Source organism: Mya arenaria, chromosome 15, assembly GCF_026914265.1.
Source record: "Mya arenaria isolate MELC-2E11 chromosome 15, ASM2691426v1".
NCBI lineage: Eukaryota > Metazoa > Mollusca > Bivalvia > Myida > Myidae > Mya > Mya arenaria.
In genome coordinates this window covers 12,570,284-12,688,793 of record NC_069136.1, presented here as the reverse complement: position 1 = coordinate 12,688,793, position 118,510 = coordinate 12,570,284, and the positions used below count along the sequence as shown (strand labels likewise).

Below are 118,510 nucleotides of genomic sequence, written 5' to 3'. Positions count from 1 at the left end.
TGCTAAATTCGCAAGCAACCCTTTACATTCCGCTTTATTATTGTTTTCAAAATATTAAATATATTTTCCCGTGTTTAGCACAAAACTATATACACATATTTGGACGTATGGAAATATATGTATAAAACTTTTGAAATACTAAGAAGTCGATACAGACATGCGTATCAGGTTTAAAATTAGCTATACTGTTTTAATTGTCATTTTCAGATAGTTAATTCCACATTTATTTTTGAGAAAACAGAAACAAAAATATGAATGAAAAAAAATCGTAACCCCACCCCGTCCGTATTTTTTTTTCAAAACATTTGAATGAGTGACAAGATAAAAACAAAATCGGCCTTAGCTCCAAAATATGAATCCCATCTGCGCATTGCTCTGACGTACTGTTTTTGTTTTACTTCATTTTACTTAGTACTAACAAAGTAAATACGATAATGTATCAAATCAAGTATAAACTATATCGCAATTACGTCTGTAATTGAAATGGTCGATAAAGGAAGTATTTACAAAGATACTGCTCATAGTTATCAAATGGCATAGACGAATGTGACTCACATTAATGTAATGGACATTTAATTTATTCAAAACGGCTGTTATATATTCAGTGTAACAGGCTTGCATAAAAAAGGCTCAATTAGTTAAAATCAATGGAAAATTTCTGAAGAAAAAAATGCTTTGGAAAAATACAGTAGTGTAAAATTCACTTTTTGATTAATAAGGGATCATAATGTTTTGAAAATGGAGAAGCAAACCGAAAATCGCTCTATTCTAGATGCATCAGAAGGTTAGGCTTTAATTTTGCACTTTGGTTTCGTTATTGTAATATTCTTTTTTGTTGTTATTATATTATACTCGTTATTATTTTTCTCCGGAAGATTTTCTGTTTAAAAAATGAATTCCATTCCGATGTTCGGAGGATCATGTTTATGTAACAAAATTCATTGATTTGTAATTATGCCCCCATCGAATAAGCGGGATATATATTGGTCACATTGACCTTGAACAGAAAACCCTTATCCGATCAATATAAGGAGAACGCTCGGACCTACGGTCTTCAAACTTGTTACTAGTATATAAACATATTGGTTACTACAAAAATTGACCTTTAAGCAGATATCTGTATATCTGTATAGTGTGCATTGCACATATTTAAACTGTATATTATCCATTGAATATTGGACAATGTGAGCAATTAGTTGTTGTTTTTTCAAGTGGAGATATTTTCGTAGGACTCACATGATGGTTATCAAAGTCTGCATACGCTCGAAAATAGTTTTAATGGTTGTTAGTCTATTTACATATAAATGTATTGGAAATTGTAATGGTAGCGTGTAACTTCTGCAGCAAGCTATAAGTTTTCACATTGACCACTACAAATAATTTACAAAATTTCAAATCAATAGTGGATATTGAATTAAGTTATTCATCAATTAAGTTTGATTAAACACCCTTAGATATGCAATCTGTTTTAACCATTCAAGGTCAAGCCTACCAAACGTATGGTGAGTTCTCGGGCAGTATTCAAAATATGAAGGATGACGTCATGGACCAACGCGATGGACCAAAAGCGTCACCGGGTACAGATATTGAACTGGACGAGGAAGGCTTAAGCTCTTCATTAAAAACGACGTAGGTTCAAAGAATTGTTTAGTATTTTTGTTATAAAATAAGTAAGAGAACAAAAACAATATTTTGTGACGTACGTTTTTTTATATTCTAACTTTACTCTCTTAAAGAGTGTCACTCATATTTTCAATTTCATTTTATGGAGCGTCGTGATGATTATTTACATTAAAAGATGACTTAATATGCATATGTAGTATCATATTGCAAACCATCGGACTACTTTTAAATATCCTACTGTCACATTTATTTTTATCATTCGATAGGCTATCAGTAAGGTTATCAGTAAATACTTACTACTTCAATAATGTAACTTCACCTTTATATGATGCACACAGGGATATGACCTATTTTCTATTCGGTGCCTGAAAATCATTTTGGGACCTTCGGCCGATCAAGAAAACAAGTCTTCTAGTTTCGAAAACATAAATATCCATAGAACTAGAGATTTACCTGGCCTAAACAGGGCTTTGACCTACGCTAAATGCCGCAAAAATGCCTTAAAATGGGGTAGGCAATGTCGAAGATATCTCAGCATCCCCGCACGTGCTGAGACTGGGACCAGTTTTGACATTTAGGGGACCCTATACCCTACAAGATGCACTCGTCGGGGTGCCCGGGACGTTATTTGGTCACCGGTTTCGAACGCGTCAAAGTATCCCCAAATTCGCAACGTTTCGTACTTTTCAACGCGCTCGTACATAGCTTGTAAAGGGATGCTTATCTCGAAGATATCTCCGGAACAAAAAATGCTAGGAGGTCGGTACTGGTCTTGTTATTTAGGTCTCTCAATTCCCTACGTTACGCGACCGTCGGCGCATCTCTCTGACGTCATTGCGTCACCTTTTCCATTCGCCTACAAGGCTGTTTTATACGCTAAAATGCCGCCAAAAATGGCTTAAAATGGGGTAGGCAATGTCGAAGATATCTCAACATCCCTGCACGTGCCGACGATATCTGTAGGGCTGTTACAACGATCGTCGTTGCTGTTTCTTACTTTATATTCGCCCGCATGGGTCTATGGCCTGGTGAATAAATAATGTTTTGTTCTGATCTATTATTTTCTGTTCTGTTCTGTTCTATATCCACCAAGGTCCAAACCAGCAGTGCTTATAATTCAGTACAGATGCGGAAAAAAATAATAGTCCGGTAATGTGAAACTTGTACTTTTCAAGATGATGAGTCTTGAATATTGCCGTTTGTAAATATAAAACACATGTACATAGTTTTTCCCTTTTTTCTTTTTCACAAAATTATAAAGTTATACTGAATATCTTTATGGAAATGTGACTTACACGCCCGAATTATTCCTGAACGCAAAAAAGCTATACGGGGTGACTTCCCTTTGCACCAAGGAAAATCCTCTTCAACCGCATGTAACTGATGTTACATTTGTATATCTTTTACCAACGAATTTCTGTATTTTGTTGTTGATAAAATTGCAAAGTTGAGAAACGACTAAGATAATATAAGCATCGAATCTGCAGCACACATTGAGTCTAATTCAAGAAGTAAAGTCGACAAGCTACGAACTAGATGTTATCCCAACACCAAAGTTGAAGGGAAGTGTTCATTTACCAGTTGTGAGATAAATTGTCAGTAAATTATACTCGTAACCATCTGGTGTGTGACAAAACAAAAGTGAAAAAGTGCTGTGATAAAAACTTTACCGACTTGGATCTAACTTACATTTAAGAGAAAAATCTGAGTGTTTTGCTTGACATACAAAATTAATTGGCCAATACAATGAATAGTTTTTAAGGCATGACTTAGGATAAGGTTGAGAATAAAATTGAACATGATCCAAGTTGCAGATTAGGATTACATGTTTGATTTCGCTTTTATCGACACTAGGATGAGTTTGGCTATGTTGCGTTTGAAACCGGCCTAACCCCAGCAAATAGTTCAAAGTTTGTAACCTACACTTTTATTGATAAACGATATTTTAATGTGTGTGTGTGTCGCATTTTTTTGTTGTCTTGTGTGCCCATTGTTGATTATCTGATTGGTTTAGGCCTTCGATCTTTATGTATTAAACAACACCACAGTTAATTGTCAGTTGCTTGATTTTTTTTCCATTGTAGTTGTTATTGCATTATTGTTCATATTGAAAATAAATACTCATTGGGGTTTATATACCTACGAAAATGATCTTACTAAGAAAATAACAACTTCAAATTCTTATTCGTCTAGCTTGGACTGTTATTGTATAGTCGTATTTGGCTGTTTAATTAAATGACATAACATATATAAATATACCTTATTTTAATTTGAAACAATATGTTTTGTTTTCAGTCGCTAATCTTCTGAACTGGTTTGGAATAATCGTTGTAATTGCCAATTTGGTCCAGGATTTGCCCGATTACAAAATACGCAGCCCAGTGGGTAAACTCCACACGTTGCCTTTGTTTTTTGGCCAGGCCATTTATTCTTTTGAAGGAATTGGTTTGGTAAGAATATAAGGATATATTTAATTGTGCGTTGAGTATATGTTAATTATAAATGTAAAATTAAATAGCAACGCTGTACTATTTCTGTGTGATTTTCATTAATCTAATTATTTATGAAGATTCACTATTGAATACTGAACGGTTGCATGATTTCGAAAAATGTAAAAAGACATACACTGATTAATACATCTACGTTTGATTCATTGTGTGTTACTTTGTTACCATCCTCACCAAGTGTTTAGATCCTAATTTTAATTCCATCAAGAATCTTAGTTGCGGAATAGTTTAGGAATGAATTGCGGGGTTGATGTCATTTTCGGGGTATGAACGCAGTTGGGCTGGTCAAAGTGTGTGGAGTCCGAAGGACTCCATGCGTTCTTTGAACAGCCCAATTGCGTTTATATCCCCGCTAATGACATCAAGCCCGCAATTCATTACTTATATTTACACCAATAGTTCATTATTTCATTGAAGTATTGTTAAAAAATACTTCATTTCATTTAAGAAAACCATTCAGTAATCCCTTCTAACCTATTCTGTAAATAGAAACCCGATTGTAACCGGAAACGTTTTATCAAATGACGTCACGTAAACGCGGGAATAGATCAACCACTTGAAATCACTTTTAAACGTCAAATTGAAACACTTTTGGTAACGATACATATCATTATTTAACACCTTCTAAAGTGTTTATTTATATTTTACGACACCTGCTGACATAATACAAACATTAATTAGATCAAAACTATTCATGTCTATTGTTAAGCGATGAAATGCGATCCGAACATATCCAAAGATGTTGCGTTCATCGATTGATAAACGCAATTGCCGAAATGCAGTTTATTTAAGAAATGGAAGGTGAGGTGTAAATATTGTTTGGACATTTATTCATCCGTTTTGGTATATTTAAACAATTGTATTAATTGTGGTAAATCTTATTTGGGAGTAAGAGTGCATCTTTAACCCTCTCCCCGGTTTTATTGGTCCTTATTGCCCTCAGGATTTCAACAAATGGTGAGAATGGTAACACATGGTAACACATTGTGAATTTCCTATCAATGAATATTGATTTGTAAAGCATTACCCTTTACCTTTGAACACAGTTAATTAATAAAGTCTTTACAGCAACAGTATACTTATTGATGTGGTTTACTTAAAGAACCCCCTCAAGGAACAACAAAACCAGTCCCTGGCATAAAAAACTCAGCAGCCGGATAACATAATACAGCAAAGTAGTTAAAAGTAGTTCTTAAAGCTGTTATACAAATTCTATTTGCTGATATATTTTAATGTCATTAGTAAATTTCGTAGGTTACGGCGACGGTTTCGCTCCAAATTGTTGTTATATCCATCTTATATAAATGTTATCCAGGTTTTGCCATTACACAACAAAATGCGAACCCCTGCCGCATTTCCAGGTATGACAGGAATTCTGACGCTTGGGCTTACCATAACCATTTGCTTATACAATGTGGTTGGTTTCTATGGTTACCTGAAATATGGCGATGACGCCAAGGGGAGCGTGACATTGAACTTGCCCTCAGACAATTGGTGAGTTTGGAAAACAAAATATTCTTAGGTATTCGATCAATCATGAGTTATGTTGTTGCAAGTACATGTGTTTTAAATTCAGTATTTCATTGTTCAATATTTACACCTAAACTTCCTTTCCTTAAATGAACTGATTTTCGGCAATTGCGAATATTTTCCGATGAACGCAACACCTTCGGTGTGCTCGGACCATGAATCATCGCAAAACGATATACATGAAAAATGAAAATTGTTTATCTTTTTATTGTTTGTTTTGTGTCAACCGGCCCCGAAAAATGTAAATACACATGTTAAAAAGAGTTATATCATATGTTAAATGCATTGTTGTCATTAGTGTTTCAATTTTACGTTTAAAAGTGATTTGAAGTGATTAATTTTTTCCCGCGTTATTGTGACTTCATTTGATGAACTATTTCGGGTTCTATTTACAGAATGGGTGAATAAAATGATTTTTTTTCACAATTCTTGAATGAAATAACGAACTATTGGTGTAAATATGAGAAATTAATTGCGCGATTAATGTCATTATCGGGGACATGAACGCAGTTGGGCTGATTAAAGTACGCGTGGAGTCCTCGGTCTCCGCACACTTTAAATAACCAGCCCAACTGCGTGCATACTCCGATAATGACATATGTCCTGCAAATCATTCCTTAAATAATCTAGTTCCAGTGTAAGGTTATCTATGTTTATTTAAATAAACTGTGTTTTCCGATATGATATTTTAAGAATGAATTTTACAGAATTTGCTTAGAAATTTCTACTTTTTTCAAGTAAAGAAGTTTTAGAACAAACAATACTCTTATAGAATTTGAAAGTTCTTGAGGAATTTTGGAGTATGTTCTGAAATTTTCTTTAAATTTGGTAAATAGAAGCAAACTTCTCTAATCTCGGGTTTGGAGGTAAAATAAAAGTTGTTTTTATAAAAATTAACCAGCGCTTGAAACATATCTAAATTATTGGATTTAATTGAATTATTCTGCTAGGATTATAGTTCAAACTTTTATTGTCGGATTTAAATAGTGCTCTTATAATGAGTGCAATATATCATGTGGATTTCATTCTGGGGACATTAAAAGTACCAGGGTCAGTGAAGATAGTTTAAACTATTGTACTCGGGACTTTTTCTTTATTCTAGGTATTTCAATTTCAAATAGGCACCAGGCGCGTAGCTGACTTCACGCAAATACGCAGTTGCGTACTGAAATTTTGACAGGTCGAATTTTTCGTCATACCGAAAACCCCGAATTTGAAATAAAAAACCGAAGGGTGGTAGGTGGTGAAAGGATGAAAAGGAGAATATACTGTACGTCATCGATCAGCGTACTCCTTAATTGGCCCTAGCTACGCGCCTGATCACTATATTACTTTTTTAGTCAATAAAATGTTTTGTTGCTGGAGTTTGTTGCTGCTTTCTCTTTCTCATTTACTTTTGGTGGTCGAAGCAATGTTTTATGCCTGGTAACCCCCATATAATTTTAGTATCATTTGAGAGCATTTTGTGGAAAGGAAAGGTGTAAAACCTTTATTATTATTTAACTGGCTTTGGCGTTAGAAAGAAAAGTATTCTCGTTCATTTTCGTTTGAAATATTGAGCTTAAATTTGTACCTCAAAAACTTTTTAACATTGTACATGTGGTCATCATAATCAAATACTTCATACAGGAGGAAGATCAGATCGTTCGTTCAATAGTTTATCTAATTTTGATCATATCATGGTTACAATTCAAAAATGGACGATTAAAGCTATGTTACTCATCTATTGTTATTTTAATAAAACTAGCATGGTACAACTTTGACCTCGACCTGTTCCCGTTCTTTATATGTGCTTCATAGCAACGGTCCTACTTCTCTTTTTACTTGGCAATACATACCAATTGTAGTTCTGTACACTTATCGCTCTGGCTTAGTGCAAAACTTCATTATATATAATAATAATAATAATAATAATAATAATAATAATAATAATAATAATAATAATAATAATAATAATAATATGCTGTATCCCTTTTAGGTTATACCTTTCAACAAAGCTGATGTTTGCTGTCGCTCTTTTCATAAGCTACGGGTTAATGTTTTACGTTCCTTTTAACATTATTTGGCCGTTTCTGGAATAAAGATACACAGCTCGAACGAAAAAAGAGTTGCCAAAGTATGCTGGGTATGTCTGCAGGTTTAGCCTCGTGTGTGTGATATGTAAGTAATGAAGTATGTTTAATTTTCTTCTATTTTTGAATGACTTTGATATTCGTATGTTCATAACTTGAATGGAACAGTTTTAAGAATAAAAATATATTTTCTGTTTTTAAAATGTACATTTTATTTAGATTTACATATGGAGGATATTTTTTGTTTCAGTTTAAGATTGCAATATATTTCACAGAGTGAGCACCATAAGTAATATTTCATGAGTGACTTTGCCACGAGTGAAATATTTACTTTTGGTGTTCACAGGGTGATTATATTTCGCAATGTTACACTGAAACAAACAATTTTTTTCTTTTTATTTCATGCTTTTAATTTAATTGATGTTTTATTGGAAAACCACGCGAAACTTCAACCAAATTACGCCATACTGTTTCAAACGGTGAGTGTACCGAGATATAATCCACCGTTATTTATTAATAAATCACAGTAAAGCATGACATGAATAAAACTATCTAGAAATAAATAGTGAATTACTAAAGACTGACAGTCAATGATTCATCATGTAGTTTTGGCGTCATATATAAATAGAAACCTTATATTTCCAACATTTAAGAGCCGGACACCCGGGATGATAATGTCCGTATAAACCATCAAGTTGATTTCTCTTTAAAGCTGGACTCTCACTTATTGAACATTTTTACACTTTTCTTATTTTTCGTCTTAGAACGAGCCAATTTTTGCGAAAATACATGAAAACCAGTTATAGAAGACTGCTGACAAAAAATAAGATCGCAGATTTTTACATTTAAGTTCAAAATTTTATGTTTTAAGCATTTTTCTTAAACCGTTAGTAACGGTTGAGCCATAAAACATTAATTTTCGTACGGAAGTTTGAAAATCTGCGATCTGATCTTTTGTCAGCAATCTTTTATCGTTCGTTTGCAGATATTTAGGCAAATAATTGCTCTTTCCAAAACGAAAAATAAAAAAGTTGTAAAACTGGTATATCTGTGCGAGTGCAGCTTCATATAACCAAAACACGTGACTTGTATAATATAAGACTGTTTGCATATAAAATCGACTCATTTTTATTTGTTTTTATGTTGTTTAGAAACTTTTATATTTATACGTTTTGGCGTTATTCCTTCATCAGTAGATAAATAAACAATCATAGACGGAAGTGACGTCAACGTCATACACGGCCCATATTGTTTTTATAGGTTTCAATTAACATTGAATCTGACTTTGGATGCCTCTGAAGTACCTGTTCTTTTTTCAGGTGGAATGTCGGCATTGGTGCCACATTTAGACCTTCTCATCTCACTGATTGGTGCATTTGCAAGCTCTTTCCTCGCTCTTATTTTTCCTCCACTCATACAGCTCGTCACCTTTCAATGCAGCAAAATGACAGTCTAAAAGTCGTTTGAATGGAAATCAACCTCGGGTGTATTATGAGGGCCAAAACTAAACTTGAACTTTTGAACTTTTTTAAAGTTTGGCCTTCCCCACAACATTTCGCACTCTGGAAGGTCCTTAAGATGAATATTGAATGTACTTATTCAAAGTTCTTACGCATGATGATGATTTGCGCACGTGTGGTTAACTTATTTCCGCAAAGAAAACGGATGAATACACATATATGACACAATTTAGACACAAATTGTTTTAACAGAAGAGCAAAACATTTGTTTATGGATACAAACAACAACATACTTATTAGTTTCTTAAGATGTTTGCATAGTATATAAATTTTGATAGATTAACTAGAGATTTATTTGAATTGTTAGATGACAAATTAATAAACTTTTGCTTTGTTGGCCACGTGTAGTAATATCTTTTAATAAATTTGGCTCTTAAGTCTGCGTATTTCGGACATATTAGTAAAAAGTGATATTCATTTTCAATCATTCTTTGGTTGCAGTAGATGCATAATCTTTGTGATCTAGGTGTATTAACGTATCTACCACGTTCAATTTGTAGATCATGTGATGAAACTCTAAATTTTAACATTGCTTTTCTTAGTTTTGAATCTTTTACATCATAATGGTAATTTTCTATCCGAAATGTATGTTTAAAAAGACAATATGTTTCAAGACGTCCTGAGTTATTAATAGATGAATACCAGCTTTGGTGATAATTATCTAGTATATATCCGAAGTTGTTTTCGATGGAAAATTATTGCCGAGGTGTTCCGACTAAAGGTGATTTTGACTGTGCTGCACTTACCATTGTAATCTACTAACGGTTTCAATCAAACAGTGACTGTTATATCCATTCTTTTGATATATTGTGTAGACAAGTGTTTTGACCATTGTTATTAAAAACAGTTATGAACCATTGAGTGTCCGTTTATCTCAGTCTGTGAATTCTCAATGCCGAGGCCGACGACACCAAAGACATACGAATACCTCTATATCAACTACAACTCTTATCATGTTTAAACTGTGTTTTTACAGGCCCCAATATCACATAAGTACACAAGTCAAATCTCTATCTCAACTCAATTAACCATATAAATGCATTGTTTGTTTAAAAATCTTGCATATGTTTCATACTTTTTGAAAATGCATTTTCTCATAGAATTTGTTGATAAAAATATTTTGTCAATATTTCAAAGAAAACTAGTTGTTCGGCAAAAATCTTGAAAAACTGTTCAATAAGCAATGAATTGTACTCAAATATTTCTGTAGAATAGTTTTACATTGGAATCTTGACCAAGGGCTTAATCAACACATTATAGGATAGAATGCGCATTTAAAAGGTAGACAATCATATGCTATTTTTTTATAACTTTTGATGCTTTGAGGTAAAATGACTTCTGACTGAGATTGAGATTAGGCTAAAGTATTTTCCTTATATTCGGACCCAGGTCTTTTATCTCCAGGGGACGTTTTCACTGACGTCATCAGTCTGAGTTTGAGACTTAGGCATAAGGGCCATGACTACAAACAGTCTCTAGTCCAAGTCTAGACTCAGGCATAGAGACCATGATTACGAACAATCTCAAGTCCGAGTACAGACTCAGGCATAAGTTCCATGACTACGAACAGTCTCTAGTCCAAGTCTAGACTCAGGCATAGAGACCATGATTACGAACAATCTCAAGTCCAAATCTAGACTCAGGCATAGGGACCATGATTACGAACAATCTCAAGTCCAAGTCTAGACTCAGGTACAGGGACCATGATTACGAACATCTCAAGTCCGATTCTAGACTCAGGCATAAGGGCCATGATTACGAACAGCTCAAGTCCGATTCTAGACTCAGCCATAAGGGCCATGATTACGAACAGTCTCAAGTCCAAGTCTAGACTCAGGTACAGGGACCATGATTATGAACATCTCAAGTCCGATTCTAGACTCAGGCATGAGGGCCATGATTACGAGCAGCTCAAGTCCGAGTATAGACTCAGGTACAGGGACCATGATTACGAACAGTCTGAAGTCCAAGTCTAGACACAGGTACAGGGACCATGATTACGAACAGTATCAAGTCCAAGTCTAGACTCAGGCATAGGGACCATGATTACGAACATCTCAAGTCCGAGTCTAGACTCAGGTAAGGGACCATGATTACGAACAGTCTCAAGTCCGAGTCTAGACTCAGGTAAGGGACCATGATTACGAACAGTCTCTAGTCCAAGTCTAGACTCAGGCATAGGGACCATGATTACAAACATCTCAAGTCCTAGTCTAGACTCAGGCATAGGGAACACTATTACGAACAGTCTCAAGTCTGAGTACAGACTCAGGTACAGGGACCATGATTATGAACAGTCTCAATTCCAAGTCTAGACTCAGGTACAGGGACCATGATTATGAACATCTCAAGTCCGATTCTAGACTCAGGCATGAGGGCCATGATTACGAGCAGCTCAAGTCCGAGTATAGACTCAGGTACAGGGACCATGATTACGAACAGTCTGAAGTCCAAGTCTAGACACAGGTACAGGGACCATGATTACGAACAGTATCAAGTCCAAGTCTAGACTCAGGCATAAGGGCCATGATTACGAACAGCTCAAGTCCGAGTATAGACTCAGGTAAGGGACCATGATTACGAACAGTCTCAAGTCCAAGTCTAGACTCAGGTACAGGGACCATGATTACGAACAGTATCAAGTCCAAGTCTAGACTCAGGCATAGGGACCATGATTACGAACATCTCAAGTCCGAGTCTAGACTCAGGCATAAGGACCATGATTACGAACATCTCAAGTCCGAGTATAGACTCAGGTACAGGGACCATGATTACGAACATCTCAAGTCCGAGTCTAGACTCAGGTAAGGGACCATGATTGCCAACATCTCCAAGTCTGATTCAGATTCAGAAACGCATTTTTTTAATTTAATTTCAAAAAATCATCTTTTTTCATCCGTTTTATAAAAAAATAAATGTGTATAATTGTGCAATTTCAAATAGAAATGAAATTCAGCTTGTCACATCATCAAAACCTAACTATGAAGACAGTTACAATAAAATGAAGCTATGTAGTTTTGCCACTTGTGTCTTAACTCAGACTTAAGACTGTTCATAAGCGTGGAAAAATACATTCCGTGTTGCGTCTGTACTTAATTCATTTAAAATTACGTTGACTAAGTGATCCCAGTAACAACAAGAACATAATAAGTCATTCGCGTACGTTTTTCTCTCGGTCAGAGGGCTGTCTATTCTGTCGTTTGGAAAGACGTATCCTAAGTTTAATATGGGTATCTTGAATAAAAAAAATAGATCACGATTAAAGTTTTTGCAAGACTAAGCTACCAAGCGCCAACTTAAACATGTTTGAAACATTTTAATTGTGTTTACTTTCAGGTCTTATAGCAGACAAAAACGGTAGCTACCGCGGAACGTTTTATTTCGCTGGCAGCGCAATCGCCACCTCTGGCTTGATCCTTTTCTTGTTGTTGTTGGTCAATAAGCTAGAGAGACGACGTGTTAAGAAGTGATTTAATGTATTTATGTCGTTGTGGATTATTTTATTACTCTTTGTTGACGTGTGTTTATATAAAGGCACCAGGTTTATTCGCACTTTTAAAGGTCAACACCATGAGTATTAGGTGGCATGGCATTGTATCAACATTGTCATTTTCTTAATATTGGTTAAAAACTTATAATTATTGTGATTATTATTATTATTATAATTATTATTATTATTATTATTATTATTATTATTATTATTATTATTATTATTATTATTATTATGTTGATCGGACAGGTTTCTTTAATAACTGCCGTCACGCAAACCAAGGAATTAAAAATAAAAAAAATAAATTGTCCAAGTTTCCTTTTTATTTCAATATAGAAAAACAATCGGAATAAAACACACCCTTAATGCACCATTTCGAGCGAGAAATTGTAAAAGTTTTCTTGGGAGAGTACCGTCAAACACCACTGCCAACATTTTAGAACAATGAAGTTTCTGTTTTGGGGGAGGGGCGCAAAATCAAAATGTTTCGTTCCAAAATAACGCCCCCTCTAATGTCCAATCTTGGATCCAACCCTGATGTAAGCTACTTACTTAAGTTGTAACAATAATCATATCTGTGCTGTATTCTAGTTTTCATATGTAAATGCTGATGTTGTAATCGGTCCATGTGTGTATGAAGAGAAATTGTCCACATTTCAAAAATGTCATTGTCCAGTGTCCTAAACACTGTTTATTTTTTCTGTAAAATGTTGTCCTTAAAACACTAAGGTTACTTAAGTGAAACAATTTTGAAAAGCAACCGTCGAATAAACAAGTTGTCTAATAATTTCAATATAGCTTACTGAATGTTATTATGTTTTGTTTTTACTAAATATAATTTGAAAAAAAAGATATGTTGAACAATTTGTTGTAGCAGCAAAGACATTTAATGTTATGCAATACCTTCTAGTAATAAACAAAAAACAACGTTTTCTTTAAATTGTTTTTAAGGTAAGCATTTAATTAAAACAGTGAATGTACGTAAGGCTAAAAGGAGAATAACACGATTAATCAGAGCATAGGACATCATTTCTTTTTCATTTTCACCATCATGATGTAAAAATATGCTCGAATTAGATACTAGCTCAAATGAAGAAGATAACTCGTTTATCCAGCATGGGAATGTCTGCGATCCAATCATTATTTCGTTCGATAAACGTGCTATTACTTGTCATTCCAAGAACGAAAAACCTAGGGTTTTCAATGTTTGACATTGGCTGCATCATTAAAAGGATTCACTCTTATTTTTTTTGCCGGTATCGGTTTTTAAAGTTTGCTTAAATTGAATCAATCGCAACGCCTCGGCCATTTTACATCCAAAACAACCTCAGATGTATATGGACAGTTTACGATGTCAAAATTCTTTACCTTTAACTCCTCCGCAAGTATATCGCGTAGTAATTTCAATTAAGCAGTTTAACCTAAGAACTTTACTCGTAGGAATATTAGGTATTTATGCAAAAAACACACTTCACTGGAATTGAATTTGAACAAAGTAAAACAAATTCCACCTTCAAAATTACAATAATTAATATTATAAGTATAAAGTTACGAACATTTTCAACTGTGGCACCGGCATACATCCATTGATGTTTTGGATGGAAAATGACCGAAATATTCCGATTGAAGTTGAATAAACATCACACAGAACCCAGCAATTATATATTATTAAAGAGCGTCATTAAACTTTATAGCATTTTCTGTCATATTTTGAAATACCAATTAACGTATGAGCTCTAATTGGAATTATCATTGAAGCAAGCATTTTGGTTACAGTTCACACGAATTAATCTTTTACGATACATGACCTATAAAAGCCTAGATCGATTCCAACTTTAGTCCGTAAGTTTATTCTGCCTTTAGTATTGTTGCATCAATTTTTCACGTTCAGATATTCGGAACTCCTTGACCATTTTCTATCGATAACAGCCTCGGATGTATATGGACTGTTTACAATGTTAGAATGTTAGAACTCACTACAATTAAACTTAACAACATAATTATTTACAATTTAAGAACTATTTCTACTGATATACCGGCATATAACCGAGGTTGTTTTCAATGGACAATTTCCAAGGAGTTTCGAATGCCAGGTCAGCACGACATGACCAGTACGTAAACACTTAAATAAAACCAAGCACATATGTCCGTTTATAGATGTCAAAACCGTGCTTGACGAAAGAGTACTAAACACTTCAGAAATTGGAAATAAAATAAAAGATTTGCTAAGTCGACTAGTGAATAGGTACAAGTTCAGATATCGATTAATAACTAATACATAAGACACACGCTTTCTTTCTGTCCTTGGTCGACAATCAAACGAAAAGGCGCAAAAGCACTTAGCGTGCACTTAATTTTTATGGTCGTTTTGTAAACTACAGCTCGACACTGTTATGGAATGACATTATTTCATGGTGGCAAAAAGTCCAACCGCCAATGTTTTCTTGTGATTTCCTTGACCGTTCTGAGGTGGCAACCTCAATACTTGTTAAAGGTCAATAATAAAAAGTTACCCCAATGGTTATTTTGCCTGTGATTTCCTTGACCGTTCTGAGGTGGCAACCTCAATATTTGTTAAAGGTCAATAATAACGATATAACGTCGTTACCCCCCAATGGTTATTTTTCAGTGTTTTCCTTGACCGTTCTGAGGTGGTAACCTCAATATTTGTTAAAGTTCAATAATAAAAGGTTACCCCAATGGTTATTTTGCAGTGATTTCCTTGACCGTTCTGAGGTGGCAACCTCAATACTTGTTAAAGGTCAATAATAAAAGGTTACCCCAATGGTTATTTTGCCTGTGATTTCCTTGACCGTTCTGAGGTGGCAACCTCAATATTTGTTAAAGGTCAATAATAACGATATAACGTCGTTACCCCCCAATGGTTATTTTTCAGTGTTTTCCTTGACCGTTCTGAGGTGGTAACCTCAATATTTGTTGAAGGTCAATAATAAAAGGTTACCCCAATGGTTATTTTGCAGTGTTTTCCTTGACCATTTTGAGGTAGTAATCTCAATATTTGTTGAAAGTCAATAATAACAATCTATTAATGTAGGCCTACCGGTGTGTATTGAGTTGGACTGCGTGTGTACCATAGGGTTTGTCTCTGTATTGTTCGATGCTTGAACTAATCGATGATTTAACTATGTGTATAGTCAGTATATCTAAACACCATTAATCGAATAGGGGGGTTAACAGCAGGATCCAGGGTGTGTCCCTGTATTGCTTGATACTGTAACTAATTGATGATTAAGATATGTGTAAGGTCAGTATATCTTAACACCATTTATCCAAATGTGGAATTTACAACAGAACACGAGATATGTCCCAGTCTTGTTCGATTCTGTAACTAATCGATAAGTTAACTATTTGTATATTCAGTATATCTTTACACCATTTATCAAACAGAGGAATTTACAACAGGGTCCAGGGTGTGACCCTGTTTTGATCCATGCTGTAACTAATCGATGATTTAAACATTTGTATCGGACATGTATTCCTTCAGCATTTCTTAACACCATGTACGATCTATATATAATATCTAGAAGGGCAATTTACAACAAAATCCAATTTGGTGCTTGAGAGTTTATTAAAGGAAGGTACCTAACAAAGAGAGAAAAAGAGTTGATTAATAGACAACATAAGATTTTTTCAATTCAAGAACAATGCAAATTCACGTAACAAAGTCCACAAAATACATGTATAACAAAACACCCATCGTGATTATTATACTATGGTGTACACGTGAATAACTTACATTTAAAGACAACCAGCAAGAAAATAGGACGTTTACATGCACCAACTGCAATTTCTAAATCACTTGGTCCAGTTTTCCATTATTTGTCACATAGTGTATGTTATCCAAAGTTTGATTCTAAAATAAGTTTATCAATAAAGAAATTTCATTTGGGTCACACGAAGTTTGCCACAATTATGTTTGTTAAGAGTGGCAACTAATATACACTGTAAAAATAAGATACATTCGAAACTCGCTATGTCGAACTCTGTTATCTCGATGTTCCGGATATGTCGATTTATTTCAAATGTTTTCGATTTAGTTAGGTCTGGTTTGTATTTCGAATATTTCTCGAGGTCCAAATGACTTCGAGATAGCGAGTTTTGACTGTATATACACAAATACAAATTTCAGTGCGGTATGTCTAACCATCGTCTTTGAGTGCAATATAACAGAACAGAACAGAAAATTTATTTTTGACTTAAGCATATACAGCTCATCGTCACATTACACAAATATAAACATAAATATATAGAGGATATTTGTTGAATTCAGTGTAAGATCGTATTTTATTTCACGAGTGGTCACAGAAAAAATATTTTCACGAGTGGCGTAGCCACGAGTGAAAATGTTATTTTTCTGTGACCGCGAGTGAAATAAAATACGATCTTACACTGAATTCAACAAATTTTCTTTTTATTTCATGCATATATCATGTTTTTTCCCCGCGAAAGTAAATTTCTGTGGCCTCTTTGCGAAGGGAAGTAATTGCGGCATAATCGCTATGTCAAAGTTACCTCCTCTTCGCGCAAGCAGTCCTTCCACTAAAAAAAGTTCCACACTTTATGAAAATGGTTGTTGGAATTGAAATTATTTTTATCAAGGGAAGCAAATCTTCTAAAAGATGGAAAAATATAGTCCCGAGTTGTCTTTACAGAGTGGAATTGAGCAAGGGTTATCATTTCACTCGAGCCAAAGTGAAATGATCAAGTTATCATTCACTAATATTTTTCACTCTTTCACCGGTATGCATGAAATAAAGAATACACACACACACATAAACAATCAATATATTTATAGTTTCATGTATAACACGTTTTAAATGATTTTTGCATCATTGACATTTTTTTCAGAAATTACTCAAAAATGGAAAGAACAAAAGAAAAAAGGAAAACATCAACCAAGTTACACACAAATCAGCGTGCATGATGGTTGATATGAAAGTGAGAATGTTAAATATATTCTTTAACACATAAACCTTGAATTGCGGAAAGAAATAGAATAAGACATGAAAATAGAAGCAGTATTGCCGTTTATAAAGGAACCTAATACCAATAGAATGGAGATACATCATGTGTGATAAAACAACAACAGGAAACAAAACAAACAAACATGTAAAAAGGAAATACAAAGACATATACAGCTCGTCTTGTTTTTGGTGACAATTATTTCAAAGGCTTTTAGACAAAAAATTGCTAATTTAACAAGAAGTGATTTATTACCAGTTTGCAGTAGAGAGATAAACTTAGCCATACTAGGATGTTCTGAATAGTATCTGGGTATAAAGTTTCTACGAACATCAGCATACATTGGACATTTTAAGACAAAATGATACTCGTCTTCCAGATCGTTTAAATTACAAAATGTACACTTTCTTTCATTTCTTACAATGTTATTATGTCTTCCAACTTCAATATTTAATCTATGTGACGATAGTCTTAATTTTGCAAGTACTTCTCTGTACTTAATGTTGTCTAATTTATGATACTTGTTCCTTTTATACTAAAGGTTACGTTCAACTATGTTTCGAAAAAGAAATACAAGTAAGAAGTATAAATTAAAGAATATTTTTTAAAAATAATCTCGCATTGGAGAATTCGTGATTGAAAGGGTTATCAAACGTTCACTATATTGAGACACTAAATAGCAAGCTAGTACGCCCTTGTAAATATAAATTCTCAGCAAAGATGAACGTATTCAATTTCAAGCTTAAAGTCGAACTTTCACTGTATTTGATGTTGGAGGTGTGCGCCACTCTCCACGGAACTAAAAATACATACTCTAGGTGTTGTTTGGGTGTTAGTTAGTTTTCCCCAAGAAAATGTTGGTCAATTGTAATGTTCTGTGGTGCGTTCTTGTGTATTTTATGCATTTCTTCAACGATAGTATATTTCTTAAAGTTAAAGGGCCACATATGCCTTCCTAATGAATAACTTAAGTTTGTTGTCATAAATTTCTTAAAGTCATGTGGACTGAAACCTTTTTTAATAATTTTAATAGTTGTGTTTTTGAATAGTAAGAGTTATTACAAATCCAATAAGCCACATGGCACAAAATAATGCTGTAATATTAACAGTTCCCATGTTCAGATGTGTATATATAACAGATTTGCGAGCTTCAAATTGTCAACTAACATTGTTTTATTTGAACATATAATATCATTTTCAGTTATCTCAGATTGTCCTCCCGTAATTTAATCATTTTACTAGGTAAACATTACCAGGTAGACATAACAAATTCCATTGTAGATGGTGTAGTTTAAACGGTATGAAAGATGAATTTATTTTGTTTTCATATTTTTTTTAATGTAGAATGATAAAAGACAGGCTCATATTCCTAAATATTATGTTGGACATCAGGTCCCAATTTCTCGAAACTTATTAAGTCCCTTATAACAGGATTAAGCTAATCTCATTATTTTTGGTTTTCAATAAATTGCGTAATATTTACTTCTTTTTATACTTTTAATAAAAACTATCTTTGCGATTATCACAATAAACCATTTTTCATTTATCAAAACCCAATTTTAGTAGATAAGTTACTCAAGCCTGTTAAGCTTAAAAAGTTTCGAGAAATTGGATCCCGATCGCGAGTATGATGAAATTTATACCAATATTAAATTCTATTAATTAACCTCTGGTAGTAAGATGAACTATTACCTGTATCATGATTTAAGGCTTTTAAGATAAGATACTTCAATATAAACAATTCCCTTTAAGATATCTTAAATCACGCACATCACTGTATAATAGTTGTAATGGTATTGTATAATAATAATATATTGGAATGCATAATTATCCATATGATCTTTCATAATTGTGTTTATGACGGTGAAATATATATGCTTAAGTTTAATAGACAGTATTTTCTGCTCTATAAAACATTTAAAATTGAATGTTGTAATAACTTGTAACCCAACCCATTTGCTCTTTTAGTTATATTTGAGTGTAAGTGTACGTGTAAATTGTATTTAAAAAAAATCTGTTTACAAAAGAGAAATAAAATATAATTTAATTAATTTAAAATTGAATATATTCTTTCTTGCCGAGTATTGAAAGAAATCTCCAGATGTGGCTAAACTCATGGTCAGTCAAATGGATGCTTTAGTCGTTAGGTTCTTACTTCGATTTCACATTCGTTAATTAGCCAGAAACGGAGCTCATTTGTCCCGAAAAAATGAAAATATATTTTGTCGCCTTTTTCGTAAAATGTTCTATCTGCAAATTTTAATTGTCGTTGATCGGTCCTGAAGCTCCCCATTTGCAATTTAGGAGTGAAAACTCCACACAGAGTTACTTCCTCTACACTACAGTAATCACTGCCATCCTGCAAATCACGTGACTATAGAAACTACGTATTTTTTTTTATTTTGCATTTTAACTTCAATGCACCGTGAATAATTGAAATTTGATAAAAACTGTTCATAAAAGAGAAAGGAAAAAAAACAAAAAAATTCAAAATGGTTTATTTAAAGTTTATCAAAATGAAATTCAGCTATATTCAGTCATGGTTAAGCGGTCTGATCAGGGGTGGTATTCAAATCTTATCTTGATTTGATCTAAGAAAGATGTAGCTAACCGGATTATTCGATATAAATAACTGACCTATATAGTGAATGGAGTCAATGCTGTATGACCATAGAGTTGAATTTAGTTGCTTATTGAATACCTCCCCTATTCTGCTTATCAGGGGAGATCACTGCGTAGGGGATTGGCAATCAAAAACTACCAGGAACCCGTAAACATTTAAGTGTTTTAGACATTCTGTTACTACCAAGAAGTATCGATTTGTTTTCCACGAGTGCAGCGATATAAAACTCTTTTTTTTTCAAAATTGCAGATAGAACATTAATGCACAACGACAACAACTTGGAACGGTATAGGGTCGGGAAAATGGTATCAATAAAGTTCGAACTACAAATTCAATATTTGTAATATTATGTCTTTAACGGAATGAAATTAATTTTCAAAATTGTATGACTGTCCATCTAAAATGACGATTGCGAAATCGAGGTGAGAGATTTTTCACATTCTAAACCGCAATTTCTAAACACGGCATTTTAGTTAAATGTAGAAGATATTTTTTGTTTGTTTCAAGATAAGATCGCAATATATTGTACCGACTACCAAATGATTTGTTTCACGAGTGGAGTAGCTACGAGTGAAATATTTACTTTGATGTTCACGGGGCTGACTTAACGAAAGTTTAATTTATTATTTCATAAAAGCTTTTTCGACGTTTAATTATTTATTACATGATTTCTGCATGTTTTCAAAAATAGCCAATAAGCCATGCGAGAAGGATGTTATAGTTAAAATGCCTTGTTCGGGAATTTCATAGAAATGTTCATTCTTCTTACGGAAGATACAGGCTGTAATCGCCATCTTCACAATCATTCAGTGCCACATTTGCATCAAATATGCACGTTGGATGCGCACTGTTTTGGTCCAGTTTATAGTTCTGGGGCGTATTGCACACGCAGACTTTCTGGTTACAACTGACCGTCAGCGTTTTGTTATTACAACAGTCAAGTTTATGACAGACAATATTCGCCACCGGCACATTCTTACAGGCGTTGTGGGAGCGTTCATCGGAACATTCTCTTCAAAAATCGCCTGCAAATACAACGATATAGCAGTTTGAATGCAAATTTCAAAATTTAAGATGCATGCATTTTAATGATAAACGTTTTGTTTTTAATGTAAATGGTAAAAAAAATGGCTGATATGTGTTACATCTGATATTGCTTGATATTGTCAGTCGGTTTATAGGTAGATACAAAACCAATAATGTGTTCGTGGATTGATCTCAGTGTTTATATCGAGTTATTTCATAATGTTCGAATCACACGAACAAGAAATGAAATGTAGTTTATTAGTTTGTTCTGCGTTAACATCCTTGGACCAACGCGACGAGTTTTTTGTTCTGTTTTTATGTCACTTAGAACTACTTCGTCTTACACTTACCCACTGGAACACATTGTGTCCCTGTTCCTATTTCATCATTATCTATACAAATCTCTTCTGCTGGACATAAAGGACCTGCAAAAGACAATCCTGATTTAAAGTAACTCGCTCATGATATGTAAAAATGCACTTTTTAAATGACGAAATAAAGTGTGGCAAATCCTAAAAAATGTTAAAACAAAAATACCAAAACCTGGAACCCTTCAGCAAATGTTGATAGTTGCTCTAATATCGTCTTTGAAGACCACAATTTTCATTAGCGCCATTGGAAATTAATTACGGCTGTGGTGTTGCGTGATTGGTTGATTTACATTATCACGTAATGGTATCAATGTATGCTTAACAGGTCAACATATCCACTACTTTTGTTAGAGTTCCGGTGGCCGTGTGGAATAGCCGGCTATTTTCTATTTTTTTCTTGACTTTACCGGCGTGGGTTCGAGCCCCACTAAAACCAAATTCCTTTCTTATGCTATAACTGTATGTTTCTCTGCAATTTCGATATCATGGTAAAATAATGATAAAATAAGTGTTTTCAGATGCATTACCGGGAAAACTAATTTTTTGTCCAAAAACATGAGCGAGTCACTTCAACAGATAACCCGGAATCATGTAAACAATTGGATCCTATGTCATTCACGGTGCATGCGTTAAAAAAGTATGCAATTTAAAATATATTCTTCTAATTAAAATCACTTTGCGAGGCATTTCCTTTAATAATAATACAATGGAAACTTTAGGGAATGGTCCAATAGCCAAACAGGGTCTCGCTATTTTTGGGGCCTAAAATAAGTTGTCCCATTTATGCATCTGAAAAATATATTCTATCATTATTTTACTCTATGATATCGAAATGTATAAAAAATACAATTAAGTTATTAAAATTGTTTTGGCATTTGTGGGTTGCGACCAGCGCTGGTAAAGTGAAAAATAATATAAAACAAAAACAGACGCCATAACCATAAAGTCTCAAGGAAAACATAGATGAATATTTTTATCTTATAACAATACATTGATAACATTACGTGACGTCCAATGTCCAACAACGAAATCGCTGAAACCGTTAGTTACGCCATTAAAATTTGTGGTCTTCAAAGACGATATTTCAACAAATATCAACATTTGCTGAAGGTTTCTAGCTGTCAGTATCTTTGTTTTAACACTCCTAATACTTTGCCACACTTCATTTTGTAATCTTGTTTTTACCTTTAAAACGGTCTCGAGTAAGCTTTTATGTCAGCTTAAAAGTGTCGCCATGCTCGAGATGAATAAGTACAATTAAAGATGCACTCTTACTCCCAGATAATATTTACAACAATTAACCAATTGTTTTAATAATATCTAAAAAGATGAATAAATGTTGAAAACAATGGTTCGTATGATGTATACCGGGTTAAATTTGAAAAAAGTATGCAGAAAACTCGGCATTTCTACCTTATGAGACAATATTAGAGCACAGTACATCTTTAAGCACTCACCAATCATTTAATGTTTTTGCGTGTTCAGCTATTATATAAACGGTGACTATCTTGTTATCAGTTATAAATACTTTCCATAAATGCATTATTTAGTAAGTAGTTTAAGGTTTATCTCTCAAAATTTATGTTTGTTAGACATGATTATGTATTGATTTTGAATAAAGGTCACTTTAATCACATAGGACACAAGACCCCTGAGTATACGTACAGCATACACCTGTGGGGGATGAGTCGTACGCGCACAAACCCTCTCCCTCGTTGGCTGATATATTCGTATTGTTGAGGGCAGTGCATGTTACATCGCTGCAGCACTCCTCATTTTCTCCGCACAAAGGACCTGAAAAATATAAACCAATTTTAAAGCTGCACTACATTATATTTTTTGTCTTGGAATGAGCCATTTTTGTACTTTATAATAATACTGATATACGGATGTAAATCATTCGTGAATGAAAACAAGGCAAAGGAGTAGACATGTTTTTTTTAAAAACAATATCTATTACTATTAATCAATTAACATACAGCAATTTGGATAGGTGAGGCTGCCTCCATGTTTACATTCGCATTGTCCGGTTCCAGTGTTGCATTCCGAGTTAGGATCCTGAGTCGCGCAGTTAGGACCTTATGAAAATAAACACGTCATTTTAATGGTTATACAGTATACAAAGTACATGCGTACCAAATTGGATATGTTCTGGAAAAAACCACAACAGTAGTTATATTTCAACATCAATTATTGGTGAGTATAAATTCCGATTGGTAGGTAATCTTGAATTACATTCGAGATCATTATCAAACATTCACACGCTACGAATTTAAATGCATCAGGTATAGTATATTGGTTTCAACCAATAAGAAGAACAAATGATTTTTGTTTATACTCGGTTGATTCGCTAATTATATTGTCCACAATTTCCCTATCACATAGTCTTTGTGGTATTGGAAAAATAGCTAAGTTTCAAACACAAAATACTCGAGTACAGTTGCAGTTTAGACGAAGCATCGTTTTTAAATATATCTTTAAGCATGTACTCATAGGTTCACTGATACTTGCGTAAAACACGTGATCCGTGTTTCTTTGAATGTCATATTCAATTTGAACATTGTAAACAAACCCGGATGACGTATCATACAGATATAAATCCAACTATACAAGTATCCTGTAAGTTGGATTTGCAACCTCTCTATTTTGTTATTTAACTCTTGATCCCAGTTCGAATAGAGACCTGAGCGCATGGGTAGCTAGTCGTTGTAGATCAAGCAGGACCTGTAGGGTTCTTAAGGGCAGATATGTTTACCAAACATAATTAGATCATCCCTTGCAAAACAAAGTGTCAACACTATGTTTTATATTATGCTGTTACAACATGTATCACAAATGATGTTATGAAAATACATTTAATTAATCTACCCTTTATTTTTTGTCTTTGCATACTCTCACTTACAGCATTTCGGAAAGGTTCCCTCGAAGTGGCAGGCACATGCACTCTGGCCTACATCACCGCAGCCGTCGGCAACAGCGCAACAGTACGCTTCATCATCACTGCTACAATCCGCACCTGGAAATATTTGACGCTTCGTTCAGTTTATATTCCTTTATTTTATTTTGATGATCAATTCACCCTTTATAAAACACTGTCGAGTCCTTGGCTAGGGTGTTAATCTCACCTGCTTTTCCATCTAAAAGGCTTAAGATCGTTCGCCTAGTTAAACCTAACACATGAGATCCTATTTGGGGGATGGATTACGTTGTTTCACGATTTAAAGATTTCGGGGGGAACACTTAAATATTGGCACCGACGTTGTGACGGTAAAACAATATCAAGTATTTATCTGTCATATACAAGCTTAGATATATACACTTGCATTTATGCCCGTTTTAAACATTGTCAAAAACAGTCAGTCAATTTAATTATACTGATATACAAATGTAAATCATTCGTAAACGAAAACAAGGCAAAGGAGTAGACATATTTTTTAAAACAATATCTATTTCTATTAATCAATTAACATACAGCAATTTGGATAGGTGAGGCTGCCCCCATGTTTACATTCGCATTGTCCGGTTCCAGTGTTGCATTCCGAGTTAGGATCCTGAGCCGCGCAGTTAGGACCTTATGAAAATAAACACGTCATTTTAATGGTTATACAGTATACAAAGTACATGCGTACCAAATTGGATATGTTCTGGAAAAACAACAACATAATTAGTATTTCAACATCAATTATTGGTAAGTATAAATTCCGATTGGTAGGTCATCTTGAATTACATTCGAGATCATTATCAAACATTCACACGCTACGAATTTAAATGCATCAGATATAGTATATTGGTTTCAACCAATGAGAGGAACAAATGTTTTTTGTTTATATTCGGTTGATGCGCTAATTCTATTGTCCACAATTTCCCTATCACAAAGTCTTTGTGGTATTGGAAAAATAGCAAAGTTTCAAACACAAAATACTCGAGTACAGTTGCAGTTGAGATGAAGCGTCATTTTTTAATATTACGTGATCCGTGCTTCTTTGAATGTCATATTCAATTTGAACATTGTAAACAAACCCGGATGACGTATCATACAGATATAAATCCAACTATACAGGTTCCTGTAAGTTGGATTTGCAACCTCTCTATTTTGTTTTTTAACTCTTGATCCCAGTTCGAATAGAGGCCTGAGCGCATGGGTAGTTAATTGTTGGAGATAAAACAAGACCTGTAGGGTTCTTACGGGCAGACATGTTTACCAAACATAATTAGATCATCCCTTGCAAAACAAAGTGTCAACACTATGATTTTTATTATGCTGTAACAACATGTATCACAAACAATGTTATGAAAATATATTTAATTAATCTACCCTTTATTTTTTGTCTTTGCATACTCTCACTTACAGCATTTCGGAAAGGTTCCCTCGAAGTAGCAGGCACATGCACTCTGGCCTACATCACCGCAGCCGTCGGCAACAGCGCAACAGTACGCTTCATCATCACTGCTACAATCCGCACCTGGAAATATTTGACGCTTCGTTCAGTTTATATTCCTTTATTTTATTTTGATGATCAATTCACAATACAAAGGCAATTGTTTTGCATTATTTCTATATACATTGTAAATTTTCGTTGATTCTGCTTTCCATCGATAATCACAATACCAATCAAAAAAGGTCGATGCATCACGAAACGTCGGGTCATGTTGGGTCAACATATTGGGGTGCATGTAGCTTCAAAACCTATTGCAGCGATATTTGTAGGTGTGTTGGTAAGCATGGGCTGTTGTGCAGCTTTGGTTTGCTTGACATTTATCTTCGTCTAACAACAGTTAGGGCCCTTGGCTTAGTTAAAAAATATCCGGAAAAATCGTGTATCAAATGTAACTGAAGTAATGAACTTCGTGGTAACGTTGATCATCTTCGGCAATATTGCTTCAGCGATTTGGTTTATAATATCTTATGCCTAAAAACAGATAAAGGCCTAGTTTAAGCCTTCTATAAGTGCCCCCCCCCTCCCCCCCCAAAAAAAAAAAAGAAGCAAAGAAACAACAACAACAAAAACTGTGTACAGTACACAACCCCTGTGTATTGATCTAAATCTACTTGACTTGATCCCTCTTATCAGATCCCCGATCTGAGTATTCTGCTGTGCAGTTTTGAAGGTTTTATTATATAAATGGACCCTAAATGGCCCTGAGCCAATAAACGAATACACAGGAAATTGGCCCCTACTGTGACACCAGTGCAATCAGCAGGAGATGCACAGTGTGGATTATCATGCCAAACATTCCGTCAGCTAGGCCTTTAAAGCCGTTTGTTTTGTCACAATGAACTGAAAATACCTGTACCGCTTGTAGCTGCAAGAAGTATTACACATACATCGAAAACTTCTAAGGGGTGATGATCAGCACGACGTGTTGTGCAACTGTGAAGTGAAGTTTCATATACTAGTAGTCTAAAATACAGTTGCGCATGACTTAATTCAAAATTAACTGAACATATTGTGTCCATTATGGTACATGAATTTGAACATAAGCTTGAAGTGGCACGCTTATTCAAAATCAATGCATGCACATTTATAACAAACATACATTTTGACTGATAAACCTTTAACTACTTACTTGATAATGCATTTATTGAAAATTATAACTACTTATAACAAGATTGTAACTGTGTATTTAATGGCAGAAAGCGCAAAAAATATTAAATAATTGGTGAATGCTTAAATATTTACTGTGGTCTATTATAATCTCATAAGGCAGAAATACCATGTTTTATGCTCATTTCTTTCAAATTAAACTCGGTATCCTTCATAAAAACCATTGTTTCCGACATTTATTCATCATTTTTGGAATACTAAAACAATATTATTTATTGTGTTAAATCTGATTCGGGAGAAGAGTACATCTTTTAATTAATGTAATGATTTACTTAACTGACTTATCATGAAACTACAGGAGGTTAAAAGTTTAATATCACTATATAGAATAATATTAATAAGGCAAAATGCATAGATGGCATACAAGGTGTATTTGAAACGTTCGCTAAAGACCTTAATGTATTACGTATTATCGGAATGGATAAATAGAACTGCATTCAACTTTCAAACACTATTGAATATTTATTTACTGAATGGGCAAACCTGTACAATTGGGCTCTTTAGCAGAATAAATCATTATATCTGTCATTTTGTGCGATTTAAGATTATACAACTTTTTAATAATTTTTAATAATGTGATTATTTGATGCAATTTATATGAACATTTCAAATACTTAGTAATAACAATTTAACATTATTTGGTCTTAAGGTAAATATTTATTGCTCACGAAATGTTATTGTCAATACGCCTTTGTACAAAAAAGAAAAGTCAATACTTGAAACGTGAAAAGATGATTAAATGCTGTCGCGCTAATCCAGTGTAATCTTCTTAGAGCACAAAATCGAGATAAACAATGAAGTTTAAATCCTACGCGCTCTCATTCGGACCTTCTCTGCCATTTTTATCGAAAACAACATCAGATGTATGCTGGGACATCAGTAGAAGTAGTTCGTATTTTTTTTAATTATATCATTAGGTAAATGAACTGTTTGAGCTTGTATTTATTGATCTAAGTTTTAATTGATTGCCAGTGAAGTGTTTTATTGCAAACATCATTAAGATTCCCTAGAGTTAAGTCATTAAGTCACTGTTAAGGTGCACATCCCTCCGAGGTACATAAGTAAACGACATCGCTCCTAGGTACGACATCTGTCCGATGTACTAGTTCTCTCCAAAGAAAGAAATGTTCCCTTTGACGTCCACAGTCACGAAATCGCACCTAGGCACGAAATATCCTAGCTACAAACACGCTCAAAGTTATGAATTCGCTCCTATGAACGAAATCTCTCTGAAGTATGGAATCTCACTGAATAACGAAATAGCTCCTAGTCAAGAAATAGCTCCTCGTCAAGAAATAGCTCCTTGTCATGAAATAGCTCCTAGATAAGAATAAGCTTCTTGTCATGAAATAGCTCCTTGCAAAGAAATAGCTCCTAGTCAAGAAATAGCTCCTAGTCAAGAAAGCTCCTTGTCAAGAAATAGCTCCTAGTCAAGAAATAGCCACTAGTCAAGAAGTAGCTCCTAATCAGGAAATAGTTTCTAGTCAAGAAATAGCTCCTAAGTATAAAATCTCTCATAAGTTTGAAATCGCTCCTAGGTAAGAAATCGCTTCTAATCAAGAAAAACTCCCTCGTCAAGAAATAACTCCTAGTCAAGAATTAGCTCCTAGTCAAGAAATAGCTCATAAGTATGAAATATCTCATGGGCATAAAAAAGCTCAAAGGAAAGAAATCGCTCCTAGGTATATAATCGCTCCTAAGTATGAAATCGCTCCAAGGTATGGCATTACTCCTAGGTATGAAATCACTCCTAGGTATGAATTCACTCCTAAGTAAGAAATCTCTCCTTAGCGAGAAATATCTCCTAAGTAAGAAATTTCTCCTAGATAACAAATCTCTCCTAGGTATAAAATAACTCCTAGGTTAGAATACTACTATGTAAGAAGTGGCTTCTATGTAAGAAATAACTCCTAAATACGAAATAGCTCCAAGGTAAGAAATAGCTTCTAGGTAAGAAATAGCTCCTAGGTAAAAAAATTGCTCCTAAGTAAGAAATAGCTCCTAGGTTATAAAATTTACTCCAAGGTAAAAAATAAGAGATGGCTCCTAGGTAAGAAATAACTCCTAGATAGGAAATCTCTCCTATGTATAAGATACTTTCTTGGTAAGACATAGCTCCTTGGTAAAAATATCTCCTAAGTAAGAAATGACTCCTAGGTAAGAAATAACTCATAGGTAAGAAATAACCCAAAAGTAAGTAGTAGCTCCTAGGTAGGAAATAACTCCTAGGTTAGTGATAACTCCTAGGTAAGTAATAACTCCTAGGTTAGTGATAACTCCTAGGTAAGAAATAACTCCTAGGTAAGAAATAACTCATAGGTAAGAAATAACTCATAGGTAAGAAATAACTCATAGGTAAGAAATAACTCATAGGTAAGTAGTAGCTCCTAGGTAAGAAATAACTCATAGGTAAGTAGTAGCTCCTAGGTAAGAAATAACTCATAGGTAAGAAATAACTCATAGGTAAGAAATAACTCCTAGGTAAGAAATAACTCATAGGTAAGAAATAACTCATAGGTAAGAAATAACTCATAGGTAAGAAATAACTCCTAGGTAAGAAATAACTCATAGGTAAGAAATAACTCATAGGTAAGTAGTAGCTCCTAGGTAAGAAATAACTCATAGGTAAGAAATAACTCATAGGTAAGAAATAACTCATAGGTAAGAAATAACTCCTAGGTAAGAAATAACTCATAGGTAAGAAATAACTCATAGGTAAGTAGTAGCTCCTAGGTAAGAAATAACTCATAGGTAAGTAGTAGCTCCTAGGTAAGAAATAACTCATAGGTAAGTAGTAGCTCCTAGGTAAGAAATAACTCATAGGTAAGTAGTAGCTCCTAGGTAAGAAATAACTCATAGGTAAGAAATAACTCATAGGTTAGAAATAACTCATAGGTAAGAAATAACTCATAGGTAAGAAATAACTCATAGGTAAGAAATAGCTCCTCGGTAAGGAATCACTCATAGATAAGTAGTAGCTCCTAGGTAAGAAATAACTCATAGGTAAGAAATAACTCATAGGTAAGAAATAACTCCTAGGTAAGAAATAACTCATAGGTAAGAAATAACTCATAGGTAAGAAATAACTCATAGGTAAGTAGTAGCTCCTAGGTAAGAAATAACTCATAGGTAAGTAGTAGCTCCTAGGTAAGAAATAACTCATAGGTAAGAAATAACTCATAGGTAAGAAATAACTCCTAGGTAAGAAATAACTCATAGGTAAGAAATAACTCATAGGTAAGAAATAACTCATAGGTAAGAAATAACTCATAGGTAAGAAATAGCTCCTCGGTAAGAAATAACTCATAGGTAAGTAGTAGCTCCTAGGTAAGAAATAACTCATAGGTAAGAAATAACTCATAGGTTAGAAATAACTCATAGGTAAGAAATAACTCATAGGTAAGAAATAACTCATAGGTAAGAAATAACTCCTCGGTAAGTAGTAGCTCCTAGGTAAGAAATAACTCATAGGTAAGAAATAACTCCTAGGTAAGAAATAACTCATAGGTAAGTAGTAGCTCCTAGGTAAGAAATAACTCATAGGTAAGAAATAACTCATAGGTAAGAAATAACTCATAGGTAAGAAATAACTCATAGGTAAGAAATAACTCATAGGTAAGAAATAACTCATAGGTAAGAAATAACTCATAGGTAAGAAATAACTCATAGGTAAGAAATAACTCATAGGTAAGTAGTAGCTCCTAGGTAAGAAATAACTCATAGGTAAGTAGTAGCTCCTAGGTAAGAAATAACTCATAGGTAAGAAATAACTCATAGGTAAGTAGTAGCTCCTAGGTAAGAAATAACTCATAGGTAAGAAATAACTCATAGGTAAGAAATAACTCATAGGTAAGAAATAACTCATAGGTAAGAAATAACTCCTAGGTAAGAAATAGCTCCTCGGTAAGAAATAACTCATAGGTAAGAAATAACTCATAGGTAAGAAATAACTCATAGGTAAGAAATAACTCATAGGTAAGAAATAACTCATAGGTTAGAAATAACTCCTAGGTAAGAAATAACTCATAGGTAAGAAATAACTCATAGGTAAGAAATAACTCATAGGTAAGAAATAACTCCTCGGTAAGTAATAGCTCCTAGGTAAGAAATAACTCCTAGGTAAGTAATAGCTCCTTGTGGAGTTCGAAATGTCTTGGATTGCAAAACGAATGATATTTACTGTAGAGATGTCGTCTCATCTAGTACAGATTTGTCTTTTCCTTGCCTCCTGGGCCACCGAAAAAGAGCACTATTTTGACAACAGTGGTTGCTTTATTAATGAATGTTTGCTATTCATATACCATGGGTAGTAGACCGATGTTCAATGTTCTTGTTCAACCTCATTTATCAATGAATTAGTGTTTTTCTTTTAATGCTATAAAACAGCTAATTTTCATTTATCGGCTCTCTTCTATGACCATGTACCATAGCCCGTTGTTTATTTTCTGAACCTTTTTGAAAACCTGTACAATTGAATGGCAATAACAATTTGGGTGATCATTGAATGTGTTAGAATGCACATTATATCAGGGTTCAATACAAATAAAAGCTTTATCAATCATTTTATTTTAAAGTGTATGCATTGCAAAAGCCTTTGAAAGTAAAAAAACAACGTAGAACGTGTGCGTCAATTTGATATCTAAAGGTTCGTATTTATAAGGACATTATCCATTTATAAAATAGCACGAGTGTTTTAACTCTTAGATATAGCTGGTGACAATTTATATTAGGAATTGGTTTGCAATAAGTATAAACGAAGTATTTGAGCGTTGTTTTTTTTTAAATCATACTGCAATCAGAATCATATTAAGCCTTTTAAAGTCTCAAAATATAGTGCGCATTCTTCTTCAAACGTTTTGCCTTTAAATTGACCTGATTTGTTTCAAGATATAATGAAAACTTGAAAATAAAGACATATAATAAAAATACCATATAAACCATGAACCATAAAGTTAAGCATCACAAAGTCTGATTTCATTGTCAACTAGAAACCTAAGACCATTTTAAGTTCAAAACGCGCATTAATTTGAACATTGGCTGTGTATTTTAAACACTAAAATTTAAGCACAAAAAACGAGAAAAAACAACAACAACATTTTATTATGACACGGTATGAAACCATTCATGGGTACTTAACTTTAAATTTTCACTCATAGTATTGCCTGAAAAAAATGCAGACCAGTGGTATTCATCGGATTGAAAATTACGTATCCAGATAATCAAAGGTGTATGTGATTATATACATAAAAACATTGTAAAACTGACCCATTTTTCATGTTATCATGTAAATCGTAATGGTTTCCTAAAACATTATATAAGATGGAAAAAATCTGGTGTTGCCATTTGAACGTAAGCACCATCATCTCCATGGAACGCTACAGCATTGTTAATACGTTTCCGGAATCGTCGCCGGGACGCCACTAAGAACGTCTGTTTATTAGCGCTGCACTCTCACAGATTGAACGTTATGACAACTTAACTGACTGTTAGGGAGCTTTTTCCACACAAACATATTAATACAAATTTTAAACAGCAGCGTGAAGTTAATCTAGTGTAGGTCATTTCACGCGTTCGGACAACTTATGCAAAGGAATTTCTACATGTAAAATGCTACATGGCAAAGAAACTCTTCAAAACTATAAAAATACGTCATTGATGCCTAAACACATACAATGATACATAGACACTAACTTTAGCCATTTTAAAGATTTTTCAAAATTATTCAGACAGACAGACAGAAAGGCAGACCAACACACGGACGTGCAATTTAAACCAAGGATATTTAAGGCGTAAGTAATCACATATAGTAATCCCTCATTGAATGAACTTGATATAATAACCTGTAAAATCGGTGTTTTTCACGGTGAATCGACGTCAGCTCTAGGAATGGGGCCGTTCGGTATTCAACGAGTTTTTAATCGGTTATGAATAAAAGTTGCTTATCCGACGTACTCTGATCTTTATGTTTATCTTCTGCAGCTAAACAAGAGGAACGTCGCCAAAAATATTGTATCATAGAAGTTTAAGTATTTTAGAAATGGACGCAAGAGAATGCAAAACTAATTTCACTAAAATTACAATGAATACTTCGTATCGTTTGAGCAATGATGCAAAATTGGCAAAAGGGGACATAGATGGAGCGGTGCCTGAAACGACACATCACAGTGAAGATATTGCTGAAACCAACCCTAAGGATGGTGGTAGCGACACGGGTCCAACGGAATTACATGTTCAGGAAGACACAAACTCTAAGTTCACATCATCAGCTGCGTCAAATTACGGAAATCACTTTGGATGGGTCGTGACCTTCGTTGCTTTTATATTCTGTTTCATTGTGGACGGAATAGCGTTCTCTTTCGGAATGTTTTACCCGGAGTTGCTTCACTACTTTGATGGCGACAGAAGCAAAACGGCATGGATTATTTCCCTTCTTACCGGAACATATCTTTGCTCTGGTACAACCAAAGTTTTATGTTAAAATTTGCCATGTATTTTACGTTCTGTCATAAAAAAGTAAACCAATTGAAGGATTTCACGTCGGCTTCTTTATCGTCCGTCATTGCTGAAGAAATAATTTGTGTCAAGTAATATTGTGAGATAAAAAGTAGTTTCGTAATACAACAAAATTCAGTTAAGTTTCATTTTGGCTTTCTGTGTGTGTATTTTATTTTTATCACCGTTAAATGTTGTTAATTTGTTATATTTTTGCTTCATGGTTTCGTACAATTTTTCAATTTCGTAAGCCGTGCAGTCGAAAATAATGCAAAAAATATCACATTTATTATTTAATACAAATCATACCCGCCTTTAAGTATTAGGTGTGTCCTTATAAGTAAATTAAGTAGATTACTTTGTTTGTAGTGTAATATACTACCAGTTTAAATCAACTGTACATGTAAAAACAAGTGGTTATTTAAATACATGGGAAAAACCCATCTTTTAAAGACTTTTTTCTTTAGAAAAAAATGTTATGATAACGGGTCTCGATTTGCAGCGATAAATTAACCAACTAAGGCAAAAGACATGTTATCGACACATTAAATCGTTTTTAGACCAATAAGACATATTTTTGACTGACGGATGAACGGGCGTACGGACGTTCTCGCATATCAAACAGGTATTTTTTCATTACTCCCATTATAAAAATATACCCGTTGATGTCCTACTAACCCTAACTAACCCTAACCAACTAGCGCTACCTAACAAAGCTATGTCCTATACTTAAAAGACGAAATTAGTAACCAAAATATACCCATTCGTATGTACAAACTGGTAGTGAGACGGACGGAATGACCGACCGACCGAGTGATCGACCGACCGACCGACCGACCGACCGACCGAATTAACTTATTTATTTCTTAAGTGGCTGGTTAACATTTCCACTGTTATTTATAAAGTTGTGATAAATCTTTGTTGCAATTGACATGAATATGCTTCAAGAACATACTTCCCTATTTTACAGGTCCGATTGCCAGTATAATGACCAACCATTTTGGGTACCGGATCAGCGCAATGTTCGGATCCTTGGTTGCGGCGACTGCATTTTTCGCTTGCACGTTTACATCGAGCCTCGATGTAATGATTGTTGTATACGGATTAGTGGGAGGTTAGTTTGTTTAACAAGGATTTATGGGAGGTCAGTTAGTTTTATGAAGATTTAAGGGAGGTAAGTTAATTTTATATGGATTTAAGGGAGGTTAGTTAGTTTTATGAGGATTTAAGGGAGCTAAGTTAGTTTTATGAGCTTTAACGGAGGTAAGTAAGTTTCATAGGAATTTTGGAAGTTAATTAAATTTCTAACTTGCATAGGAGCTTCGCTCCGCTCCCTTAGGTTGCTTATTAACGAAGAAATTACTTAATAAACTCTAACCTATACAAACTTTATTGTATATTTGACAAACAAACTGGTAATCGTAGCATGTACTTATATTGAAGGACTTGGCCTAGGTCATCTCTTCCTGACTGGATACGTCTATATTGGGCATTATTTTACCAAGCAACGAGCGCTTGCTATAGGTATAGCCTCGTGTGGCAGTGGCGTAGGGGGATTCGTATTTGCACCGTTGTCCAACTTTCTCATTCAAAAGTACGGTTGGAAGGGAGCGATGTGGATTCTTTCAGGGATCGTTTTGAATGGCGTACCTCTGGGTATTTTGCTTCGGCCGATAGTTAAACACACGGATCGTGGAAAAGGAAGTATCAAAAGCTGCAGCAAATGTATAGATTGGACAATTGTAAAGAGCCCAACGTTCATCACCATGTGTTTAAGTCGGTTCGCATGTTTACTTGGTGAGATGAGTACACGAGACATATTTGTAGAAGTCGTTCTGTATATGATAGTTATATAGTAAACCATTACCGAAAATGAGTAGAACCTATTTGACACATGGTGTTTTTCTTTGTAAACTTGAAAACATATAACTTGAAAACAAATTCCCTAAAATTCAGAAAATGAAGCAAACTGTCTTTGATTTCATAATATTGTTGTAACAACCAAGCCTTTAAAGTTTAAACCATATAAAACACATGAGACGACTTCTATGAATATAGTACGTGTTCGTAGTGGTACGAGTTTGCGGTGGTACGTGTTCGTGGTGGTACGAGGTCGTGGTGCTACGAGTTCTTATTGGTACGAGGTCGTGGTGGTACGAGTTTGTAATGGTACGAGTTCGTAGTGGTACGAGGTCGTAGTGGTACGAGTTCGTGGTGCTACGATGTCGTAGTGGTACGAGTTCGGCGTAGTACGAGGTCGTAGTTTTACGAGTTCGTGGTGCTACGAGGTCGTAGAGGTACGAGTTCGGCGTGGTACGAGGTCGTAGTGGTACGAGTTCGGCGTGGTACGAGGTCGTAGTTTTACGAGTTCGTGGTACTACGAGGTCGTAGTGGTACGAGTTCGGCGTGGTACGAGGTCGTAGTGGTGCGAGTTCGTGGTACTACGAGGTCGACGTGGTACGAGTTCGTGGTGCTACGAGGTCGTAGTGGTACAAGTTCGGCGTGGTACGAGCTCGTTGTGGTACGAGTTCGGCGTGGTACGAGCTCGTTGTGGTACGAGTTCGTATTTGTACGAGTTCGTGGCGCTACGAGCTCATGATGCTACGAGTTTGTAGCGGTACGTGTTCGTAATGGTATGAGGTCGAAGTGGTACGAGTTCGTAGTGATACTGGATGAGTAAATCGGAACACTTTAGGCACTATTTTTGAAATATTTTTAGTTCGACTTGCATCACACCTACAAAATCTTCCATCAGCATACTAGGATTCAAGACCAATTGGTTGATATAAATCTAAAAAGATACTACCAGTCTGCATGAAAAGTACTTTATTAGCCGCACAGTCAAGGCCTGCCATTTTTGTCCTCGGGGTACCTAAATATTTTTATATCAACTAATTGTCTACTTATAATGCGAGTTGGTGACACTGTATTTCTTTTTTAGGCTTCTTCGTTCCGTTTACGTACCTTCTAGAACTGGCGAAAGAGCTGGAGTACAGTTCCTTTGAAGGCACGATGCTTATATCTACAATAGGCATAAGTAATACCGTGTGTCGTATTGCGGCAGGGTGGGTAGCTGACAGGGAATGGTGCAGCCCAGTTCTCATCAAGTCTGTTGTGCTTTTCGTTGGAGGAATGGCAACACTTTTGGTTCCCTTCTACCAGCTCTATTATGTGCTGGTTATTTATTGCGTGGTTTATGGACTCTGCATAGGTAATTTATTAATGCCTTTAGTGGCATTCTTTAATTTAAGGAACGTTCGGGCTTATATTTATGAATAACGGTTTAGTATATTTTTTATTCAGTTCGGTATGTATTATTTCAAAATTTGACTCAACCTTATGTGGTGTTTGTTGGTTCATTCGTCAGAATCAAACCATGATTTGTAAGAATCAAACCATGATTTGTAAGAATCAAACCATAATTTGTAAGAATCAAACCATCATTTGTAAGAATCAAACCATCATTTGTAAGAATCAAACCATCTGTCAGAATCAAACCATCATTTGTAAGAATCAAACCATAATTTGTCAGAATCAAACCATCATTTGTAAGAATCAAACCTTCATTTGTAAGAATCAAACCATCATTTGTAAGAATCAAACCATCTGTCAGAATCAAACCATCATTTGTAAGAATCAAACCATAATTTGTCAGAATCAAACCATCATTTGTAAGAATCAAACCATCATTTGTCAGAATCAAACCATCATTTGTAAGAATCAAACCATCCTTTGTAAGAATCAAACCATCATTTGTAAGAATCAAACCATCATTTGTAAGAATCAAACCATAATTTGTCAGAATCAAACCATCATTTGTCAGAATCAAACCATCATTTGTAAGAATCAAACCATCATTCGTCAGAATCAAACCATCATTTGTAAGAATCAAACCATCATTTGTCATTGGACCTCACAAAAAATCAAACACCAAGAATATGCTACCTTTTAATATTCACACTAGCTTAACAAGGTGGAAAATAGACTGACTGAACTATTCTTTTTGAAATTAATTGTTGGTGCATTCGTCAGAATTTATGTATAAAAAATAACAAACAAAAAATGAATCATACTCTTTTGTCGTTGGTCCATCAAAAAATGCCTACACCAAGTGAATTTGATAATTATACAGTCAAACAAAGTATAATACACGGACCGGAATCATATAAAACAGTTATTATTTTTCTTAATAACTATTAAAGAATTAAGCGGTTTTTGCAACGTACAGCGAAGTTGTCGCTTACATTTTTGGTCTGCTCGGGATGATGTAAAATTATACTGTTTTTATTTTCTTTAACTATTTAGCGGTTTTCGCAACATACACCGTAGTGATCTTGACGGCTCTTTTCGGACAGCACCAACTGACCTCCAGCTTTGGACTGCTGGTGATAGTGGACGGTATTGCAGCGCTTTTAGGGCCCCCTCTTGCGGGTAAGTAATATCCACCAATTCATCAGTCACTTGTACTTTCTTTAGAAACTATGAGGCCATGCTCCGAAGCCACTCCCCAAAAAAACACACTGCTATGGATTTGTGATGGTATAAGGTGACTTAATCGGAGCATCTCGGTCATTTTCCATCGAAAACAACATCGGATATATGTATAAAGGGTAAGCAATGTCAGAATTCTTAACATTTAACTACGCTACAAGTAGATCGCGAAGTATTTTCAATTTATCAGTGGAGCCTAAGGACTGTACTCGTAGGAATCCAAAATATTTATGCAATAATACACTTCATTCGGAATCAATATGATTTAAGTAATATCAATTTCACGTCAATCACTGCAATTCAATAATATTATTATGCTATAATTGATTCATCAATTTAACTAATGCACCTTTATATTCATATTCAACATTTTATTGCATTAAACATATCAGACATGTTTATAGCAAATACAAAATACATACATGTGCAAGGCATGGATTTAGACACACATTGTTTTAACAGAAGAGCAAAACATTTGTTTATGGATATAAACAACAACATACTTATTAGTTTCTTAAGATGTTTGCATAGTATATAAATTTTGATAGATTAACTAGAGATTTATTTGAATTGTTAGATGACAAATTAATAAACTTTTGCTTTGTTGGCCACGTGTAGTTATATCTTTTAATATATTTGGCTCTTAAGTCTGCGTATTTCGAACATATTAGTTAAAAGTGATATTCATTTTTAATCATTCTTTGGTTGCAGTAGATGCATAATCTTTGAGATCTAGGTGTATTAACGTATCTACCACGTTCAATTTGTAGATCATGTGATGAAACTCTAAATTTTGACATTGCTTTTCTAAGTTTTGAATCTTTTACATCATAATGGTAATTTTCTATCCGAAATGTATGTTTAAAAAGACAATATGTTTCAAGACGTCCTGAGTTATAATAGATGAATACCAGTTTTGGTGATAATTATCTAGTATATATCCGAAGTTGTTTTCGATGGAAAATTATTGCCGAGGTGTTCCGACTAAAGGTGATTTTGACTGTGCTGCACTTACCATTGTAATCTACTAACGGTTTCAATCAAACAGTGACTGCTATATCCATTCTTTTGATATATTGTGTAGATAAGTGTTTTGACCATTGTTATTAAAAACAGTTATGAACCATTGAGTGTCCGTTTATCTCAGTCTGGGAATTCTCAATGCCGAGGCCGACGACACCAAAGACATACGAATACCTCGATATCAACTACAACTCTTATCATGTTTAAACTGTGTTTTTACAGGCCCCAATATCACATAAGTACACAAGTCAAATCTCTATCTCAACTCAATTAACCATATAAATGCATTGTTTGTTTAAAAATCTTGCATATGTTTCATACTTTTTGAAAATGCATTTTCTCATAGAATTTGTTGATAAAAATATTTTGTCAATATTTCAAAGAAAACTAGTTGTTAGGCAAAAATCTTGAAAAACTGTTCAATAAGCAATGAATTGTACTCAAATATTTCTGTAGAATAGTTTTACATTGGAATCTTGACCAAGGGCTTAATCAACACATTATAGGATAGAATGCGCATTTAAAAGGTAGACAATCATATGCTATTTTTTTTATAACTTTTGATGCTTTGAGGTAAAATGACTTCGGACTGAGGTTGAGATTAGGCTAAAGTATTTTCCTTATATTCGGACCCAGGTCTTTTATCTCCAGGGGACGTTTTCACTGACATCATCAGTCTGAGTTTGAGACTTAGGCATAAGGGCCATGACTACGAACAGTCTCTAGTCCAAGTCTAGACTCAGGCATAGAGACCATGATAACGAACAATCTCAAGTCCAAGTCTAGACTCAGGTACAGTGACCATGATTACGAACATCTCAAGTCCGATTCTAGATTCAGGCATAAGGGCCATGATTACGAACAATCTCAAGTCCAAGTCTAGACTCAGGTACAGTGACCATGATTACGAACATCTCAAGTCCGATTCTAGACTCAGGTACAGTGACCATGATTACGAACATCTCAAGTCCGATACTAGACTCAGGTACAGTGACCATGATTACGAACATCTCAAGTCCAAGTCTAGACTCAGGTACCGTGACCATGATAACGAACATCTCAAGTCCAAGTCTAGACTCAGGTACAGTGACCATGATTACGAACATCTCAAGTCCGATTCTAGACTCAGGCATAAGGGCCATGATTACGAGCTGCTCAAGTCCGAGTATAGACTCAGATACAGGGACCATGATTACGAACAGTCTCAAGTCCAAGTCTAGATTCAGGCATAGGGACCATGATTACGAACAGTCTGAAGTCCAAGTCTAGACACAGGTACAGGGACCATGATTACGAACAGTATCAAGTCCAAGTCTAGACTCAGGCATAGGGACCATGATTACGAACATCTCAAGTCCGAGTCTAGACTCAGGTTTAGGGACCATGATTACGAACAGTCTCAAGTCCGAGTATAGACTCAGGTACAGGGACCATGATTACGAACAGTCTCAAGTCCAAGTCTAGACTCAGGTACAGGGACCATGATTACGAACATCTCAAGTCCGATTCTAGACTCAGGCATAAGGGCCATGATTACGAACAGCTCAAGTCCGAGTATAGACTCAGCTACAGGGACCATGATTACGAACAGTCTCAAGTCCAAGTCTAGACTCAGGTACAGGGACCATGATTACGAACAGTATCAAGTCCAAGTCTAGACTCAGGCATAGGGACCATGATTACGAACAGTCTCAAGTCCAAGTCTAGACTCAGGCATAGGGACCATGATTACAAACATCTCAAGTCCGAGTATAGACTCAGGTACAGGGACCATGATTACGAACATCTCAAGTCCGAGTATAGACTCAGGTACAGGGACCATGATTACGAACATCTCAAGTCAGAGTACAGACTCAGGTACAGGGACCATGATTATGAACAGTCTCAAGTCCAAGTCTAGACACAGGTACAGGGACCATGATTACGAACATCTCAAGTCCGATTCTAGACTCAGGCATATGGGCCATGATTACGAACAGCTCAAGTCCGAGTATAGACTCAGCTACAGGGACCATGATTACGAACAGTCTCAAGTCCAAGTCTAGACTCAGGTACAGGGACCATGATTACGAACAGTATCAAGTCCAGGTCTAGACTCAGGCATAGGGACCATGATTACGAACAGTCTCAAGTCCGAGTATAGACTCAGGTACAGGGACCATGATTACGAACAGTCTCAAGTCCAAGTCTAGACTCAGGTACAGGGACCATGATAACGAACATCTCAAGTCCGATTCTAGATTCAGGCATAAGGGCCATGATTACGAACAATCTCAAGTCCAAGTCTAGACTCAGGTACAGTGACCATGATTACGAACATCTCAAGTCCGATTCTAGACTCAGGTACAGTGACCATGATTACGAACATCTCAAGTCCGATTCTAGACTCAGGTACAGGGACCATGATTACGAACAGTCTCAAGTCCAAGTCTAGACTCAGGTACAGGGACCATGATTACGAACATCTCAAGTCCGATTCTAGACTCAGGCATAAGGGCCATGGTTACGAACAGCTCAAGTCCGAGTATAGACTCAGCTACAGGGACCATGATTACGAACAGTCTCAAGTCCAAGTCTAGACTCAGGTACAGGGACCATGATTACGAACTGTATCAAGTCCAAGTCTAGACTCAGGCATAGGGACCATGATTACGAACAGTCTCAAGTCAATGTCTAGACTCAGGCATAGGGACCATGATTACAAACATCTCAAGTCCGAGTATAGACTCAGGTACAGGGACCATGATTACGAACATCTCAAGTCCGAGTACAGACTCAGGTACAGGGACCATGATTATGAACAGTCTCAAGTCCAAGTCTAGACACAGGTACAGGGACCATGATTACGAACATCTCAAGTCCGATTCTAGACTCAGGCATAAGGGCCATGATTACGAACAGCTCAAGTCCGAGTATAGACTCAGGTATAAGGACCATGATTACGGACAGTCTCAAGTCCAAGTCTAGACTCAGGTACAGGGACTTTGATTACGAACAGTCTCAAGTCCAAGTCTAGACTCAGGCATAGGGACCATGATTACGAACATCTCCAAGTCTGATTCAGATTCAGAAACGCATTTTTTTAATTTAATTTCAAAAAATCATCTTTTTTCATCCGTTTTATAAAAAAATAAATGTGTATAATTGTACAATTTCAAATAGAAATGAAATTCAGCTTGTCACATCATCAAAACCTAACTATGAAGACAGTTACAATAAAATGAAGCTATGTAGTTTTGCCACTTGTGTCAGACTTGAGACTGTTCATTAGCGTGGAAAAATACATTCCGTGTTGCGTCTGTACTTAATTCATTTAACATTACGTTGACTAAGTGATCCCAGTAACAACAAGAACATAATAAGTCATACACGCGTACGTTTTTCTCTCGGTCAGAGGGCTGTCTATTCTGTCGTTTGGAAAGACGTATCCTAAGTTTAATATGGGTATCTTGAATAAAAAAATAGACCACGATTAAAGTTTTTGCAAGACTAAGCTACCTTCGAAGCGCCGACTAAAACATTTTTGAAACATTTTTAACTGTGTTTACTTTCAGGTCTAATAGCAGACAAACACGGTAGCTACCGCGGAACGTTTTATTTCGCTGGCAGCGCAATCGCCACCTCTGGCTTGATCCTTATCTTGGTGTTGTTGGTCAATAAGCTAGAGAGACGACGTGTTAAGAAGTGATTTAATGTATTTATGTCGTTGTGGCTTACTTTATTACTCTTTGTTGACGTGTGTTTATATAAAGGCACCAGGTTTATTAGCACTTTTAAAGGTCAACACCATGAGTATTAGGTGGCATGGCATTGTATTAACATTGTCATTTTCTTTATATTGGTTAAAAGCTTATAATTATTGTGATTATTATAATTATAATTATTATTATTATTATTATTATTATTATTATTATTATTATTATTATTATTATTATGTTGATCGGACAGGTTACTTTAATAACTGCCGTCACGCAAACAAAGGAATTAAAAATAAAAAATAAAAATTGTCCAAGTTCCCTTTTTATTTCAATATAGAAAAACAATCGGAATAAAACACACCTTTAATGCACCATTTCGAGCGAGAAATTGTAAAACTTTTCTTGGGAGAGTACCGTCAAACACCACTGCCAACATTTTAGAACAATGAAGTTTCTGTTTTGGTGGAGGGGCGCAAAATCAAAATGTTTCGTTCCAAAATAACGCCCCCTCTAATGTCCAATCTTGGATCCAACCCTGATGTAAGCTACTTACTTAAGTTGTAACAATAATCATATCTGTGCTGTATTCTAGTTTTCATATGTAAATGCTGATGTTGTAATCGGTCCATGTGTGTATGAAGAGAAATTGTCCACATTTCAAAAATGTCATTTTCCAGTGTCCTAAACACTGTTTATTTTTTTCTGTAAAATGTTGTCCTTAAACCACTGGCGATACTTAAGTGAAACAATTTTGAAAAGCAACCGTCGAATAAACAAGTTGTCTAATAATTTCAATATAGCTTACTGAATGTTATTATGTTTTGTTTTTACTAAATATAATTTGAAAAAAAAAATGATATGTTGAACAATTTGTTTTAGCAGCAAACACATTTAATGTTATGCAATACCTTCTAGTAATAAACAAAAAACAACATTTTCTTTAATTTGTTTTTAATGTAAGCATTTAGTTAAAACAGTGAATGTACGTAAGGCTAAAAGGAGAATAACACGATAAATCAGGGCATAGGACATCATTTCTTTTTCATTTTCACCATCATGATGTAAAAATATGCTCAAATTAGATACTAGCTCAAATGAAGAAGATAACTCGTTTATCCAGCATGGGAATGTCTGCGATCCAATCATTATTCCGTTCGATAAACGTGCTATTACTTGTCATTCCAAGAACGAAAAACCTAGGGTTTTCAATGTTTGACATTGGCTGCATCATTAAAAGGATTCACTCCTTTTTTTGCTGGTATCGGTTTTTAAACTTTGCTTGAATTGAATCAGTCGGAACACCTCGGCCATTTTCCACCCAAAACAACCTCAGATGTATATGGACAGTTTACGATGTCAAAGTTCTTTACATTTAACTCCTCCGCAAGTATATCGCGTAGTAATTTCAATTAAGTAGTTTAACCTAAGAACTTTACTCGTAGGAATATTAGGTCTTTATGCAAAAAACACACTTCACTGGAATTGAATTTGAACAAAGTAAAACAAATTCCACCTTCAAAATTACAATAATTAATATTATAAGTATAAAGTTACCAACATTTTCAACTGTGGCACCGGCATACATCCATTGACGTTTTGGATGGAAAATGACCGAGATATTCCGATTAAAGTTGAATAAACATCACACAGAACCCAGCAATTATTCATTCAATTGTTAAGAGCGTCATTAAAGCTTTATAGCATTTTCTGTCATATTTTGAAATACCAATTAACGTATGAGCTCTAATTGGAATTATCATTGAAGCAAGCATTTTGGTCACTGTTTACACAAATTAATCTTTTACGACACATGACCTATAAAAGCCTAGATCGATTCCAACTTTAGTCCGTAAGTTTATTCTGCCTTTAGTATTGTTGCATCAATTTTTCACGTTCAGATATTTGGAACTCCTTGACCATTTTCTATCGATAACAGCCTCGGGTATATATGGACTGTTTACAATGTTAGAATGTTAGAACTCACTACAATTAAACTTAACAACATAATTATTTACAATTTTAGGAACTATTTCTACTGATATACCGGCATATAACCGAGGTTGTTTTCAATGGACAATTTCCAAGGAGTTTCGAATGCCAGGTCAGCACGACATGACCAGTACGTAAACACTTAAATAATACCAAGCACATATGGCCGTTTATAGATGTCAAAACCGTGCTTTATGAAAGAGTACTAAACACTTCAGAAAAGTGAATAGGCACAAGTTCAGATATCGATTAGTAACTAATACATAAGACGCATGCTTTCTTTCTGTCCTTGGTCGACAATCAAACGAAAGGGCGCAAAAGCACTTAGCGTGAACCTAATTTTTTATGGTCGTTTTGTAAACTATAGCTCGACACTGTTATGGAATGACATTATCTCATGGTGGCAAAAAGTCCAACCGCCGATGTTTTTCTTGTGTTTCCTTGACCGTCCTGAGGTGGCAACCTCAATATTTGTTAAAGGTCAATAATAACGATAGAACGTCGTTATCCCCAATGGTTATTTTGCAGTGATTTTCTTGACCGTTCTGAGGTGGTAACCTCAATATTTGTTGAAGGTCAGTGATAAAAGGTTACCCCAATGGTTATTTTTCAGTGTGTTTTCCTTGACCATTTTGAGGTGGCAACCTCAATATTTGTTGAAGGTCAATAATAACAATCTATTAATGTAGGCCTACCGGTGTGTATTGAGTTGGACTGCGTGTGTGCCATAGGGTTTGTCTCTGTATTGTTCGATGCTGGAACTAATCGATGATTTAACTATGTGTATAGTCAGTAAATCTAAACACCATTAATCGAAAAGGGGGGGGGTTAACAGCAGGATCCAGGGTGTGTCCCTGTATTGCTTGATACTGTAACTAATTGATGATTAAGATACGCGTAAGGTCAGTATATCTTAACACCATTTATCTAAATATGGAATTTACAACAGAACACGAAATATGTCCCAGTCTTTTTCGATTCTGTAACTAATCGATAAGTTAACTATGTGTATATTCAGTATATCTTTACACCATTTATCAAAAAGAGGAATTTACAACAGGGTCCAGGGTGTGACCCTGTATTGATCCATGCTGGAACTAATCGATGATTTAAATATTTGTATCGGACATGTATTCCTTCAGCATTTCTTAACACCATGTAGGATCTATATATCATATCTAGAAGGGGGATTTACAACAAAATCCAATTTGGTGCTTGAGAGTTTATTAAAGGAAGGTACCTAACAAAGAAAGAAAGAGAGTTGATTAATTGACAACATAAGATTTTTTCAATTCAAGAACAATGCACATTCACGTAACAAAGTCCACAAAATACATGTATAACAAAACACCCATCGTGATTATTATACTCTGGTGTACAACCCGCAAGAAATAAGGACGTTTACATGCACCAACTGCAATTTCTAAATCACTTGGTCCAGTTTTCCATTATTTGTCATAGAGTGTATGTTAACCAAAGTCTGATTCTAAAATAAGTTTTTCAATAAAGAAATTTCATTCGGGTCACACGAAGTTTGCCACAATTATGTTTGTTAAGAGTGGCAACTAATATACACTGTTTAAATAAGATACATTCGAAACTCGCTATGTCGAACTCTTTTATGTCGATGTTCCGGATATGTCGATATATTTCAAATGTTTTCGGTTTAGTTAGGTCTGGTTTGTATTTGGAATATTTCCCTAGGTCCAAATGACTTGGAGATAGCGAGTTTTGACTGTATATACCGAGGGGTGAATGCGAAAAAAGTGTCTAAGTGACATTAAATAAAGAAGCAGATAGAACCTTTTCGCTTTCACCCCTCGATACACAAATACAAATTTCAGTGCGGTATGTCTAGCCATCGTCTTTGAGTGCAATATAACAGAACAGAAAATTTATTTTTGACTTAAGCATATACAGCTCATCGTCACATTACACAAATATAAACATAAATATATAGAGGATATTTGTTGAATTCAGTGTAAGATCGTATTTTATTTCACGAGTGGTCACAGAAAAAATATTTTCACGAGTGGCGTAGTAACTTTATACTAAGGGTTACGTTCAACTACGTTCCGAAAAAGAAATACAAGTAAGGTAAATTAAAGAATATTTTTTAAAAGTAATCTCACATTGGAGAATTCGTGATTGAAAGGGTTATCAAACGTTCACTATATTTAGACACTAAATAGCAAGCTAGTACGCCCTTGTAAATATAAATTCTCAGCAAAGAAGAACGTATTCAATTTCAAGCTTAAAGTTGAACTTTCACTGTATTTCATGTTGGAGGTGTGCGCCACTCTCCTGTTGGAGGTGTGCGCCACTCTCCTGTTGGAGGTGTGCGCCACTCTCATGTTGGAGGTGTGCGCCACTCTCCTGTTGGAGGTGTGCGCCACTCTCATGTTGGAGGTGTGCGCCACTCTCATGTTGGAGGTGTGCGCCACTCTCCTGTTGGAGGTGTGCGCCACTCTCATGTTGGAGGTGTGCGCCACTCTCATGTTGGAGGTGTGCGCCACTCTCATGTTGGAGGTGTGCGCCACTCTCCTGTTGGAGGTGTTCGCCACTCTCATGTTGGAGGTGTGCGCCACTCTCCTGTTGGAGGTGTGCGCACTCTCCTGTTGGAGGTGTGCGCCACTCTCCACGGAACTAAGATAAGGTGTTGTTTAGGTGTTAGTTAGTTTTCCCCAAGAAAATGTTGGTCAATTGTAATGTTATGTGGTGCGTTCTTGTGTATTTTATGCATTTCTTTAACGATAGTATATTTCTTAAAATTAAAGGGCCACATAAAAGCCTTCCTAATGAATAACTTAAGTTTGTTGTCATAAATTTCTTAAAGTCATGTGGACTGAAACCTTTTTTAATAATTTTAATAGTCGTGTTTTTGAATAGTAAGAGTTATTACAAATCCAATAAGCCACATGACACAAAAATAATGCTGTAGTATTAACAGTTCCAATATTCAGATGTGTATATAATAGATTTGCGAGCTTCATTGTCCTCCCGTAATTTAATCATTTTACTAGGTAAACATTACCAGGTAGACATAACAAATTCCATTGTAGATGGTGTAGTTTAAACGATATGAAAGATGTTTTTTTAATGTAGAATGATAAAAGACAGGCTCATATTCCTAAATATTATGTTAGACATCTGGTCCCAATTTCTCGAAACTTCTTAAGTCCCTTATAACAGGATTAAGCTAATCTCATTATTTTTGGTTTTCAATAAATTGCGTAATATTTACTTCTTTAAGAGTTTTTATACTTTTAATAAAAACTATCTTTGCAAATATCACAATAAACCATTTTTCATTTATTAAAACCCAATTTTAGTAGATAAGTTACTTAAGCCTGTTAAGCTTAAAAAGTTTCGAGAAATAGAATACCGATCGCGAGTATGATGAAATTTATACCAATATTAAATTCTATTAATTAACCTCTGGTAGTAAGATGAATTATTACCTGTATCATGATTTAAGGCTTTTAAGATAAGATACTTCAATATAAACAATTCCATTTTAAGATATCTTAAATCACGCACATCACTGTATAATAGTTGTAATGGTATTGTATAACATGTATGTAAATAATATATTGAAATGCAAAATTATCCATATGTTCTTTCATAATTGTGTTTATGACGGTGAAATATATATGCTTAAGTTTAATAAACAATATTTTCTGCTCTATAAAACATTTAAAATTGACTACTTTCTTTCTTGCGGAGTATTGAAAGAAATCCCCAGATGTGGCTAAACTCATGGTCAGTCAAATGGATGCTTTAGTCGTTAGGTTCTTACTTCGATATCACATTCGTTAGTTAGCCGGAAACGGAGTTCATTTGTTCCGAAAAATGAAAATACATTTCGTCGCCTTTTTCGTAAAATACTGTTCTATCTGCAAATTTTAATTGTCGTTGATCGGTCCTGAAGCTCCCCATTTGCAATGCAGGAGTGAAAACTCCACACAGAGTTACTTCCCCTACACTACAGTAATCACTGCCATCCTGCAAATCACGTGACCATAAAAACTAAAGTTTTTATTTTTATTTTTGCATTTTGCATTTTAACTTCAATGCACCCTGAATAATTGAAATTTGTTAAAAACTGTTCATAAAAGAGAAAGGAAAAAAATAAAAACTCAAAATGGTTTATTTAAAGTTTATCAAAATGAAATTCAGCTATATTTAATCATGGTTTGGCGGTCTGATCAGAGGTGGTATTCAAATCTGGTCTTGATTTGATCCAAGAAAGATGTAGCTAACCAGATTGTTAGATATAAATAACTGACCTATATAGTGAATGGAGTCAATGCTGTATGACCATAAAGTTGAATTTAGTTGCTTATTGAATACCACCCCTATTCTGCTTATCATTGGAGATCACTGCTTAGGGGATCGGCAATCAAAAACTACCAGGAACCCGTAAACATTTAAGTGTTTTAGACATTCGGTAACTATTAAAAAGTATAGATTTGTTTTCCACGAGTGCAGCGATATAAAACATTTTTTTCAAAATTGCAGATAGAACATTAATTCACAACGGCAACAATTTGAAACGGGATAGGGTCGGGAAAATGGTATAAAAAGTTCGAACTACAAATTCACTATTTGTATTATTGTGTCTTTAACGGAATGAGATTGTTTTAATTTTCAAAATTGTATGACTGTCCAGCTAAAATGACGATTGCGAAATCGAGGTGAGAGATTTTTCACATTCTAAACCGCAATTTCTAAACACGGCATTTTAGTTAAATGTAGAGGATATTTTTTGTTTGTTTCAAGATAAGATCGCAATATATTGTACCGACTACCAAATGAATTGTTTCACGAGTGGAGTAGCAACGAGTGAAATATTTACTTTGATGTTCACGGGGCTGACTTAACGAAAGTTTAATATATTATTTCATAAAAGCTTTTTCGACGTTTAATTATTGCATGATTTCTGCATGTTTTCAAAAATAGCCAATAAGCCATGCGATAAGGATGTTATAGTTAAAACGCCTTGTTCGGGAATTTCATAGAAATGTTCATTCTTCTTACGGAAGATACAGGCTGTAATCGCCATCTTCACAATCATTCAGTGCCACATTTGCATCAAATATGCACGTTGGATTCGCACTGTTTTGGTCCAGTTTATAGTTCTGGGGCGTATTGCACACGCAGAACTTCTGGTTACAATTGACCGTCAGCGTATTGTTATTACAACAGTCAAGTTTATGACAGACAATATTCGCCACCGGCACATTCTGACAGGCGTTGTGGGAGCGTTCGTCGGAACATTCCCTTCCAAAATCGCCTGCAAATACAACGATATAGCATTTTGAATGCAAATTTCAAATTCAAGATGCATGCATTTTAATGATAAACGTTTTGTTTTTAATGTAAATGGTAAAAAAATTGGCTGATATGTGTTATATCTGATATTGCTTGATATTGCCAGTCGGTTTATAGGTAGATACAAAACCAATAGTGTGTTCGTGGATTGATCTCAGTGTTTATATCGAGTTATTTCATAATGTCCAAATCACACGAACAAGAAATGAAATGCAGTTTATTAGTTTATTCTGCGTTAACATCCTTGGACCAAAGCGACGAGTTTTTTTGTTCTGTTTTTATGTCACTAAGAACTACTTCGTCTTACACTTACCCACTGGAACACATTGTGTCCCTGTTCCTATTTCATCATTATCTTTACAAATCTCTTCCGCTGGACATAAAGGACCTGCAAAGGACAATCCTGATTTAAAGTAACTCGCTCATGATATGTAAAAATGCACTTTTTAAATGACATAATAAAGTGTGGCAAATCCTAAAAAATGTTAAAACAAAAATACCAAAACCTGGAACCCTTCAGCAAATGTTGATATTTGCCCTAATATCGTCATTGAAGACCACAATTTTCATTAGCGCCATTGGAAATTTATTACGGCTATGGTGTTGCGTGATTGGTTGATTTACATTATCACGTGATGGTATCAATGTATGCTTAACAGGTCAACATATCCACTACTTTTGTTAGAGTTCCGGTGGCCGTGTGGAATAGACGGCTATTTTCTAATTTTTTTTTTGGACTTTACAGGCGTGGGTTCGAGCCCCACTAAAACCAAATTCCTTTCTTATGCTATAATTGTATGTTTCTCTGCAATTTCGATATCATAGAGTAAAATAATGATAAAATAAGTGTTTTCAGATGCATTACCGGGAACACTAATTTTTTGTCCAAAAACATGATCGAGTCACTTCAACAGATAACCCGGAATCATGTAAAGAATTGGATCTTATGTCATTCACAGTGCATGCGTTAAAAAGTATGCAATTAAAAATAAATTCTTCTAATTAAAATCACTTTGCGAGGCATTTCCTTTAATAATAATACAATGGAAACTTTAGGGAATGGTCCAATAGCCAAACAGGGTCTCGATATTTTTTGGGCCTAAAATAAGTATAAAAAATACAATTAAGTTATTAAAATTGTTTTGGCATTTGTGGGTTGCGACCAGCGCTGGTAAAGTGAAAAATAATATAAAACAAAAACAGACGCCATAACCATAAAGTCTCAAGGAAAACATAGATGGATATTTTTATCATATAAGAATACATTGATAACATCACCTGACGTCCAATGTCAAACAACGAAATCGCTGAAACCGTTAGTTACGCCATTAAAAATGGTGGTCTTAAAAGACGATATTTCAACAAATATCAACATTTGCTGAAGGTTTCTAGCTGTCAGTATTTTTTTAACACTCCTAATACTTTGCCACACTTCATTTTGTAATCTTGTTTTTACCTTAAAAACGGTCGCGAGTAAGCTTTTTTGTCAGCTTAAAAGTGCTCGAGATGAATAAGTACAATTAAAGATGCACTCTTACTCCCAGATAATATTTACAACAATTAACCAATTGTTTTAATAATATCAAGAAAGATGAATAAAGGTTGAAAACAATGGTTCGTATGATGTATACCAGGATAAATTTGAAAGAAGTATGCAGAAAACTCGGCATTTCTACCTAATGAGACAATATTAGAGCACAGTACATATTTAAGCACTCACTAATCATTTAATGTTTTTGCCTGTTCAGCTATTATAGACACGGTGACTATCTTGTCATCAGTTATGAATACTTTCCATAAATGCATTATTTAGTAAGTAGTTTATGGTTTATCAATGAAAATTTATGTTTGTTAGACATGATTATGTATTGATTTTGAATAAGAGTGTCACACTTTAATGACATGGAACACAAGGCCAATGGGATACGTACAGCATACTCCTGTGGGGGATGAGTCGTACGCGCAGAAACACTCTCCCTCGTTGGCTGATATATTCGTATTGTTAAGGGCGGTGCATGTTAAATCGCCACAGCATTCCTCATTTTCTCCGCACAAAGGACCTGAAGAATATAAACCAACTTTAGAGCTGCACTTCCAGGAATTAAACGTTTTGACAACTTTTTTTATTTTTTGTCTTTGAATAAGTCATTTTTTGTACTTTATAATTATTTTGATATACAAATGTAAATCATTCGTGAACGAAAGCAAGGCAAAGGAGAAGATATTTCTATATTTGCATCTATTACTATTAATAAATTAACGTACAACAATTTGGATAGGTGAGGCTGCCCCCATGTTTACATTCGCATTGTCCGGTTACAGTGTTGCATTCCGAATTAGAATCCTCAGTCGCGCAATCAGGACCTAATGAAAATAAAACATGTCGTGTTAATGGTTATACAGTATAAAAAGTGCATGCGTATCAAATTGAATATGTTCTGGAAAACCAACAACATAATATCCACTACATCAACTATTGGTGAATATCAATTCCGATTAGTAGGTAACCTTGAATTACATTCGAGATCATTATCAAAAATTCACACGCTACGAATTTAAATGCATCAGGTAAAGTATATTGATTTCAACCAATGAGAAGAAAAAAATGTTGTTGTTTTTATATTCGGTTGATTCGTTAATTATATTGTCCACGATTTCACTATCATACAGTCTTTGTGGTATTGGAAAAATAGCTAAGTTTCCAAACACAAAATACACGAGCACAGTTGTAGTTGAGTTGAAGCGTCGTTTATAAATATCTTTTCAAGCATGTATACATAGGCTCACTGACACTTGCGTAAAACACGTGCTTTTTTGAATGTCATATTCATTTGAATATTGTAAACAAACCCGGATGACGTATCATACAGATATAAATCCAACTATACAAGTTCCTGTAAGTTGGATTTGCAACCTCTCTATTTTCTTTTTTAACTCTTGATCCCAGTTCGAATAGAGGCCTGAGCGCATGGGTAGCTAGTCGTTGTAGATCAAGCAGGACCTGTAGGGTTCTTAAGGGCAAATATGTTTACCAAACATAATTAGATCATCCCTTGCAAAACAAAGTGTCAACACTATGATTTTTATTATGCTGTAACAACATGTATCACAAACAATGTTATGAAAATATATTTAATTAATCTACCCTTTATTTTTTGTCTTTGCATACTCTCACTTACAGCATTTCGGAAAGGTTCCCTCGAAGTAGCAGGCACATGCACTCTGGCCTACATCACCGCAGCCGTCGGCAACAGCGCAACAGTACGCTTCATCATCACTGCTACAATCCGCACCTGGAAATATTTGACGCTTCGTTCAGTTTATATTCCTTTATTTTATTTTGATGATCAATTCACCCTTTATAAAACACTGTCGAGTCCTTGGCTAGGGTGTTAATCTCACCTGCTTTCCCATCTAAAAGGCTTAAGATCGTTCGCCTAGTTAAACCTAACACATGCGATCCAATTTGGGGGATGGATTACGTTGTTTCACGATTTAAAGATTTCGGGGGGAACACTTAAATATTGGCACCGACGTTGTGACGGTAAAACAATATCAAGTATTTATCTGTCATATACTTGCTTAGATATATATACTTGCATTTATGCCCGTTTTAAACATTGTCAAAAACAGTCAGTCAATTAAATTATACTGATATACAAATGTAAATCATTCGTAAACAAAAACAAGGCAAAGGAGTAGACATGTTTTTTAAAACAATATCTATTCTTATTAATCAATTTACATACAGCAATTTGGATAGGTGAGGCCGCCCCCATGTTTACATTCGCATTGTCCGGTTCCAGTGTTGCATTCCGAGTTAGGATCCTGAGCCGCGCAGTTAGGACCTTATGAAAATAAACACGTCATTTTAATGGTTATACAGTATACAAAGTACATGCGTACCAAATTGGATATGTTCTGGAAAAAAAACATTATTTCTATTTCAACATCAATTATTGCTGAGTATAAATTCCGATTGGTAGGTCATCTTGAATTACATTCGAGATCATTATCAAACATTCACACGCTACGAATTTAAATGCATCAGATATAGTATATTGATTTCAACCATGTGGTATTGGAAAAATAGCTAAGTTTCAAACACAAAATACTCGAGTACAGTTGCAGTTGAGATGAAGCGTCATTTTTTAATATTACGTGATCCGTGCTTCTTTGAATGTCATATTCAATTTGAACATTGTAAACAAACCCGGATGACGTATCATACAGATATAAATCCAACTATACAAGTTCCTGTAAGTTGGATTTGCAACCTCTCTATTTTCTTTTTTAACTCTTGATCCCAGTTCGAATAGAGGCCTGAGCGCATGGGTAGCTAGTCGTTGTAGATCAAGCAGGACCTGTAGGGTTCTTAAGGGCAAATATGTTTACCAAACATAATTAGATCATCCCTTGCAAAACAAAGTGTCAACACTATGATTTTTATTATGCTGTAACAACATGTATCACAAACAATGTTATGAAAATATATTTAATTAATCTACCCTTTATTTTTTGTCTTTGCATACTCTCACTTACAGCATTTCGGAAAGGTTCCCTCGAAGTAGCAGGCACATGCACTCTGGCCTACATCACCGCAGCCGTCGGCAGCAGCGCAACAGTACGCTTCATCATCACTGCTACAATCCGCACCTGGAAATATTTGACGCTTCGTTCAGTTTATATTCCTTTATTTTATTTTGATGATCAATTCACCCTTTATAAAACACTGTCGAGTCCTTGGCTAGGGTGTTAATCTCACCTGCTTTCCCATCTAAAAGGCTTAAGATCGTTCGCCTAGTTAAACCTAACACATGCGATCCAATTTGGGGGATGGATTACGTTGTTTCACGATTTAAAGATTTCGGGGGGAACACTTAAATATTGGCACCGACGTTGTGACGGTAAAACAATATCAAGTATTTATCTGTCATATACTTGCTTAGATATATACACTTGCATTTATGCCCGTTTTAAACATTGTCAAAAACAGTCAGTCAATTAAATTATACTGATATACAAAGATAAATCATTCGTAAACGAAAACAAGGCAAATGAGTAGACATGTTTTTTAAAACAATATCTATTCTTATTAATCAATTAACATACAGCAATTTGGATAGGTGAGGCCGCCCCCATGTTTACATTCGCATTGTCCGGTTCCAGTGTTGCATTCCGAGTTAGGATCCTCAGCCGCGCAGTTAGGACCTTATGAAAATAAACACGTCATTTTAATGGTTATGCAGTATACAAAGTACATGCGTACCAAATTGGATATGTTCTGGAAAAACAACAACATTATTTCTATTTCAAAATCAATTATTGGTGAGTATAAATTCCGATTGGTAGGTCATCTTGAATTACATTCGAGATCATTATCAAACATTCACACGCTACGAATTTAAATGCATCAGATATAGTATATTGATTTCAACCAATGAGAGAAATAAATGTTTTTTGTTTATATTCGGTTGATTCGCTAATTCTATTGTCCACAATTTCCCTATCACATAGTCTTTGTGGTATTGGAAAAATAGCTAAGTTTCAAACACAAAATACTCGAGTACAGTTGAGATGAAGCGTCATTTTTTAATATTACGTGATCCGTGCTTCTTTGAATGTCATATTCAATTTGAACATTGTAAACAAACCCGGATGACGTATCATACAGATATAAATCCAACTATACAAGTTCCTGTAAGTTGGATTTGCAACCTCTCTATTTTCTTTTTTAACTCTTGATCCCAGTTCGAATAGAGGCCTGAGCGCATGGGTAGCTAGTCGTTGTAGATCAAGCAGGACCTGTAGGGTTCTTAAGGGCAAATATGTTTACCAAACATAATTAGATCATCCCTTGCAAAACAAAGTGTCAACACTATGATTTTTATTATGCTGTAACAACATGTATCACAAACAATGTTATGAAAATATATTTAATTAATCAACCCTCTATTTTTTGTCTTTGCATACTCTCACTTACAGCATTTCGGAAAGGTTCCCTCGAAGTAGCAGGCACATGCACTCTGGCCTACATCACCGCAGCCGTCGGCAGCAGCGCAACAGTACGCTTCATCATCACTGCTACAATCCGCACCTGGAAATATTTGACGCTTCGTTCAGTTTATATTCCTTTATTTTATTTTGATGATCAATTCACCCTTTATAAAACACTGTCGAGTCCTTGGCTAGGGTGTTAATCTCACCTGCTTTCCCATCTAAAAGGCTTAAGATCGTTCGCCTAGTTAAACCTAACACATGCGATCCAATTTGGGGGATGGATTACGTTGTTTCACGATTTAAAGATTTCGGGGGGAACACTTAAATATTGGCACCGACGTTGTGACGGTAAAACAATATCAAGTATTTATCTGTCATATACTTGCTCAGATATATACACTTGCATTTATGCCCGTTTTAAACATTGTCAAAAACAGTCAGTCAATTGAATTATACTGATATACAAATGTAAATCATTCGTAAACGAAAACAAGGCAAAGGAGTAGACATGTTTTTTAAAACAATATTTATTCTTATTAATCAATTAACATACAGCAATTTGGATAGGTAAGGCTGCCCCCATGTTTACATTCGCATTGTCCGGTTCCAGTGTTGCATTCCGAGTTAGGATCCTGAGCCGCGCAGTTAGGACCTTATGAAAATAAACACGTCATTTTAATGGTTATACAGCATACAAAGTACATGCGTACCAAATTGGATATGTTCTGGAAAAACAACAACATTATTTCTATTTCAAAATCAATTATTGGTGAGTATAAATTCCGATTGGTAGGTCATCTTGAATTACATTCGAGATTATTATCAAACATTCACACGCTACGAATTTAAATGCATCAGATATAGTATATTGATTTCAACCAATGAGAGAAATAAATGTTTTTTGTTTATATTCGGTTGATTCGCTAATTCTATTGTCCACAATTTCCCTATCACATAGTCTTTGTGGTATTGGAAAAATAGCTAAGTTTCAAACACAAAATACTCGAGTACAGTTGCAGTTGAGATGAAGCGTCATTTTTTAATATTACGTGATCCGTGCTTCTTTGAATGTCATATTCAATTTGAACATTGTAAACAAACCCGGATGACGTATCATACAGATATAACTCCAACTATACAAGTTCCTGTAAGTTGGATTTGCAACCTCTCTATTTTGTTTTTTTAACTCTTGATCCCAGTTCGAATAGAGGCCTGAGCGCATGGGTAGCTAGTCGTTGTAGATCAAGCAGGACCTGTAGGGTTCTTAAGGGCAAATATGTTTACCAAACATAATTAGATCATCCCTTGCAAAACAAAGTGTCAACACTATGATTTTTATTATGCTGTAACAACATGTATCACAAACAATGTTATGAAAATATATTTAATTAGTCTACCCTTTATTTTCTGTCTTTGCATACTCTCACTTACAGCATTTCGGAAAGGTTCCCTCGAAGTAGCAGGCACATGCACTCTGGCCTACATCACCGCAGCCGTCGGCAGCAGCGCAACAGTACGCTTCATCATCACTGCTACAATCCGCACCTGGAAATATTTGACGCTTCGTTCAGTGTATATTCCTTTATTTTATTTTGATGATCAATTCACCCTTTATAAAACACTGTCGAGTCCTTGGCTAGGGTGTTAATCTCACCTGCTTTCCCATCTAAAAGGCTTAAGATCGTTCGCCTAGTTAAACCTAACACATGCGATCCTATTTGGGGGATGGATTACGTTGTTTCACGATTTAAAGATTTCGGGGGGAACAATTAAATAATGGCACCGACGTTGTGACGGTAAAACAATATCAAGTATTTATCTGTCATATACTTGCTTAGATATATACACTTGCATTTATGCCCGTTTTAAACATTGTCAAATACAGTCAGTCAATTTAATTATACTGATATACAAATGTAAATCATTCGTAAACGAAAACAAGGCAAAGGAGTAGACATGTTTTTTAAAACAATATCTATTCTTTTTAATCAATTAACATACAGCAATTTGGATAGGTGAGGCTGCCCCCATGTTTACATTCGCATTGTCCGGTTCCAGTGTTGCATTCCGAGTTAGGATCCTGAGCCGCGCAGTTAGGACCTTATGAAAATAAACACGTCATTTTAATGGTTATACAGTATACAAAGTCATGCGTACCAAATTGGATATGTTCTGGAAAAACAACAACATTATTTCTATTTCAAAATCAATTATTGCTGAGTATAAATTCCGATTGGTAGGTCATCTTGAATTACATTCGAGATCATTATCAAACATTCACACGCTACGAATTTAAATGCATCAGATATAGTATATTGATTTCAACCAATGAGAGAAATAAATGTTTTTTGTTTATATTCGGTTGATTCGCTAATTCTATTGTCCACAATTTCCCTATCACACAGTCTTTGTGGTATTGGAAAAATAGCTAAGTTTCAAACACAAAATACTCGAGTACAGTTGCAGTTGAGATGAAGCGTCATTTTTTAATATTACGTGATCCGTGCTTCTTTGAATGTCATATTCAATTTGAACATTGTAAACAAACCCGGATGACGTATCATACAGATATAACTCCAACTATACAAGTTCCTGTAAGTTGGATTTGCAACCTCTCTATTTTGTTTTTTTAACTCTTGATCCCAGTTCGAATAGAGGCCTGCGCGCATGGGTAGCTAGTCGTTGTAGATCAAGCAGGACCTGTAGGGTTCTTAAGGGCAAATATGTTTACCAAACATAATTAGATCATCCCTTGCAAAACAAAGTGTCAACACTATGATTTTTATTATGATGTAACAACATGTATCACAAACAATGTTATGAAAATATATTTAATTAGTCTACCCTTTATTTTTTGTCTTTGCATACTCTCACTTACAGCATTTCGGAAAGGTTCCCTCGAAGTAGCAGGCACATGCACTCTGGCCTACATCACCGCAGCCGTCGGCAGCAGCGCAACAGTACGCTTCATCATCACTGCTACAATCCGCACCTGGAAATATTTGACGCTTCGTTCAGTTTATATTCCTTTATGTTATTTTGATGATCAATTCACCCTTTATAAAACACTGTCGAGTCCTTGGCTAGGGTGTTAATCTCACCTGCTTTCCCATCTAAAAGGCTTAAGATCGTTCGCCTAGTTAAACCTAACACATGCGATCCAATTTGGGGGATGGATTACGTTGTTTCACGATTTAAAGATTTCGGGGGGAACACTTAAATATTGGCACCGACGTTGTGACGGTAAAACAATATCAAGTATTTATCTGTCATATACTTGCTTAGATATATACACTTGCATTTATGCCCGTTTTAAACATTGTCAAAAACAGTCAGTCAATTAAATTATACTGATATACAAAGATAAATCATTCGTAAACGAAAACAAGGCAAATGAGTAGACATGTTTTTTAAAACAATATCTATTCTTATTAATCAATTAACATACAGCAATTTGGATAGGTGAGGCCGCCCCCATGTTTACATTCGCATTGTCCGGTTCCAGTGTTGCATTCCGAGTTAGGATCCTCAGCCGCGCAGTTAGGACCTTATGAAAATAAACACGTCATTTTAATGGTTATGCAGTATACAAAGTACATGCGTACCAAATTGGATATGTTCTGGAAAAACAACAACATTATTTCTATTTCAAAATCAATTATTGGTGAGTATAAATTCCGATTGGTAGGTCATCTTGAATTACATTCGAGATCATTATCAAACATTCACACGCTACGAATTTAAATGCATCAGATATAGTATATTGATTTCAACCAATGAGAGAAATAAATGTTTTTTGTTTATATTCGGTTGATTCGCTAATTCTATTGTCCACAATTTCCCTATCATATAGTCTTTGTGGTATTGGAAAAATAGCTAAGTTTCAAACACAAAATACTCGAGTACAGTTGCAGTTGAGATGAAGCGTCATTTTTTAATATTACGTGATCCGTGCTTCTTTGAATGTCATATTCAATTTGAACATTGTAAACAAACCCGGATGACGTATCATACAGATATAACTCCAACTATACAAGTTCCTGTAAGTTGGATTTGCAACCTCTCTATTTTGTTTTTTTTAACTCTTGATCCCAGTTCGAATAGAGGCCTGAGCGCATGGGTAGCTAGTCGTTGTAGATCAAGCAGGACCTGTAGGGTTCTTAAGGGCAAATATGTTTACCAAACATAATTAGATCATCCCTTGCAAAACAAAGTGTCAACACTATGATTTTTATTATGCTGTAACAACATGTATCACAAACAATGTTATGAAAATATATTTAATTAATCTACCCTTTATTTTTTGTCTTTGCATACTCTCACTTACAGCATTTCGGAAAGGTTCCCTCGAAGTAGCAGGCACATGCACTCTGGCCTACATCACCGCAGCCGTCGGCAGCAGCGCAACAGTACGCTTCATCATCACTGCTACAATCCGCACCTGGAAATATTTGACGCTTCGTTCAGTGTATATTCCTTTATTTTATTTTGATGATCAATTCACCCTTTATAAAACACTGTCGAGTCCTTGGCTAGGGTGTTAATCTCACCTGCTTTCCCATCTAAAAGGCTTAAGATCGTTCGCCTAGTTAAACCTAACACATGCGATCCTATTTGGGGGATGGATTACGTTGTTTCACGATTTAAAGATTTCGGGGGGAACACTTAAATATTGGCACCGACGTTGTGACGGTAAAACAATATCAAGTATTTATCTGTCATATACTTGCTTAGATATATACACTTGCATTTATGCCCGTTTTAAACATTGTCAAAAACAGTCAGTCAATTAAATTATACTGATATACAAAGATAAATCATTCGTAAACGAAAACAAGGCAAATGAGTAGACATGTTTTTTAAAACAATATCTATTCTTATTAATCAATTAACATACAGCAATTTGGATAGGTGAGGCCGCCCCCATGTTTACATTCGCATTGTCCGGTTCCAGTGTTGCATTCCGAGTTAGGATCCTCAGCCGCGCAGTTAGGACCTTATGAAAATAAACACGTCATTTTAATGGTTATGCAGTATACAAAGTACATGCGTACCAAATTGGATATGTTCTGGAAAAACAACAACATTATTTCTATTTCAAAATCAATTATTGGTGAGTATAAATTCCGATTGGTAGGTCATCTTGAATTACATTCGAGATCATTATCAAACATTCACACGCTACGAATTTAAATGCATCAGATATAGTATATTGATTTCAACCAATGAGAGAAATAAATGTTTTTTGTTTATATTCGGTTGATTCGCTAATTCTATTGTCCACAATTTCCCTATCATATAGTCTTTGTGGTATTGGAAAAATAGCTAAGTTTCAAACACAAAATACTCGAGTACAGTTGCAGTTGAGATGAAGCGTCATTTTTTAATATTACGTGATCCGTGCTTCTTTGAATGTCATATTCAATTTGAACATTGTAAACAAACCCGGATGACGTATCATACAGATATAACTCCAACTATACAAGTTCCTGTAAGTTGGATTTGCAACCTCTCTATTTTGTTTTTTTTAACTCTTGATCCCAGTTCGAATAGAGGCCTGAGCGCATGGGTAGCTAGTCGTTGTAGATCAAGCAGGACCTGTAGGGTTCTTAAGGGCAAATATGTTTACCAAACATAATTAGATCATCCCTTGCAAAACAAAGTGTCAACACTATGATTTTTATTATGCTGTAACAACATGTATCACAAACAATGTTATGAAAATATATTTAATTAATCTACCCTTTATTTTTTGTCTTTGCATACTCTCACTTACAGCATTTCGGAAAGGTTCCCTCGAAGTAGCAGGCACATGCACTCTGGCCTACATCACCGCAGCCGTCGGCAGCAGCGCAACAGTACGCTTCATCATCACTGCTACAATCCGCACCTGGAAATATTTGACGCTTCGTTCAGTGTATATTCCTTTATTTTATTTTGATGATCAATTCACCCTTTATAAAACACTGTCGAGTCCTTGGCTAGGGTGTTAATCTCACCTGCTTTCCCATCTAAAAGGCTTAAGATCGTTCGCCTAGTTAAACCTAACACATGCGATCCTATTTGGGGGATGGATTACGTTGTTTCACGATTTAAAGATTTCGGAGGGAACAATTAAATAATGGCACCGACGTTGTGACGGTAAAACAATATCAAGTATTAATCTGTCATATACTTGCTTAGATATATACACTTGCATTTATGCCCGTTTTAAACATTGTCAAAAACAGTCAGTCAATTTAATTATACTGATATACAAATGTAAATCATTCGTAAACGAAAACAAGGCAAAGGAGTAGACATGTTTTTTAAAACAATATCTATTCTTTTTAATCAATTAACATACAGCAATTTGGATAGGTGAGGCCGCCCCCATGTTTACATTCGCATTGTCCGGTTCCAGTGTTGCATTCTGAGTAAGGATCCTGAGCCGCGCAGTTAGGACCTTATGAAAATAAACACGTCATTTTAATGGTTATACAGTATACAAAGTACATGCGTACCAAATTGGATATGTTCTGGAAAAACAACAACATTATTTCTATTTCAAAATCAATTATTGGTGAGTATAAATTCCGATTGGTAGGTCATCTTGAATTACATTCGAGATCATTATCAAACATTCACACGCTACGAATTTAATTGCATCAGATATAGTATATTGATTTCAACCAATGAGAGAAATAAATGTTTTTTGTTTATATTCGGTTGATTCGCTAATTCTATTGTCCACAATTTCCCTATCACATAGTCTTTGTGGTATTGGAAAAACAGCTAAGTTTCAAACACAAAATACTCGAGTACAGTTGCAGTTGAGATGAAGCGTCATTTTTTAATATTACGTGATCCGTGCTTCTTTGAATGTCATATTCAATTTGAACATTGTAAACAAACCCGGATGACGTATCATACAGATATAACTCCAACTATACAAGTTCCTGTAAGTTGGATTTGCAACCTCTCTATTTTGTTTTTTTTAACTCTTGATCCCAGTTCGAATAGAGGCCTGAGCGCATGGGTAGCTAGTCGTTGTAGATCAAGCAGGACCTGTAGGGTTCTTAAGGGCAAATATGTTTACCAAACATAATTAGATCATCCCTTGCAAAAAAAAGTGTCAACACTATGATTTGTATTATGCTGTAACAACATGTATCACAAACAATGTTATGAAAATATATTTAATTAATCTACCCTTTATTTTTTGTCTTTGCATACTCTCACTTACAGCATTTCGGAAAGGTTCCCTCGAAGTAGCAGGCACATGCACTCTGGCCTACATCACCGCAGCCGTCGGCAGCAGCGCAACAGTACGCTTCATCATCACTGCTACAATCCGCACCTGGAAATATTTGACGCTTCGTTCAGTGTATATTCCTTTATTTTATTTTGATGATCAATTCACCCTTTATAAAACACTGTCGAGTCCTTGGCTAGGGTGTTAATCTCACCTGCTTTCCCATCTAAAAGGCTTAAGATCGTTCGCCTAGTTAAACCTAACACATGCGATCCAATTTGGGGGATGGATTACGTTGTTTCACGATTTAAAGATTTCGGAGGGAACAATTAAATAATGGCACCGACGTTGTGACGGTAAAACAATATCAAGTATTTATCTGTCATATACTTGCTTAGATATATACACTTGCATTTATGCCCGTTTTAAACATTGTCAAAAACAGTCAGTCAATTTAATTATACTGATATACAAATGTAAATCATTCGTAAACGAAAACAAGGCAAAGGAGTAGACATGTTTTTTAAAACAATATCTATTCTTTTTAATCAATTAACATACAGCAATTTGGATAGGTGAGGCTGCCCCCATGTTTACATTCGCATTGTCCGGTTCCAGTGTTGCATTCCGAGTTAGGATCCTGAGCCGCGCAGTTAGGACCTTATGAAAATAAACACGTCATTTTAATGGTTATTCAGTATACAAAGTACATGCGTACCAAATTGGATATGTTCTGGAAAAAAAACATTATTTCTATTTCAACATCAATTATTGCTGAGTATAAATTCCGATTTGTAGGTCATCTTGAATTACATTCGAGATCATTATCAAACATTCACACGCTACGAATTTAAATGCATCAGATATAGTATATTGATTTCAACCAATGAGAAGAACAAATGTTTTTTGTTTATATTCGGTTGATTCGCTAATTCTATTGTCCACAATTTCCCTATCACATAGTCTTTGTGGTATTGGAAAAATAGCTAAGTTTCAAACACAAAATACTCGAGTACAGTTGCAGTTGAGATGAAGCGTCATTTTTTAATATTACGTGATCCGTGCTTCTTTGAATGTCATATTCAATTTGAACATTGTAAACAAACCCGGATGACGTATCATACAGATATAAATCCAACTATACAAGTTCCTGTAAGTTGGATTTGCAACCTCTCTATTTTCTTTTTTAACTCTTGATCCCAGTTCGAATAGAGGCCTGAGCGCATGGGTGCTAGTCGTTGTAGATCAAGCAGGACCTGTAGGGTTCTTAAGGGCAAATATGTTTACCAAACATAATTAGATCATCCCTTGCAAAACAAAGTGTCAACACTATGATTTTTATTATGCTGTAACAACATGTATCACAAACAATGTTATGAAAATATATTTAATTAATCAACCCTTTATTTTTTGTCTTTGCATACTCTCACTTACAGCATTTCGGAAAGGTTCCCTCGAAGTAGCAGGCACATGCACTCTGGCCTACATCACCGCAGCCGTCGGCAGCAGCGCAACAGTACGCTTCATCATCACTGCTACAATCCGCACCTGGAAATATTTGACGCTTCGTTCAGTTTATATTCCTTTATTTTATTTTGATGATCAATTCACCCTTTATAAAACACTGTCGAGTCCTTGGCTAGGGTGTTAATCTCACCTGCTTTCCCTTCTAAAAGGCTTAAGATCGTTCGCCTAGTTAAACCTAACACATGCGATCCAATTTGGGGGATGGATTACGTTGTTTCACGATTTAAAGATTTCGGGGGGAACACTTAAATATTGGCACCGACGTTGTGACGGTAAAACAATATCAAGTATTTATCTGTCATATACTTGCTCAGATATATACACTTGCATTTATGCCCGTTTTAAACATTGTCAAAAACAGTCAGTCAATTGAATTATACTGATATACAAATGTAAATCATTCGTAAACGAAAACAAGGCAAAGGAGTAGACATGTTTTTTAAAACAATATTGATTCTTATTAATCAATTAACATACAGCAATTTGGATAGGTAAGGCTGCCCCCATGTTTACATTCGCATTGTCCGGTTCCAGTGTTGCATTCCGAGTTAGGATCCTGAGCCGCGCAGTTAGGACCTTATGAAAATAAACACGTCATTTTAATGGTTATACAGCATACAAAGTACATGCGTACCAAATTGGATATGTTCTGGAAAAACAACAACATTATTTCTATTTCAAAATCAATTATTGGTGAGTATAAATTCCGATTGGTAGGTCATCTTGAATTACATTCGAGATTATTATCAAACATTCACACGCTACGAATTTAAATGCATCAGATATAGTATATTGATTTCAACCAATGAGAGAAATAAATGTTTTTTGTTTATATTCGGTTGATTCGCTAATTCTATTGTCCACAATTTCCCTATCACATAGTCTTTGTGGTATTGGAAAAATAGCTAAGTTTCAAACACAAAATACTCGAGTACAGTTGCAGTTGAGATGAAGCGTCATTTTTTAATATTACGTGATCCGTGCTTCTTTGAATGTCATATTCAATTTGAACATTGTAAACAAACCCGGATGACGTATCATACAGATATAACTCCAACTATACAAGTTCCTGTAAGTTGGATTTGCAACCTCTCTATTTTGTTTTTTTAACTCTTGATCCCAGTTCGAATAGAGGCCTGAGCGCATGGGTAGCTAGTCGTTGTAGATCAAGCAGGACCTGTAGGGTTCTTAAGGGCAAATATGTTTACCAAACATAATTAGATCATCCCTTGCAAAACAAAGTGTCAACACTATGATTTTTATTATGCTGTAACAACATGTATCACAAACAATGTTATGAAAATATATTTAATTAATCTACCCTTTATTTTTTGTCTTTGCATACTCTCACTTACAGCATTTCGGAAAGGTTCCCTCGAAGTAGCAGGCACATGCACTCTGGCCTACATCACCGCAGCCGTCGGCAGCAGCGCAACAGTACGCTTCATCATCACTGCTACAATCCGCACCTGGAAATATTTGACGCTTCGTTCAGTGTATATTCCTTTATTTTATTTTGATGATCAATTCACCCTTTATAAAACACTGTCGAGTCCTTGGCTAGGGTGTTAATCTCACCTGCTTTCCCATCTAAAAGGCTTAAGATCGTTCGCCTAGTTAAACCTAACACATGCGATCCTATTTGGGGGATGGATTACGTTGTTTCACGATTTAAAGATTTCGGGGGGAACAATTAAATAATGGCACCGACGTTGTGACGGTAAAACAATATCAAGTATTTATCTGTCATATACTTGCTTAGATATATACACTTGCATTTATGCCCGTTTTAAACATTGTCAAATACAGTCAGTCAATTTAATTATACTGATATACAAATGTAAATCATTCGTAAACGAAAACAAGGCAAAGGAGTAGACATGTTTTTTAAAACAATATCTATTCTTTTTAATCAATTAACATACAGCAATTTGGATAGGTGAGGCTGCCCCCATGTTTACATTCGCATTGTCCGGTTCCAGTGTTGCATTCCGAGTTAGGATCCTGAACCGCGCAGTTAGGACCTTATGAAAATAAACACGTCATTTTAATGGTTATACAGTATACAAAGTCATGCGTACCAAATTGGATATGTTCTGGAAAAACAACAACATTATTTCTATTTCAAAATCAATTATTGCTGAGTATAAATTCCGATTGGTAGGTCATCTTGAATTACATTCGAGATCATTATCAAACATTCACACGCTACGAATTTAAATGCATCAGATATAGTATATTGATTTCAACCAATGAGAGAAATAAATGTTTTTTGTTTATATTCGGTTGATTCGCTAATTCTATTGTCCACAATTTCCCTATCACACAGTCTTTGTGGTATTGGAAAAATAGCTAAGTTTCAAACACAAAATACTCGAGTACAGTTGCAGTTGAGATGAAGCGTCATTTTTTAATATTACGTGATCCGTGCTTCTTTGAATGTCATATTCAATTTGAACATTGTAAACAAACCCGGATGACGTATCATACAGATATAACTCCAACTATACAAGTTCCTGTAAGTTGGATTTGCAACCTCTCTATTTTGTTTTTTTAACTCTTGATCCCAGTTCGAATAGAGGCCTGCGCGCATGGGTAGCTAGTCGTTGTAGATCAAGCAGGACCTGTAGGGTTCTTAAGGGCAAATATGTTTACCAAACATAATTAGATCATCCCTTGCAAAACAAAGTGTCAACACTATGATTTTTATTATGATGTAACAACATGTATCACAAACAATGTTATGAAAATATATTTAATTAGTCTACCCTTTATTTTTTGTCTTTGCATACTCTCACTTACAGCATTTCGGAAAGGTTCCCTCGAAGTAGCAGGCACATGCACTCTGGCCTACATCACCGCAGCCGTCGGCAGCAGCGCAACAGTACGCTTCATCATCACTGCTACAATCCGCACCTGGAAATATTTGACGCTTCGTTCAGTTTATATTCCTTTATTTTATTTTGATGATCAATTCACCCTTTATAAAACACTGTCGAGTCCTTGGCTAGGGTGTTAATCTCACCTGCTTTCCCATCTAAAAGGCTTAAGATCGTTCGCCTAGTTAAACCTAACACATGCGATCCTATTTGGGGGATGGATTACGTTGTTTCACGATTTAAAGATTTCGGAGGGAACAATTAAATAATGGCACCGACGTTGTGACGGTAAAACAATATCAAGTATTTATCTGTCATATACTTGCTTAGATATATACACTTGCATTTATGCCCGTTTTAAACATTGTCAAAAACAGTCAGTCAATTTAATTATACTGATATACAAATGTAAATCATTCGTAAACGAAAACAAGGCAAAGGAGTAGACATGTTTTTTAAAACAATATCTATTCTTTTTAATCAATTAACATACAGCAATTTGGATAGGTGAGGCTGCCCCCATGTTTACATTCGCATTGTCCGGTTCCAGTGTTGCATTCCGAGTTAGGATCCTGAGCCGCGCAGTTAGGACCTTATGAAAATAAACACGTCATTTTAATGGTTATACAGTATACAAAGTCATGCGTACCAAATTGGATATGTTCTGGAAAAACAACAACATTATTTCTATTTCAAAATCAATTATTGCTGAGTATAAATTCCGATTGGTAGGTCATCTTGAATTACATTCGAGATCATTATCAAACATTCACACGCTACGAATTTAAATGCATCAGATATAGTATATTGATTTCAACCAATGAGAGAAATAAATGTTTTTTGTTTATATTCGGTTGATTCGCTAATTCTATTGTCCACAATTTCCCTATCACACAGTCTTTGTGGTATTGGAAAAATAGCTAAGTTTCAAACACAAAATACTCGAGTACAGTTGCAGTTGAGATGAAGCGTCATTTTTTAATATTACGTGATCCGTGCTTCTTTGAATGTCATATTCAATTTGAACATTGTAAACAAACCCGGATGACGTATCATACAGATATAACTCCAACTATACAAGTTCCTGTAAGTTGGATTTGCAACCTCTCTATTTTGTTTTTTTAACTCTTGATCCCAGTTCGAATAGAGGCCTGCGCGCATGGGTAGCTAGTCGTTGTAGATCAAGCAGGACCTGTAGGGTTCTTAAGGGCAAATATGTTTACCAAACATAATTAGATCATCCCTTGCAAAACAAAGTGTCAACACTATGATTTTTATTATGATGTAACAACATGTATCACAAACAATGTTATGAAAATATATTTAATTAGTCTACCCTTTATTTTTTGTCTTTGCATACTCTCACTTACAGCATTTCGGAAAGGTTCCCTCGAAGTAGCAGGCACATGCACTCTGGCCTACATCACCGCAGCCGTCGGCAGCAGCGCAACAGTACGCTTCATCATCACTGCTACAATCCGCACCTGGAAATATTTGACGCTTCGTTCAGTTTATATTCCTTTATTTTATTTTGATGATCAATTCACCCTTTATAAAACACTGTCGAGTCCTTGGCTAGGGTGTTAATCTCACCTGCTTTCCCATCTAAAAGGCTTAAGATCGTTCGCCTAGTTAAACCTAACACATGCGATCCAATTTGGGGGATGGATTACGTTGTTTCACGATTTAAAGATTTCGGAGGGAACAATTAAATAATGGCACCGACGTTGTGACGGTAAAACAATATCAAGTATTAATCTGTCATATACTTGCTTAGATATATACACTTGCATTTATGCCCGTTTTAAACATTGTCAAAAACAGTCAGTCAATTTAATTATACTGATATACAAATGTAAATCATTCGTAAACGAAAACAAGGCAAAGGAGTAGACATGTTTTTTTAAAACAATATCTATTCTTTTTAATCAATTAACATACAGCAATTTGGATAGGTGAGGCTGCCCCCATGTTTACATTCGCATTGTCCGGTTCCAGTGTTGCATTCTGAGTTAGGATCCTGAGCCGCGCAGTTAGGACCTTATGAAAATAAACACGTCATTTTAATGGTTATACAGTATACAAAGTACATGCGTACCAAATTGGATATGTTCTGGAAAAACAACAACATTATTTCTATTTCAAAATCAATTATTGGTGAGTATAAATTCCGATTGGTAGGTCATCTTGAATTACATTCGAGATCATTATCAAACATTCACACGCTACGAATTTAATTGCATCAGATATAGTATATTGATTTCAACCAATGAGAGAAATAAATGTTTTTTGTTTATATTCGGTTGATTCGCTAATTCTATTGTCCACAATTTCCCTATCACACAGTCTTTGTGGTATTGGAAAAATAGCTAAGTTTCAAACACAAAATACTCGAGTACAGTTGCAGTTGAGATGAAGCGTCATTTTTTAATATTACGTGATCCGTGCTTCTTTGAATGTCATATTCAATTTGAACATTGTAAACAAACCCGGATGACGTATCATACAGATATAACTCCAACTATACAAGTTCCTGTAAGTTGGATTTGCAACCTCTCTATTTTGTTTTTTTAACTCTTGATCCCAGTTCGAATAGAGGCCTGAGCGCAGGGGTAGCTAGTCGTTGTAGATCAAGCAGGACCTGTAGGGTTCTTAAGGGCAAATATGTTTACCAAACATAATTAGATCATCCCTTGCAAAACAAAGTGTCAACACTATGATTTTTATTATGATGTAACAACATGTATCACAAACAATGTTATGAAAATATATTTAATTAGTCTACCCTTTATTTTTTGTCTTTGCATACTCTCACTTACAGCATTTCGGAAAGGTTCCCTCGAAGTAGCAGGCACATGCACTCTGGCCTACATCACCGCAGCCGTCGGCAGCAGCGCAACAGTACGCTTCATCATCACTGCTACAATCCGCACCTGGAAATATTTGACGCTTCGTTCAGTGTATATTCCTTTATTTTATTTTGATGATCAATTCACCCTTTATAAAACACTGTCGAGTCCTTGGCTAGGGTGTTAATCTCACCTGCTTTCCCATCTAAAAGGCTTAAGATCGTTCGCCTAGTTAAACCTAACACATGCGATCCTATTTGGGGGATGGATTACGTTGTTTCACGATTTAAAGATTTCGGAGGGAACAATTAAATAATGGCACCGACGTTGTGACGGTAAAACAATATCAAGTATTAATCTGTCATATACTTGCTTAGATATATACACTTGCATTTATGCCCGTTTTAAACATTGTCAAAAACAGTCAGTCAATTTAATTATACTGATATACAAATGTAAATCATTCGTAAACGAAAACAAGGCAAAGGAGTAGACATGTTTTTTAAAACAATATCTATTCTTTTTAATCAATTAACATACAGCAATTTGGATAGGTGAGGCTGCCCCCATGTTTACATTCGCATTGTCCGGTTCCAGTGTTGCATTCTGAGTAAGGATCCTGAGCCGCGCAGTTAGGACCTTATGAAAATAAACACGTCATTTTAATGGTTATACAGTATACAAAGTACATGCGTACCAAATTGGATATGTTCTGGAAAAACAACAACATTATTTCTATTTCAAAATCAATTATTGGTGAGTATAAATTCCGATTGGTAGGTCATCTTGAATTACATTCGAGATCATTATCAAACATTCACACGCTACGAATTTAATTGCATCAGATATAGTATATTGATTTCAACCAATGAGAGAAATAAATGTTTTTTGTATATATTCGGTTGATTCGCTAATTCTATTGTCCACAATTTCCCTATCACATAGTCTTTGTGGTATTGGAAAAACAGCTAAGTTTCAAACACAAAATACTCGAGTACAGTTGCAGTTGAGATGAAGCGTCATTTTTTAATATTACGTGATCCGTGCTTCTTTGAATGTCATATTCAATTTGAACATTGTAAACAAACCCGGATGACGTATCATACAGATATAACTCCAACTATACAAGTTCCTGTAAGTTGGATTTGCAACCTCTCTATTTTGTTTTTTTTAACTCTTGATCCCAGTTCGAATAGAGGCCTGAGCGCATGGGTAGCTAGTCGTTGTAGATCAAGCAGGACCTGTAGGGTTCTTAAGGGCAAATATGTTTACCAAACATAATTAGATCATCCCTTGCAAAACAAAGTGTCAACACTATGATTTTTATTATGCTGTAACAACATGTATCACAAACAATGTTATGAAAATATATTTAATTAATCTACCCTTTATTTTTTGTCTTTGCATACTCTCACTTACAGCATTTCGGAAAGGTTCCCTCGAAGTAGCAGGCACATGCACTCTGGCCTACATCACCGCAGCCGTCGGCAGCAGCGCAACAGTACGCTTCATCATCACTGCTACAATCCGCACCTGGAAATATTTGACGCTTCGTTTAGTGTATATTCCTTTATTTTATTTTGATGATCAATTCACCCTTTATAAAACACTGTCGAGTCCTTGGCTAGGGTGTTAATCTCACCTGCTTTCCCATCTAAAAGGCTTAAGATCGTTCGCCTAGTTAAACCTAACACATGCGATCCTATTTGGGGGATGGATTACGTTGTTTCACGATTTAAAGATTTCGGAGGGAACAATTAAATAATGGCACCGACGTTGTGACGGTAAAACAATATCAAGTATTAATCTGTCATATACTTGCTTAGATATATACACTTGCATTTATGCCCGTTTTAAACATTGTCAAAAACAGTCAGTCAATTTAATTATACTGATATACAAATGTAAATCATTCGTAAACGAAAACAAGGCAAAGGAGTAGACATGTTTTTTAAAACAATATCTATTCTTTTTAATCAATTAACATACAGCAATTTGGATAGGTGAGGCTGCCCCCATGTTTACATTCGCATTGTCCGGTTCCAGTGTTGCATTCTGAGTAAGGATCCTGAGCCGCGCAGTTAGGACCTTATGAAAATAAACACGTCATTTTAATGGTTATACAGTATACAAAGTACATGCGTACCAAATTGGATATGTTCTGGAAAAACAACAACATTATTTCTATTTCAAAATCAATTATTGGTGAGTATAAATTCCGATTGGTAGGTCATCTTGAATTACATTCGAGATCATTATCAAACATTCACACGCTACGAATTTAATTGCATCAGATATAGTATATTGATTTCAACCAATGAGAGAAATAAATGTTTTTTGTTTATATTCGGTTGATTCGCTAATTCTATTGTCCACAATTTCCCTATCACATAGTCTTTGTGGTATTGGAAAAACAGCTAAGTTTCAAACACAAAATACTCGAGTACAGTTGCAGTTGAGATGAAGCGTCATTTTTTAATATTACGTGATCCGTGCTTCTTTGAATGTCATATTCAATTTGAACATTGTAAACAAACCCGGATGACGTATCATACAGATATAACTCCAACTATACAAGTTCCTGTAAGTTGGATTTGCAACCTCTCTATTTTGTTTTTTTTAACTCTTGATCCCAGTTCGAATAGAGGCCTGAGCGCATGGGTAGCTAGTCGTTGTAGATCAAGCAGGACCTGTAGGGTTCTTAAGGGCAAATATGTTTACCAAACATAATTAGATCATCCCTTGCAAAACAAAGTGTCAACACTATGATTTGTATTATGCTGTAACAACATGTATCACAAACAATGTTATGAAAATATATTTAATTAATCTACCCTTTATTTTTTGTCTTTGCATACTCTCACTTACAGCATTTCGGAAAGGTTCCCTCGAAGTAGCAGGCACATGCACTCTGGCCTACATCACCGCAGCCGTCGGCAGCAGCGCAACAGTACGCTTCATCATCACTGCTACAATCCGCACCTGGAAATATTTGACGCTTCGTTCAGTGTATATTCCTTTATTTTATTTTGATGATCAATTCACTCTTTATAAAACACTGTCGAGTCCTTGGCTAGGGTGTTAATCTCACCTGCTTTCCCATCTAAAAGGCTTAAGATCGTTCGCCTAGTTAAACCTAACACATGCGATCCTATTTGGGGGATGGATTACGTTGTTTCACGATTTAAAGATTTCGGAGGGAACAATTAAATAATGGCACCGACGTTGTGACGGTAAAACAATATCAAGTATTTATCTGTCATATACTTGCTTAGATATATACACTTGCATTTATGCCCGTTTTAAACATTGTCAAAAACAGTCAGTCAATTTAATTATACTGATATACAAATGTAAATCATTCGTAAACGAAAACAAGGCAAAGGAGTAGACATGTTTTTTAAAACAATATCTATTCTTTTTAATCAATTAACATACAGCAATTTGGATAGGTGAGGCTGCCCCCATGTTTACATTCGCATTGTCCGGTTCCAGTGTTGCATTCCGAGTTAGGATCCTGAGCCGCGCAGTTAGGACCTTATGAAAATAAACACGTCATTTTAATGGTTATTCAGTATACAAAGTACATGCGTACCAAATTGGATATGTTCTGGAAAAAAAACATTATTTCTATTTCAACATCAATTATTGCTGAGTATAAATTCCGATTTGTAGGTCATCTTGAATTACATTCGAGATCATTATCAAACATTCACACGCTACGAATTTAAATGCATCAGATATAGTATATTGATTTCAACCAATGAGAAGAACAAATGTTTTTTGTTTATATTCGGTTGATTCGCTAATTCTATTGTCCACAATTTCCCTATCACATAGTCTTTGTGGTATTGGAAAAATAGCTAAGTTTCAAACACAAAATACTCGAGTACAGTTGCAGTTGAGATGAAGCGTCATTTTTTAATATTACGTGATCCGTGCTTCTTTGAATGTCATATTCAATTTGAACATTGTAAACAAACCCGGATGACGTATCATACAGATATAAATCCAACTATACAAGTTCCTGTAAGTTGGATTTGCAACCTCTCTATTTTCTTTTTTAACTCTTGATCCCAGTTCGAATAGAGGCCTGAGCGCATGGGTAGCTAGTCGTTGTAGATCAAGCAGGACCTGTAGGGTTCTTAAGGGCAAATATGTTTACCAAACATAATTAGATCATCCCTTGCAAAACAAAGTGTCAACACTATGATTTTTATTATGCTGTAACAACATGTATCACAAACAATGTTATGAAAATATATTTAATTAATCAACCCTTTATTTTTTGTCTTTGCATACTCTCACTTACAGCATTTCGGAAAGGTTCCCTCGAAGTAGCAGGCACATGCACTCTGGCCTACATCACCGCAGCCGTCGGCAGCAGCGCAACAGTACGCTTCATCATCACTGCTACAATCCGCACCTGGAAATATTTGACGCTTCGTTCAGTGTATATTCCTTTATTTTATTTTGATGATCAATTCACCCTTTATAAAACACTGTCGAGTCCTTGGCTAGGGTGTTAATCTCACCTGCTTTCCCATCTAAAAGGCTTAAGATCGTTCGCCTAGTTAAACCTAACACATGCGATCCTATTTGGGGGATGGATTACGTTGTTTCACGATTTAAAGATTTCGGGGGGAACAATTAAATAATGGCACCGACGTTGTGACGGTAAAACAATATCAAGTATTTATCTGTCATATACTTGCTTAGATATATACACTTGCATTTATGCCCGTTTTAAACATTGTCAAATACAGTCAGTCAATTTAATTATACTGATATACAAATGTAAATCATTCGTAAACGAAAACAAGGCAAAGGAGTAGACATGTTTTTTAAAACAATATCTATTCTTTTTAATCAATTAACATACAGCAATTTGGATAGGTGAGGCTGCCCCCATGTTTACATTCGCATTGTCCGGTTCCAGTGTTGCATTCCGAGTTAGGATCCTGAACCGCGCAGTTAGGACCTTATGAAAATAAACACGTCATTTTAATGGTTATACAGTATACAAAGTCATGCGTACCAAATTGGATATGTTCTGGAAAAACAACAACATTATTTCTATTTCAAAATCAATTATTGCTGAGTATAAATTCCGATTGGTAGGTCATCTTGAATTACATTCGAGATCATTATCAAACATTCACACGCTACGAATTTAAATGCATCAGATATAGTATATTGATTTCAACCAATGAGAGAAATAAATGTTTTTTGTTTATATTCGGTTGATTCGCTAATTCTATTGTCCACAATTTCCCTATCACACAGTCTTTGTGGTATTGGAAAAATAGCTAAGTTTCAAACACAAAATACTCGAGTACAGTTGCAGTTGAGATGAAGCGTCATTTTTTAATATTACGTGATCCGTGCTTCTTTGAATGTCATATTCAATTTGAACATTGTAAACAAACCCGGATGACGTATCATACAGATATAACTCCAACTATACAAGTTCCTGTAAGTTGGATTTGCAACCTCTCTATTTTGTTTTTTTAACTCTTGATCCCAGTTCGAATAGAGGCCTGCGCGCATGGGTAGCTAGTCGTTGTAGATCAAGCAGGACCTGTAGGGTTCTTAAGGGCAGATATGTTTACCAAACATAATTAGATCATCCCTTGCAAAACAAAGTGTCAACACTATGATTTTTATTATGATGTAACAACATGTATCACAAACAATGTTATGAAAATATATTTAATTAGTCTACCCTTTATTTTTTGTCTTTGCATACTCTCACTTACAGCATTTCGGAAAGGTTCCCTCGAAGTAGCAGGCACATGCACTCTGGCCTACATCACCGCAGCCGTCGGCAGCAGCGCAACAGTACGCTTCATCATCACTGCTACAATCCGCACCTGGAAATATTTGACGCTTCGTTCAGTTTATATTCCTTTATTTTATTTTGATGATCAATTCACCCTTTATAAAACACTGTCGAGTCCTTGGCTAGGGTGTTAATCTCACCTGCTTTCCCATCTAAAAGGCTTAAGATCGTTCGCCTAGTTAAACCTAACACATGCGATCCTATTTGGGGGATGGATTACGTTGTTTCACGATTTAAAGATTTCGGAGGGAACAATTAAATAATGGCACCGACGTTGTGACGGTAAAACAATATCAAGTATTAATCTGTCATATACTTGCTTAGATATATACACTTGCATTTATGCCCGTTTTAAACATTGTCAAAAACAGTCAGTCAATTTAATTATACTGATATACAAATGTAAATCATTCGTAAACGAAAACAAGGCAAAGGAGTAGACATGTTTTTTAAAACAATATATATTCTTTTTAATCAATTAACATACAGCAATTTGGATAGGTGAGGCTGCCCCCATGTTTACATTCGCATTGTCCGGTTCCAGTGTTGCATTCCGAGTTAGGATCCTGAGCCGCGCAGTTAGGACCTTATGAAAATAAACACGTCATTTTAATGGTTATACAGTATACAAAGTCATGCGTACCAAATTGGATATGTTCTGGAAAAACAACAACATTATTTCTATTTCAAAATCAATTATTGCTGAGTATAAATTCCGATTGGTAGGTCATCTTGAATTACATTCGAGATCATTATCAAACATTCACACGCTACGAATTTAAATGCATCAGATATAGTATATTGATTTCAACCAATGAGAGAAATAAATGTTTTTTGTTTATATTCGGTTGATTCGCTAATTCTATTGTCCACAATTTCCCTATCACACAGTCTTTGTGGTATTGGAAAAATAGCTAAGTTTCAAACACAAAATACTCGAGTACAGTTGCAGTTGAGATGAAGCGTCATTTTTTAATATTACGTGATCCGTGCTTCTTTGAATGTCATATTCAATTTGAACATTGTAAACAAACCCGGATGACGTATCATACAGATATAACTCCAACTATACAAGTTCCTGTAAGTTGGATTTGCAACCTCTCTATTTTGTTTTTTTAACTCTTGATCCCAGTTCGAATAGAGGCCTGCGCGCATGGGTAGCTAGTCGTTGTAGATCAAGCAGGACCTGTAGGGTTCTTAAGGGCAAATATGTTTACCAAACATAATTAGATCATCCCTTGCAAAACAAAGTGTCAACACTATGATTTTTATTATGATGTAACAACATGTATCACAAACAATGTTATGAAAATATATTTAATTAGTCTACCCTTTATTTTTTGTCTTTGCATACTCTCACTTACAGCATTTCGGAAAGGTTCCCTCGAAGTAGCAGGCACATGCACTCTGGCCTACATCACCGCAGCCGTCGGCAGCAGCGCAACAGTACGCTTCATCATCACTGCTACAATCCGCACCTGGAAATATTTGACGCTTCGTTCAGTTTATATTCCTTTATTTTATTTTGATGATCAATTCACCCTTTATAAAACACTGTCGAGTCCTTGGCTAGGGTGTTAATCTCACCTGCTTTCCCATCTAAAAGGCTTAAGATCGTTCGCCTAGTTAAACCTAACACATGCGATCCTATTTGGGGGATGGATTACGTTGTTTCACGATTTAAAGATTTCGGAGGGAACAATTAAATAATGGCACCGACGTTGTGACGGTAAAACAATATCAAGTATTAATCTGTCATATACTTGCTTAGATATATACACTTGCATTTATGCCCGTTTTAAACATTGTCAAAAACAGTCAGTCAATTTAATTATACTGATATACAAATGTAAATCATTCGTAAACGAAAACAAGGCAAAGGAGTAGACATGTTTTTTAAAACAATATCTATTCTTTTTAATCAATTAACATACAGCAATTTGGATAGGTGAGGCTGCCCCCATGTTTACATTCGCATTGTCCGGTTCCAGTGTTGCATTCTGAGTTAGGATCCTGAGCCGCGCAGTTAGGACCTTATGAAAATAAACACGTCATTTTAATGGTTATACAGTATACAAAGTACATGCGTACCAAATTGGATATGTTCTGGAAAAACAACAACATTATTTCTATTTCAAAATCAATTATTGGTGAGTATAAATTCCGATTGGTAGGTCATCTTGAATTACATTCGAGATCATTATCAAACATTCACACGCTACGAATTTAATTGCATCAGATATAGTATATTGATTTCAACCAATGAGAGAAATAAATGTTTTTTGTTTATATTCGGTTGATTCGCTAATTCTATTGTCCACAATTTCCCTATCACACAGTCTTTGTGGTATTGGAAAAATAGCTAAGTTTCAAACACAAAATACTCGAGTACAGTTGCAGTTGAGATGAAGCGTCATTTTTTAATATTACGTGATCCGTGCTTCTTTGAATGTCATATTCAATTTGAACATTGTAAACAAACCCGGATGACGTATCATACAGATATAACTCCAACTATACAAGTTCCTGTAAGTTGGATTTGCAACCTCTCTATTTTGTTTTTTTAACTCTTGATCCCAGTTCGAATAGAGGCCTGAGCGCATGGGTAGCTAGTCGTTGTAGATCAAGCAGGACCTGTAGGGTTCTTAAGGGCAAATATGTTTACCAAACATAATTAGATCATCCCTTGCAAAACAAAGTGTCAACACTATGATTTTTATTATGCTGTAACAACATGTATCACAAACAATGTTATGAAAATATATTTAATTAATCTACCCTTTATTTTTGTCTTTGCATACTCTCACTTACAGCATTTCGGAAAGGTTCCCTCGAAGTAGCAGGCACATGCACTCTGGCCTACATCACCGCAGCCGTCGGCAGCAGCGCAACAGTACGCTTCATCATCACTGCTACAATCCGCACCTGGAAATATTTGACGCTTCGTTCAGTGTATATTCCTTTATTTTATTTTGATGATCAATTCACCCTTTATAAAACACTGTCGAGTCCTTGGCTAGGGTGTTAATCTCACCTGCTTTCCCATCTAAAAGGCTTAAGATCGTTCGCCTAGTTAAACCTAACACATGCGATCCTATTTGGGGGATGGATTACGTTGTTTCACGATTTAAAGATTTCGGGGGGAACAATTAAATAATGGCACCGACGTTGTGACGGTAAAACAATATCAAGTATTTATCTGTCATATACTTGCTTAGATATATACACTTGCATTTATGCCCGTTTTAAACATTGTCAAATACAGTCAGTCAATTTAATTATACTGATATACAAATGTAAATCATTCGTAAACGAAAACAAGGCAAAGGAGTAGACATGTTTTTTAAAACAATATCTATTCTTTTTAATCAATTAACATACAGCAATTTGGATAGGTGAGGCTGCCCCCATGTTTACATTCGCATTGTCCGGTTCCAGTGTTGCATTCCGAGTTAGGATCCTGAACCGCGCAGTTAGGACCTTATGAAAATAAACACGTCATTTTAATGGTTATACAGTATACAAAGTCATGCGTACCAAATTGGATATGTTCTGGAAAAACAACAACATTATTTCTATTTCAAAATCAATTATTGCTGAGTATAAATTCCGATTGGTAGGTCATCTTGAATTACATTCGAGATCATTATCAAACATTCACACGCTACGAATTTAAATGCATCAGATATAGTATATTGATTTCAACCAATGAGAGAAATAAATGTTTTTTGTTTATATTCGGTTGATTCGCTAATTCTATTGTCCACAATTTCCCTATCACACAGTCTTTGTGGTATTGGAAAAATAGCTAAGTTTCAAACACAAAATACTCGAGTACAGTTGCAGTTGAGATGAAGCGTCATTTTTTAATATTACGTGATCCGTGCTTCTTTGAATGTCATATTCAATTTGAACATTGTAAACAAACCCGGATGACGTATCATACAGATATAAATCCAACTATACAAGTTCCTGTAAGTTGGATTTGCAACCTCTCTATTTTCTTTTTTAACTCTTGATCCCAGTTCGAATAGAGGCCTGAGCGCATGGGTAGCTAGTCGTTGTAGATCAAGCAGGACCTGTAGGGTTCTTAAGGGCAAATATGTTTACCAAACATAATTAGATCATCCCTTGCAAAACAAAGTGTCAACACTATGATTTTTATTATGCTGTAACAACATGTATCACAAACAATGTTATGAAAATATATTTAATTAATCAACCCTTTATTTTTTGTCTTTGCATACTCTCACTTACAGCATTTCGGAAAGGTTCCCTCGAAGTAGCAGGCACATGCACTCTGGCCTACATCACCGCAGCCGTCGGCAGCAGCGCAACAGTACGCTTCATCATCACTGCTACAATCCGCACCTGGAAATATTTGACGCTTCGTTCAGTTTATATTCCTTTATTTTATTTTGATGATCAATTCACCCTTTATAAAACACTGTCGAGTCCTTGGCTAGGGTGTTAATCTCACCTGCTTTCCCATCTAAAAGGCTTAAGATCGTTCGCCTAGTTAAACCTAACACATGCGATCCAATTTGGGGGATGGATTACGTTGTTTCACGATTTAAAGATTTCGGGGGGAACACTTAAATATTGGCACCGACGTTGTGACGGTAAAACAATATCAAGTATTTATCTGTCATATACTTGCTCAGATATATACACTTGCATTTATGCCCGTTTTAAACATTGTCAAAAACAGTCAGTCAATTGAATTATACTGATATACAAATGTAAATCATTCGTAAACGAAAACAAGGCAAAGAAGTAGACATGTTTTTTAAAACAATATTTATTCTTATTAATCAATTAACATACAGCAATTTGGATAGGTAAGGCTGCCCCCATGTTTACATTCGCATTGTCCGGTTCCAGTGTTGCATTCCGAGTTAGGATCCTGAGCCGCGCAGTTAGGACCTTATGAAAATAAACACGTCATTTTAATGGTTATACAGTATACAAAGTACATGCGTACCAAATTGGATATGTTCTGGAAAAAAAACATTATTTCTATTTCAACATCAATTATTGCTGAGTATAAATTCCGATTTGTAGGTCATCTTGAATTACATTCGAGATCATTATCAAACATTCACATGCTACGAATTTAAATGCATCAGATATAGTATATTGATTTCAACCAATGAGAAGAACAAATGTTTTTTGTTTATATTCGGTTGATTCGCTAATTCTATTGTCCACAATTTCCCTATCACATAGTCTTTGTGGTATTGGAAAAATAGCTAAGTTTCTAACACAAAATACTCGAGTACAGTTGCAGTTGAGATGAAGCGTCATTTTTTTAATATTACGTGATCCGTGCTTCTTTGAATGTCATATTCAATTTGAACATTGTAAACAAACCCGGATGACGTATCATACAGATATAACTCCAACTATACAAGTTCCTGTAAGTTGGATTTGCAACCTCTCTATTTTGTTTTTTAACTCTTGATCCCAGTTCGAATAGAGGCCTGAGCGCATGGGTAGCTAGTCGTTGTAGATCAAGCAGGACCTGTAGGGTTCTTAAGGGCAAATATGTTTACCAAACATAATTAGATCATCCCTTGCAAAACAAAGTGTCAACACTATGATTTTTATTATGCTGTAACAACATGTATCACAAACAATGTTATGAAAATATATTTAATTAATCTACCCTTTATTTTTTGTCTTTGCATACTCTCACTTACAGCATTTCGGAAAGGTTCCCTCGAAGTAGCAGGCACATGCACTCTGGCCTACATCACCGCAGCCGTCGGCAGCAGCGCAACAGTACGCTTCATCATCACTGCTACAATCCGCACCTGGAAATATTTGACGCTTCGTTCAGTTTATATTCCTTTATTTTATTTTGATGATCAATTCACCCTTTATAAAACACTGTCGAGTCCTTGGCTAGGGTGTTAATCTCACCTGCTTTCCCATCTAAAAGGCTTAAGATCGTTCGCCTAGTTAAACCTAACACATGCGATCCAATTTGGGGGATGGATTACGTTGTTTCACGATTTAAAGATTTCGGGGGGAACACTTAAATATTGGCACCGACGTTGTGACGGTAAAACAATATCAAGTATTTATCTGTCATATACTTGCTTAGATATATACACTTGCATTTATGCCCGTTTTAAACATTGTCAAAAACAGTCAGTCAATTAAATTATACTGATATACAAATGTAAATCATTCGTAAACGAAAACAAGGCAAAGGAGTAGACATGTTTTTTAAAACAATATCTATTCTTATTAATCAATTAACATACAGCAATTTGGATAGGTGAGGCTGCCCCCATGTTTACATTCGCATTGTCCGGTTCCAGTGTTGCATTCCGAGTTAGGATCCTGAGCCGCGCAGTTAGGACCTTATGAAAATAAACACGTCATTTTAATGGTTATACAGTATACAAAGTACATGCGTACCAAATTGGATATGTTCTGGAAAAACAACAACATTATTTCTATTTCAAAATCAATTATTGGTGAGTATAAATTCCGATTGGTAGGTCATCTTGAATTACATTCGAGATCATTATCAAACATTCACACGCTACGAATTTAATTGCATCAGATATAGTATATTGATTTCAACCAATGAGAGAAATAAATGTTTTTTGTTTATATTCGGTTGATTCGCTAATTCTATTGTCCACAATTTCCCTATCACATAGTCTTTGTGGTATTGGAAAAACCGCTAAGTTTCAAACACAAAATACTCGAGTACAGTTGCAGTTGAGATGAAGCGTCATTTTTTAATATTACGTGATCCGTGCTTCTTTGAATGTCATATTCAATTTGAACATTGTAAACAAACCCGGATGACGTATCATACAGATATAACTCCAACTATACAAGTTCCTGTAAGTTGGATTTGCAACCTCTCTATTTTGTTTTTTTTAACTCTTGATCCCAGTTCGAATAGAGGCCTGAGCGCATGGGTAGCTAGTCGTTGTAGATCAAGCAGGACCTGTAGGGTTCTTAAGGGCAAATATGTTTACCAAACATAATTAGATCATCCCTTGCAAAACAAAGTGTCAACACTATGATTTTTATTATGCTGTAACAACATGTATCACAAACAATGTTATGAAAATATATTTAATTAGTCTACCCTTTATTTTTTGTCTTTGCATACTCTCACTTACAGCATTTCGGAAAGGTTCCCTCGAAGTAGCAGGCACATGCACTCTGGCCTACATCACCGCAGCCGTCGGCAGCAGCGCAACAGTACGCTTCATCATCACTGCTACAATCCGCACCTGGAAATATTTGACGCTTCGTTTAGTGTATATTCCTTTATTTTATTTTGATGATCAATTCACCCTTTATAAAACACTGTCGAGTCCTTGGCTAGGGTGTTAATCTCACCTGCTTTCCCATCTAAAAGGCTTAAGATCGTTCGCCTAGTTAAACCTAACACATGCGATCCTATTTGGGGGATGGATTACGTTGTTTCACGATTTAAAGATTTCGGAGGGAACAATTAAATAATGGCACCGACGTTGTGACGGTAAAACAATATCAAGTATTTATCTGTCATATACTTGCTTAGATATATACACTTGCATTTATGCCCGTTTTAAACATTGTCAAAAACAGTCAGTCAATTTAATTATACTGATATACAAATGTAAATCATTCGTAAACGAAAACAAGGCAAAGGAGTAGACATGTTTTTTAAAACAATATCTATTCTTTTTAATCAATTAACATACAGCAATTTGGATAGGTGAGGCTGCCCCCATGTTTACATTCGCATTGTCCGGTTCCAGTGTTGCATTCCGAGTTAGGATCCTGAGCCGCGCAGTTAGGACCTTATGAAAATAAACACGTCATTTTAATGGTTATACAGTATACAAAGTACATGCGTACCAAATTGGATATGTTCTGGAAAAAAAACATTATTTCTATTTCAACATCAATTATTGCTGAGTATAAATTCCGATTTGTGTGGTAATCTTGAATTACATTCGAAATCATTATCAAACATTCACACGCTACGAATTTAAATGCATCAGATATAGTATATTAATTTCAACCAATGAGAAGAACAAATGATTTTTGTTTATATTCGGTTGATTCGCTAATTCTATTGTCCACAATTTCCCTATCACATAGTCTTTGTGGTATTGGAAAAATAGCTAAGTTTCAAACACAAAATACTCGAGTAAAGTTGCAGTTGAGATGAAGCGTCATTTTTTAATATTACGTGATCCGTGCTTCTTTGAATGTCATATTCAATTTGAACATTGTAAACAAACCCGGATGACGTATCATACAGATATAAATCCAACTATACAAGTTCCTGTAAGTTGGATTTGCAACCTCTCTATTTTGTTTTTTAACACTTGATCCCAGTTCGAATAGAGGCCTGAGCGCATGGGTAGCTAGTCGTTGTAGATCAAGCAGGACCTGTAGGGTTCTTAAGGGCAAATATGTTTACCAAACATAATTAGATCATCCCTTGCAAAACAAAGTGTCAACACTATGATTTTTATTATGATGTAACAACATGTATCACAAACAATGTTATGAAAATATATTTAATTAATCTACCCTTTATTTTTTGTCTTTGCATACTCTCACTTACAGCATTTCGGAAAGGTTCCCTCGAAGTAGCAGGCACATGCACTCTGGCCTACATCACCGCAGCCGTCGGCAGCAGCGCAACAGTACGCTTCATCATCACTGCTACAATCCGCACCTGGAAATATTTGACGCTTCGTTCAGTGTATATTCCTTTATTTTATTTTGATGATCAATTCACCCTTTATAAAACACTGTCGAGTCCTTGGCTAGGGTGTTAATCTCACCTGCTTTCCCATCTAAAAGGCTTAAGATCGTTCGCCTAGTTAAACCTAACACATGCGATCCTATTTGGGGGATGGATTACGTTGTTTCACGATTTAAAGATTTCGGAGGGAACAATTAAATAATGGCACCGACGTTGTGACGGTAAAACAATATCAAGTATTTATCTGTCATATACTTGCTTAGATATATACACTTGCATTTATGCCCGTTTTAAACATTGTCAAAAACAGTCAGTCAATTTAATTATACTGATATACAAATGTAAATCATTCGTAAACGAAAACAAGGCAAAGGAGTAGACATGTTTTTTAAAACAATATCTATTCTTTTTAATCAATTAACATACAGCAATTTGGATAGGTGAGGCTGCCCCCATGTTTACATTCGCATTGTCCGGTTCCAGTGTTGCATTCCGAGTTAGGATCCTGAGCCGCGCAGTTAGGACCTTATGAAAATAAACACGTCATTTTAATGGTTATACAGTATACAAAGTACATGCGTACCAAATTGGATATGTTCTGGAAAAAAAACATTATTTCTATTTCAACATCAATTATTGCTGAGTATAAATTCCGATTTGTAGGTCATCTTGAATTACATTCGAGATCATTATCAAACATTCACATGCTACGAATTTAAATGCATCAGATATAGTATATTGATTTCAACCAATGAGAAGAACAAATGTTTTTTGTTTATATTCGGTTGATTCGCTAATTCTATTGTCCACAATTTCCCTATCACATAGTCTTTGTGGTATTGGAAAAATAGCTAAGTTTCAAACACAAAATACTCGAGTACAGTTGCAGTTGAGATGAAGCGTCATTTTTTAATATTACGTGATCCGTGCTTCTTTGAATGTCATATTCAATTTGAACATTGTAAACAAACCCGGATGACGTATCATACAGATATAAATCCAACTATACAAGTTCCTGTAAGTTGGATTTGCAACCTCTCTATTTTGTTTTTTAACTCTTGATCCCAGTTCGAATAGAGGCCTGAGCGCATGGGTAGCTAGTCGTTGTAGATCAAGCAGGACCTGTAGGGTTCTTAAGGGCAAATATGTTTACCAAACATAATTAGATCATCCCGTGCAAAACAAAGTGTCAACACTATGATTTTTATTATGCTGTAACAACATGTATCACAAACAATGTTATGAAAATATATTTAATTAATCTACCCTTTATTTTTTGTCTTTGCATACTCTCACTTACAGCATTTCGGAAAGGTTCCCTCGAAGTAGCAGGCACATGCACTCTGGCCTACATCACCGCAGCCGTCGGCAGCAGCGCAACAGTACGCTTCATCATCACTGCTACAATCCGCACCTGGAAATATTTGACGCTTCGTTCAGTTTATATTCCTTTATTTTATTTTGATGATCAATTCACCCTTTATAAAACACTGTCGAGTCCTTGGCTAGGGTGTTAATCTCACCTGCTTTCCCATCTAAAAGGCTTAAGATCGTTCGCCTAGTTAAACCTAACACATGCGATCCTATTTGGGGGATGGATTACGTTGTTTCACGATTTAAAGATTTCGGGGGGAACACTTAAATAATGGCACCGACGTTGTGACGGTAAAACAATATCAAGTATTTATCTGTCATATACTTGCTCAGATATATACACTTGCATTTATGCCCGTTTTAAACATTGTCAAAAACAGTCAGTCAATTAAATTATACTGATATACAAATGTAAATCATTCGTAAACGAAAACAAGGCAAAGGAGTAGACATGTTTTTTAAAACAATATCTATTCTTATTAATCAATTAACATACAGCAATTTGGATAGGTGAGGCTGCCCCCATGTTTACATTCGCATTGTCCGGTTCCAGTGTTGCATTCCGAGTTAGGATCCTGAACCGCGCAGTTAGGACCTTATGAAAATAAACACGTCATTTTAATGGTTATACAGTATACAAAGTACATGCGTACCAAATTGGATATGTTCTGGAAAAACAACAACATTATTTCTATTTCAAAATCAATTATTGGTGAGTATAAATTCCGATTTGTAGGTCATCTTGAATTACATTCGAGATCATTATCAAACATTCACACGCTACGAATTTAAATGCATCAGATATAGTATATTGATTTCAACCAATGAGAGAAATAAATGTTTTTTGTTTATATTCGGTTGATTCGCTAATTCTATTGTCCACAATTTCCCTATCACATAGTCTTTGTGGTATTGGAAAAATAGCTAAGTTTCAAACACAAAATACTCGAGTACAGTTGCAGTTGAGATGAAGCGTCATTTTTTAATATTACGTGATCCGTGCTTCTTTGAATGTCATATTCAATTTGAACATTGTAAGCAAACCCGGATGACGTATCATACAGATATAACTCCAACTATACAAGTTCCTGTAAGTTGGATTTGCAACCTCTCTATTTTGTTTTTTTAACTCTTGATCCCAGTTCGAATAGAGGCCTGAGCGCATGGGTAGCTAGTCGTTGTAGATCAAGCAGGACCTGTAGGGTTCTTAAGGGCAAATATGTTTACCAAACATAATTAGATCATCCCTTGCAAAACAAAGTGTCAACACTATGATTTTTATTATGCTGTAACAACATGTATCACAAACAATGTTATGAAAATATATTTAATTAGTCTACCCTTTATTTTTTGTCTTTGCATACTCTCACTTACAGCATATCGGAAAGGTTCCCTCGAAGTAGCAGGCACATGCACTCTGGCCTACATCACCGCAGCCGTCGGCAGCATCGCAACAGTACGCTTCATCATCACTGCTACAATCCGCACCTGGAAATATTTGACGCTTCGTTCAGTTTATATTCCTTTATTTTATTTTGATGATCAATTCACCCTTTATAAAACACTGTCGAGTCCTTGGCTAGGGTGTTAATCTCACCTGCTTTCCCATCTAAAAGGCTTAAGATCGTTCGCCTAGTTAAACCTAACACATGCGATCCTATTTGGGTGATGGATTACGTTGTTTCACGATTTAAAGATTTCGGAGGGAACAATTAAATAATGGCACCGACGTTGTGACGGTAAAACAATATCAAGTATTTATCTGTCATATACTTGCTTAGATATATACACTTGCATTTATGCCCGTTTTAAACATTGTCAAAAACAGTCAGTCAATTTAATTATACTGATATACAAATGTAAATCATTCGTAAACGAAAACAAGGCAAAGGAGTAGACATGTTTTTTAAAACAATATCTATTCTTTTAATTCAATTAACATACAGCAATTTGGATAGGTGAGGCTGCCCCCATGTTTACATTCGCATTGTCCGGTTCCAGTGTTGCATTCCGAGTTAGGATCCTGAGCCGCGCAGTTAGGACCTTATGAAAATAAACACGTCATTTTAATGGTTATACAGTATACAAAGTACATGCGTACCAAATTGGATATGTTCTGGAAAAAAAACATTATTTCTATTTCAACATCAATTATTGCTGAGTATAAATTCCGATTTGTAGGTCATCTTGAATTACATTCGAGATCATTATCAAACATTCACACGCTACGAATTTAAATGCATCAGATATAGTATATTGATTTCAACCATGTGGTATTGGAAAAATAGCTAAGTTTCAAACACAAAATACTCGAGTACAGTTGTAGTTGAGATGAAGCGTCATTTTATAATATTACGTGATCCGTGCTTCTTTGAATGTCATATTCAATTTGAACATTGTAAACAAACCCGGATGACGTATCATACAGATATAACTCCAACTATACAAGTTCCGGTAAGTTGGATTTGCAACCTCTCTATTTTGTTTTTTTAACTCTTGATCCCAGTTCGAATAGAGGCCTGAGCGCATGGGTAGCTAGTCGTTGTAGATCAAGCAGGACCTGTAGGGTTCTTAAGGGCAAATATGTTTACCAAACATAATTAGATCATCCCTTGCAAAACAAAGTGTCAACACTATGATTTTTATTATGCTGTAACAACATGTATCACAAACAATGTTATGAAAATATATTTAATTAGTCTACCCTTTATTTTTTGTCTTTGCATACTCTCACTTACAGCATTTCGGAAAGGTTCCCTCGAAGTAGCAGGCACATGCACTCTGGCCTACATCACCGCAGCCGTCGGCAGCATCGCAACAGTACGCTTCATCATCACTGCTACAATCCGCACCTGGAAATATTTGACGCTTCGTTCAGTTTATATTCCTTTATTTTATTTTGATGATCAATTCACCCTTTATAAAACACTGTCGAGTCCTTGGCTAGGGTGTTAATCTCACCTGCTTTCCCATCTAAAAGGCTTAAGATCATTCGCCTAGTTAAACCTAACACATGCGATCCAATTTGGGGGATGGATTACGTTGTTTCACGATTTAAAGATTTCGGGGGGAACACTTAAATAATGGCACCGACGTTGTGACGGTAAAACAATATCAAGTATTTATCTGTCATATACTTGCTTAGATATATACACTTGCATTTATGCCCGTTTTAAACATTGTCAAAAACAGTCAGTCAATTTAATTATACTGATATACAAATGTAAATCATTCGTAAACGAAAACAAGGCAAAGGAGTAGACATGTTTTTTAAAACAATATCTATTCTTATTAATCAATTAACATACAGCAATTTGGATAGGTGAGGCCGCCCCCATGTTTACATTCGCATTGTCCGGTTCCAGTGTTGCATTCCGAGTTAGGATCCTGAGCCGCGCAGTTAGGACCTTATGAAAATAAACACGTCATTTTAATGGTTATACAGTATACAAAGTACATGCGTACCAAATTGGATATGTTCTGGAAAAACAACAACATTATTTCTATTTCAAAATCAATTATTGGTGAGTATAAATTCCGATTGGTAGGTCATCTTGAATTACATTCGAGATCATTATCAAACATTCACACGCTACGAATTTAAATGCATCAGATATAGTATATTGATTTCAACCAATGAGAGAAATAAATGTTTTTTGTTTATATTCGGTTGATTCGCTAATTCTATTGTCCACAATTTCCCTATCACATAGTCTTTGTGGTATTGGAAAAATAGCTAAGTTTCAAACACAAAATACTCGAGTACAGTTGCAGTTGAGATGAAGCGTCATTTTTTAATATTACGTGATCCGTGCTTCTTTGAATGTCATATTCAATTTGAACATTGTAAACAAACCCGGATGACGTATCATACAGATATAACTCCAACTATACAAGTTCCTGTAAGTTGGATTTGCAACCTCTCTATTTTGTTTTTTTAACTCTTGATCCCAGTTCGAATAGAGGCCTGAGCGCATGGGTAGCTAGTCGTTGTAGATCAAGCAGGACCTGTAGGGTTCTTAAGGGCAAATATGTTTACCAAACATAATTAGATCATCCCTTGCAAAACAAAGTGTCAACACTATGATTTTTATTATGCTGTAACAACATGTATCACAAACAATGTTATGAAAATATATTTAATTAGTCTACCCTTTATTTTTTGTCTTTGCATACTCTCACTTACAGCATTTCGGAAAGGTTCCCTCGAAGTAGCAGGCACATGCACTCTGGCCTACATCACCGCAGCCGTCGGCAGCATCGCAACAGTACGCTTCATCATCACTGCTACAATCCGCACCTGGAAATATTTGACGCTTCGTTCAGTTTATATTCCTTTATTTTATTTTGATGATCAATTCACCCTTTATAAAACACTGTCGAGTCCTTGGCTAGGGTGTTAATCTCACCTGCTTTCCCATCTAAAAGGCTTAAGATCGTTCGCCTAGTTAAACCTAACACATGCGATCCAATTTGGGGGATGGATTACGTTGTTTCACGATTTAAAGATTTCGGGGGGAACACTTAAATATTGGCACCGACGTTGTGACGGTAAAACAATATCAAGTATTTATCTGTCATATACTTGCTTAGATATATACACTTGCATTTATGCCCGTTTTAAACATTGTCAAAAACAGTCAGTCAATTAAATTATACTGATATACAAATGTAAATCATTCGTAAACGAAAACAAGGCAAAGGAGTAGACATGTTTTTTTAAAACAATATCTATTCTTATTATTCAATTAACATACAGCAATTTGGATAGGTGAGGCCGCCCCCATGTTTACATTCGCATTGTCCGGTTCCAGTGTTGCATTCCGAGTTAGGATCCTGAGCCGCGCAGTTAGGACCTTATGAAAATAAACACGTCATTTTAATGGTTATACAGTATACAAAGTACATGCGTACCAAATTGGATATGTTCTGGAAAAACAACAACATTATTTCTATTTCAAAATCAATTATTGCTGAGTATAAATTCCGATTTGTAGGTCATCTTGAATTACATTCGAGATCATTATCAAACATTCACACGCTACGAATTTAAATGCATCAGATATAGTATATTGATTTCAACCAATGAGAGAAATAAATGTTTTTTGTTTATATTCGGTTGATTCGCTAATTCTATTGTCCACAATTTCCCTATCACATAGTCTTTGTGGTATTGGAAAAATAGCTAAGTTTCAAACACAAAATACTCGAGTACAGTTGCAGTTGAGATGAAGCGTCATTTTTTAATATTACGTGATCCGTGCTTCTTTGAATGTCATATTCAATTTGAACATTGTAAACAAACCCGGATGACGTATCATACAGATATAACTCCAACTATACAAGTTCCTGTAAGTTGGATTTGCAATCTCTCTATTTTGTTTTTTTAACTCTTGATCCCAGTTCGAATAGAGGCCTGAGCGCATGGGTAGCTAGTCGTTGTAGATCAAGCAGGACCTGTAGGGTTCTTAAGGGCAAATATGTTTACCAAACATAATTAGATCATCCCTTGCAAAACAAAGTGTCAACACTATGATTTTTATTATGCTGTAACAACATGTATCACAAACAATGTTATGAAAATATATTTAATTAGTCTACCCTTTATTTTTTGTCTTTGCATACTCTCACTTACAGCATTTCGGAAAGGTTCCCTCGAAGTAGCAGGCACATGCACTCTGGCCTACATCACCGCAGCCGTCGGCAGCAGCGCAACAGTACGCTTCATCATCACTGCTACAATCCGCACCTGGAAATATTTGACGCTTCGTTCAGTTTATATTCCTTTATTTTATTTTGATGATCAATTCACCCTTTATAAAACACTGTCGAGTCCTTGGCTAGGGTGTTAATCTCACCTGCTTTCCCATCTAAAAGGCTTAAGATCGTTCGCCTAGTTAAACCTAACACATGCGATCCTATTTGGGGGATGGATTACGTTGTTTCACGATTTAAAGATTTCGGAGGGAACAATTAAATAATGGCACCGACGTTGTGACGGTAAAACAATATCAAGTATTTATCTGTCATATACTTGCTTAGATATATACACTTGCATTTATGCCCGTTTTAAACATTGTCAAAAACAGTCAGTCAATTTAATTATACTGATATACAAATGTAAATCATTCGTAAACGAAAACAAGGCAAAGGAGTAGACATGTTTTTTAAAACAATATCTATTCTTTTTAATCAATTAACATACAGCAATTTGGATAGGTGAGGCTGCCCCCATGTTTACATTCGCATTGTCCGGTTCCAGTGTTGCATTCCGAGTTAGGATCCTGAGCCGCGCAGTTAGGACCTTATGAAAATAAACACGTCATTTTAATGGTTATACAGTATACAAAGTACATGCGTACCAAATTGGATATGTTCTGGAAAAAAAACATTATTTCTATTTCAACATCAATTATTGCTGAGTATAAATTCCGATTTGTAGGTCATCTTGAATTACATTCGAGATCATTATCAAACATTCACATGCTACGAATTTAAATGCATCAGATATAGTATATTGATTTCAACCAATGAGAAGAACAAATGTTTTTTGTTTATATTCGGTTGATTCGCTAATTCTATTGTCCACAATTTCCCTATCACATAGTCTTTGTGGTATTGGAAAAATAGCTAAGTTTCAAACACAAAATACTCGAGTACAGTTGCAGTTGAGATGAAGCGTCATTTTTTAATATTACGTGATCCGTGCTTCTTTGAATGTCATATTCAATTTGAACATTGTAAACAAACCCGGATGACGTATCATACAGATATAACTCCAACTATACAAGTTCCTGTAAGTTGGATTTGCAACCTCTCTATTTTGTTTTTTAACTCTTGATCCCAGTTCGAATAGAGGCCTGAGCGCATGGGTAGCTAGTCGTTGTAGATCAAGCAGGACCTGTAGGGTTCTTTAGGGCAAATATGTTTACCAAACATAATTAGATCATCCCTTGCAAAACAAAGTGTCAACACTATGATTTTTATTATGCTGTAACAACATGTATCACAAACAATGTTATGAAAATATATTTAATTAATCTACCCTTTTTTTTTTGTCTTTGCATACTCTCACTTACAGCATTTCGGAAAGGTTCCCTCGAAGTAGCAGGCACATGCACTCTGGCCTACATCACCGCAGCCGTCGGCAGCAGCGCAACAGTACGCTTCATCATCACTGCTACAATCCGCACCTGGAAATATTTGACGCTTCGTTCAGTGTATATTCCTTTATTTTATTTTGATGATCAATTCACCCTTTATAAAACACTGTCGAGTCCTTGGCTAGGGTGTTAATCTCACCTGCTTTCCCATCTAAAAGGCTTAAGATCGTTCGCCTAGTTAAACCTAACACATGCGATCCTATTTGGGGGATGGATTACGTTGTTTCACGATTTAAAGATTTCGGAGGGAACAATTAAATAATGGCACCGACGTTGTGACGGTAAAACAATATCAAGTATTTATCTGTCATATACTTGCTTAGATATATACACTTGCATTTATTCCCGTTTTAAACATTGTCAAAAACAGTCAGTCAATTTAATTATACTGATATACAAATGTAAATCATTCGTAAACGAAAACAAGGCAAAGGAGTAGACATGTTTTTTAAAACAATATCTATTCTTTTTAATCAATTAACATACAGCAATTTGGATAGGTGAGGCTGCCCCCATGTTTACATTCGCATTGTCCGGTTCCAGTGTTGCATTCCGAGTTAGGATCCTGAGCCGCGCAGTTAGGACCTTATGAAAATAAACACGTCATTTTAATGGTTATACAGTATACAAAGTACATGCGTACCAAATTGGATATGTTCTGGAAAAAAAAACATTATTTCTATTTCAACATCAATTATTGCTGAGTATAAATTCCGATTTGTAGGTCATCTTGAATTACATTCGAGATCATTATCAAACATTCACACGCTACGAATTTAAATGCATCAGATATAGTATATTGATTTCAACCAATGAGAAGAACAAATGTTTTTTGTTTATATTCGGTTGATTCGCTAATTCTATTGTCCACAATTTCCCTATCACATAGTCTTTGTGGTATTGGAAAAATAGCTAAGTTTCAAACACAAAATACTCGAGTACAGTTGCAGTTGAGATGAAGCGTCATTTTTTAATATTACGCGATCCGTGCTTCTTTGAATGTCATATTCAATTTGAACATTGTAAACAAACCCGGATGACGTATCATACAGATATAACTCCAACTATACAAGTTCCTGTAAGTTGGATTTGCAACCTCTCTATTTTGTTTTTTAACTCTTGATCCCAGTTCGAATAGAGGCCTGAGCGCATGGGTAGCTAGTCGTTGTAGATCAAGCAGGACCTGTAGGGTTCTTAAGGGCAAATATGTTTACCAAACATAATTAGATCATCCCTTGCAAAACAAAGTGTCAACACTATGATTTTTATTATGCTGTAACAACATGTATCACAAACAATGTTATGAAAATATATTTAATTAATCTACCCTTTATTTTTTGTCTTTGCATACTCTCACTTACAGCATTTCGGAAAGGTTCCCTCGAAGTAGCAGGCACATGCACTCTGGCCTACATCACCGCAGCCGTCGGCAGCAGCGCAACAGTACGCTTCATCATCACTGCTACAATCCGCACCTGGAAATATTTGACGCTTCGTTCAGTTTATATTCCTTTATTTTATTTTGATGATCAATTCACCCTTTATAAAACACTGTCGAGTCCTTGGCTAGGGTGTTAATCTCACCTGCTTTCCCATCTAAAAGGCTTAAGATCGTTCGCCTAGTTAAACCTAACACATGCGATCCAATTTGGGGGATGGATTACGTTGTTTCACGATTTAAAGATTTCGGGGGGAACACTTAAATATTGGCACCGACGTTGTGACGGTAAAACAATATCAAGTATTTATCTGTCATATACTTGCTTAGATATATACACTTGCATTTATGCCCGTTTTAAACATTGTCAAAAACAGTCAGTCAATTAAATTATACTGATATACAAATGTAAATCATTCGTAAACGAAAACAAGGCAAAGGAGTAGACATGTTTTTTAAAACAATATCTATTCTTATTAATCAATTAACATACAGCAATTTGGATAGGTGAGGCTGCCCCCATGTTTACATTCGCATTGTCCGGTTCCAGTGTTGCATTCCGAGTTAGGATCCTGAGCCGCGCAGTTAGGACCTTATGAAAATAAACACGTCATTTTAATGGTTATACAGTATACAAAGTACATGCGTACCAAATTGGATATGTTCTGGAAAAACAACAACATTATTTCTATTTCAAAATCAATTATTGGTGAGTATAAATTCCGATTGGTAGGTCATCTTGAATAACATTCGAGATCATTATCAAACATTCACACGCTACGAATTTAATTGCATCAGATATAGTATATTGATTTCAACCAATGAGAGAAATAAATGTTTTTTGTTTATATTCGGTTGATTCGCTAATTCTATTGTCCACAATTTCCCTATCACATAGTCTTTGTGGTATTGGAAAAACAGCTAAGTTTCAAACACAAAATACTCGAGTACAGTTGCAGTTGAGATGAAGCGTCATTTTTTAATATTACGAGATCCGTGCTTCTTTGAATGTCATATTCAATTTGAACATTGTAAACAAACCCGGATGACGTATCATACAGATATAACTCCAACTATACAAGTTCCTGTAAGTTGGATTTGCAACCTCTCTATTTTGTTTTTTTTAACTCTTGATCCCAGTTCGAATAGAGGCCTGAGCGCATGGGTAGCTAGTCGTTGTAGATCAAGCAGGACCTGTAGGGTTCTTAAGGGCAAATATGTTTACCAAACATAATTAGATCATCCCTTGCAAAACAAAGTGTCAACACTATGATTTTTATTATGCTGTAACAACATGTATCACAAACAATGTTATGAAAATATATTTAATTAGTCTACCCTTTATTTTTTGTCTTTGCATACTCTCACTTACAGCATTTCGGAAAGGTTCCCTCGAAGTAGCAGGCACATGCACTCTGGCCTACATCACCGCAGCCGTCGGCAGCAGCGCAACAGTACGCTTCATCATCACTGCTACAATCCGCACCTGGAAATATTTGACGCTTCGTTCAGTTTATATTCCTTTATTTTATTTTGATGATCAATTCACCCTTTATAAAACACTGTCGAGTCCTTGGCTAGGGTGTTAATCTCACCTGCTTTCCCATCTAAAAGGCTTAAGATCGTTCGCCTAGTTAAACCTAACACATGCGATCCTATTTGGGGGATGGATTACGTTGTTTCACGATTTAAAGATTTCGGGGGGAACAATTAAATAATGGCACCGACGTTGTGACGGTAAAACAATATCAAGTATTTATCTGTCATATACTTGCTTAGATATATACACTTGCATTTATGCCCGTTTTAAACATTGTCAAAAACAGTCAGTCAATTTAATTATACTGATATACAAATGTAAATCATTCGTAAACGAAAACAAGGCAAAGGAGTAGACATGTTTTTTAAAACAATATCTATTCTTTTTAATCAATTAACATACAGCAATTTGGATAGGTGAGGCTGCCCCCATGTTTACATTCGCATTGTCCGGTTCCAGTGTTGCATTCCGAGTTAGGATCCTGAGCCGCGCAGTTAGGACCTTATGAAAATAAACACGTCATTTTAATGGTTATACAGTATACAAAGTACATGCGTACCAAATTGGATATGTTCTGGAAAAAAAACATTATTTCTATTTCAACATCAATTATTGCTGAGTATAAATTCCGATTTGTAGGTCATCTTGAATTACATTCGAGATCATTATCAAACATTCACATGCTACGAATTTAAATGCATCAGATATAGTATATTGATTTCAACCAATGAGAAGAACAAATGTTTTTTGTTTATATTCGGTTGATTCGCTAATTCTATTGTCCACAATTTCCCTATCACATAGTCTTTGTGGTATTGGAAAAATAGCTAAGTTTCAAACACAAAATACTCGAGTACGGTTGCAGTTGAGATGAAGCGTCATTTTTTAATATTACGTGATCCGTGCTTCTTTGAATGTCATATTCAATTTGAACATTGTAAACAAACCCGGATGACGTATCATACAGATATAAATCCAACTATACAAGTTCCTGTAAGTTGGATTTGCAACCTCTCTATTTTGTTTTTTAACTCTTGATCCCAGTTCGAATAGAGGCCTGAGCGCATGGGTAGCTAGTCGTTGTAGATCAAGCAGGACCTGTAGGGTTCTTAAGGGCAAATATGTTTACCAAACATAATTAGATCATCCCTTGCAAAACAAAGTGTCAAAACTATGATTTTTATTATGCTGTAACAACATGTATCACAAACAATGTTATGAAAATATATTTAATTAATCTACCCTTTATTTTTTGTCTTTGCATACTCTCACTTACAGCATTTCGGAAAGGTTCCCTCGAAGTAGCAGGCACATGCACTCTGGCCTACATCACCGCAGCCGTCGGCAGCAGCGCAACAGTACGCTTCATCATCACTGCTACAATCCGCACCTGGAAATATTTGACGCTTCGTTCAGTTTATATTCCTTTATTTTATTTTGATGATCAATTCACCCTTTATAAAACACTGTCGAGTCCTTGGCTAGGGTGTTAATCTCACCTGCTTTCCCATCTAAAAGGCTTAAGATCGTTCGCCTAGTTAAACCAAACACATGCGATCCAATTTGGGGGATGGATTACGTTGTTTCACGATTTAAAGATTTCGGGGGGAACAATTAAATATTGGCACCGACGTTGTGACGGTAAAACAATATCAAGTATTTATCTGTCATATACTTGCTTAGATATATACACTTGCATTTATGCCCGTTTTAAACATTGTCAAAAACAGTCAGTCAATTAAATTATACTGATATACAAATGTAAATCATTCGTAAACGAAAACAAGGCAAAGGAGTAGACATGTTTTTTAAAACAATATCTATTCTTATTAATCAATTAACATACAGCAATTTGGATAGGTGAGGCTGCCCCCATGTTTACATTCGCATTGTCCGGTTCCAGTGTTGCATTCCGAGTTAGGATCCTGAGCCGCGCAGTTAGGACCTTATGAAAATAAACACGTCATTTTAATGGTTATACAGTATACAAAGTACATGCGTACCAAATTGGATATGTTCTGGAAAAACAACAACATTATTTCTATTTCAAAATCAATTATTGGTGAGTATAAATTCCGATTGGTAGGTCATCTTGAATTACATTCGAGATCATTATCAAACATTCACACGCTACGAATTTAAATGCATCAGATATAGTATATTGATTTCAACCAATGAGAGAAATAAATGTTTTTTGTTTATATTCGGTTGATTCGCTAATTCTATTGTCCACAATTTCCCTATCACATAGTCTTTGTGGTATTGGAAAAATAGCTAAGTTTCAAACACAAAATACTCGAGTACAGTTGCAGTTGAGATGAAGCGTCATTTTTTAATATTACGTGATCCGTGCTTCTTTGAATGTCATATTCAATTTGAACATTGTAAACAAACCCGGATGACGTATCATACAGATATAACTCCAACTATACAAGTTCCTGTAAGTTGGATTTGCAACCTCTCTATTTTGTTTTTTTAACTCTTGATCCCAGTTCGAATAGAGGCCTGAGCGCATGGGTAGCTAGTCGTTGTAGATCAAGCAGGACCTGTAGGGTTCTTAAGGGCAAATATGTTTACCAAACATAATTAGATCATCCCTTGCAAAACAAAGTGTCAACACTATGATTTTTATTATGCTGTAACAACATGTATCACAAACAATGTTATGAAAATATATTTAATTAGTCTACCCTTTATTTTTTGTCTTTGCATACTCTCACTTACAGCATTTCGGAAAGGTTCCCTCGAAGTAGCAGGCACATGCACTCTGGCCTACATCACCGCAGCCGTCGGCAGCATCGCAACAGTACGCTTCATCATCACTGCTACAATCCGCACCTGGAAATATTTGACGCTTCGTTCAGTTTATATTCCTTTATTTTATTTTGATGATCAATTCACCCTTTATAAAACACTGTCGAGTCCTTGGCTAGGGTGTTAATCTCACCTGCTTTCCCATCTAAAAGGCTTAAGATCGTTCGCCTAGTTAAACCTAACACATGCGATCCTATTTGGGGGATGGATTACGTTGTTTCACGATTTAAAGATTTCGGAGGGAACAATTAAATAATGGCACCGACGTTGTGACGGTAAAACAATATCAAGTATTTATCTGTCATATACTTGCTTAGATATATACACTTGCATTTATGCCCGTTTTAAACATTGTCAAAAACAGTCAGTCAATTTAATTATACTGATATACAAATGTAAATCATTCGTAAACGAAAACAAGGCAAAGGAGTAGACATGTTTTTTAAAACAATATCTATTCTTTTAATTCAATTAACATACAGCAATTTGGATAGGTGAGGCTGCCCCCATGTTTACATTCGCATTGTCCGGTTCCAGTGTTGCATTCCGAGTTAGGATCCTGAGCCGCGCAGTTAGGACCTTATGAAAATAAACACGTCATTTTAATGGTTATACAGTATACAAAGTACATGCGTACCAAATTGGATATGTTCTGGAAAAAAAAACATTATTTCTATTTCAACATCAATTATTGCTGAGTATAAATTCCGATTTGTAGGTCATCTTGAATTACGTTCGAGATCATTATCAAACATTCACACGCTACGAATTTAAATGCATCAGATATAGTATATTGATTTCAACCATGTGGTATTGGAAAAATAGCTAAGTTTCAAACACAAAATACTCGAGTACAGTTGCAGTTGAGATGAAGCGTCATTTTTTAATATTACGTGATCCGTGCTTCTTTGAATGTCATATTCAATTTGAACATTGTAAACAAACCCGGATGACGTATCATACAGATATAACTCCAACTATACAAGTTCCTGTAAGTTGGATTTGCAACCTCTCTATTTTGTTTTTTTAACTCTTGATCCCAGTTCGAATAGAGGCCTGAGCGCATGGGTAGCTAGTCGTTGTAGATCAAGCAGGACCTGTAGGGTTCTTAAGGGCAAATATGTTTACCAAACATAATTAGATCATCCCTTGCAAAACAAAGTGTCAACACTATGATTTTTATTATGCTGTAAAAACATGTATCACAAACAATGTTATGAAAATATATTTAATTAGTCTACCCTTTATTTTTTGTCTTTGCATACTCTCACTTACAGCATTTCGGAAAGGTTCCCTCGAAGTAGCAGGCACATGCACTCTGGCCTACATCACCGCAGCCGTCGGCAGCATCGCAACAGTACGCTTCATCATCACTGCTACAATCCGCACCTGGAAATATTTGACGCTTCGTTCAGTTTATATTCCTTTATTTTATTTTGATGATCAATTCACCCTTTATAAAACACTGTCGAGTCCTTGGCTAGGGTGTTAATCTCACCTGCTTTCCCATCTAAAGGGCTTAAGATCGTTCGCCTAGTTAAACCTAACACATGCGATCCAATTTGGGGGATGGATTACGTTGTTTCACGATTTAAAGATTTCGGGGGGAACACTTAAATATTTGCACCGACGTTGTGACGGTAAAACAATATCAAGTATTTATCTGTCATATACTTGCTTAGATATATACACTTGCATTTATGCCCGTTTTAAACATTGTCAAAAACAGTCAGTCAATTAAATTATACTGATATACAAATGTAAATCATTCGTAAACGAAAACAAGGCAAAGGAGTAGACATGTTTTTTAAAACAATATCTATTCTTATTAATCAATTAACATACAGCAATTTGGATAGGTGAGGCCGCCCCCATGTTTACATTCGCATTGTCCGGTTCCAGTGTTGCATTCCGAGTTAGGATCCTGAGCCGCGCAGTTAGGACCTTATGAAAATAAACACGTCATTTTAATGGTTATACAGTATACAAAGTACATGCGTACCAAATTGGATATGTTCTGGAAAAACAACAACATTATTTCTATTTCAAAATCAATTATTGCTGAGTATAAATTCCGATTTGTAGGTCATCTTGAATTACATTCGAGATCATTATCAAACATTCACACGCTACGAATTTAAATGCATCAGATATAGTATATTGATTTCAACCAATGAGAGAAATAAATGTTTTTTGTTTATATTCGGTTGATTCGCTAATTCTATTGTCCACAATTTCCCTATCACATAGTCTTTGTGGTATTGGAAAAATAGCTAAGTTTCAAACACAAAATACTCGAGTACAGTTGCAGTTGAGATGAAGCGTCATTTTTTAATATTACGTGATCCGTGCTTCTTTGAATGTCATATTCAATTTGAACATTGTAAACAAACCCGGATGACGTATCATACAGATATAACTCCAACTATACAAGTTCCTGTAAGTTGGATTTGCAACCTCTCTATTTTGTTTTTTTAACTCTTGATCCCAGTTCGAATAGAGGCCTGAGCGCATGGGTAGCTAGTCGTTGTAGATCAAGCAGGACCTGTAGGGTTCTTAAGGGCAAATATGTTTACCAAACATAATTAGATCATCCCTTGCAAAACAAAGTGTCAACACTATGATTTTTATTATGCTGTAACAACATGTATCACAAACAATGTTATGAAAATATATTTAATTAGTCTACCCTTTATTTTTTGTCTTTGCATACTCTCACTTACAGCATTTCGGAAAGGTTCCCTCGAAGTAGCAGGCACATGCACTCTGGCCTACATAACCGCAGCCGTCGGCAGCATCGCAACAGTACGCTTCATCATCACTGCTACAATCCGCACCTGGAAATATTTGACGCTTCGTTCAGTTTATATTCCTTTATTTTATTTTGATGATCAATTCACCCTTTATAAAACACTGTCGAGTCCTTGGCTAGGGTGTTAATCTCACCTGCTTTCCCATCTAAAAGGCTTAAGATCGTTCGCCTAGTTAAACCTAACACATGCGATCCAATTTGGGGGATGGATTACGTTGTTTCACGATTTAAAGATTTCGGGGGGAACACTTAAATATTGGCACCGACGTTGTGACGGTAAAACAATATCAAGTATTTATCTGTCATATACTTGCTTAGATATATACACTTGCATTTATGCCCGTTTTAAACATTGTCAAAAACAGTCAGTCAATTAAATTATACTGATATACAAATGTAAATCATTCGTAAACGAAAACAAGGCAAAGGAGTAGACATGTTTTTTAAAACAATATCTATTCTTATTAATCAATTAACATACAGCAATTTGGATAGGTGAGGCCGCCCCCATATTTACATTCGCATTGTCCGGTTCCAGTGTTGCATTCCGAGTTAGGATCCTGAGCCGCGCAGTTAGGACCTTATGAAAATAAACACGTCATTTTAATTGTTATACAGTATACAAAGTACATGCGTACCAAATTGGATATGTTCTGGAAAAACAACAACATTATTTCTATTTCAAAATCAATTATTGCTGAGTATAAATTCCGATTTGTAGGTCATCTTGAATTACATTCGAGATCATTATCAAACATTCACACGCTACGAATTTAAATGCATCAGATATAGTATATTGATTTCAACCATGTGGTATTGGAAAAATAGCTAAGTTTCAAACACAAAATACTCGAGTACAGTTGCAGTTGAGATGAAGCGTCATTTTTTAATATTACGTGATCCGTGCTTCTTTGAATGTCATATTCAATTTGAACATTGTAAACAAACCCGGATGACGTATCATACAGATATAAATCCAACTATACAAGTTCCTGTAAGTTGGATTTGCAACCTCTCTATTTTGTTTTTTAACTCTTGATCCCAGTTCGAATAGAGGCCTGAGCGCATGGGTAGCTAGTCGTTGTAGATCAAGCAGGACATGTAGGGTTCTTAAGGGCAAATATGTTTACCAAACATAATTAGATCATCCCTTGCAAAACAAAGTGTCAACACTATGATTTTTATTATGCTGTAACAACATGTATCACAAACAATGTTATGAAAATATATTTAATTAATCTACCCTTTATTTTTTGTCTTTGCATACTCTCACTTACAGCATTTCGGAAAGGTTCCCTCGAAGTAGCAGGCACATGCACTCTGGCCTACATCACCGCAGCCGTCGGCAGCAGCGCAACAGTACGCTTCATCATCACTGCTACAATCCGCACCTGGAAATATTTGACGCTTCGTTCAGTTTATATTCCTTTATTTTATTTTGATGATCAATTCACCCTTTATAAAACACTGTCGAGTCCTTGGCTAGGGTGTTAATCTCACCTGCTTTCCCATCTAAAAGGCTTAAGATCGTTCGCCTAGTTAAACCTAACACATGCGATCCTATTTGGGGGATGGATTACGTTGTTTCACGATTTAAAGATTTCGGAGGGAACACTTAAATAATGGCACCGACGTTGTGACGGTAAAACAATATCAAGTATTTATCTGTCATATACTTGCTTAGATATATACACTTGCATTTATGCCCGTTTTAAACATTGTCAAAAACAGTCAGTCAATTTAATTATACTGATATACAAATGTAAATCATTCGTAAACGAAAACAAGGCAAAGGAGTAGACATGTTTTTTAAAAAAATATCTATTCTTTTTAATCAATTAACATACAGCAATTTGGATAGGTGAGGCTGCCCCCATGTTTACATTCGCATTGTCCGGTTCCAGTGTTGCATTCCGAGTTAGGATCCTGAGACGCGCAGTTAGGACCTTATGAAAATAAACACGTCATTTTAATGGTTATACAGTATACAAAGTACATGCGTACCAAATTGGATATGTTCTGGAAAAAAAACATTATTTCTATTTCAACATCAATTATTGCTGAGTATAAATTCCGATTGGTAGGTAATCTTGAATTACATTCGAGATCATTATCAAACATTCACACGCTACGAATTTAAATGCATCAGGTATAGTATATTGATTTCAACCAATGAGAAGAACAAATGTTTTTTGTTTATATTCGGTTGATTCGCTGATTATTTTGTCCACAATTTCCCTATCACATAGTCTTTGTGGTATTGGAAAAATAGCTAAGTTTCAAACACAAAATACTCGAGTACAGTTGCAGTTGAGATGAAGCGTCATTTTTTTATAATACGTGATCCGTGCTTCTTTGAATGTCATATTCAATTTGAACATTGTAAACAAACCCGGATGACGTATCATACAGATATAAATCCAACTATACAAGTTCCTGTAAGTTGGATTTGCAACCTCTCTATTTTGTTATTTAACTCTTGATCCCAGTTCGAATAGAGACCTGAGCGCATGGGTAGCTAGTCGTTGTAGATCAAGCAGGACCTGTAGGGTTCTTAAGGGCAGATATGTTTACCAAACATAATTAGATCATCCCTTGCAAAACAAAGTGTCAACACTATGTTTTATATTATGCTGTTACAACATGTATCACAAATGATGTTATGAAAATACATTTAATTAATCTACCCTTTATTTTTTGTCTTTGCATACTCTCACTTACAGCATTTCGGAAAGGTTCCCTCGAAGTCGCAGGCACATGCACTCTGGCCTACATCACCGCAGCCGTCGGCAACAGCGCAACAGTTCGCTTCATCATCACTGCTACAATCCGCACCTGGAAATATTTGACGCTTCGTTCAGTTTATATTCCTTTATTTTATTTTGATGATCAATTCACCCTTTATAAAACACTGTCGAGTCCCTGGCTAGGGTGTTAACCTCACCTGCTTTCCCATCTAAAAGGCTTAAGATCGTTCGCCTAGTTAAATCTAACACATGAGATCCTATTTGGAAGATGGATTGCGTTGTTTCACGATTTAAAGATTTCGGAGGGAACACTTAAATAATGGCACCGACGTTGTGACGGTAAAACAATATCAAGTATTTATCTGTCATATACTTGCTTAGATATATACACTTGCATTTATGCCCGTTTTAAAAATTGTCAAAACAGTCAGTCAATTTTATTATACTGATATACAAATGTAAATCATTCGTAAACGAAAACAAGGCAAAGGAGTAGACATATTTTTTAAAACAATATCTATTACTATTAATCAATTAACATACAGCAATTTGGATAGGTGAGGCCGCCCCCATGTTTACATTCGCATTGTCCGGTTCCAGTGTTGCATTCCGAGTTAAGATCCTGAGCCGCGCAGTTAGGACCTTATGAAAATAAACACATCATTTTAATGGTTAATTTTACAGCATACAACGTTTATGCGTACCAAATTGGATATGTTCTGGAAAAACAACAACATTATTTCTATTTCAACATCAATTATTGCTGAGTATAAATTCCGATTGGTAGGTAATCTTGAATTGCATTCGAGATCATTATCAAACATTCACACGCTACGAATTTAAATGCATCAGGTTTAGTATATTGATTTCAACCAATGAGAACAACAAATGTTTTTTGTTTATATTCGGTTGATTCGCTAATTATTTTGTCCACAATTTCCCTATCACATAGTCTTTGTTCTATTGGAAAAATAGCTAAGTTTCAAACACAAAATACTCGAGTACAGTTGCAGTTTAGACGAAGCATCGTTTTTAAATATATCTTTAAGCATGTACTCATAGGTTCACTGATACTTGCGTAAAACACGTGATCCGTGCTTCTTTGAATGTCATATTCAATTTGAACATTGTAAACAGACCCGGATGACGTATCATACAGATATAAATCCAACTATACAAGTTCCTGTAAGTTGGATTTGCAACCTCTCTATTTTGTTATATAACTCTTGATCCCAGTTCGAATAGAGACCTGAGCGCATGGGTAGCTAGTCGTTTTAGATCAAGCGGGACCTGCGGCTTCTTCAGTGCGGACCGGTTTACCAAACATATTTAGATAATTCCATGCAGAACACAGTGTCAACAAGAATGGTGTTTTTTAATGGTGTATTGTTTTACACTTGATGTTATGTAGATATATCCGATTTAATTACACTACAACACAGAAATACATTTCTATCTTTTTTTATCGGCCAACATTCTTTTACAGATGTTTTCATTGTATTGTTGTATTTAAGATTTCAAAAATCGTTTCGAGCAGATGTTTGCGGATAAAACCCATGATATAAATGAGGAGGCTGAAAATTTTAATACCAACCATGATTTCAATGATTTTAGTACTGTTTTCGGAGACGTAGATCAACCAATAACATACGATGAAGTTTGTAAAGCTATATTATTGCTTAAGAAGAATAAATCACCCGGAGAAGATAAATTGTTAAATGAGTATTTTATATAAGCATGTGACATACTGGGCGGATATATTACAGAAATTTTCAATATTATTTTAACATCCTGGAATTTTCCAGTCGCCTGGACTAAGGGTATAATCGTACCATTATATAAGAAAGGTGATAAAGCTATAATGGAGGTATTGCAAAACATAAAGTGTACGTGTATTTCTACGCGTTGCTACACGAACAAGTTGAAGCTGCAGTTGAGATAAATCATATCATGTACTTGCATAAATCACATGATCACGGATACTCGCATAAAACACGTGATCAAGGAAACTCGCATAAATCACGTGATCACGGATACTCGCATAAGTCACATGATAACTAATACTCGCATAAATCACGTGATCACGGATACTCGCATAAATCACGTGATCACTGATACTCGCATAAATCACGTGATAACAGATACTCGCATAAATCACGTGATCACTGATACTCGCATAAGTCACATGATAACTAATACTCGCATAAATCACGTGATCACGGATACTCGCATAAATCACGTGATCACTGATACTCGCATAAATCACGTGATCACGGATACTCGCATAAATCACGTGATCACTGATACTCGCATAAATCACGTGATAACAGATACTCGCATAAATCACGTGATCACTGATATTTCCAACAATCACGCGATCCGTAATTCTTGCTTCCTTTTTAGATTTGTACAATGTATACCTACCTGAATGATGCTCGCAATATAATCAATCCAAACGTGTGAGTTTTCGTACATGTTGTGTTTCCTGATCTCGGTATTGAGAGATTTAACACATGATCCATTATCAAATCAAAGTTCGATTACCGGCCTGAATGCATGTGAAATTGTTCGCTGGTCACCGAGCTGTAGGGTTCAGTAGGGTTCTTCAAGGAACCCCGAGTTATACTACACCATTAGATTACCGCTGGTGTGTCCATAACAATGAGCATCATAATTTTGTTATAAGTTATTTCACAATCGTTGCATACTAGATGAATTTTCATTCATTACCCCCACTTACAGCAATTAGGAAACGTTCCAAGGAACGTGCATGCACAATCACCCTGGTCAACACCACTACAGCCATCGGACTCCAAGCAACAAAATGCATCATCATCACTGCTACAATCCGAACCTGGATAGCGGTTATTTGTATAAAAGTAGTTGGCTAAAACAGGCATACGTCTATGTCTTCATCGATACAGAAACGCTGGATGAGTCAGTAAGCTCATATTTCTTTGTTTTGGGAACGATTGGTAAAATAGATTTAAGAATAACGCTTTGTAAATCACGCTCGAACCCTTGTCCTAGGTACACAAAGTACTAGCCCCAATTTTTGAAACTTATTAAGCTAAACAGACTTGAGTACATTATTTCAATTAGCGAAAATACATACTTAAATCAAATTTTGATTAATAAGAAATGGGTTATTTCGATTATTAAAAAAATATTTCCTAACTTAAGAATTAAAACTTTAAAAGAAGTTAATATTACGCAAATTATGAAAAAAATAAAAAAATAGTGAGCTTAGCTTAATCCAGTTATAAGGAACTTATAAAGTTTCGTAAAATTTGGGGGCCTAATCAAGAGAGTGGTAAGAACCCTCTGTTACAGAATAAGTAGGCAACTTTATCTTACATGGTTCACAGTCTCCTGATGTAGCATTGCAAAAGTAAGTAGAATTACAGTCAACGCCTGGTTGTGTGCAGTTGTCTGAAATAAGCAATCGACGTTATACTGTTAAGTAAATGCATAACACTATTTGAATACAGAGCACGCTATAAGCGAGTATGATTCGCTTGTTTTATATATAAATGGAGCAATCGGAAGTCATTTTATCTCCCTTTTTTAGTGTTTGTTGTTTATCTCTCTACATTTGGTAATGTTTGGTAATCTTCAAGAAATAACCAATGTTACTCATGACATTATAAAGATATGTTGTGTCGCAATGCAATATGGCCCGTAATTTTGGCCCTTGATAAGTCGGAAGAAAAATTCCTAATCTAAGATGCGATTTGCTCTATTAAGAAACGCTAGTACATGAATGGCAAACCGTTAATGCTCTCAGATAATATGAGTCATTACCAGAAATCCCGCTACCACTGCTGCTGCTGCTGTGGCTGCCGCTGCTACTGCCGCCGCTGTTGCTGCCACCGTTGCTGTTGCTATCGCTGTTGCTGTCGCCGCTGCTGCTACTGCCGCCGTTGCTGTAGCGACCGTTGCTGCTGCTATCGCTGCTGCTGCTATCGTTGTTGTCTCTACCAGTACTCAAGCTCTCCACATCTGAGCTACTACTGTCTCCTCTGTCTCTGTCGAAAAATAAATATGGATTGAGCGTCACTTTTTATTATATAGAACCGACCATCTAAAACAGAAAACCTACGAAAAGGTAATGTGTTTACGTGCCCAAACAAGCAGCATATAAGAGGTGGTTATTGTAAACTCTTACAACAGAAATATACAGTCGAAACTCGCTATGCCGTACTCTGTTATCTCGATGATCTGGTTATATCGAACGTTTTTCAGTTGTTTTTTTCGGTTTAATGATACACTATAAATACTTCGGTAGTATCGAATGTTCGTTATTTCGATGTATTTTTAGAGGTTTTAGAGTTTTGACTGTACATGAAAATCATGCAAACAATCAAAGTATATATTATTGACAAATATCAATATGCTAACTGGAAAATGTATCGTATTTCATGTTTAACTGCTTACGGTCTACGATTGCGGATTGGATCGCAGCATCCCATGGCAATAAAACCGGCAAAACACACCTGTAACGACACATACAACAAAACTTATTAGTAATGCTCATAGACCGCAGTCTGGTTTCAATTAAAATTATTTTTCCACTGATACTTTATTGCAGTATGCACGAAATAAATTATTCCGTCCTTGATATAATAAGCAAATAAGATGAAGCAGAACGGGGCTATTGTTGAGAACATCGTTTAAGTTAACAACGTGAATGACGACATCGTTGTTAACTTTTAAACGTGAACTTTTTTGTGTTGTTTCCACAAATTTTGATATAAGTAATTACAGTTTAAACCTTGGCTCAAATCCTGTTAGATAAACAGCAGGGCAGATTTAAGAACGATGTAGCATATCGGATTACTGGTTATAAAAAACTGACCTAAGAATGAAGTCACTGATGTATGACCATAAGATTAACTTAAGTTGAAAATTGAATACCACCCCAGATCACCATTCGGAACTCCTCGGCCATTTTTATCGAAAACTACCTCGGATGTATATGGACGGTTTACAATTTCAGAAATCGGTTCACTTTAACTACGCTGCAAGTAGAACGCGTAGTAATTTCAATTTATCAGTTAAACTTAATGACTTAACTCTTGGGAATCTTAATTAAGTCGATACTTTATTGGCCATCAATTTAAACATATATCTACATATAAAGGCTTAAACACTACACATAATTAATAATATAATTCAAACCGTTACGAACAACTTCTACTGATGTACCGGCATACACCCGAGGTTGATTTCCATAAAAACGACCGAGGAGCTCCGAATGCACAGATCACAAGTGTGTCCATTACAATCCCAGAGCAATAACGATTTTAATGATAACGATGATGGCGTTAACAACATTGTTAACTTGAACAAAGTTCTGAACAATCGGCCCTATGATAATTGAACATGCTGTTGATCCTATTTTTTATCGTGCAACATACAATCATAATAACAGGCGCGTAGGAAACAAATTGATAATGGGGCCAATAATATCGCTTAACGCCCTTTAATTATACTTTTGAAAATATTAATCTTTTTTTAAGTTTTTATGTACAGTAACATATTTCTAATCTAAAAACAAACTTGGAGCAAGTTCCAAATACGACTTTGTCTGTGTTATGCACCAGTCAATTGTAACCATGCACCCCCCCCCCCCCGCCAACAGGACCGGGGATAGCGGGGACGAACTGCTTGTAAAATCCCCGCCAAATGCCCCCGCACCCAAGAGACCCTAGGTTAGGCCCATTCCCCGCTGTTTTGGGCTTGAAGACAAAACCACCGCATTCACCCGGCAATGCGGGGCCACCTGGAAGATAATTACACGGTCCATATCCCCGGCTATCCCCGGTATACCCCATACCTGGGGGCGGCGTGGTTACAATTGACGTGTGCATTAGAATTAGCAATTTTACTTTGGGATGATTTTATTTTTTTCTTTTTGAGATCTCGAGCACCCCTTTTATTTGCCCCGTAAATAAGGACCATGGGGTCGGGATTATTTTATGTATATTAAAGTTGACAGGTTTTACCAGTTTTTTTTTGTCACGCTATTTTTGCAACGCGAAAGTAGTTCCGAGACAACACACGCTACTCGCATGATACGGAATCAGAAAACGACAGTATGGTGATATGGATTTTTCAATATGGCTTGCTGTATTTTCACAGTTGGATATAGAAAGGAAATTGATGGGTATGTAATAATGACCTCTTATTTCGCCTGAAAGTCACTTAAATTCATGGCATATAAATATATAGAGAGGATAATTGCTATATTTCATGAGACAGAGTGGTATAGCCACGAGTGAATTATTTATTTTTGGTGTTCATCCTGTGAAATCTCTATCGAGTTTACACTGAAATCAATATTTTATTGTTTAATTATTATTGCCTAAGAAGGATAAAAAGACTTAAGTGTAGTTTTTCAGAGAAACGCATCAAATTAAAAGCGAACGTAATTTCGGAAATGACGTGATTGCAATTGTGTCCCAGTCCAGTGCGCGCTGACGTTTTATTTTAAAGTGAGAGCGAACTAAAATTTCAAAACAATGAAATATATCACCGGAAAAGCATATATATAATAAACTCATTTCGTTGATGCTGCTAGGATGCACTATCGTCACATTTGTTAACCTTTTATTTTAGGATGTGAGTATATTGTGTTTATGTATCACTACAAACTTTAAAATCGTCATTTATATTATGAAGAATCGAATTGTAGTATGCACGTAATTAATGGAGTTGGGACGTTAAAAATGTAGAAGAAAAATGTATTTTAAAATATATCCGTTAATTATCTTTACAAACATGCTGTGAATTGTATCATAAGATCTCGCAAGTCGAAATTGTTTTTGAATGTCGGTTCGTGACTCTTTACTCTTTCAATATGGCAAAATCAAAACAACTTTTTTCGACTCTCAGAACCTAACGACACCATTGCCAGCAACAGAAAATGCTAACTTAAAGGTTTAATAAACGCATTTTCCTTGCAAACCCTGTCTTTTAGAGAGCGGATTGGATCATTTTTTATTCACTTATTCTTTCATCGAATGTGAGCGCACTTGTCAACTATAGTCATGAATACCTAGGCTCGAGTATTCAACGTGTCCACATAGTTCCTCGCCATTTTAAACATGTTATATTAACAAGTTTATAACATTATATCAGTACATTCGCACTTGAGTTTCTAAATGATGAAATTTGCCGTCAGTTCGCATGAGCCGGGCGACCGTTGGAAAGTTTTGCAAGAAAGAAACGCTCTGATTTGACGCTGGTGAAACACCGCGTGAAGAGATCTTAGTATGATCTACTTTCATAGACTGTCATGTATTTTTGCGAGCTAGATCAATCGTCTAAAACTTGGCAATTCAAGAAAAATAGCACATACTGACAATGCAAAATGTTAGGAAACGTTAACAGAAAACTAAATTATACAATTGTGACGCTTTAATTACCGTTCCCTGGCAATTATTCATAAAATCACCGTGACCATATATTGCTATGCTAAATAACCTGGGTCATGCATATGCAAAGACACGAATTAAAATATATCGATAAACTTTCTAGAAAATTAGATAATCATTACAAACATAATCATTATCGAAAAGTTGTTAATGTAAATATAAGGTTTGATTTATCTTTGCGTGTGCATGCAGAAGGAACGCGTGGTAGCGATTTTGCAAGCGCGCGTTTTCATACTTCATGAACGCACGAAAAATAAGAATCAATCCTTAAAAACACAACAATATGTAAGAAATAATGCAATGAAGTTAAATGAAATGATGAAAATGAATTGAAATACTTTTCTGTACATGTTTTAGCTTTAAACATTATGATATGAAATAAATAAGGCTCGTGTTCAAGAGAACAAATTATTTAGTGACTTAATTAAACTTCCGGTGGAATTACTAGAGACTGTCGGACACGCACCTTCGAAACACAATAATGACAAGAAACAGATCCGCACAAAGGTTTACTGTAAATGTAAGAGGCAATCATATATTTATTTAAACAAAAATCGATTTCAGGGCGTTTTTGTCGATACCAAACCAGTTTCAGTTTTTGTTTCAATGGTTTCAGCAGTTTCGAAACCGGTTTTGATAGTTTTGCTTGACGTAACAAATGCATTTTTTGTGTACAGTGTCAACAACACGGCGGAGCATATAAACTGATCAGTCAAAACCCAATTATTAATATTACTTTTTTCATTTAACTCATTTGCCCATTGTAAGGCATTGTTAACAAAAGGATCACTTTCAGCCATGTTGTTTTCAAAGTAAACTAGTTTTCGGATGGAACGAACCGATGAAACCGCGTCCGGTAGGGGTTTCAATAGTTTCAAAAACCTATTTCGGTTTTCGTTTTAAAGCTTTAAAACAGGTTTTGGTTTTATTTGAAACTGTTACAACAAATACACAATTTTTGAAACCGAAACCAGTTTATTACCAACAAAAACGCCCTTAAAATGTTTTAAGCAACTTACGATGAACACAGAAAACTTCATCTTTAATCCACTTCTGTTAGTCTCCAGAAGACTGGTGTTCAACTGAAAACAAGTGTCTTTTTATAACGAAAATAAAAAAAACTTGCTTACTTTGTGAAACGTGGCAACTTTTTCCAACTTCATTGTTGAACATCCAATTGAAAACATTACATCTGTTCATATAAAATTATTCAGCACCATTTTTATAATAAGTATATTTTTCGATGCTAGCGCTAGATAAGATGTGTTTGAATAATATATTCAACATAAACACGGACACAGAAAAACAACTTCTGTTACTTTCGGAAATGAGTTTTATTTCGATTCCTATCATGAGGATTTTTCTAAGGTGCGTTTGTCGGTTAATGTCTAACACAGTATTCTAGGCCATTTACAAAAGTGTTTTTGAATATTCTTTTCGAAAATGACTGACCCATCCAATATTCCCCGCCCCGCTCGTTAATAAGGGGAAAGGCATACCAGGTACAAACGAAGCCCGAACGCGGTACGCAAAATCTCAGTATGAACTGGCAAATAACAGTATGGGAACGACTGCCAATGTACATAATATACATATAATATTGTCCAAATATTTTTCCAATCTGTAATAAGCTTTAAGATTGTGGTTCGTTGCAAAAGATTAATGAATACTATTTTTTTAAGCTCGATTGTGACGAAAGCCGATAGCACTCGCGACCGTTTTTTGGGTAGAATCAGTACGGAAGTCCATTTTGAGACGCCTTGGAAAGTTCACCTGTTGGATATTGAACCTACATCGTCTTATGTTAGAGGCGGACACCTAAACCACTACGCCAAATACTCAAGCAATTATGGTTACCTTATTAACTTAACTTGCATCCCAAAAGGACCAAAACACTTTATTATGTTAAAAAATGTCAAAAAGGTCTTCGCTTAATATGTTTATGAAGCGATTTCCGGAAAACAAGCAATCCAGAATTTATTTCCGGTTGCGGTGGCTTTATTTCAATGCGATTTATCCATGTTTATTTCCTGGGACGGGGTTCCTTCGCATGCTGCGGTCTCTTTAATGTGCTTATATGTCATAGCAAAACACAGGGCATTGACGGGGTCGACAGATAGTAAAAGTCTCAAGAACGTAAACAGCCTGGTTATACGTACAACGTTTTATATTATAATTTAATTCTAATAAAACTATCGAGTTCTATGTGTCCCTATCTTAAATCAACCATACGTTACCAGTAGGAAAATATTAACATTGTTTCGTTTTGTTTTCTTTATACTACAATAATTGGCAGTATCAATCAATCTGACAAAATAGTCAGTGGACTAAAAATATACTATACATATATAATTTATATACTGGCACATATGGTTCCATCACGCTTAAATGTATTTCGATATATATATTTATTTCTGAAATCTGAGATGAAATCATGTATATATTATACGAATAACATTAACAGAGAAGAACTTTTATCACACGTGTTCAAAGAACTAGAAAAAAAACAGAATGCTCATTTTATGAAACTATAACCCCAATACATCTTTAAACATTTTCGAAACAGACAACGTTATATTTTTCTTAATGTCTGTTAACATGTACTTTCATCATGTTGTTACAAGATAAAGAAGTATTGTTTACTTCTTTTATATAAAATGTATTCACGATGTTCTCATCTTTTTGGCACACACACGGTATTACTAAAGAACCAAGTATAAATATTGTTTTTATTAAACTTGAAATAAGTTATAAATAAATAAAACATAAAATAGACACATGAGTTAAACAGAAGTTTAGATCAGCAGAAGGTCTTTACTGCTGAACCACTGAGGCTGCGACATGCTTCATAACGTTAAGGGGTATATTGGACTCACACCTTGGTCGGTCGGTCGAAGGTCCCGTTGCAACTTTTAAAACTACTGAATGGAAACTTCATACAATGACAGCACACAATAACAAGAAGTGCAGTGTACAGGAACCATAACTCTAATTTAGCTATTTACATAGTTATTGACCCTTGTATTTTTTTCTTGAGCATAACTTGAAAACTACAACATCAAATGTATGCTAATTTTATACAATGGTAGAGCCCAACAAGAGAAGACTCACTGTACAAGAACCATAAGAATATTTAAGCAAATAACATTTATTGCCTGTGCTGTGTGTTTGTTGTCAAACATTTGTCCTGCCAAGAAGCTGAAACTTACTGGATGAAACGTATCACAACTTTATACAATGGTAAAACACAAAGAGAGAAAGTGCAGTGAACAAGAATCATAACTCTATGTTAGCCAATTACAGAGTTACTGTCCTTTGTTTCTTTTTCTTGTCCGGAGGATAACTTGAAAACTACTAGATGGAAGAAAAATTAAGTTTGGTCATAGAACATTATCCTTCTCAGGTCAAACACAGCAATGGCTCAACAGTGGGGATAAGTAAATAATCCTCTCAAGTATAAAACAACTATGGTTCAGCCATGGGGAAAAAGTATCCCTCCCAGTACCAACACAACCACGATTCATCTATGGGGTTAAATACGTATCTCTCCCTGGACCAAAACAACCGCGGTTCAAAAATGGGGATCAAATAATGACCCTTCCAAGACCAAACCAACTATGGTTCAGCCCTGGGGGGAAAGAAGTATCCCTCCCAGGACCAACACAATCACGATACAGCCATGGGGTTAAATACGAATCCCTCCGTGGACCAAAACAACAGGACCATGGGGCTAAAAATATAACCCAACCAGGACAAAAACAAGCGCGGTTCAACTAAAGGGAAAAAACGTATCCCTCCTAGGTCCAACACAACCCCGGTACCGCCATTGGGATGAATACGTATCCCTCCCAGGACCAAAACAACCACGGTTTAAACATGGGGAAATAAAGTATCTCCCTCATGACCAAAACAACCACGGTTCAACCATGGGTATATTTAGTAAGATTAGCAAGGACCAAAACAACCGCGGTTCAGCCATAAAGAAAAATACGTATCCTTCCCAGGACCACAACAAACACGAGTCAGCCATCGGGATAAAGAAGTTTCTCTCCTAGGTGAAAAAAATCTTTGGTTCAGCCATGGAAACAAGAGCACCGCGAAACGGAGCATTATACGCCCGAGGAAGATTCGGCTTGAGGTCCTTTCAATGTAGTGATGATTTGTATAAAGTTATTTGAAAATCGCTTTATTAGTTACCAAGTTATGGCCCGGACACGGAATTGCTAACGGACGAGTAACAAAGATGTGGCCCGGACAAAGAATTGCTAAAGCCCCCCATGGTGATTCTAGTCTTTGAGGTATGGACCTGGAAATTGCGCGCGACACATCCTTTTAATGTAGTGATGATTTGTATAAAGTTATTTGAAAATCGCTTTATTAGTTACCAAGTTATGGCCTGGACACGGAATTGCTAACGGACGAGTTACAAAGATGTGGCCCGGACACAGAATTGCTAACGCCCCACATGGTGATTCTAGTCTTTGAGTTATGGCCTGGATATGGAATTGCTAACGTCCCCCCCATGCTGATTCTAGACTTTGAGGTATGGACCTGGAAATTCCATGTGACATATCCTTTTAATGTAGTGATGATTTGTATAAAGTTATTTGAAAATCACTTTATTAGTAACAAAGATGTGGCCCGGACACAGAATTGCTAACGCCCCCCCATGGTGATTCTAGTCTTTGAGGTATGGACCTGGAAATTGCGCGCGACGCATCCTTTTAATGTAATGATGCTTTATATAAAGTTATTTAAAAATGACTTTATTAGTGACCAAGTTGTGGCCCGGACACGGATTTGCTAACGCACCCCCATGGTGATTCTAGTCTTTAAGGTATGGACCTGGAAATTGCGCGCGACACATCCTTTTAATGTAGTGATGATTTGTATAAAGTTATTTGAAAATCGCTTTATTAGTTATCAAGTTATGGCCCGGACACGGAATTGCTAACGGACGAGTAACAAAGATGTGGCCCGGAAACAGATTTGCTAACGCCCCCCCATGGTGATTCTAGTCTTTGAGGTATGGACCTGGAAATTGCGCGCGACACATCCTTTTAATGTAGTGATGATTTGTATAAAATTATTTGAAAATCGCTTTATTAGTTACCAAGTTATGGCCCGGACACTGAATTGCTAACGGACGAGTAACAAAGATGTGGCCCGGACACAGAATTGCTAACGCCCCCCATTGGTGATTCTAGCCTTCGAGTTATGGCCTGGACATAGAATTGCTAACGTCCCCCCCCATGGTGATTGTAGACTTTGAGGTATGGACCTGGAAATTCCATGTGACACATCCTTTTAATGTAGTGATGATTTGTATAAAGTTATTTGAAAATCACTTTATTAGTAACAAAGATGTGGCCCGGACACAGAATTGCTAACGCCCCCCATGGTGATTCAAGTAATTGAGGTATGGACCTGAAAATTGTGCGCTACACATCCTTTTAATGTAATGATGCTTTGTATAAAGTTATTTGAAAATGACTTTATTAGTGACCAAGTTGTGGCCCGGACACGGATTTGCTAACGCACCCCCATGGTGATTCTAGTCTTTGAGGTATGGACCTGGAAATTCCATGTGACACATCCTTTTAATGTAGTGATGATTTGTATAAAGTTATTTGAAAATCACTTTATTAGTAACAAAGATGTGGCCCGGACACAGAATTGCTAACGCCCCCCATGGTGATTCAAGTGTTTGAGGTATGGACCTGGAAATTGTGCG

General features: G+C 35.6%; 2 protein-coding genes across 2 annotated transcripts; both read right to left on the bottom strand.

Annotated features, from left to right (window-relative positions):
- Positions 1-23,372: 23,372 nt before the first annotated feature.
- Positions 23,373-28,191, bottom strand: LOC128219113 (keratin-associated protein 5-8-like). Its single transcript, XM_052926935.1, has 4 exons — positions 28,164-28,191; positions 26,095-26,208; positions 24,648-24,761; positions 23,373-23,539 (listed from the first exon to the last, which is right to left on the bottom strand). The coding sequence occupies exons 1-4, from the start codon at positions 28,189-28,191 to the stop codon at positions 23,373-23,375; spliced, it is 423 nt and encodes a 140-aa protein (XP_052782895.1).
- A 21,889-nt stretch (positions 28,192-50,080) lies between these two features.
- Positions 50,081-113,939, bottom strand: LOC128219112 (zonadhesin-like). The gene is made up of 51 exons (XM_052926934.1): positions 113,907-113,939; positions 109,775-109,833; positions 109,142-109,365; positions 105,881-105,979; positions 105,312-105,425; positions 103,868-103,981; positions 102,502-102,615; positions 101,054-101,167; positions 100,259-100,357; positions 99,689-99,802; positions 98,241-98,354; positions 96,797-96,910; positions 95,348-95,461; positions 93,903-94,016; positions 92,459-92,572; positions 91,010-91,123; positions 89,562-89,675; positions 88,768-88,866; positions 88,198-88,311; positions 86,750-86,863; positions 85,306-85,419; positions 83,861-83,974; positions 82,412-82,525; positions 80,967-81,080; positions 79,521-79,634; positions 78,644-78,742; positions 78,074-78,187; positions 76,627-76,740; positions 75,180-75,293; positions 73,736-73,849; positions 72,287-72,400; positions 70,838-70,951; positions 69,960-70,058; positions 69,389-69,502; positions 67,942-68,055; positions 66,495-66,608; positions 65,047-65,160; positions 63,604-63,717; positions 62,155-62,268; positions 61,276-61,374; positions 60,706-60,819; positions 59,827-59,925; positions 59,257-59,370; positions 57,810-57,923; positions 56,362-56,475; positions 55,491-55,589; positions 54,921-55,034; positions 54,128-54,226; positions 53,558-53,671; positions 52,310-52,438; positions 50,081-50,340 (listed from the first exon to the last, which is right to left on the bottom strand). The coding sequence occupies exons 1-51, from the start codon at positions 113,937-113,939 to the stop codon at positions 50,081-50,083; spliced, it is 5,814 nt and encodes a 1,937-aa protein (XP_052782894.1).
- Positions 113,940-118,510: the final 4,571 nt, after the last annotated feature.

Coding starts and splice junctions, on each gene's coding strand:
- LOC128219113 (XM_052926935.1), bottom strand. CDS start 28,191: ATGGCAGAGAAGGTCCGAATGAGAGCGC. Junction 26,209..28,163: donor GAAGGTCCGAATGAGAGCGC/GTAGGATTTAAA, acceptor AAATATTTCCAG/GTGCGGATTGTAGCAGTGAT. Junction 23,540..24,647: donor GGGAACCTTTCCGAAATGCT/GTAAGTGAGAGT, acceptor TATATTTTTCAG/GTCCTTTGTGCGGAGAAAAT.
- LOC128219112 (XM_052926934.1), bottom strand. CDS start 113,939: ATGAAGTTGGAAAAAGTTGCCACGTTTCACAAA. Junction 86,864..88,197: donor GGGAACCTTTCCGATATGCT/GTAAGTGAGAGT, acceptor AAATATTTCCAG/GTGCGGATTGTAGCAGTGAT. Junction 55,035..55,490: donor CCTCACCTATCCAAATTGCT/GTATGTTAATTG, acceptor AAATATTTCCAG/GTGCGGATTGTAGCAGTGAT.